This window comes from Diabrotica virgifera, chromosome 1, assembly GCF_917563875.1.
Source record: "Diabrotica virgifera virgifera chromosome 1, PGI_DIABVI_V3a".
Classification (NCBI taxonomy): Eukaryota; Metazoa; Arthropoda; class Insecta; order Coleoptera; family Chrysomelidae; genus Diabrotica; species Diabrotica virgifera.
Genome location: NC_065443.1, coordinates 254,213,661 through 254,357,839, shown reverse-complemented (window position 1 = coordinate 254,357,839; position 144,179 = coordinate 254,213,661). Strand labels below are relative to the sequence as shown.

The 144,179-nt window shown below is 33.4% G+C and overlaps 2 protein-coding genes across 2 annotated transcripts; both read left to right on the top strand.

Moving 5' to 3' along the window:
• Window positions 1-23,952: 23,952 nt before the first annotated feature.
• LOC114334221 (activating transcription factor of chaperone) lies at window positions 23,953-130,987 on the top strand. The gene is made up of 3 exons (XM_028284256.2): window positions 23,953-24,238; window positions 46,773-47,114; window positions 129,721-130,987. Exons 2-3 carry the CDS (start codon window positions 46,886-46,888, stop codon window positions 130,518-130,520), a joined length of 1,029 nt encoding a protein of 342 aa, XP_028140057.1. The 5' UTR covers window positions 23,953-24,238; window positions 46,773-46,885; the 3' UTR covers window positions 130,521-130,987.
• Window positions 130,988-142,786: 11,799 nt separating this feature from the next.
• On the top strand, window positions 142,787-143,906 carry LOC114334223 (uncharacterized). Its single transcript, XM_028284259.2, has one exon. It carries the CDS (start codon window positions 143,114-143,116, stop codon window positions 143,870-143,872), a length of 759 nt encoding a protein of 252 aa, XP_028140060.1. The 5' UTR covers window positions 142,787-143,113; the 3' UTR covers window positions 143,873-143,906.
• The last annotated feature ends 273 nt before the right edge of the window (window positions 143,907-144,179 follow it).

The window sequence follows — 144,179 nt, the reverse complement described above, 5'->3', positions numbered from 1 at the left end:
TCAATAATCAATGAGTTGATCGCCACTCTTTAACTGGTGAAACTGGCTGTAGAAGCTCTTTGCAGAAGAGAGTCCACTTTGGTAACGGCCGACACAACCATGAAATTTGTCTTAGACAAACTAAATAGCCAAAACTCTAGCTTTAGTGCCAATCCATCGGAAGCATTACCCAACAGAATCGAGGAACGGCGCCTCTCTGAAATTACAGGTACATTAGTGTACTTACAAAATCCAAAAAAGTATGACGAAGGACTAAACAATCCTGATTTTTTCCCATGCCTAAAAAGAATGCAATGCGACAAGAGATGAAAAATTTGTTGAGTCGTATAAATAAACAAGTGATTGTGGAAGCAGTGCCAGAGGACATAATGGAAGAAGATGGGTCAACTAATCCGGAGCTTGAACTTGAGATTGAATTGAATCGAGAATGAGAAAACTTTTATAACCCAAGAAAAACTGGCTTTCTAAAAGATTGCGAAAAGATTTTGGAAAAGGAAATGGCCGTTTATGAGACAGATGAAGTGAAAGGCGATCATTTGTCCTTGGTCTATGACTATTTGATGACCTTAAAACCGACCAGCATAGAGGCCGAAAGGGCTTTCTCCGCAACCGGTTACATGTACAGTTCTGTGCGAATTAGGTTAGACGATAGATAAAATGTTTTTTCAAAACTTGGTCTTCCAAAAACTAAATAATTTATGTTTCTGTTTAGAAATTTAGAATCAGACAAAAAAAAACATTAAAATCGTGTTTTTATCTTGATTCCATATTTTGCTGGATCCGCGCTGGACCCAGCTAGATTTAGGCCAATCTTGCAAAAATCCAGCTGGATTGAAAATGCTGCTGGATTGCAATCCCTAGTTACAACTTACAACTCTAAAACTGGAAGTAAGAGTTTAAATTTGTTACCTTTAATACCATCCTTGGATAATTATAAGCTTTCATTCGACACCTCATTTGTCAATCTATCTGGTATACTGATGAAGGAGTTGTGTTTACGGACGAACAGATGACGTGGATAATTCAACGTTTTTACATTTTTTTCAAAATGAGTGAAAACAATAGCACAACAATTTGAATGTAGTGAATGAAATTAAATAAAGCTATCTTTTGCATAGTTACACAACTTTAGTTTTACAAATGATGCATTTAATGAGACTCTCATAGATACTTTTATCTTTTTTTTTTTGAGTGAATTTGATGGCCTTGGCCGAGCCAATTAGCCAGACATTTTGTTATTTTAAAAACAAACAAATTTTATTTTTCAATCAGAGGAATTTTTTCTGTATTTCTAACTCTAAATACATAACAAACTAACATTATTATCTACAATTATTATCTAAATAATACTCTGTTTTGGTTGTTCATTTTTTTTTGTAAATTTTTATTTTTTTTTTGTATTTTTTTTTGCATTTTTTTTATTTTGTTAATTTGTTTTTTTTTTATTAATTTTTTTTATTGTTATTTTTTATAAATTGTTTTTTTTACTACGCTAAGACGTAAACCCGATTCAGCCTCGCGGAGGTTTACATCTTCTTAGTTTTTTTTTGCATTTTTTATTTTTTTGTTTTTTTTGCATTTTTTTTTTTTTGTTTTTTTTTGTTTTTTTTTTTCTTTTCTTTTTCTCTTTTTTTTTTTGTTCTTTTCTTTTTTCAATTATAATATACAATAATTACTTAAATCTACAGGATTTAAAACAAAATAACAACAAAACAAGCATGTTTGTTTTGTTTTAACAAACATGCCTGCTTTGTTTTAACAAAATTTCTTAAATACAGGGTAAATTTTATTGCTACAATCTATATTTACAATTTTTGATATGTTCGTAAATTGTTTTTAATATATTAATCTCTTCAGAAAAAATCAAATTGTTCAGGTAGACGGGAAGTGGAATTTTTAATATATTAAGATTATCATAAAATTTGTTTATATTTACTGATTGATGTGAACATTCGAGGAGAATATGTAGTAGATTACCTTCTTTTCCACACTCACAGTTAGGTGACTCTGTGAGACCCAGACTGTACATATGAAGGGGGGTAAGAGCATGATTACATCTCAATCTATTTATAACTCTTATAAAATGGCGATTTGATACAGAATGAAACCATCTTTTAATGGGAATTTCAGGTCGTATTTGTTTGTAATTACTACCAGTTCTCGTGTTTCGATAATACCTTTGCCAATTTTCTTTTTGGTGTCGTCTACTAATAATATCAATATCCGAAATGGGTAGTAAGTTCATGGGAAGTTCTTCGCCTATTTCTAGGGCGGATTTGGCTAGCCTGTCTACTATTTCGTTACCCCTAATGCCTGCGTGTCCCTTTATCCATGATATAATGATGTTTTTTCCTAAATTTGCAATTTTATTATAAAGAGTCATAATTTCCAGTTCTATATGATTGAGTTGTTGGTACTTATATACGTTAGTTAGTCTATCAACGACACTCTTACTGTCTGTAAATATTATGCAGCTATAGGGTTCGTTACTAAATATGTGTCTTAAAGCAAAAAGTATCGCTATCATTTCAGCGGTGTATATCGATGATTCACAAGGCAATTTGAATAATTTTTTAAATCCACTTTGAATATTGATTATTGCACATCCTACTTTGTTTTGTACTTTGGATCCATCTGTATAGTAAAACTGATAATGTGGCCATTTATGAAGTATAAATGATTGAAAAACGGCTGGATTTAAATTAATATCCATAAAAAAAGTATTAACTTGTTTTGAGAAAATTTCTTCTAATACATGGGAATACATAGGTGAAACTTGATTTTCATAAGTATAGAAAGTACTTCGGTATTGAGATATTTTCAAGTAACTATCTACAAGAAGGGGACATTTTTTCTTTGTCCAATATTTATGAGTTAGATCTAAAATTGATAACTTATGTATATCCTGCAGATAGTTTGTATTTTTTCCTATAGTTCTAGTAATAAATTTATCACTTAAAAACTGTCGTCGAAATTCCAGGGGTGGTTCTATCGCCTCAACTTCCATTATATTAACGGGTGTAGACTTCAAATATCCAAGACAAAGTCGAAGACATTTATTTTTTTGTATTTCTAATTTATTCAAATGTGTGTTTGCAGCAGTTCCATACAGATGACAACTGTAATCGAAAATAGGACGAATCATAGTACGGTAAAATAAAAGTGCTATATTTGGATCGGCACCCCAATTAGTTCTACAAAAGGCTCGTAGAATATTCATTGCATTTTCAGACTTTTTTATGATATGATGCATGTGATCCTTCCATAGAAGTTTTCTATCCAAATAAGTACCGAGATATTTTATACAATTTTTAATAGGATATTGAATTTGACCTACTGCCAAATGACCTTGTGGAATTTGACGATTTCTGGAGAAAATGCAAATTTCTGTTTTAGATTCTGATATTGCTAAACCAATATTTTAATACTTAATACTTTTATCTTAACAAGCAATCAATGTTTTGTCGATTAAAAGGTTTTTCTACACATTTTGTGATAAAAATTTGTGTTAAAACTTGTTCTCTTTCTTTTATTTTTAATTTCCAATCTAATATCATTAGTTCTAGAGATCCTAATTCCCCACAAGAGACTTGTATTCATAATATACCTAGCTTACTGAAGTTCCGAGAAAATCTTGACACTAGGTCCTTTTAATATTTTTGTAAAAATAATATTGTTCTGAAGCTATTTCCTTGTGGCATTTTTTATAATCAACTATTTTCAATGGGACATAATCCACAATTTTACCAAGAAAATGATTTTATTTAATAAAATCATTTTTTTGGTAAAATTGTGGCTTATTTCTCATTTGTAAAATTAGTAATAAAAAAGTGATCATAATTGAAATAACTGAAAATAATGTTGATTACTTATCCATAACTTTCAAGAAAAAGTTTTGCAATAAGAAGGATGTAATTGCATATTAGAATATAGTTCTTAACTCCAAACAACTTTATTAATACCCGGTTGCACCAACTGATCTTAAGCTTAAGTCGAGAATATCATAAGAATTAATATAATATAATTATAATATATTACAATAAGAATACCATAATATAATAACAGATATAATTGATAATAAGGTAAGAATCTAAAATTATAATGGTGCAACGTAAGTGATACTCAAGGAGGCCCCATCTAAAAGTAGAGCTTAGCTAAGCTGGAGCTTAAGATCTGTTGGTGCAACCAGGCATTAATAATAACAATTTTCAATATTGTGAAAAATAAAGCTACTAAAGCTACTCTTGAGCGATTCATATTTTTTGACATACCTCGTATAATATTCATAAAATTTGATATATGCTGGTTGAATCTTAGGTTTTAGACCATGCAGAGCTTTTTATGAAGAACAACTTTTTTTCATAAAATTAATAATAAAAAAGTTTTCCATATGGTCAAAACTTACAGGGACTCACTGTATAGTCATTTATATAGATACAGTTCAAAATATATAAAATATAATTATATCTTCTGCAAAGGAAAAATAACATCATAATTATTACGATCAGGAACAATCCACAACACGGTATCTACCATAGCAATCACGCTACACGGAATCAATCTATCTACACACTCATACTCGTAGCCCTTAATCCAACATCGACACATCAATACTTTGCGGTTGGTGCGGTTTCGGTTCCGATGGAACGCCTCCTCATTACAGAGCGTGTCCACCTCGGCAAAGTTCCAACTCAACCCGTTGCATCTCTGCCATTGAGCTGTTCTTGGTTCAATACGCCAAGAAGAACTGATTTTATGATTCTCCTCGCTCGTCTTAAATACTGTCTCGTTGCCATCTTTCCTTTGGTTTCGCCTAGTGGTGGGGGCTGCGTCACTATGGAGACTAGTTCGATCTTCTGCGGTTGACCAGTTGACCTTGACCTGTTGAACGCCGGCTGCTGGCATCATATCTCATATCATTACAACTTAGAGCTCTCTGTTTCGCTTATTGCGGTGGATCACTCCGCATTCCACTTGTGTGTTGTCAAAGTTTGTTGTATGACTTATGACTTGGCTTTCGTTACAATTTTCTTCCACTCATTTCGATATGTGCACAGTTCCCTCCAGTTTCTCACTTTCAGAATTTTGATATCTCTCATGACCTGGTCCTTCCATCTCTCTCTGGGTCTTCCCCTTGGTCAGTTATTATAATAATGAAAAATTATAGAAAATTAATGAATTGTGGGATTAATGAATTTTTATCAATATTTGGTTAAGCCGCTAATATTTTATAAAATATAAGACATAATCTGAAGGATATAATATCTTAAAATGTTTTTATTTTATTTGTATTATACTTGTTATAATAAGTATATAACATAAATAAAATAAAAACATTTTAAGATATATCCTTCAGATTATGTCTTGTATTTTATAAAATATTAGCGGCTTAACCATATCATTGATAAAAAAAATCATTAATCCCACAATTCATTCATTTTCTTTAAAAGTTTATATCAATTAATTATATATGTATATAACTACCCCCATGCATCCCTTCAAGTTCTCCCTCCAAACAACCCGCATTCCACAACCTACTCTCTACTTCTGTGCTCCTGTACTCCAAAGTTCCATTCTGGAAAGCGTCGACATTCATCCCTATCATTGCTTTCCTGGAAATCCAGACTTTTCCAGGAAGAAAACCCTGGCCCTGAACAATGTATTCCTTATCACCGTCCTTTTCAAGGCCTTGCATTTTTGGGACTTTCTGGGTAAGAAGTTTCAGCGATAGTGGGGATTTGTATCAGGAGAATATAGCGCAGAGGGTGTAATATAAAACGGAGGGGGTGGTAATGTATACGACGGATCGATAATGTAAATGAATCGAAAAGGGGTTGAGGGATTGTTTGTTTACGTGCTATGTATGTATGTATATGAAAATGTTTTATTGGGAAAGGTGCAGATTCAGATCTTATTACCCCAGGCTGTGGGTGAAAAAACGTGATATAATTCAGGAATTTTTGAAACCTATCAGGTGTTGTAAAGGACGATGCCAGGAATAACTTCTACTAAAATTTAACCAAAAATATTGTGCAATTTTTTTATTGCGATTTTCATTTGTTAAATTTGCAATTTTTAATGATTTTTAATTTTGCAGCTTAGAATATTGATTTTAGAGAAAAACTCTTTAATAGAAAGTTGTAGTAAATTAAAAAACCTACAATTTGAGGTATAGTAAGTTAAATTTCGTTAAAAGGTTATTGCAAAAAAGCCTGCGAAAGTTCCAAAACGGCCGTTTTTTACAACTGCATTATTTATTGTACAAATAATTTTTTTTAGAAAGCTTTAAAATGAAGATCTTTCAATTCCAAACATATAAAAAATTGTAAAGCCAGATTAACGAATTTGTTGCTTAGATATTATAAATTGTTTATCCCAAGATGTCAAATGTCGAAGGCTATAACTTTAAAAAAAAATAGTAGAGAGTTGGTGAAACATCCAATCTTCTAAAGAGTTATATTTTCATATTCTGATGTAAATAAATGCGTAAAACATTTTCAAACCTCTAATTTTTGGGTTTGAAAAGAAGGGGGCAAATCTGGTTATAAACATTTAGAGCTGAAGCGGCCCTGTACATCATATGAGTTTCTAACTTACAGATTATTGTTGCTAAAGATAAAACAAAAATTTATAAAAAAATAAAAAATTTCTACAACCAACTGAAGCCGAGATAATTGTTTTTTTTTCTTAAATCGTAGTGCCTTTATTTATAACAATTAAGAAATTATGACTAAAGAAAGACTTATATTATCTTAAAATAAAAATTACTATAAAATATAATTACATTTAATTATTAAAAATTATTTTTAAAATCGGTGCTTTTGCAAGCGGCCGAATTTTGCAAATCGCCCGGCTCGCTTCAAATCCGCGCGCTCGGAAAATTTTTACGTAACTTGTATTAAATTTTGACCGAAAACAATTTAATAATATTACCATTATAATACATATTAATAATATTACCATATATAATAAATACAGTCTATTTACCACTGTATTTGTTTTTCTTGATAAACTTTTATATGTAAAATTTCATTTCTGAAGAAATAATATTACAAAAATGATATATATGAAATATATAACTATATTTTAAATTTTCTCATTGTTATATAAATATAATAATAATAATAATGTTACTTCTTACTATAATATACAATATAAAACTTTTTCTTCTTGTAGTGACTATTCGTTTTTGATTTCACATATAAAAGTTTATCAAGAAAAACAAATACAGTGGTAAATAGACTGTATATTATAATGGTAATATTATTAAATTGTTTTCTGTCAAAATTTATTACAAGTTAAGTAAAAATTTTCCGAGCGCGCGGATTTGAAGCGAGCCGGGCGATTTGCAAAATTCGGCCTCTTGCAAAAGCATCGATTTTAAAAATAATTTTTAATAATTAAATATAATTATATTTTATAATAATTTTTATTTTAAGATAATATAAGTCTTTCTTTAGTCAATGACTTTAAAATAATTTCTTAATTGTTATAAATAAAGGCACTACGATTTAAGAAAAAAAAAACAATTATCTCGGCTTCAGTTGGTTGTAGAAAATTTTTATTTTTTTATAAATCTTCGTTTCGTCTTCAGCAACAATAAGCTGTAAGTTAGAAACTCATAGGATGTACAGGGCCGCTTCATCTCTAAATGTTTTTAACGAAATTTGCCCCCTTATTTTCAAACCCTAAAATTATCTCGGCTTCAGTTGGTCGTAGAAATTTTTTATTTTTTTTTTATAAATCTTAGTTTTATCTTTAGCAACAATAATCTGTAAGTTAGAAACTCATAGGATGTACAGGGCCGCTTCAGCTCTAAATGTTTATAACGAAATTTGCCCCCTTATTTTCAAACCCAAAAATTACAGGTTTAAAAATGTTTTAAGCATTTATTTACATCAGAATATAAAAATATAACTCTTTTAGGAGATTGGATGTTTTACCAATTCTCTACGATTTTTTTTTTCAAAAAGTTATAGCCTTCGACATTTGACCTCTTGGGATAAACAATAATATCTAAGCAACAAATTCATTAATCTGGCTTTACAATTTTTTTATGTTTGTAATTTAAAGATCTTTATTTTAAAGCTTTCAAAAATAAAAAAAATTATTTGTACAATAAATAATGCAATTGTAAAAAACGGCCATTTTGGACCTTTCGCAGGCTGTTTTGCAATAACCAATTAACGAAATTAAACTTACCGTACCTCAAATTGTAGGTTTTTTAATTTACTACAACTTTCTATTAAAGTTTTTCTCTAAAATCAATATCTTCAGCTGCAAAATTAAAAATCATTAAAAATTGCAAATTTAACAAATGAAAATCGCAATAAAAAAAATCGCACAATATTTTTGGTTACATTTTAGTAGAAGTTATTCCTGGCATCGTCCTTTACAACACCTGATAGGTTTCAAAAATTCCTGAATTATATCCTGAAATCGACCTATTTTTCACCCACAGCCTGGGGTATATGTACAACAATTTCAAGTAAATAGTGTACCAGTCGCGATAAAATACAGATTATTTTTATGCAAAGACAATGCAATGTTGTTAATAAAGATTTTCTACTTAAATTCTAATAAAGATCCTTTGATTTCGGCCACATTTGAAGATAATAGGAGTGTTACTATTAGGGATGGCGGTTGTTGACAAAACATCAGTTTTCGGTTATACCGGTTATTTTACTCATGGTTTAACCTGGCGGTTATAACCGGTTATTTCAAAAACCCGTGTTCGTTTTTTTTTAATCAATAGCCAATACCCAACAGGCAACAGGTAACAATGTTAAGGTACGTATCCATACGAGGGTGATCCGCGCTCGGTGTAGCAGCTCCACATAATGGATGCGTTGGTGTAAGATCGCCGCTCGACCTCTTCGATTCAACCGGTTTGCGGTTTATATGTAGGGGAGCGCATGCCCTATCCATTTGAGCAGGTGCACCGAGCACAGAGCACCCTCGTATGGATACGTACCTTTATATTTACATTGCCTTAAGTTTGCGATATACTTAATCAATTAATTGTATAAACGGCATCGCGTATATTGGGTACTGAGTAGTGGAATGAGGAAGGGGAACTGGAAGTTGGAACGAGCCAATTGGAATCGAAAATAAAAATCAGTCATCAGTGTTGTCAAATCGGTTTCAGCTTAGGTCAGTTTAAAATTTCACATTCGCGGGCGCGAAGGCGAAAAATTTTCCCAATTTTTCTCTGAATTCATTTTTTTTCGCTAATTTATCCGGTTTTTCATCGGTTATTGCTTTAAAAAGAAAAAACTGGTGAACGCCGGGACAAAAAACAACCGAAAAGCAGGTTATTACGGAGTAAAAACGGTCTTCGGTTATAACCGGTAGGTTTTCCCCACCGTTAGTTACTATATCACAAAGAAGAAAAATGGCGATACCGGACCAGCTATATATTCTCGAAGTAGAAGCTGTAGTGAGTCGTCACCGGGCTTTGAAGAGCAGGTTAAACTTTCGGTCCAAGCTATATACGTAAACAGTCCTAAACCCTAAACGTACTAAACTAAAACTTGAAACAGAAGAATACCCAAATAGAAGATGAAGAATTAAGTAGCTGGAGTACGACCAGTTGGGTATAGGGTATAGCAGGGGTCACCAATTGGCGGACCACGGTCCGCATCCGGACCGTAGGCTAAGTTTGTGCGGACCACATAGACCGATTAAATAAAATTACAATACATGTAAATCAAAATGTAATTCCGTACAGGTTGGAATAAATTTTTTATCAAAGTTTAGGTTCAAACAAAAGATATTTTCAAAAAAGTATATGATTCATATGAGGGGATCATTCTTTAGATAATTAAAAATGGGTAATTTTTGCACAAAATTTACTTTTTTAACTGCTGCGGTAATTCTTGTTTTTATTAAGGATTTTGCAATTTTTTTCTGCAAAGATGAAGAAACAGTCTGTCATATCATACTTACTAAATTAAATTTGACCCTTAATTTATTTCAATAATTGTAAATCAAAATTAAAAAACAAATTTCCAAAAAAATGTTATTTGCAATATAAATAGGCACTATAAAATATTTTGTTTTGCAGAAAAAGTTGCGCTATGATATCACTATAAATTGAAAAAAAAATTGGTTGATAAATATTGAGTAGTTTATAAGATAATTTGTTTATAAAAATTATCATTTTTTCAATCGCAAAAACGCGGTTGTTGCCGATAGAGTATACAAGTTTTTAAGGTCTCATTTGTTTTGCTTTTATGCATATTTTCTATAAATGTATTGACAAGTCAAAATTTCAATTAAACACCCCTCCAAAATGGCGTTTGAAAATTGGTGTAATTTGTTTAAAACTTATTTTTTTAATATCATCGCCGGGATTACAAATTTTGAAATTATTTTTCGATATTCGTATTATTGGTAAGTTTTGACATATCCACAAAAGAATAAAAAATTTCTAGGAGCATTTTTGACCGAGATAGCTTTTCCCAGTTTAAAAATTCATAATTTGTTTATTTATCAATATTGACATTTAAAAGTACGTGAGTACATTTACTAACCTTAATACTTAACAATGTCCTTTATACACATAATAAAAATTGTAGAATATTTTTAAAAATGATGATATTCGTTGCACCTTAAGGCTATGGGTACATAATTCGCAAATATTTTACGTGTATCTCTACTTTTTCTGTCTTTACACGGCAAATTACGTGTAGTAAAATTCACATTTATATGGATATGTAAACATTACTAGAATGTCATTCACTTGAAAATGTCATAATTAATTTAAAGAGATGGGTTTTGAATGTTCTTGGATAACTGTTATTTTTATAATTGCAAATTACTAATTCAGTTAATGAATGTGATAATTTTTTCACTAACTATGTATTCAGTGATTGTAATAACTTATTTGTACAACAAAAACTAATACTCAATCGAGAAAAAAGGAAAAGTGTTAAAGTGATTTTTTAATAATATATTGTTATGGAACGCTTACAATTTTGAACATCTTTAACAACAAAATACTTGGATCACAGAATATTATAAGATATCTGTGGCATAAAGTTTTTCTAATGCTATCCCCTCTTTGTGAACACACACACACACACACACACACACACACACACACACACACACACACACACACACACACACACACACACACACACACACACACACACACACACACACACACACACACACACACACACACACACACACACACACACACACACACACACACACACACACACACACACACACACACACACACACACACACACACACACACACACACACACACACACACACACACACACACACACACACACACACACACACACACACACACACACACACACACACACACACACACACACACACACACACACACACACACACACACACACACACACACACACACACACACACACACACACACACACACACACACACACACACACACACACACACACACACACACACACACACACACACACACACACACACACACACACACACACACACACACACACACACACACACACACACACACACACACACACACACACACACACACACACACACACACACACACACACACACACACACACACACACACACACACACACACACACACACACACACACACACACACACACACACACACACACACACACACACACACACACACACACACACACACACACACACACACACACACACACACACACACACACACACACACACACACACACACACACACACACACACACACACACACACACACACACACACACACACACACACACACACACACACACACACACACACACACACACACACACACACACACACACACACACACACACACACACACACACACACACACACACACACACACACACACACACACACACACACACACACACACACACACACACACACACACACACACACACACACACACACACACACACACACACACACACACACACACACACACACACACACACACACACACACACACACACACACACACACACACACACACACACACACACACACACACACACACACACACACACACACACACACACACACACACACACACACACACACACACACACACACACACACACACACACACACACACACACACACACACACACACACACACACACACACACACACACACACACACACACACACACACACACACACACACACACACACACACACACACACACACACACACACACACACACACACACACACACACACACACACACACACACACACACACACACACACACACACACACACACACACACACACACACACACACACACACACACACACACACACACACACACACACACACACACACACACACACACACACACACACACACACACACACACACACACACACACACACACACACACACACACACACACACACACACACACACACACACACACACACACACACACACACACACACACACACACACACACACACACACACACACACACACACACACACACACACACACACACACACACACACACACACACACACACACACACACACACACACACACACACACACACACACACACACACACACACACACACACACACACACACACACACACACACACACACACACACACACACACACACACACACACACACACACACACACACACACACACACACACACACACACACACACACACACACACACACACACACACACACACACACACACACACACACACACACACACACACACACACACACACACACACACACACACACACACACACACACACACACACACACACACACACACACACACACACACACACACACACACACACACACACACACACACACACACACACACACACACACACACACACACACACACACACACACACACACACACACACACACACACACACACACACACACACACACACACACACACACACACACACACACACACACACACACACACACACACACACACACACACACACACACACACACACACACACACACACACACACACACACACACACACACACACACACACACACACACACACACACACACACACACACACACACACACACACACACACACACACACACACACACACACACACACACACACACACACACACACACACACACACACACACACACACACACACACACACACACACACACACACACACACACACACACACACACACACACACACACACACACACACACACACACACACACACACACACACACACACACACACACACACACACACACACACACACACACACACACACACACACACACACACACACACACACCCACACACACACAGAATATTATTCTGATGATGTATTCTCTGCTTGGATCATCCACAAATAATACACAATAAATAACTTTTTCAATTGGATATGGTAATTGAGTCAATACTCGCAATCTTTAGTTTGTATTTTTTATTAGTTGTTATGTAATCATGGGGCAACCGGTTTCGAGTCTTACAATATATGACTCATCATCAGGCCCAGTACAAAAAGTCTTCTCTATACAAACTACAAGCTAAAAAACACAAATCGAGAGACATGTACACATATATATAAAACATGAAAAACAACTTTGTCTTGGTTTCAATCACATAGAATAAAGCCAAGCAACTGTTTAGTATTGAACTCAACAGTCCATATCATGTAAAATGAGACATTATATCATTGGGAGCGACCAATCTGATGAAAAGTGCTTGGTATATAATTTGATATATATACTACCATCAATCCTTAACTAGTCAAGGGTCGATAGAGTCCTGGTAAGATAGTATGCGATCAAAAGACATAATACACAATTTCTTTAGTAAACGGTATCTACTTACATAACAGCCATAGAAACTGTTCCACAGCTAAAGATGTACCTGGAAGTCACCAGCCCCATAAGAAGAGTTGACCAATCAAACATGTAATTGTCAATACATTTATCGAAAATATAGATACAGGCAAACAAAATAAGACCTTTAAAACTTGTATACTCTATCGGCAATAACCACGTTTTTGCAATTGAAAAAATGGTATTTTTTATAAACAAATTAAATATCTCATAAACTGCTCAATATTTATCAACCAATTTTTTTGTCGATTTATAGTGATATCAAAGCGCAACTTTTTCTGCAATACAAAATATTTTATAGTGCTTATTTATATTGCAAATAATATTTTTTTGGAAATATGTTTTTCAATTTTAATTTACAAATATTTAAGTAAATTAAGGGTCAAATTTAATTTAGTAAGTCTCATATAAAAGACTGTTTCTTCTTCTTTGCAGAAAAAAATTGTAAAATCCTTAATAAAAACAAGAATTGCCGCAATAGTGAAAAAAGTAAATTTTGTGCAAAATTACCAATTTTTAATTATTTAAACAATGATCCCCTCATATGAATCATATACTTTCTTGAAAATATCTTTTGTTTTGACCTAAACTTTAATAAAAAATTTATTCCAACCTGTACGGAATTACATTTTGATTTTATTTTATTTTATTGGGCTAACAATCAAATTTAGAATATAGATTGGCATTAAAATTGTGTACTATGTTTGGCTATGTTTGGCTATGTGTGCGAAGCCGCTTTTTAAAGAATGAACTTTAATAAAAATCGGTACACATCTCAGCTAACAGATGAATATCTCAACTCCCTAATGAGAATCAGTTGCACTAAACTCATTCCAAACTTCAGACAGGTTGAACATTCTTTTTCATAGGAAACAACTTTTTGGAAAAACAAATTCAAAATTACCACTTACTCCGAAGAATCTATTTTTAAGTACTTTTAAACAAAAACGGCCTCTTGTCATTTTTCTGAAAAGTTGATACTTTTCGAGTTATAAGCGATTTTAAATCTAAAAAATGCAAAAATACGCATTACCTACGCATTTTCGAGGCAAAAACGCATGTGTAAATTATTAGTATTCAGGTTGACAAGTGCCTAAATTGAAGTTTATACCTTGCTTACACATTTAATAGGGAACTTGCACATTCATTTTATTACATAATAATGTTCAGTTTTGTATAAAAATGAGATTTCCAAAATTTCACGCTTCAAAAACTCATAATAACTTAGAAGTACAAATTTAAAGTCTTCTTTATCTTAAAATAGTTCAAACGACCCGTGACGTCACAGAGTTTGACTATGTGGTTCAGTTAATGGTTATATTTACGTATATTCTTCTTCTTCTTCTTCTTCTTTAGTTTATTGGCCTCCACCTACTTGGGTATTTAGCCAGATCGTCGTCGGGGAATAAAGGAAAAATATTTATATTCTAATGACATTTATCGTGTGTCACTATAATAAAATATACCAGTTTGTTGAGATTGCAGTTTGATGCAGTTTTTGAAGGAAAGGAAAGAAGGTTTACTATTGAAGATAAAACCATTTTGTAAAAGTACAAATTTTCTATGAATAGTTCAAACGATCAAAAACATTTGTAACGTCACATAACTGTATTTTCTACTGACGTTTATAATGCCTAATCCAAAATGATATTGTAACAAAATAATTATTGACCTACCCTCGTATACCAGCTCCCGTCTCCGCACAGACAGAACACTATCGATGTTTCGAGATACGCCGATGCAGCGCCGATGACGTGCAAGCGGTCACATGGACATAGCTGGAGATATATAGATATTTCTGGAATATCTGTATCGCATATATAAATAGGACATATTTGTAAATAGAGTTTAGTCTTAAGCTAAAGTTTGTAAAGTAAACTTGTATAAATAAAAAATAAAGTCGTATATAAATTACGAACCGCTAGTTTTATTGTAATTAGAAGTAATTACACTAATCACGCTACAGTTGGTGTCGGTGTTCGGTTAACTTAGTGCGATATAAATAAGTGAATTACAGAGAGACTTTAAAAGACTTTTGAACTTTATTCGTCGGGAATAACCGGAGTGCGTTAATTGTTCGGTATTCGGAAAGACTTTAAAATACTTTTGGACTTTATTCGTCGGGAATAGTTAAAGTGCGTTGATTGTTCGGTATTCGGAAAGACTGTTAAAAGACATTTTGGAAAGTACGTGTGTGCCGACCAAAGATGTTGCTACAAGAACTTACAGTAAAACAGCTCCGTGAACAGCTCGAGGAACGGGATCTGGACAGCAGTGGGCTCAAGATAGTCCTACAAGCACGACTCGAGGATGTCCTCACGAAGAACGGAGAAGACCCAAAGACGTTCCACTTCCAGTCAGCAGAACAAGCAATCTTATCGAAATTAAAAACTATTTCTGAAACGATTGATGATACTTCTAAGATAAGCAACGAGAAATTTGAAAGTGTTTCTCAAAAGATCGATGAAACTTCTAGACAGAACAACGAGAAATTTGAAAGTGTTTCTCAAAAGATCGATGAAACTTCTAGAAAAAGCGACGAGAAACTTGAAGAAGTTAGTAGAAGAAGCGACGAGAAACTTGAAGAAGTTAGTAGAAAAAGCGACGAGAAATTCGAAAATGTTGCTAAAAGATTCGATGAGACTTCTCAAATAATTAAAGAGGTCTGTAGGCAAAACAACGAAAAACTAGAAGAAGTTTGTAAACAGAACAATGAGAAATTTGAAGAAGTTTCTAGAACATTCGATAAGATGCAGAAAAGTGTAGAGACCGTAGAAGAAAAGATCAAACAGCTAGAGAGCAGGATAACCGATACAAAAGTACAACCATCAGTTAATGCAGCAACGTTAGATCCTTTAGTGAAAGATGAACTACCGAGAGACGAAACGTCGCATAATATGAGATTCAAATTACCACCATTTGATGGAAAGTCCTCTTGGTCCATATATCTTAGACAGTTTGAAGCTATTGCGACCGCCAATCATTGGACCGAACAAGAAAAGGCTGTTTCCTTGACTGCTGCTTTACGAGGTGATGCTGCAGATATATTAAGGTCAATTCCCAAGGGTCAAGAAAATTGTTACCAGACCTTGTTCACTCGTCTAGAAAAACGCTATGGAGATGCCCATCTACAACAAGTATACAAAGCACAACTGCGAAGTAGAAGTCAACGAGCAAGTGAGAATCTGCAAGAATTTGAAGCAGATGTGGCTCGTGTGGTGCGGTTGGCTTATCCAGAGGTGCCAGACAGCGTTTTAGAAGAAATTGCAGTAGATACCTTCGTCAATGGGCTGAAAGATAATGAACTACAGAAAGCTTTACGACTAGCAAGACCGAAAGTTTTAGATGAAGCACTTGCTATTGCATTGGAACACGAAACGGCTAGTCAAACTTCACGAGGCCATAGAGTAAGAACCATTGAAGAAAGTGACGAACACAACGATGAACGTCTGGAGGAAATGATACGGAGAGTATTAAGTAATCAGATGCCAAAGAGACGCGAGCCTAGATGTTGGAATTGTGGAGACGTAGGCCACATTCGTCGTAATTGTAAGAAGATCGTACAGCCGTCGGAAAACTAGAGCGGGTCGACACCAAGGGGCAACTGCCGACCTCGAGAACTAGAGCCCCCATAGTAACTGTCAACCTTACGTCCTCCGGTGGAATCCACAACTTATACATCGAAGGTCGTATCAGTAATAGATGTAGATCATTTTTGGTGGATACAGGTGCAACGAGAACTATCGCACGTCCAGATGTAGTACGAGACCATAATAAATTATCACCTGCAACAGTAAAGCTTAGAACAGCGACTGGTGAGCTAATTAATACATATGGCGAGGCTAATATGTCAGTATCCATTGGCCAGACCACAGTTGAACATCAAGTATTAATTGCCGAGATCTCCGACGAATTCATATTGGGGATGGACGTACTAAGGAAAGTGGGGGCAATATTGGATGTTCAAAATGGAGTTCTCAAGATCAATGGTGAAGAGTTGCCCTTTCACGACGACAAAGAAGATGTCATCCGCTTACTTACTACATGCGACGTAACCATACCCGGTAATAGTGAGAAAATTCTGATGACCATGCTTGATGGACACTGCCGAGAGGGAAGTTTAAGGATGGTCGAAGATGTGGATAATGTCGAGTTCCTAACGGCGAAAACTTTGGTAAAAGTTCGAGATGTGATCCCTGTAAGAGTTATGAATTTAAGGGAAACTGCTATCAAGTTAAGTAGAGGAGCTTTGATCGGGCAGTGTGTTCCCGTGGCTTCAATTTGCTCTGTGAATACCAATGAGAAATCATCGAAGGCGAAGTATCCAAAGGAGCTTGTTGAGATGATCATTGAAAGATGCCAAGATCTTGATCATGAACGAACGGAAAAAGTGACATCTATGCTGATAGAGTATCAAGATGTTTTTGCTATTGACACGAAGGATAAGGGAAAAACAAGCATAGTAACGCATAAAATAAATACCGGAGACGCTCAGCCAATCAGACAACGGCCTAGACGACTTCCATTTGCGAAAAGAGATGAAGCCGAAGAGATTATCAAGGATATGGACAAACAAGGGGTAATTGAACCATCGAACAGTCCATGGACATCACCAGTAGTTCTGGTAAAGAAGAAAGATGGTTCAACGCGTTTTTGTATCGACTACCGCCAGCTCAATGCGGTAACAAAAAAAGATAGTTAAAAAGATAGTTATCCTTTGCCCAGAATAGACGATACATTGGATACTCTCTCCGGTTCTCGTTGGTTTTCCACACTCGATTTAAAAAGTGGATATTGGCAAGTAGACATGGAGCCAGCCGATCGGGAGAAAACCGCATTTTCGATAGGATCAGGGCTTTGGCAGTTTACGGCTATGCCGTTTGGTTTATGTAATGCCCCTGCCACATTTGAAAGATTAATGGAGGCAGTTTTAAGAGGTCTAACATGGAAAACATGCCTGGTTTACTTGGATGATGTAATTGTGGTTGGAAGGTCCTTTGATGAACATGCCAAGAATCTAATAGACGTCTTTCAACGATTGAGGGCAGCGAACTTGAAGTTAAGTCCGAAGAAATGTCACATGTTTCGACGAGAAGTTAAGTACTTAGGACATATTGTATCGAGTAATGGTGTAACAGCTGATCCTGAAAAGATTGATGCAATTAAAGATTGGCCAGTACCAAAAGATAAACATGAAATTAGAAGTTTCCTTGGCCTATGTACATATTACCGACGATTTGTCAAAGGATTTGCCAATATCTCCAAGCCCCTAACAAAGTTGACGGAGGAGGGCAAAGAATATACATGGAGTGAGGAGTGTCAAAAAGCTTTCGAACAACTACAAAGGGCTCTGATCAGTGCACCGATATTAAGCTACCCGGGACAGGCAGGAAAATTTGTTTTGGATACCGATGCTAGCAACAGTGCCATAGGAGCTGTTCTCTCACAAATCCAGGATGGACAGGAAAAAATCATCGCTTATTTCAGCAAAGTCCTGTCGAAACCAGAAAGAAACTATTGCGTTACCAGAAGAGAACTGCTGGGTGTAGTGAAGGCTTGCGAACATTTCCATAAATACTTGTACGGCAGAAAGTTCCTTCTTCGAACAGATCACGCTGCTCTAAAATGGCTCATACAATTCCGTAATCCAGAGGGCCAGATGGCAAGATGGTTGGAACGACTTCAAGAATATGATTATGAGATAGAACACAGGGCCGGAAGAGTTCATTCAAATGCTGATGCCCTTTCGAGACGACCATGCAGTGCAAATTGTAATCACTGTGCCAAATTAGAGGAACGATTTTGCCCCGTGAGACGAACCACCGTCGTTAATGAGCAATGGCAGCCACAACAGTTACAAGAAGCCCAAGAAGACGATCCATGTATAAAAAGAGTATTGGATTGGATGCGTCGAGGTGAGAGACCTAGTTGGCAAAACATTAGTGCATGTAGTCCGGAAGTCAAGGCCTACTGGAGCCAATGGAATTGCCTGATACTAAAAGATGATCTTCTGTACAGAACCTTTGAGAACGATGATGGTACAGAATCTAAGCTTCAGTTGATTGTACCTAAAAGTAAAGTGTCAGAAGTATTGCGTCAGTTGCATGACGGTACATCAGGTGGACACTTTGGTATTACGAAGACTCTGCAAAAGGTTCGAGAACGGTTCTATTGGGTGAACTGTAAAGATGATGTAAGAAGATGGTGCCGGAAATGTGAACTGTGTGCATCCGGTAATGGTCCAGTTGGTAAAAAGAGAGCACCCATGAGACAGTACAATGTTGGAAGTCCTATGGAAAGAGTAGCAATCGACATTGCAGGTCCATTTCCAGAAACCGATGCTGGAAATAAATACATTCTGGTAGCCATGGACTATTTTACGAAATGGACCGAGGCCTATGCATTACCGAATCAAGAAGCTGCTACCGTTGCAGAGGTACTTGTTAAAGAATTCTTCAGCCGATTTGGTGTTCCCTTGGAGATCCACTCCGACCAAGGGCGAAACTTTGAGTCAGCTCTTTTCCAAAACGTTTGTAAATTGATTGGTGCCAATAAGACCAGAACAACACCCCTGCATCCTCAATCAGATGGAATGGTCGAGAGGATGAACCGAACGATGGGTAAACACTTGTCCAAAGTTGTATCTGAACATCAGCGAGATTGGGACCAACACATTCATTTATTCCTGATGGCCTACCGCTCGGCCGTGAATGAAACTACAGGTCAAACACCAACCTGCCTGATGTTGGGTCGTGAAGTTCGTTTGCCCTGCGACCTAGAGTTTGGCTGCAGACCTTCCGAGGAATATGTTGCAGGCGAAGAATACGTAGACCGCCTGAAGTTACGAATGAACAACATTCATGAACTTGCCCGACAACACATCCAGATAGCCAGTGACAGAATGAAAGATCAATATGATTCTCGCTGCAAGAATGAAAGCTTCGAAGTAGGTGATCTTGTCTGGCTTTATAATCCACAACGTCGTCGAGGCCTGTATCCTAAACTGCAAAGACAATGGGAAGGTCCGTATGAAGTTAAGAAGAAAATAAATGACGTAATATACAGAATTAAGAAGTTACCAAACGGTAAATCAAAAGTTATTCACATAAATCGTCTTGCACCATATGCTGGCTCAAATGAAACAGAGGAAGCCCGAGTCCTCCAACAGGAGATGAAAGATGCACCACAGCCAAGTTTTAAGGAATTTATGTCAAATTACGCAGAAAGAAAGAGTGCTAGATTCGGCGTGACCACAGAAGTTCAGCAAGATCTGTTTGGTGTTCCAGAAAACGTCTCTCTAGCCCACTGTGTTGCACAAGACCTCGAGATGACTAAAGGAATCTCGTCCGTATTCAATAGAAAGTTCGGCCGCCTGGACGAGTTAAGGAATCAACAACCTAAAATTGGAAGAGTATTGCGATTGGAAGATGGTCCTCGATCTTTGCTGTATATAGTGACCAGGAAGTCTTATACGGACACGCCAAGCTACGAGAACATATGGCGTGCTCTAACTAATTTGAAGAAAATGGTCTGTAATTATGACATCAAAGATTTGGCTTTACCAAAAATTGGCCATGCAGTAGAAAATCTGGATTGGAAGATTGTGAGAAGCATGCTGGAAGTGATCTTCAGAGAAACTGGCGTACGGATTACTGTGTGTTGCATGAACCCGAAGATGTCATACCCTTCAAAGACAGTAGACTGTTACTTCTTTTCTAGGGGTGTATGCAGAGCTGGAGAATCCTGTAGATTCCGCCATCCTGGGCCATCTAGAGTTGCTGATCGGGACGCTCAGATCTTAAGAGGGGAGCAGTGTAACAAAATAATTATTGACCTACCCTCGTATACCAGCTCCCGTCTCCGCACAGACAGAACACTATCGATGTTTCGAGATACGCCGATGCAGCGCCGATGACGTGCAAGCGGTCACATGGACATAGCTGGAGATATATAGATATTTCTGGAATATCTGTATCGCATATATAAATAGGACATATTTGTAAATAGAGTTTAGTCTTAAGCTAAAGTTTGTAAAGTAAACTTGTATAAATAAAAAATAAAGTCGTATATAAATTACGAACCGCTAGTTTTATTGTAATTAGAAGTAATTACACTAATCACGCTACAATATATAGGTACAATTGGTTTAGAATGTAAACATACAACCCAGTGACGTCACGACGCGTTTTGGGGTGGCCGGTATAAGTTGAATTTTTAGTCGTCTTTAGGGGCCAAACGAAAGACAAACAAAACTTTTTTTATTTTTGATACAGGTTCTAAATTATGTTCTGTTGTGATTTATACCATTTTTTCGAATTTAAAATTTTATGCAAGTTCCCTATTTCAAGATTTCAACGAGTAATCGGGGCTTAGTTCAATATAGACCGTTGTTTTTAATTGTTAATCGTCGAGCGTCGCACTTTATGGTGCGTCTCTGTCACACGTATTCATATTATTATACGTACTTATTCCCAAAAAATACTTGACATTTATTAAAATTTGTAGTGCGATACGCACCATAAAGTGAGAGGCACCGCCGCCGTGGCGGCTTAAGGGTCGAGTGGACGCGCATAATTGACAATTAAAAGCAACTTGAATGTTTAAACTTCAATTTAGGCACTTGACAACCTCAAAAATAATAATTTACACACGAGTTTTCAAGCTTCGAAAATCCTTATTTTCGCATTTTTCAGATTTTAAAATGCTTAAAACACGAAATCTATCAACTTTTGAGAAAAGTGACAGATCGTTATTTTCGGGGGCAAAAAAGGTGATGTTTTGAATTTGTAAAAAAAATTGTTATAAGAATTTCTGGCCAAAAATTTCGCCCAGCACCCTTCTGATTTGTTTATAGAGGTATTTATTAACAAGAATTTGCAAAGAAACCGAATCAGACCAGACACAGGCAGAATTCAATCCGGACCCCGGAAGTGTCATAGGTAGGGTTACCATAATTTATTAAGGCCAAATCCGGACAGGGGTAGTCCAAGGGGTTGTAGAAAATGTAACGTCTGAATTTGACTGTGTTGCTACCTCTCAATTGACTGTGTTGCAATACAGTTCATTCAATGGGTCTTTAAAAAATGCAAGTAATAATGCAGGGTAGTTTTCAATTGACAGGAAATACAACTTCAAGGCGTCAAACGAAGCTACTATCCTTTCAACTGCAGGCAATAAGCTCAAAAATCTTGTATTTCCATGTGAAAGAACTCTTTTATACTCTACCGAATGAAATTTCCCACCGTTGGGCCAAGTGTTTTCTATTTTCAAAAAAAAATCCGGACATTTCTCATATCCGGACATGTCTTTCAAATCCGGACTGTCCGGACGAAATCCGGACGTATGGTAACCCTAGTCATAGGTTTTCGAAACGGACCCTCGCGGAACACCCCTGGGTATAGTATAGGTATATCAATAAACGACTTCCGAAAAAAGGGCACTATATGCCAGAAGACTTGCTTCACAGAGGCTGTAGCGAACAACCCTGGGGATATCATACTGGAAACGAACAGCTCAGAAACAGAACCAAAATCACATACCTATAACCTATGTAATAGCAGAGGTGACAAAAAAGGGTGACTTTGGGCAGAGCACGTGGCAAGATAATCTTACAAAATATGGGCTTGTAGACTGACCGGAGCAAACCAGAAGAGATATGAGACACTTTCTAGAAAAGATAGGTGCTGATATCCGAACTACAGCAAGAAATTTCAAATTAGGTATCATGCTCTTGAGTAAAATTTGATCGTAATTTGTTTAATATCATTTAGAGGAATGCTGGTTCCTTCATATTTTATCTTTTACTTATTTCTGTATTGGTTGTGCAGCTATCGTCTTAAAATGTAGTATAAGTTAGTAGGTAGTTATAGCAAATCTGTGATCTGTGTTTTGTTAGCTAAATAAAAAAAATGAAAGATTCACTATTTGTGCCACCCTGTAACAAACAATTTTGTAAGAATGTCAATCCCCGCCACTCGAATTAGTTTTCAGAACTAGTACAGCCTAGAATTTCCTACTCATTCCAATCATCCAAATAAGTTTTTTATTCCGTTCTGCTGCGAACATGTGATCGTAATATTTGGTCTGCTATGTCAGTTAGTTCGTCATTAGCGATTTCCGCGATTTCTTAGAACCTGAACCTGCGCATTTCGACCTGTTGACCGAGAATATACACCTCGTCCGTTTAATTTCGGCCATTTTAAGTTCTCTATGGGTAGGTAAAAGTGTATGTTGTGATTTTTCTCTTGCTCACCCTAGCCGCCATGGGATTCTAGTTGCGAAAAACCTTGCACACGCAAGTGTGCCTTACAACCTAGTAAATATGACGTAAGTTTTATTTAATTTATTACAATTTTCTTAAAATTATCACTTTATTTGTTTACTGTTTAGCCAGCGTCTGCTGTATTGCTCATCAGACTGCTGCGTTGTCAGATTGTTTTGTTAACAATTGGAGTATTTTGACCTAAAAATTGCAATATGGCAAACAATATTGATTAAAAATTCACGTTTTGAAGTGGTGATTTCCTGTTATAATAATTTATAATTGTCAACAAATTAATTGAAGATATAGATACGTATTTTGTTGTATAAAACAAACGGGGATTTTAGAAAAACCAGCAATAATTTTCTCATTACAAATTTGTTGTTGGTTCCAGGTATCTAATAGTCTAGTCTAGTCCAAAGATTTTGTGTGCTATCAACTGTAAATAAAATAGATTAATAGATCACTGAGCTATGTACCTACTTTGTTAGTGTCGATAAAACTTTTTATTATAATTATTGTTCTGATTGTATGACTTGCAAAAATAATAAAAAATATAGTTTCTCGAATCTTATCTTAATATTGAGTAATCATATCCTATGTTTAATTAATTCATATCGTCTTTTAAAGAAATAATCTGACTTTCAAGGGTGAATTTCAGAGTGTTTCATGTATAATAGTCCTTTCTATCCTACCATTCTCCATGTGGTAAGGTCCCATCCAGTTCATCCCTTCATTATCTTCGGGGTCTGCCTGTTTTTCTCTTTACTATTGGGCTCCAATCCGACATCTTTGATATCCACCTTGTAAGATCTTCTCTTCCCATGTGTCCATACCAAATCAAACATTTTCCTTCAATGTAGCTTAGTATGACTTTACTTCTGTTCTTATTTTATCTCTTCATTTCTAATATGATCCAATCTTGTTACTCTACAGTACAGCATATTCTCATGATAAATAACTATTTCAGTTGCTGTAATTTTGGATATACATAGTGCACTATTCATTTGTTGGATACATTATTATTGTCTGTACTAAGTAATCTGTTTGGTTGTTGTACATTTCCAAGTTTCTGATTGGTTGTTGTTCTGTTGTTAAGTATTCACTCTTTTGTAGGTCTATTTTCAGTCCTGTTCTAGTTTTTGGAGAATATAGGATAAATCTTCATCTGGAGCCGTTACCACTTGTCATTTGCAAAACTTCGTGTGTATAAGAAGTCATTTTGGATTGGTATTCCTATGCCTTCACATTGCCTTTTCCATGGCTTTTGATCTAGGAATATCTTAAACACCATCGGAGATGTAGAGCATCCCTGCAGTAAGCTTTCTATGATTAAATTCGTTCGAGTATTTATTGCAGGTTTTAACTCTTACATTTAACTCTAAGTAGCAAAATTTCAATGCAAGTAACCAATCACCAACTTGGCTGCGTTAAGAGGCAAATAGACCTCATATTGCATTAACGGTTGGCTGCGTCAACTGTGTCATTACGCACAGTGTCTCAACATAACGCACTCAACATAAGTTTATAAATATCCCTAAACGCAGTCAAGGTGTTAATGAGAGTTCTTAGACCATTTTCAGAAGCTCCATTAGGGCTTACAATACTGAGCCAAAATCTCAATACCAGTATTTGGTATTTAAAATTTCAAATACATACCGGGATTCCGGTATTAAAACCGGTATTATGAATAAAAAAAAAGAATGTGTGTGTACTTTGTACGCACATAAAAAGTTATACTTCTATTATATGATTTCTTAAAAATAAATATACTTTAAACAGTTTGTTTTGATTTTTTTTAAACACCAAACTAATTTTGTGCTTACCGCTTTCAAAAAAATAAAAAAAAGTATAGGATTGCTCCGGATATGAACTCAAGACCTCTCGATCTCTGGCCGAATGCTATACCAAATACGCTACGAGGACTGTGTCTGTATCGGTTCAGACATACCTAATGACAATTCACGGTAACAAACAGACAAGGTGAAGTAGTATAATAAATATACAATAAAATGTTTTAATAATACTCATCTTACTCCTGAGGAAGACAAATCCAAAGACACAAAAATTATAATAAATATATTTACTAAAAACACTAATATATTCTTTTCACACCTTTTCTTGCACTGATATATTTATACATAACTTGAAACATTTAGCAACTAAACGCCATACTGTCTGTGTGCTCATGCACGCAGTATTATGAAATTTTACTCTCAATCACGCCTAAAGAAGTATAACTCAAAAATATACACGTTATATTTATACTATTCTCAGTTGTTTATTTTATTTATTTATTTATTTATTTATTTAACAGAAAATCTCCTTTTTACAATATAAAGATATATAGACATTTTTAACACTAACCTACTAACAAGTAAATATATCACAATCACAATAACATATTACCTACATAAAATACTTAAAATATATAAAATACAAAAATTACATAAATACTCCCTCAGTTGGTTCCCAACAAATAAATATATCACAATAACATATTACATTAAATACTCCCTCAGTTGGTTCTTAAACCTGGTTTGACTAACTCCCAGCAGATCTGTAGTTTTATTAATTTCATTACCCAGTCTATGAAATCTAGGTATAGGACTATTATATCCGTAGTTGGTATAATGAAAACTAATTGAGAATAATGGTTTATCTCTAATATTTATAGTGTTCAATTTAAAGTTGATTAGCTCCAACAAATCCGGGCAAGTTATATTACCCTCCAAGATTTTATGAAGAAATAAAAGATCATTAATAATTAAAGTTTTTTCAATAGACAACAACTTTAAATGATTATTTATTCTCTGATAAGAAGAAAATTGAGGCATATGTAATCTCCACAATCTCCACTGTAAAAAGTTGTTATATCGACTTGTTATTAAATAATATATGAAACCTATTAAATTTTGTTTTGAAATGAGTAGATGTTTATAACATTACACAGAGAGTATGAATAAATAGATACAAAAAATGTGCAAATAGAAAAACTATATATCTGAATCTAGGATAAATTTTGCATATAATAGGATAGTACTTTTACTTATGAAATTTGCTATTTGTAAATTGATTTAACTTTAAAATATATTAATATAAAGATTAACTTACTTTGACAAATATTTTATATGGATTACTCTCTGTATTTAGACCTCTATATATTTTCAATTATTATTAATAATTTAGAAAATAAGTGAGCCTAATTTATACACCACAAAAAAAAAATGAAAAATAGATCTGAAAATGTAAAAACAATTTATTTATAAAATAAAGTAGTTTAATTTTAAATATTTAAGAATTTTTATATAACTCATTTTATGTATTTGTATAAATGAGATTTAATAATTTGGTTGTAGAAGCTGATATAACCATTCGCCTTAAATTAACGACATTTACGCTTTTAGAAAGCGCTATACTTGACTAGTATGTGTAATAAACGTGTTTAATAAATATTTTTTACAATAATATTGGTTGTTTACCTTTAAAAGTAATTTCTTGTAATAGCAAAAAATATCTTAGAAGAAAGTTTATTGTGCATCAATTCACTTTAGCTAATACCAAAATACTGGTATCGAATACCAGACAAAAATCGTCCGGGATCCCGATATTCGGGATCCCAGAATATGCAAATTAGGGCCTTCCCAAATGACGGGACCTCTACATAGTTGTTTTTTTAAGTAACAGAAACAACTGAATTTTATGGTGTTCTGTTGATATTTTAAAACAAATCGTTTTCCAAATGTGTAAACATGTTTTCTGTTTACATGTTCATTACTTACTTACTTTCCGTGTCCGGAACACCAACAACTTTAAATTCTGTATTTCCAATGGTTGGCCACGTAGATGGCCCTGTCATTTGCTATAATTAAGTCTTGTTCTGTGCAGGTCTCTCTCATCTCTGTGCATGATAGTAGATGCCGGCTGGTCTGAACCGCGCCACAGTCGCAGGTATCGTCCTCCTGGTATCCCCATTTTTTCAGGTTACTAGCACAACGTGAAACGCCGGTTCTTAGTCTGTTTAGCGCTTTCCAAGTCGGATACGGTAAATTGTGTCCAGCAGCCATTTCCTACGAGGGAGGAAAATGTGTCGCGGTAGTTGACGCTTGCCATAGGTGTATTCGGCGCGTCTCTGGCGCTTCGGGGATGGATCTTGATGTTTTCAGGAAGCTTTTCCGAGATCTTAGTCTGCTTGGCTGAGTTTGGTGGTCATATAAGGGGTGTCTTCGGTCCGTCTCCTGCTTTTTCCGTTCTACCTCTGACGTGACCTTCCTCCTGATTGGTGGTGGAGCAATTCCAGCAATGAGGTATACCTCTTCGATAGGTGTCGGTTTCAGGCAACCCGATATTATACGGACCGTTTCATTTACATGTTCATTTAAATGGCTGTATGTACTTCCTGGATTTAGATACTTAAACTTTCTTGATTGATTCTGTTGTTATTATATTTTATGCAAAAAGAATTTACCAAAGGGGTTTGACAAGGCTTGCAGAGAAGATGAGATGAGAAATATGTCTGTTCATGTATTGGTGATCATCACCAAAGAATTTTCTTTTATATGACTAGGAACTAGAGAGGCACTATTTTGTATGTGCGTTCTCACAAAAAAGTTTTGAGTTCCGAAAGAATGTTTATGTTTGTTTCACCAACTTCGAGAAGTCATTTGACAGAGTATGACATGATACACTTTTCGATTGCTTGCAAGCAGCAGGACTTGACCACTTAAATATTTAAGAAGGCGGAAATACTTATATTACAATCAAGTAGTCTCTATCCAAATTGGAGACAGTGGTACTGAAAAGCAGGGTTGGCAAAAACCAAGGTTTTTTCCTAAAAACCAAAAAGAAACAGGTTTTTTGCTTTAAACCTGGTTTATTTGATACAAAGTATTATAAGTCTAAATTCTTTAAAAATGAATAAATTATTTTACAAAATAATAGTACTAAACAAGGAAAAAAATGATTAAAACAACTTTTATTTTTATTCACACACAAAAAAATTAATACTGTAACAAAAAAACATCTTCAAACGTAATAATATTTAAAATAACTAAGTTCAAAAGTAAAAAATTAGAACTTAGTATCTTAATTTTTTACATTTGTAGCAGCTGTATTAAAAACTTTAAATAAAAACACCAGTTTGGAGGCTCGATAAAAAAACCAGTTGTTTTAAACCAAGGTTTTAAGCATGTTGGTTTAAACCTGCCAACCCTGCTGAAAAACTATCCATAAAACGTGGAGTGAGACAGGGTTGTGTTTTATCACCCACCCTTTTTAATCTGTACTCTGAAGAAATCTTTAGCTAGGCTTTGGATGACAGACAAGAGGGAGTAAGACTAGGCGGAGAAGTAATCAACAATATTAGATTCGCTGACAATACAGCCATTATTGCAGAAAATTTACAAGATCTTCAGACACTACTAAATCTAGTCAGTGAAGCAAGTTATCGGAGAGGCCTTAAAATCAACGTTTCAAAGTCAAAGTGGAGGGCAGTTGGAAAGATTAATATATATCAAGGTCTGCTTTCTCTTAACCCTCGTAAGGCCGTGCGGGGTGCAGCTGCACCCCAGACCTCATTTTTCTCACCTATCTTTTTTAATAAATTTTTTTGATTTTGGTCCATTTTTCTATTCATATTAAATTTAATTCTAAACACATTACACCCATTGCAACATCTAAAACGCTTCACGTTTACGTGATTTTTTGGACAAATGACTATTGTGCAAATGATGAAAATTTCATATCCTGAATTGGACGTTTCTGGTGTTCCACTTGGAGCTAACAGAGCTACGGGACAATGTCGGTGTTACTTATGTCAGAGAAAAAAGACCGAAAGTCCCGACATAACTGTATTATGTGTAAAAACTTTGTCTTGCTCACTCTGAAAAATTTCATGTGTTTATCTTGCCAACGATAATAATTTTTTTTTAAGAAGAAATGGGTACTTTCTTTGTAAAATTATGTTTCATACTATAATAAACAAGTCCTAATTATCTTTCAAATCGATTTCCCCGACGTTCACATATAAAAAATGGATATACAGATGGGGTGCAAATGCACCCTGCACCATTGTTTATGTAAGAATCTAAGCACCACTTTACGAGGGTTAATGGAGAGGAGATAGAACGGGTAAATCATTTCAAATACCTTGGCATCTGTTTAAATGTAAAGGCTGTATGACACTATACATTTTCTTGTATCATTTCTAATATCGTTTCTGATATGTCAAAAAAATGCATAGTGTCATACACAGATACAAGAAACGATATCAGAAACGATACAAGAATTTGTGTCAGGCACAGATTATTGTACAAGAACTGCGCCAATTTCTGCGCAAAGAGCAAAAACGTAAAACCTGCTGGTAAAACATCTAAAATGTCAAAATTACTTACTCATAATGGCGGCTGAAATGAAAATGGGATAATGTATTGATGAACTTATTTGTGTTTTTGTAGGTATTATTTATAAATCTTTTATTGATACTTAATATACCGTTTGGTATGGACTACTGTTCTACTAATAACCATATATTTAGCTCCTAGTAAAGTTCAAACTATAAATTTAGGTTTCATGGTGCATAATTTTTTAATAGACGAAAATACAATAGTTCCTAATTTGGATCAAACTGAAGATAATTCTAATGCAAATATTTTAGCACAAATATCAAAACAAAATAAAAACACAAATAATCAACCTCAGTCAACGTACAATTATTCTGGTTAACATTAAAATGTTAATTATATAAAAGTTTATAAATTTTATAAAATATTTAAAATCAGCTGTGTCTATAGATGCAGTACTCAGTACTAACATAACGTGACACAGGGTGACAAACAAAATTTTGACCAATCACGTGCCGAATTTCATACAATTTTCGATACAAGAACTTGCATAGTGTCATACAGGGCACAAATGTACGTACAAGAAATGATACAAGAAAATGTATACAAGAAACGATATCAGAAACGATATTAGAAATGATACAAGAAAATGCATAGTGTCATACAGCCTTAAATTGTGACTCTAATGAAGAGATAATAACCAGGATAGAAATATCACATAAGGTTTTTATGACTTGAAAACCAGTTTTATGTAACAGAAACCTGTCGATGAATATTAGCAAGAAGGTCCTTAAATGTTTGTGTGGTCTATCCTATTGTATGGTTGTGAGACATGGACGTTAAAAACCACAATGTTAAACAAATTAGAAGCATTCGAATTGTGGTGCTATCAACGAATCCTAAAGATATGGTGGGTCTCGCACACTTCCAATGAAGATGTTCTTCAAATGATGAATTCAGAACGTCTGCTCATAAGCATCATAAAGAGGTGAAAAACAATACTGCGGCTATATAGTTCGAGGACCTAAATACCATCTGCTTCGCCTTATAATACAAGGAAAAGTGGAGGGAAAGAGATACATTTGTCGAAAGAAACTTTCATGGCTGCATAACATTAGACAATGGTGTTAGCTCCACAGTAATTATTTCGCGCAGCAGCCGATAGTGAAAGGTTTCAGGAAATTGTAAACATGATGATAGCCAACGTCTGAATACAGACGCACCTAAAGAAGAGGACTGAATGTTAGAATGGGTATTTCTTCAGACTACAATACTAGCATCATTGCTGAAACTAGGTCAGAATATAACAATGATCGTGATGATTTCTTGGTTTTCTTCAAATGACTGGCACTCCAAATTTTAGACACTTTCTGCTGTCCATGACCATTGTCGCAAATGTTCTTTTGACGCGCATATTTTACGTACCAGATGTGGAGCCCAAGATTTATACTGATCTCCAAAGTGGCGCCAAAATAAGCCAGAGAAACATTTTCAGAAGGTCGGAAGTAGATTCCCAAAATCAGGGTATAAAATCTTCCCAGAATTTTTCAGAACAAATTTCTTTATTCCTTTTTGAGAACGATTTCCGGAGCGGAAATCGAAACATCAAAACATTAGTTAATTAAAAATGTAATTTTCATTACACTAATAATAATAATTGTAGCTAAATCCCATATAAACATAATTTAAAAACATTATATTTCTTGAAATTTTATTTCTGCTCATTATCGGGAATGCAATTTCCTTATCAAAAGGTTACATATTACATGCAATTTCAGGGTAATGACTATGACGTAAGTTAATTTTTCCTACTCACATTCCCGCGCTTTGTTATACTTATAAAGTCTCACGCTTCAGGAATTCTTGTAAACATCGGCAACGCAGCATCTCGTGCTCGAGATTGCATCATGTTTTACAACCATGTGCAGAGCAGATCGATCAAACACTTTGAGAAGGAGAAGTAGTAATTTATCATTTTGTACATGATTTTCTGCAATGGTAGGGGTGAACTGTGGGGTGAACTAGGTACATAAATACCTACTTTCACGACCTGAAACTGAAACCCATTTGTTTCAAGTTCTGTAAAAATACTTTCGAATTGCTTTGGTAAAAGAATGCAGACTAATTATATAGGGTGAAATACATTATTTACATGAAAAATGCGAACCCTATATTTTCACTTGCAAATGTTTTTATGTGGACGATATTCTTAAATTTTCTTTACAATAAAATTATTACATCTTTCTACTATTTTCCTCAATTCTTTCCCATCTTTTAGTTTTTTGCATTACATTGTATACAGGGTAGCGAGAAAGTATGGAAACACGGTGATTTCTCGGAAACCGCTCAAACGATTTTTATAAATTTTGGTGGGTAGGGGTGTCCTAATGCGGCCGATATTATACTGTTAATTACATTGTTGTCAAATCTTTCGTTTTTCTGGAAATCTAATTAACTTTCTTATTTTAAATGGAACACCCTATATATTTTTTGCGTTTTGAGGTCCTTAAGAAATACTGATTATTTTTTATGTTATGTTCCCTATACCTAAATGCCATAATTTGGGAGTTATTGCTACATTTATTAAAAAAAATTAACAATTTATAAAAATCAGTTTTTTCGGCCTAGGTAGACATTATTTTAGGTTATTTGGATCATTGGAAACAAAAAAGGTATTTTGTAATTTTCCTCAAAAGTTAATCGTTTCTGAGTTATAAACAATTTAAAACTGAAAAAAAAATCGAAAAATGACGATTTTCAATGTTCAAAAACACAAGTAAAAAAATCATCTTTAAAATTACAAAGTACCTAAATTCAAGCTTAAACCTTTTTCTATCAGATTCCTAAGAATGTTTGGCATATTTTATTTTAAAACATTGTTTTTTTTAATTGTTAATAAAGCTCGTATGAGAGGACGGGCTGCATTAACAACTAAAAAATAATGTTTTAGAATGAAAAAAGATCAAATCACTTATCGGCATCTGATAAAATAAGGTTTAAGCTTGAATTTAGGCACTTCAGGGTTTCAAAAGTAATATTTTTTACTTATGTTTTTGAACTCAGAAAATCGTCATTTTTCGATTATTTTCAGTTTTAAATTGTTTATAACTCGGAAACAATTAACTTTTGAGGAAAAGTACAAAAGACCTTTTTTGTTCCCAATGACCCAAACAACTTAAAATAATATCTACCCGGTCCAAAAAAATAAATTTGTATAATTTGTTAAAACTTTTTTTTTAATAAATGTAGCAATAACTCCGAAATTATGGCATTTAGGTATAGGAAACATAACATGAAAAATAATCAGTATTTCTTAAGGACTTCAAAACGCAAAAAATATACAGGATGTTCCATTTAAAATAAGAAAGTTCATTAGATTTCCAGAAAAACGGAAGATTTGACAACAATGTAATTACCACTATAATATCGGCCGTATTAGAATACCCTTACCCACCAAAAATTTATAACAATCGTTCAAGCGGTTTCCGAGAAATTCCATACTTTCTCGCTACCCTGTATTGTATAGGTAGTTTAATTTTAGTTAGATATAGCTTTTACATGGTTTTCTTCTCAACACGTGGCCTTTGTGATATTAACCTCAGAAGTATTAATTTGACTATGTTAACGTGTTCTATTCCTTATTTTATCTACGGTTCAGGGGCCCGATAACTCGAACGATAAAAATGTTTTAACTATATCGGGGAGCTCCGGGTTCAATGCTTTACACCGGCGAAAGCACTAGGAATGTTTTTAAAATATCGAAAGGCTTAAGTCTGCTCAGCCTGAATTAAATGAGTACATACCTTAAAGGTAGAAACACATTAGATGGTCTAAGAGTTAGCAACGTTTTCGAGAAAGTATTTTAAGACAGCTGATTCTTTAATATATTGTTTCCTATACTTCCTCGAACACCGTACCGGCCGTCTGGCTGCTGATACAGGTTGCGTTCGTTACTGCGCAGCACACCTATACAGGTAAATACAAAATCAGGGTGATTGATTAGTGTGATAAAGCTTAGTAGATACGCTATAGTAATAGATAGCAATAAAAGTTAATAACAAAAATTGGTGCCATATTTTTTTGTTGATTGTCATAATTTATAAAAATGGTTGATATTGCTAATTTTCTTAATGTCGAATACAGGGTAAGTCAAAACGCAAGTACATTATTTTCTCAGTAATTTTAGATAGAACACCCTAATTAATAACTTGCTCTGAAAAATGAAAATATCTCGAAAACTAACAAATTTAGACATAGTGAATATTATACAAAAATTAAAGTACGGTAATGGTACTTTTCGATAGTAATATAAAATACAGGGTGGTCCATTTCAAGTTTCTGAGAAAAGAATGTATTTACGTTTTGATTCACCCTGTATTCGATATAGAGAAAATTAGCAATATCAACAATTCTTAAAAATTTTCACAATCAACAAAAAAATATGGCACCAATAAACCATTGCTGTTGTGCTCATTTTTATTTATACAGGGAGCTGAACTTCTAACGATTTTCGTAGAAAATTGGTCATAACTTTGTAAAAGCCCTATATAACATAACAAACCTTTATATTTTTTGATGGGGAAGTTAAGAGGATTTCGAATGTAAAATAAAATATGGGGTGTTCCATTAAAAAAAAACATAAGTTTGGTCTGCCACTATGTTATCGAACACCCTGTAACATTCTAACTAATTTTGTAGTGTGAAGTTCAAAGTTGGCTACAATTTTTGTTATTAACTTTTATTGCTATCTATCACTATAGCGGATCTACTAAGCTTTATCACACTAATCAATCATCCTGATTTCGTATTTTAAATTATTTTAAGACAAAAACTTTTTTTGTCATTACTTTTTAAACCACAGAAATGTCTGGCAATTATAATTCATATTTCTAATAATGTTTAAAAAGTAATGACAAACAAATTTTTCGTCTTAAAATAGTTTTAAATTCGATATATTTACCTGTACATGTGTGCTGCGCAGTAATGAACGCAAACTGTATCAGTAGCCAGATGGCCGGTACGGTGTTAGAGGAAGCATGGGGAATAATATATTAAAGAAACAGTTGTCTTAAAATACTTTTTTTTTCGACGTTGCTAGCTCTTGGTCCAAGAGTTATTATTTCTTATGTTTTTAATTAAAAGCCTTAATTTGTTTTTTATAATCGTTGTTCTACTAAGTTATTTGTGGGTTCTTGGATTAGCTCCTCTTATTAGCTCATATATAATCTATATAATAAACTATTCTAAAAGGAAATAAGCCACAATTGAACTAAAAAAATGATTTTATTAACGTTTCGACATCCGATTTGGGCGTCGAAACGTTAATAAAATTATTTTTTTTAGTTAAACTGTGGCTTATTTCCCATTTAGACTAGTTTATTTTAAAAATTCCACAAGGAAACAGCTTCAGAACATTACAATCTATGTTTTTCATGTACAGAATTTAAAAGCCCCTCTGTCATCCATTCATTTTTAAATGTTGTTCCCCTCGTTTTAAATGTTGTTTTTAGATAATTTCACACAAGACGTGACCGCAGCCCTACTCCAGTTTTCACCGAGTTGTTTACCCTATAAAACTAAATATAATTTCGTAGAATAAAAGGTATATTTTATATGGGGCGAAATCAAATTATAGTGTTTACTTTATCGTCGAAGAAAGAGAAATAAGAGGAATCGGTTTTTCTTTATCACCTAATTCGTCAAATTAATTAATTCAAATTAATTCGTGCACTGTTAAGTGCACGGCATACACCATTCCAAGCATTTCTCGTCAAGTTTCTATCTTTATATATTTCTATTGTTTTGTCCCAATGAACAGGTCTCGCTTCAAATAATATTATTAATATTTCACTATCAATCTGAGACATCATAATATAAAATATATGCACCTACTTTAACCTTCCGATGACCAACCTTTTCTTGTTACACGGACGACCAAGGGGGGGGGAATGACCCCAGGTCAAAAATGACAATTAAAAAAATGAAGTTTTTTTTTATGGCATGGACTTTATGTCATTCAGCCAGTCACAACATGAGTATTAGTGTCATGTGTAGTGTGTATGTTGAGTAAGTGTCTTGTTACTTTGCAAAGTCGACGTCATTAGCGTAAAAATACTTGGAATTACACATAATAGACAGTATTTTACTAAACATCAACTTCAGAATATATTTTTTATTCGTAAAATATAGGGAATTTTTTTTATTTCAAAATATGAGGATATCTAGAATGATATTAAAGTCAAATAAAAAATAATGAGTTAAAAATTGAAAATACTTTTGAATTTATTAAAGAAAAACATACGCTGGAGTCACAATTTCCCCCGCTTGGTCATCCGAAGGTTAAACAGCCACAAAGTGTAAATGAAAATAATGTACCAAACAAACAAAGAAACTACCTTCGTGCGACTGAACGACAGTATCATATGAAAGGATGCATTAAGTCCCCTATGCTACTGGGTGCGTAAAGACGACACGGCTGCCGTCTGTTGTTGTAAGCGAGGGACGGCATAAACACGGCGACTTTACCGAACGTTCCAACCACCGTCTAGTGAGAAAGGCTCCATATGATTACATGCGCCACCATTGGAATGTAGTCGTACGTTCTAACCCTCGCGCGTTTAAATTCTTATAATGTGAAACAGCACAGACAGTAGAGGACTTGCAATTCTCATAAAAGATTGAATCAAGTCCTCGTCGCGTTCGCGACTACCAAATGAGTTCATGAAGATTAAAAACAACGTAAAGAATCTGAGTTAGACTAGTCCGCGACGAGTTGAGTCTCGTCCCCGACTCTCTAATGCGTTTCTGCCTTAATTCGTTTCAGCCTTCACCCTTTCATTGCTGACGAAATATACCGAACGCGACCTGGGTGTTAACTCGATTTTTCGCTGCATTTATATTGTAGTATTTTGGTCTAGATTGCTCTGGAATTGCTTCATACGTACCTACTTAATCAATCTAAACTGACATTATAAAAACACTTTTATCTGCGTACTCGATAGAAAGACAACTCGTTTCAGTCAAAGTCAAACAAAAAACAAATACTAACCTCAAAACTAAACGAATGTTGTGTCTATATCTGCATAAGACGCCTGAAGCCGTCATGCACTTCTGACGGCAGTAACGGTATGACGTCTTTAGGCGTCATCGGCATTCGAAGGGTTAAGCAAAGCCGTGATTTGAAGCTTAGCACAGACCCTACTTATTTTGTCTGTGTAGGTACTGTCAGCCAAAGAAATAGCTGATTAACCTATTATATTCGGATGCTGCTCTTTAGTCAATATGTTATGGAGTAAATACGATGTTTCTTATATCACGAGGATACTGCTTGAACGCCCAAGAATAGTGCCAGGATGGCCTACTCGTGCGCAGTAAAGAATTTTGTATTCTTATTTCTTAGCCCCTTAATGCAGTTTTTTTGAAAAATACCGCCCAAAAATAAAACAATTTTTTTAATGTAAAAAGTGACCCTAGTGCTCAAATCAGCCCAAGGAGTAGGTACTTGAATTTATCCGATTACTGAAATGATCGTCACAAAACTGTCACCGTACTTCTTTAAGCGCCATCTCCGTGACGAAGGTTGCATTCATCATGGCTTTTCTGACCTTCGAGGCAGCTGCTCTGAACAGTTGCTTTGAGCTGCAACCAAACCATTCTCTTAGGGTACGAACAAGCCGAAGATACTTGGATGTGCGCGGTGTAGGTCGCGATCGCGGTCGCTACATCGATGTCAAAACAAACAAACCTTCATTTTCTTATGAGATCGCACATACCAAGGATGTGTCGCCCGTTTACCCTCGCGACCTATCATCGCGGTTTACAGCGATGTGGATGCCAAAACAAAATAGTTTGTTTTACATCGCGACCGAGCTGCTGATCGCGTGCTAAATTAAAGTTTATTGGCGGTTTTTAAACTACGTGACATTCGCCGGAGATATGGCTGGTGTTTTTATTCATTTCTTGTTGTAATCAGGTTGCGACCAGTTTTGGTTTTAGGGAAACCGCAAAGAACATTGAAAGGAACGTATTCTAGGTATGTTCTGCCCGTCATAGATGTAAACCTCACCGCGATCGCGACCTACACCACGCTCATCCTTGTATCTTCGGCATGTTCGTACCCTCAGGTTCTTTAACTAGGAAACGCGTCTCCTTCCTACGCTTCTCCTACCCTCTATTTTTCCTTGAATTATGAGTCTCAAGATGTTATATATTTCTTATATATTTCTCAAGATGTGCCTCTCGTCACATGTCCGAGATATTGCAATTTCCTTTCTGTTATTGTGTTTTCAATTTCAATCTCTCTGCCTATTCTCCTTAACACTTCTATATTCATGACACTATCTATACCCATGACATTCTTAACACTCTTCTAAATGTCCACATTTCAATTGTCACTGTACGATCACAATTTCAATTGTCACTGTACGATCACAATTTTTGTGGAACGACGATGCGATGAATGATCATTGTTTTGTTGGAACGTATTTATGATTTAACGTACGATTATCGTTACATGATCTGGGATCAAACTAAGATGCCTACGATGTTATATCTGCTCAATACTATACTCTGGAGTTGAATCCTAAACATTCACTGAAGCGATGGAGAAGATACTTGAGGTCTTCGAGATGTGGCTATACAGGTGAATCCTAAGTATATGAGATGAACAAGATGACCAACAAGAGCGAAGAATTAGGAAAATAGAGAAGTGATGTGCACAATTAAATGGGGAAAGTTAGAATATCTCGGATACTGATAAATATATATATATATATATATATATATGTATTACTAATAATCCTTCAAGGCATATATTCGGAATGCGAGGAATTAGGGAAGAAGAATATTATGGTTAATAAAACCGAGGAAATTGTTCTAAAGAACAACAACTTATCTATTTAAAGCATCAGTCAATAAAATAATTTTAGCCAGAATTATCGCTAATATTCGAAATCATTTGGCGCCAAGTGATACATAGTTTCACATAGTTTTTGAGGGTTAAAAATGGTCGATTTCGCAATTTTTCAATTTTTAATCGCTTATATGTCAAAAACTATCAACTTTAGAGAAAAGTCACTAAAGACCGTTTCTGTTTGGAATGATGATCCAAAAAACCTAAAAAAAACTTTGTTCCATGCAAAAAAAATAATTTTAGGGAAAAAACAAAAAAAAAACGTTTAAAAAATTTTTGACCCACTTTTGGTCCTGGCAAGATGCAAATTTGTTAAAAGGGGTCCTTTTTGAGTAAGATTGTGCAAAAAATCCAAATCGGAATATTTTTCCTAGCGGATGCGCAGTGGCTTTCTGGACTACGTACTTCAGCGCCAGTGGATAAAATTTTTCACAGATGAAAAAAATCTGGTCTGACGATCATGGGAGGATGGAAGAATGTGTGGTGTGTGAAGCCTTGCTTACATACAAATTCAATTTGAACATGTCATGCAGTGAATTTTATGACAAAATTACGCACGACTAAAATAATCTGAAGAAAGGGCACTCTAGTGAAAAATATTAAACAAGCGTGAGCGAATAATAAAACTGGGCAAATTTTTAGTGTTGTTTGTATTAATTGTACTTTATCTCTTTTATTTTAATAAACATATATTCACATTTATTAAGTTATGTGTTCAATTCTTAATAATTTTGATTGCATTTCAAATATGAAAAACATAAATTAAGCGAATACCAAAACGGAAATGAGCCTCTTTCTCTTCTGCGTCCCGGTTTGGCTGTGTGTAATAATTATGGTAAGCCTAAGGTAGTAGGCATACTTTTTTGACTTGAAATCATCATCTTAAGGCGCGTATCCATTACGAGCGCCGAGCGGGAGCACCAAATATCCACTATGTGGAGCAGCTACACGGAGCACCAACGTAATGGCTACGTACCTTTATATGAAGGCTATTTGATTATGTCATAGGGGGTCATCCATTAACTACGTCGTTGAGAAGAGGGAGGGGGGGCTTGCTTATTTCGACGAAATACGACAGGGGAGGGGGGTATGAGTGCCCATTCGACGTCGTTTAATATATTGGTATATTTAAATTTGTCGTTATTGTGTCTATAAAAATAATTTTTTACTAGCTTCTACCAGCATTAAAGTATCAGATATTCATATAAAAACGTATAGTTTTTGATATGAAATTGAAAATAAAACAAAGCGTTTACGAATAAATATACTTTTGTTAAAAATAAAAAGAATAATTCTATTATAGATACTTTTATCGCATACTTTTCATTTCGTTTTTATCAGTCACGGCGTTAAAATAATATTAGGTAGCACTTTTGTACAGGACAACAAACAATAAGACATTGTTCTTTGGGTTTAAATAATCGCTTCTATATACATAACAACGTCTGGAAGCAAAAAAATATTAAATTGTTAGTTCATTTATGTGCTGCATACTGTGTGAAACGACAGTTCTGAAAGAACGAATAGAAATAAAATATTGTTTTCTATTGAGTTACTAAGTCGTATTTATACTTTAGAAGAAATGGCATCGAAATCAAAACAAAATAAATATAAAGATTTATATGATGCAGTTTCGAATATTATATTGCAGTAGTTTCGAATACTAAGAAAACTAATAAAGATTTTTGGAAAATTTAAACGCAGATTGAAAGACTGCATTATTGCCGAGGGCCAAAAGTTCCTGAAAACATCTATAATGTTTATTTTAATAAGTTACAGGGGTGAAAAAAAAAAGAGAAAATTTTGTCTGATTTTTCATTTCAAATATTTCATTTAAAAGAAACCTTTTGTTTATTCTAAGGGACTTTCAACCCTCGGTAATAATGTAATCTTTTATTCTGCGTTTAAATTTTTCAAATATATATAAAGAAAAACTATTGTTTTTCTTTAATAGCTTTTCTTTTAATATTTATTTATATTCTCATTTTGTTACGCCACTGTCAAAACATTAAGTTCTTCTTTTTATTTTTATGTTGACTTATGACGTGTGAGGTGTTTTGACAGTGACAATTAATTAATTTCGATGATTGAAATATTTGTTACCTGCTCAGCATTATAAACTAAAATCTAGAATATAAGCTTTAAATGTTGTTTCTTTTTCTTACAGGTAACGTTTTTGTAAATCGTTAATATTGTACATAAAATAATAAAGTTACTTTTTCTTACAGAGAGAAACACAATTGAGTTTTTTATTCACCAAAAGTTTGATGGTTAAAAACATTATTACAAAACAACATTTTTGCTGATAGAAATATAATAATTTTCCATTATAAAATGGCAAAACTGAGTTTTGAATTTACCGTTAAATCATTGCAGACTGATACAAAAACAAATATCATCACGATCACCTCAATTGAGACTGAGGAAAATGAAATTTTTTCAATACCTAATGATATGCAAAATATTTCCTATCATAAAAAAATCCAGACGACAGCAGCTTTTGAGAAAGTAAAACGGGTTCTAACAAAACGGGGCACTACAAGAAAAGTTTGGATCGCAGATGAAGATATTTTGAAAGTTTATATGGACTAATATGGGAATATACAATTCAATGATTTTCTCTTAGAACAACAAAGCATTCAAGGGAGAGAATCTTTAACATCCACACCTGGTATCTCACTAGATACGTTAGAACAGATCTTAGAGAGGGTATCAAAGTCAAATGAAACACAATGTATTGAATCCTTTAATAAAAAAAAAGTATCAGAACAATTTGTGATAGAAAAATTTACAGGAAAAAATGTGAATGTTTTACAATGGATGGAAACATTTGAAAATGAGTGCACAAGATTGCAAATAGATAAAAATACTGAAAAAATTGAAATTCTAAGACTATTTTTAGAAGGATCATGTGTGGATTGGTACAGGTCAATGCTTATAAAATATTCAATAAATTCTGATTGGGATGAATGGAAAAACAAATTTTGTGATACCTATGCAGACAAAGGGTGGACTCCAGTGAGGTATGCGTTTGAGTTCAAATACATGAATGGTTCTTTATTAGAATATGCTCTTAAAAAGGAAAGACTCTTACTACAAATAAACAAGTCATTGAATAAAAAAATTATGATTGATTTGATAGCTATTGGACTCCCAAATTATATTGCTGATAGAATTGATAGAGACACTTTGAAAGAAACGGAAGATCTCTTCAATGAAATTAGAGGTCTAGAACACTTAATAAAAATGAAGACTTCAGAAAAAAAAGAAATACCATACTTTAAGAAAAAACAAGCCTGCAAAATTTGTGAAAAAGAAGGAAAAGGTTTACGTTATCATCTGGAATCAAGTTGCTGGTACAAAAGCAAAAGTGAAGTCCCGAAAAATCAAGAGGTAAGAACTGTCAACAACCATAAACTAGAATTAGAATTAAACGGAACAAATCCAAAAAACTGTTAATTCCACCACTAATTAGAATCAAGTTACTATTAAATGACACTTTAGAGATCTATGGAGTATATGACTCAGGATCAAATATATCATTGATTAATGCAAACTTATTACAGATAAAGGCACATAATAGAGGTGACCTTCAAATAGTAAACTTGAGGACAATTAATGGTGTGAAAAAAACAAATGGTATAGTAACACTTAAGATAAAAATCTATGACATTGAAAAAAAAATGGATATATTTATTGTAGATGATGAAAATTTCAATTATGATTTTTTAATTGGGTTAGATTGTATTAAAAGTTTTAGATTAATTCAAAATGAGGATCTAAGGATCACACAATGCAACAGCTCTAAAGAAATTGAAAATGTGTCAACTATTGATAAAGTAAGCATTCCTGACTTTCCAGGTAACATATATTTAAATGCATCTAAAGAAAAGATTAATGATATATTCAAATATGAAATAAATTTTAATGAGAGTATAAATACTGACAATTTTGAAATAGCAATTAATCATTTAGATTTAAATCAGCAATCAGAAATTGAACAATTGATTAATAAATATAAATCAGCATTTGCTAAAGACAAATATGATGTAGGTACTATAAGAGAGTATGAAGCTCATATTGACTTAGTTGTAGATAAATACTGCTCCAAACGTCCATATAGATGTACCATTGAAGATAGAAAAGAGATAGAAAGTCAGATAGCAGAACTTTTGAAGAATAATTTAATTGAAGAGTCATATAGTCCATTTGCGGCTCCAGTGACACTAGCATTCAAAAAAGGAGAGGACAGAAAGACCAGACTCTGCATAGATTTTAGGGAACTAAATAAAATCGTTGTTCCCCAATCGCAACCTTTTCCATTGATCGAAGACTTAATGGTAAAAACTAGCAATTGTAAGTACTTTTCTACTTTAGACATAAATTCAGCATTCTGGTCAATTCCAATGAGAGTACAAGATAAAGAAAAAACAGCATTTGTGACACAAGAAGGCCATTTCCAGTGGACTTGCCTCCCATTTGGTTTGAAAACGGCTCCAGCAATTTTTCAACGTATTTTAAGCAGCATTATAAGAAAATATAAACTTTCAGATTTCACAGTCAATTATATAGATGATATCCTAATTTTTTCAAAAACCTTTGACGAACATATATTACACTTGTCCAAGTTATTTGATGCAATATTAAATGAAGGTTTTAGACTAAAATTTTCGAAATGTACCTTTGCAGAAAAATCAGTAAAATACTTAGGACACATAATAGAAAATAATTCCATAAGACCTGTAAAAGACTACTTGATTGCTGTGAAAAATTTCCCTGTTCCACAAACTAGAAAGAATGTACGTCAATTTTTGGGAAAAATCAATTATTATCATAAGTTTGTCCAAGATATTGCAATCATTTTAGACCCGCTGCACAACTTATTGAGAAAAGATGTTGACTTTATTTGGTCTAAGGAATGTCAAGAATCTTTCGATAGAATAAAGTCATTACTTTGTTCGGAACCAATATTAAGTATTTTCAACCCTGATTTGCCAATTAATATATATACAGATGCCAGCATAAAAGGAGTAGGAGCTGTATTAAAACAAATTGATAAAAACGGATGTAGCAAGCCTGTGGCATATTTTTCCAAAAAATTAATGGAAAGTCAAAAGAAAAAGAAGGCAATATATTTAGAATGTCTGGCGATAAAGGAAGCTATAAAATATTGGCAACATCTGCTCATTGGAAAAGAGTTTATAGTATATTCAGATCACAAACCTTTAGAAAATTTAAACATAAAAGCTAGAACAGATGAAGAATTAGGAGACTTGACATTTTACTTATCTCAATATAATTTTAAAGTAAAGTATAATCCAGGAAAATATAACCAAGAAGCAGACAGTTTAAGCAGAAATCCAGTTTTAGAATCTCAAGAAAATACAGATGAAGTATTAAAAGTAGTAAACTTGATTAATCTGGAAGATATAAAAATTGACCAACTCTCAAATATTGATCTACAAAATAATAAGACTAAATACAGTTTCAAGAATAATATTTATTATAAAAAGTCAAACAGAAAAGACAAAATTATTTTATCTGAAGATTTAAGTAAAACATTGATAAAAAGTGTACACAATACTTACTGTCATTTAGGAACAAACCAGATGTTAAATAAAATATCACCATTTTATACAGCCAACAATATGACTACTAACATTAAGAAAATATGTGAGAACTGTGATATCTGCATTAAAAATAAATCAAGAAGGAAACCTGACTATGGTTTAATGTCACAATTAGGACCAGCGACATATCCATTTGAAATTGTCTCGATTGACACGATTGGTGGTTTTGGAGGATCTCGTTCAACAAAAAAATATCTTCATCTCCTAGTAGACCATTTCTCAAGATATGCCTATTGTTTGACATCAAAAACACAAAACTCTGATGACTTCATAAAGTTAATTAAAAAGGTAACAGAAGATCACAAAATTAAAACTGTGATGACTGATCAATATCCTGGCATCAACTCAAAAGAATTCAAAAATTTCCTAAAGGTCAATAACATAAAAATGATATTTACTGCCGTTGATGCACCATTTTCAAATGGTATCAATGAAAGGTTAAACCAAACATTGGTTAATAAAATAAGATGCAAAATAAATGAAGGTGACAGAAAAACAGCATGGACAACAATTGCTCAAAAATGTATAGAAAAATATAATGAAACTGAACATACCATCACAAAATTTTCACCAAAATATTTAGTAGAAGGAGAAAGTGTAAGCATCCTACCAAACGAACTAAAACCTAAAGTCACAGATGCAGATCTCGAAATAGATAGAACAGTTGCCTTGAAAAATACAAAAAAATCACATGATTATAATAAAAAGCAGTTCGATCGACATAGGAAGGAAATTGATTTGAACATTGGGGATTTAGTATATGTGGAGAACGGTAACCGTCTAAATAGAAAAAAGTTGGACGAATTAAGGATTGGACCATACAAAATACTAAAGAAGATTTCCAATTCAATTTACGAAGTTGATACTGGGCATAGGAAAACAGAATCAAACCTCTTCCATATAACTAAACTTACTCCAGTATTGAAAGAAAATATTTAGTGAAAGTTAAATTTTTGTTTTGAAACTCTCCAAGGGGGGGAGATATAAAGAAAAACTATTGTTTTTCTTTAATAGCTTTTCTTTTAATATTTATTTATATTCTCATTTTGTTACGCCACTGTCAAAACATTAAGTTCTTCTTTTTATTTTTATGTTGACTTATGACGTGTGAGGTGTTTTGACAGTGACAATTAATTAATTTCGATGATTGAAATATTTGTTACCTGCTGAGCATTATAAACTAAAATCTAGAATATAAGCTTTAAATGTTGTTTCTTTTTCTTACAGGTAACGTTTTTGTAAATCGTTAATATTGTACATAAAATAATAAAGTTACTTTTTCTTACAGAGAGAAACACAATTGAGTTTTTTATTCACCAAAAGTTTGATGGTTAAAAACATTATTACATATATTTATTAGTTTTCTCAGGATTCGAAAAAAATTAATACATTTAAATAGCATTGGACCAAGATTTTACGCCTACCCCCTCACATTTGATTAAAAAAAACAGAAATAATATTGATTTTATTTTAATCAATGAAAGGGGGGTCGTGAGTTGCAACGACGACGTCGACATGTGGGGGGGGGTCGTCTCTAAAGTTCAAATTTTTTACGACGTAGTTTATGGATGCTCCCTAGTCATAACTGCTTCGTGGCATTGGTAATCATTATTTATTTCTGTTTCTTTTTCTTTTTACGACGTAGTTTATGGATGCTCCCTAGTCATAACTGCTCCGTGGCGTTGGTAATCATTATTTATTTCTGTTTCTTTTTCAGAGCCAATATGGCGCCTTTTTCGTTTATCGCCGTTCCGGCACAATCGCTATCTTTACTTTTATTGGAAAGTCTTTCCGAAGCAAGTACCATAAGCAGCACCGTCCTCTTCCACAATGAGTTCTGTGCTGGTATGGAAACAGGAGCCGGCCTCGCCGTCGTCAGACTATGACGAGGCCGCTCTTCTCGACGCCACTATCTACAATGCGACCCCATTTGAATTAGACATCAAACTCAACAATGAACTCGACAATCTGGCAGAATTCGAGTCGAAGGCGGAAGTCGCTTCCCACATACTCGAGAATCTGGAGAATCTTATGGATCTAGATGAACTGATCAAAGATGGTGAGTAATGATGCTTTTGTTTTTTAATTTAATATCCGTATCTACAATAATAGTAATGACAAGTGTTCTTCTTGTATTTGTTAAACATTGGGTTTATACTGTGTTTTCCTTCGGATGCTTGAAACTTAACTCGCGGTACATTTACATAAATATAAGACATTAAAGACTACCAAATGTAGAAATTCATTATTTTGCGTGGCTCTATATTAATACATAACAATAAATAATTCCAGAAGAGAAAACCAATATCATCGTAAACGCGAGATATTTTTCTATATGGCAAATAATGACACCTTCACTACTGCGACTGGTTCAAATGCTGTAAAGGACCATATCTCTCTTGTCCTTTCCCCATTACTGAGGATCGTGATTTCTTCCAATATTCCTAACAATGTTTCTCCATTGGTCTCTATCTTCAGCTGCTCTAAGAGCTTCGCAGAATGACTTTCCAGCTGAATTCTTTATTTGGTCGGACCATCTAGTTGGTGATCGTCCTCTTAATCTTCTCCCGGGAACGTTTCCAGAAACAATTAATCTCTCAAAGACCTTCAAAACTCGAAAGACCAAAAGGACCTTATATTACATATTAAAATTCTTTCAGGCCGAGATCTTTGCGATCCTGGTATATGCTCAGGAGATCAATAGATAGAGCTAGCTCAGGCAGCACCATCTCTACAGGCTCTAACATTCAAGCCGCGCTGAGGTCTTTGGAAGCGTCCAAAGCGAGCTCTCAGCTGGTTCTTGGGTGTAAGAGAACACTGGCTAATATTGCGCTGACCAATAGGTTTAACTTGGCATGGGTACCGGGACACACAGGTGTGGAAGGGAACGACCGGGCTGAGCCTTGGCAAGACAGGGCTCATGCACTCTGACTGTGGGACCCAAACCTCTGATTGAGATACTCAGTACTGGGTAATTTAGTACTGGTAAGGCTAGTCTCAAGGAGCTTTCTTTGCAAAGGTGCCAATTGTGGAGGTATAAGACATGCTAAACTTCACTTAGTGGGGCCATCTAAAAGTCTTACAGCGTAACTTCTTCTTTTAGACCGTAGAAGATGCTCTCTGGTGGTCAGCATGCTTACCGATCACTTTTGATTGGCGGATGGCTCACGGGGCGGTCTATGTGATGAGGAGGAAACCTCCTCGTATGTCAGTGCCGCACTGGCATATCAAAGGTGGCAGATCCTGGGTTCGGCCTTTATGCAGCCGAGCCAAATGAGGGAGTTACCCCTAAGGCCTTTTTCATACTTTACGACGTTGGTCGTCACCATCAGACTTTCACACTTTACGACAGTATTCTTCTTATTATTGTAGAGAGCACAGGGCGTAGAATGAATCGGGCAAAAATTTATTATTTATACATATATTATTTATACGTAGAAAAAGTTCTTTAAACATCTGCAGATGTGATTGGTGCGTATTTAAATTTAGGCAAATGTGCCGGTACTATTTTACAATATAATAAATTTGGGCTTTCTGCAGACAAATATTAGTTTATTACATGGCAGGTATAACGATGGGTTTTCCCGCTTATCTCCTAAGCCTAAGAGATTAAAATTCTTATGATTTATTGAATTATTAGAGTTTTATTATAGCTCTGTATGCTTCATAGAATTTTGCTTAAGACAGGAAGTAACATGAAATTTCACTATAGTTTATCATAAGAAGTAAAATAAACAAAGATAAGCAACATATCTTTAAAATAAGCATTTTTACTAAAAATCCTAATTATAATCTTTTGTAATTAAATAACATAAAAAATAATAATTGTTCTGAAGCTATTTTCTTGTGGTCTCTTATGCAATTTACTATTTTAGTTGGGAATAAGCCACAATTTTATTTTATGATTAAGTTTATTTGACGTTTCGATTTCCACTTCGGAAATCGTTATCAAAATACTTCTTCTTCTTGTCTTTATCTTTATGAGTAATACATTACATACCATAATTATTTCAAAATATTTTATTAGATTTGTACTTTATGTTCTGTTTTAAACAAAATGTAGCAATAAAAATGTTATTCAAGTAGTGATACATTAAAAATAATACAATTAAAAATGCTGCGTTTACATAACGTTAGAAATTAATGGGCTAAAAAATTCAGGTTTGTAATCTACGAGTATACTTTAAATGTAAAATAAAGTAAGTACAACTTACCAAACTTAGTTTTCTCCTGGTCCTCTAAGTTTTCAAAATCAGGGTTAACCTCCACTAAAACTTCACGCCATGCATTCCTTGTCGCATTTCTGTCTTGATACACATCCAAAGTTTTGTCTCACAACACTGGTCTACTTTGTACCAGTGAAATTAAAAATTCCCCATCTATATTGTCTGCCATTATGTACGTGCCACTGGATTTACCGGTACTACACGACTAACTGTCGTTAAGTATGGAAGCACTAATTTATGCCCGTGGTTCACTGATAGCACGGCACGACACGACCGCCGTCCATTGCAGTGACATTGGACGACAGGCGAGGAGCAACGGCACGACAGTTAGTCGTGGTCGTCCTGTGTGAAAGGCTCCGTACATTGCTGTATTGGACTATGGAATGTACGACTAAGGCCGTCCGCACATGGAGCGACGCTCGAAGTAATCGACTCGATTCCAATCGCGTAGATCTCTCCCCGTCACTTAAGTTCCTTCGTTGTGGCATTGAGTTCCGTACACGGAGCGTTTAGGATTGCAAATCTCCTCGTCTTGTACGACTCTCGTTCCGTGCGATCTGAAGCGAACGAGAAAGTTCGAGTGAGACGAACGTTTAGTCATTATTTTATTTGTTTGCTTCGTTTTTGTTGGTTTTTGCCCTAAATTAAATTTTAGTCTTTTTAAAGATCGGTGAATGTTATGTTCGTTGATTGTAGTACTATTAGCTTTGTGGAAATATATTGTTTGTAATGTAAAATTCTGAAAACATTGAACTTCTGTTTCTAGGTGTTTATTATAAAATTCGTTGAGGAAGTAGAAAAATACCCTCAACTGTATAATGCAACTGTATAAAAATGTAATAATACCTTACTCTTCACAGATCGAAATAGTCGTTTTGGTTACTATATAAAAAATGCGTTAATTTATAAAAACAGAATCGACTAGTGTGCGGAGGGCAATCGCTTGTGACTAGTGTTGGAAAATTCTCGAGAATGAAAAATCGGAGAATATTCCCGAGAATATTCTCGATATGGAGAATTTTCTGAGAATGAACCTTATGACGCGCTTATGTACGCGCTTATAACTCAATGTAAAATTCTAAACTGTTGAATTCCTGCTTCCCTAATTATTTTACAGCAAAAGTCATAATAAACTATTTGTGGAGAATTAAAATCTATATTGAAAACAACTGTTAATATTGTTCTACGAACAATAATTATTCAAATTTTTGTAAAAATATAATACAATTTTCAGAGAAATACGCCAAAGTTACGCCACACACAGTGCAATAATGTGTATAAAATTGCATTCGGTGACAATGAATTTATTATATTAACAATGTGAACTGTCAATTTCTTTATTTATTTTATCATTTATTGTTTAAAACACAAGAAAGTTGATCAGATACGCTCAGTTAAGGAGAAAGTATTAATAAGAAACATATTTCCTTCAGTCAATAGTGTGCTCACTGTCAGTTAAGTAGTAACGTGTGGCCTAACATGCCCACACATACCTACTGCGGTAAATACATTATATTTTTCAAAATTTTGGAATGTGTTTAAATCGTAGAACAATTGTAACTTCTGTTTTTAATACAGATTTCAATCCTCTACAAATAACTTCTCATGACTTTTGATGTAACATAGGGAAGCAGGAATTCAACAGTTTAAAATTTTACATTGAGTTTTCTATGGCCCGTTTTCCGATTCACCACCCTGTACCTATAAGAAAATACAAAAACAACAGAAAACAAAATTTATTTGACAAAAAAAAAAATTAAATGTTCTTAACAGCAAATACTGGATGTGGTGAGCTAATCTGAAAAAGATGAGGCCTCAGATTCAGAATCTATTTCTATCATTAGCTACATTCTATCTACATTCTGCATTTCAATGTACTGATGAGAAGCTCTGGGATTTTGTTTTTCACTAGTCGCCAGCTCATTCATAGATTGGTATACGTCTAACAATTTTAAATTGTGAGCAATAAAAGTATTAGCCCGTTCACCAGTAAGCCGGTTTCTTTTAGAGGAGTGGATAAAACCATAAGTACTGAAACTTCTTTCAGTCGATGCACTGAATGAAGGCATGCTTACCGTCATTGGACGAATCTAACAACTGTGTTGGCTGAAAAGCAGTTGATAAATGTTTCTGTTGATCCTTTTCAAATAATTGTCTCGCTCCCACTGGACATTTAACATATTTTACTAAATGTTTTGTCGTTCTTGTTGCATTTTTCAAGTATTGACTATCACAAAATTTGCAAAAGTACTTGATTTACCTTGTACACTTTTAATTTTACAGTAATTCCATATATTCCTTTTAAAGCGAGCCCCACACTCTCGCGAAGTTAATTCGGGAAAGTTCACCGAAGTCTGAAGTACGTCACTACACACTCGTTCTATTTCGTGAGGAACACATTCACGCCGGGCGATATCGACTTCGGTTCCTTTGACTTGGTCTCAAAAACTGTCACAGAATGCAAGTAGGCCGAGGCGCAGCAAAGTCGCATGAACCACCTGTCTACATTCTCGTACTCGCTGAACTTCGATTGACTTCGCGAGTAGTTGAGCGTTTTAGGGTTTTTAGTAAATTATGCTATACTTCGATCCATTCTAAATATTTGCACGTTAATATAGCACCAAAACAATAAATACTGACACTGTAAATACCCTAGCTCCTAGCTAGTGGTTCATGGGATTCCCCAGTCCCGGCTACTTAGATTTTCGGGGATTTGATCAAAAATCGCGTGAAAGCGAAAAAGCATTTCATGAGCGGAGCGGCAAGTAGGTGTTTGAGCTTCAAGAATAATAATGTTTGGGATGCAAAAAATATACGAGGTGAATTGGCAAAAACAATATAGTAATAATTCTCGAAAATAATTTTTTGCCCGAGAATATTCTCGCTGAGAATTTTCTGGCCGAGAATATTCTCTTGAGAATATTCTCTTCTTACATCACTACTTGTGACGCAGGGTTCGTACAAGACAAGCAAGACGCGCGAACTTCGAGACGTGTCTTCGATCGACCCATGTGCGGACGGTCTTACTGTCGTTACGACCATTTTAACAAAACGAGAAGTGTGCTCTGCGCAAGAGATTTGAAGTTAGAGCTAAGAGTTAGATTGGCCAGGTGCTACGTTTTCTTGAATTTGTTTTACGGAATGTAAACTTGGACCTTGAATGCGGCATCAATGAAAAAACTGTAATTTTTCGATTGTGTGTTTATAAAAGCATTCTGAAAATATCATGGACGGAACACGTCAAAACAATGAGGTTCTGAGAAAGATTAATGAAGAAATGCAAATCTTAAATACAATAAAAGACAAGAAAATTGGAATATCTCAGACATATTACATGTGGAGACAGATGCAACTTGCTGCAACATCAAAAAACAAAGAAAATTTGAATATCTCGGACATATTACACGTGGAGAGAGGAGATGCAACTTGTCCCAACTGATTATGCAGAAATAGATTCATGACAAAAGAAGCATGTGTGGACGTAGAATACCATGGTTACTCAACCTGAGTGAATGGTATGGATGTACATAAAATGAACTTTTCAGAGCAGCCGTCTCTAAAGTCCGAATAGCTATGATGATTGTCGACCTCCGTCGCGGAGATGGCATTTGAAGAAGGACTATATTAACTCAACTCAACCCTTCATCAGTATTATGACAAAAAAACTTCAAATAATGAGATCTTTATCCAGATTAAGATTCCTTGCTTTGTCATTTGCCAACAATTTTTTTTATTTAGGAACTTAGGACAATATAAATACATATAACTTTTTTATCGAAATTTCAAAATTTTAACGAATTGAACGATATTCCATCAATAACTAAATGGTACCTTGAACTGTTGTTAAATGTCTAAAATATAGGTTGCATATTGGCTTCTTTATAGTTTTCGTACATTCACTCGTTTTATTATATCAATATCTTATCATTGGTACTCAAGGCGCTGGACAATAAATTCATTCTAAATCGAGATAATAAAAATCTTTCATTTAATGGTCTATTGTTGAGGCCTAGGAATACAATATCCCTTGTTAATTTGGGTTCATTGAAGCCGACAATTTAATTGTCATCATTCTAATTGCTGGCTTATTAACCGCTTAATGTCTATAATAATGAAGCTTAGTTTCGGAATTTGTCTAGTAGAGCGGAGTGTATCGTCGCCCCCGTTAGCGAAATATTCTGATTCGATTTTTTTGTACAAACTTACTCAAAAATAAGTCCTTATAACATATCCACAGGTTGACGGGCGGTGCCGATTGTCGAAAAATTGTTTAAACAATTTTTTTTAAACAAATTCATAAAAATATTTTTTTCATTTCTAACAATTTTTTTTAGATAACTTGAAAATATGTATTTCAATTATATTTTTTTGCACAAAGTTACTCAAAAAGTGGTCTTTATAATAAATCCACAGGGTGCCAGGCGGTGTCGTGTGGTCGAAAAATTGTTTAAACAACTTTTTTTTTAAATAAATTCACAAAAATAATTTTTTCACTTCGTACAATTTTTTTTATATAATTTGGGTCATTCTGGGCAAAAAAGGTATCTTGTGATTTTCCTCTAAAATTGATTGTTGTCGAGTTATTATACGCGATTTAAAATTTGAAAAGTGCGAAAATAGCTATTATCAAGGCTTAATAAATAAGCCTATCGCGTGACAACAATCAATTTTAGAGAAAAATCACAAGAGACCTTTTTTGCCCAGAATGACCCAAATTATATAAAAAAAATTGTACGAAGTGAAAAAATTATTTTTGTGAATTTATTTAAAAAAAAAGTTGTTTAAACAATTTTTCGACCACACGACACCGCCTGGCACCCTGTGGATTTGTTATAAGGACCTATTTTTGAGAAACTATGCAAAAAAATCTAATCGAAATAATTTCGCTAATTGGGGCGACGACACAACCTGGACTATAGCGCTAATTGTTAATAAATAAAAATAACAGCTTTGTAATAAAATATTGACAAAAATTTCTTCAGGATCTTGAAGGAGGGGTTTTAAACTTTGCTTTGATCACTTTCTGACTTTCATAATATAATTTTTAATCGAGTTATTAAGCCTTAAAAATGGCCATTTTTGCATCTTTCAAATTTTAAATCGCGTATAATAACTCAACAACAATCAATTTTAGAGAAAAATCACAAGAGACATTTGCTCAGAATGACCCAAGTCATCTAAAAAAATTTTGTTAGAAATGAAAATATTGATTTTTGAATTTATTTAAAAAAATTGTTTAAACAATTTTCATACCTCGGCACCTCCGGCACCCTGTGGATTTGTTATAAGGACCTCTTTTTGAGTAAGTTTGTGCAAAAAAATCGAATCGGAATAATTTCGCTAAAGGAGCGTTCAAGTACCTATTACGTAACGCGATTTTTGAAGATTTTTGACCCCGCCCTCCCCCCCTACGTAACGGACTGTAATGGGCGTTTAACTATTGCGTAACGCAATTTTTGAAGATTTTTGACTCCCCCCCCCCCCAACCTGCGTTACGTAATACTTGAACGCTCCCTAACGGGGGCGACGATAGAACCCGGTCTATAGTAATACATAAATGAATTGGATGAACAAGCGGGTGCATCCAATTTGTAGCTCAACAACAATAATTTGACATACAAATGCAAGAAAATGTACCTAATATTTAAATTAATTTCTGTAAACTTTATATTGTTTACTTTAAATATCGCATAAAAGTTGCACCAAGTGGAGATGGGCGGGACGTGTCGCGAGTATGAAAGACCGAAGACCTCAAAAGAATTGTGACCAATTGGATAGCAGCAGATGCGCAGAATAGAAGAATTAAATATCTGGAGGAGGCCTATGTTCAACAATGGTCAAATCAGGGCTAATTGATGATGATGAATCAAAGTACGCTGATATATAGATATGAAACTTGGAGTCTCAAAGACAAGAAAAAAATGGAAATACACTCAACGGCACGAAAAACGGGCACCCCAAAAAATGAGTCATTTTTGATGTCAAGTATCTCCTAAACCTGTTGTCCAATTTAAGTAATTTTTTTAATATGTTATAGCCTTATTCTTTAACAATATCGCTGTAAGAATATTGTTGCTAGACAGGTAAATTTTCATTATATACCGGGTGTACCAATGAAACTGTTTTTTTTTTCTCAATTTTCACAACACCCTGTGGAATATTCTAGTCTTTATAAAATATTGAAATTGAAACCCAACTATAGCCCCAGATTTTCTGAACATTCTGAACATGTTGGATAATAAAAAAGTTAGGGACTTTAACAACTACCCGTGTTCTTTATCAATACAGGGTGTTTCTAAATAAGTGCGACACACTTCTGTGTGCTATACGGCATGAAAAAATAATGACCGTTTGCTTGATAAAACTATGTCCGCAAATGCTTCGTTTCCGAGATACGGGATGTTGAATTTTGTCTTACAAACTGACGATTTATTTATTGCTCTAAAACCGGTTAAGATATGCAAATGAAATTTGGTAGGTTTTAAGAGGTAGTTAATGCGCATTTTTTGACATACAATTAAGAATTTATATTCACCATTGGCGTGCATACGGGTCATATTACCCGCATGCACGCCAATGGTGAATATAAAATTTTTAATTGTATGTCAAAAAATGAGCAATAACTACCTCTTAAAACTTATTAAATTTCATTTGGATATCTCAACCGGTTTTAGAGCAATAAATAAATCGTTAGTTTGTAAGAAAAAATTCAACATCCCGTATCTCGGAAACGAAGCATTTGCGGACATAGGTTTATCAAGCAAACAATCATTCTTTTTTCATGCAGAATTACCCCTTAAAGTTTGTCGTACTTATTTAGAAACACCCTGTATTGATAAAAAACATGGCTAATTGTTAAAGTCCCTAACTTTTTTATTATCCAACATAAGCGAATGAATAAAAAAACGGAATGTTAAGAAAACCTGGGGCTATAGTTGGGTTTTAATTTCAATATTTTATAAAGGCTAGAATATTCCACAGGGTGTTGTGAAAATTGAGAAAAAAAACCCAGTTTGATTGGTACACCCGGTATACAATGAAAATTTACCTGTCTAGCAACAACATAGCAATATTGTTAAAGAATGGCTATAACATATTAAAAAAATTACTTAAATCGGACAGCAGGTTTAGTCATGTCCCTTGTCATGTCAACATGTCCCTTACGGGACATCAAAAATGACCCATTTTTTGGGGGTACCCGTTTTTCGTGCCGGTGAGTGTAGATACAGGTTGTTCAAAGCCGAAAATTTTTAAATATCGATTCTTTCGTGGCTCAGTTTTGTATCGGAATTTATGAAAATTATATGACCATCCCCAGAAAATTCTAATACAATACATACAACATAAAATGCAAGTGATTTGTATCATAATAATTGTATTATCAACAATTTTTAAACTGAGTATAACCAAAAATTTCATTAGGGGATTGTATATTTTTGTTTTCTGAATTATTTTTGTATTACACTTTTGGCTTTTGTAACCAAAATACTCATTATACAGGGTGTCCCGAAAAGATTGGTCATAAATTACATATACCACACATTCTGGGGTCAAAAATAGTTCGATTGAACGTAACTTACCTTAGTACAAATGTGCTCATAAAAAAAGTTACAGCCCTTTGAAGTTACAAAATGAAAATCGATTTTTTTCAATATATCGAAAACTATTATGAGATTTTTTATTGAAAATGGACATGGGGCATACTTATGGCAGGATCATCTTAAAACAAAATTATAGTAAAATTTGTTCACCCCATAAAAATTTTATGGGGGTTTTGTTCCCTTTTGTTCCCCCCCCCCCTCAAATTTTTGTGTACGTTCCAATTAATTCATTATTGTGGTACCATTAGTTAAACACAACGTTTCTAAAACTTTTTTGCCTCTTGGTATTTTTTAGATAAGCCAGTTGTTATCGGGGTGCGGCTTCTTTTTTAATATGCTTACATAAAAATTTTATGGGGGTTTTGTTCCTTTAAACCCCCAAATGTTTGTGTACGTTCCAATTAAACTATTATTGTGATATCATTAGGTAAACACAGCGTTTTTAAAACTTTTTTGCCTCTTAGTCTTTTTTTGATAAGTCACCTTTTATCGAGATGTGGCTTCTTTTTCAAAATATACCTAATAATGTAAATTATAAATAAATTTTCAGATTAACAGCTCTCTATAATCGTACTTAACCATATACAAATATGTGGTGGATTCGACAAATATTCAAAATATCTCGATAAACACTGGCTTATCAAAAAAGTACTAAGAGGCAAAACAGTTTTAAAAATATAGTGTTTACCTAATAGTGCAACAATAATAATTTAATTGGAACGTACACAAAAGTTTGGGGGGTTTAAGGGAACAAACCCCCCATAACATTTTTATGGGGTGCACAAATTTCATTTTAATTTTTTTTAAGATGTTGCTACTGTAAGAATGCCGCATGTCCATTTTCAATAAAAGAGTTTTCGATATATGAAAAAAAATCTATTTTCAGTTTGTAACTTCAAAGGGCTGTAACTTTTTTTGTGTGCACTATTGTATATAGGTAAGTGAGGTTTAATCAACCTATTCTTGACCCCAGAATCTGTGGTATAATTTATGACCAATCTTTTCGGGGCACCCTGTATAAATTCTTTCAAACTCTTGAAATCTCAATTCGGCAAAATCTTATTGGACTTTCCAAGCATTTGACGCAATTTTATAGTGGTCTGGTGTCACTATATTTACGGAAATTCCTCTTCCGATAATTTATTGTCCAAGTATTGAGTTTGCCAGTTCTTACAAATGCATATGTGCCTTTGGGCAAACCCCGAAATAAATTCCATTTTCGGCCTTTGACTAAAATGTTTTTAGTCAAACCTAGAAATCATAGTTTATTACCTGATTGTAGTTTGACTGGTTAAACCCCGATTTCATCAAATTAAGTTTCGACTTTTTCCTGGCCAAATTAGTCTCCTAGATTTCAGTCAAACCTATGAGTACCAGAACTTCGAGGTTTGGCTATAACATACAAGTACAGAGTGAGTTTTATGTGTGGAACGCCCCAATTACCTCGGAAACGGCTTGCACGATTTTTTTTTTTTAGATTTTAGTGGGTAAGTGTCTTCTGATGCGGTCGATATTATAGTGGTATTTATGTATATTGTCAGATCTTCCGTTTTTCTGTAAATCTAATAAACTTTCTTACTTCAAATTGAACACCCTGTATATTACTTGCGTTTTGAAGTACTCAAGAAATACTGATTATTTTTCATGTAATATTCCTATACCTAAATGCAGTAATTTTGGAGCTATTGCTACTTATCTATAAAAATGTTTTAAACAAATTATAAAAATAAATTTTTTGGCCCTGGTATAAATAAATAAAAATAAAATAGTATCTAATTTTAGGTTATTTGGATCACATGGAACACAAAGGGTCTTTTGTAATTTTTCTCTGAAGTTGATCGATTGCGAGTTATAAACAATTTAAAACTAAAAAAATCCAAAAATGGCGATTTTCAAGGCTTAAAAACACAAGTTGAAAATGTTTTATTTGAAATTACGAAGTGTCTAAATTCAAGTTCAAACCTTATTCTATCAGTTCTCGATAAGTAATCTGGGTTTCTTTCATTTTAAAACATTGTTTTTTAGTTGTTAATGCAGCCCCCGATCGCCCATCCTCTCATAAGCACTTTATTATTAACAAAACGATGTTTTAAAATAAAACATACCAAAAATCCTTTTGTCCCTTCGTAATTTCAAAAATAATATTTTTTATTTGTGTTTTTGAGCCTTGAAAATCCCTATTTTGTCAGTTTTAAATTGTTTATAACTTCAAAACGATCAACTTTAGAGAAAAATTACAAAAGGCCATTTTTGTTCCCAATGATCCAAAGAACTTAAAATATTGTCTGCTCGGGCCGAAAATATTGATTATTATAACAATTTATTGTTTTAATATTTGTTTAAATAAATGGAACAATAACTCTGAAATTACGGCGTTTAGGTATAATAATAGGTAAAATTATTAATTAGGTATAAAAATAATCAGTATTTCTTAAGGACTTCAAAACGCAAAAAATATCCAGAAAATATACAGGGTGTCCCAACAATGGAAATACCACCATAATATCGGCCTCATCACAATATATACCCTTCTCACTAAAACCTATAAATATCGTGCAAGCCGTTTCCGAGATAATTGAGGCGATCCATACATAAAAATCACTCTGTATATTATATTATTGTCAAACCTGAGGTGTTGTCTTTTTTCTTTTCAACTTCCGTAGACACACGTCCTCCATTTCCTCTTGGGCTTTGACATCTTCTTGGATTGCTCTTTGGTTAATTTCTCTCTTGTCCAGGATGGCGGTAATTTCATCGTCCCCCGTCTTGATTGGCCTACCCTTTGGTCTTTTGAAATGTTGTCTCACTTCCTAGACTTGTTTCACTAGTGTATCTCAGAACCACGTGACCAAACCATCTCAGCTGGTCCTGTTTAATTTTCTTTTTGATTGGTTGTATAGTATGCTCGGAAATCGGCTAGAAAATTTAAACCGAATATAGCAAAATTCAGTTTGGCAACATTTTGTGAGTACTAAGTCTTTTCGGATATCAACAGAACCGTAATTTAGTGCAGATAAATTAATATATTTTTTTACCAACACAACTGAGATGTTTTAGCCAAATGATGTTTCAAATATGATGCGCAAAATAAATTTTAATTCAGTTCCGCTAACGGACTTACTTTTTTGTCCTTAAAAGTAGAAAAAAGTTTAATTTCTCTTGCTTAATATTTATCGTCTTATTATTTTAACTGTACTAATATACAAGTGTTTGCTGCAAGTTTTAAAATGACTAATTTACGATGATTAATGGGATGTTAAAATACCGGCATGTGCTTATTTTTAAAGCGGCTACTCGAATTTCTTAAACATTAATACCAACCATTCTTAAACACATTAAAACGCCATATTAAAACCAGAGAAACCAAATGATAACAACCCTAAGAATTACAGACCAATAGCCCTACTATCGGTTACGTTTAAGCTTCTAGAGCGCCTTATCTACAATAGAATTAGCACAAAGCTGCTTGAAACAATACCGGTTGATCAGGCAGGTTTCCGACACAAAAGAAGCTGCGCAGATCAGGTTCTTTCACTTACCACATTTATCGAGGCAGGGTTCCAGCGAAAACTTAAAACTGCAGCCGCATTCATAGACCTAACAGCGGTCTACGATACAGTCTGGAGAGAAGGCATGATATACAAGCTCCTCCGTACAATCCCCTGTAAATCCACCGCTCGAATAATCAACAGCATGCTAGCCGACAGAACGATTCAAGTGGTCATGGGATCTGACATCAGCACCCCAAGGAAACTGAAGAATGGACTGCCTCAGGGATCTGTCTTGGCTCCTCTTCTCTTTAGCCTATACATCTCTGATATACCAGAAACCAGATCAAGAAAGTTTGGTTACGCCGATGACTGGGTCCTTGCAACAAGGTGTAAGTCATTTGAAGAAAGAGAACAAATCCTCATGGCGGACTTACACATAGTGGGAAAATATTTCCGTAAATGGAGGCTCCAACCAAACGCTACGAAAACAGAGGTTTCCAGTTTCCACCTAAATAACAAGCTTGCAGGAAGAATACTTAATGTTCAGTTCGAAAACACCACACTCGCCTACAATAAAACAATAAAGTACCTTGGGGTGACTCTTGACAGAACCCTATCATTCAAGGAACATCTGACAAAAACAGCGGAAAAACTTAAATCCAGAAACATCATCCAGAAGCTGTGCGGCACAACATGGGGAGCATCCGCTTCCACCTTGCGATCATCTGCCTTGGGCCTAGTCTTCTCAACTGCGGAATACCGCTCTTCAGCATGGCTTAGCATTCCACATATACACAAAGTAGATGTCCAATTGAATAATACAATGAGAATGATTGCTGGAGTTATCAAATCCACCCCTACGCAATGGCTCCCAGTACTGAGCCACATTCCACCACCCAAACTACGACGCATACACGCACTCACTAGTGAGTACAGAAAGATAGTAGGTAACGAGAACCTGCCAATCCATCAAGATATAGATGCCGCCAACGGTAACCGTCTACGCTCCAGACGACCACCAATAAAAACAGCAAAGGTTGCTGTGGAGGGTGAGTTCAATTTAACGACAACATGGACTCGAGAATGGATGGAACAACAAAGTAGCAACTTACCCTGCATCACACAAAAACCACAGGCTTTGACTTACCACGCAACACATGGTCTGTGCCGAACCGAATCAGAACCCAACACGGCAGATGTGGTTACATGATGCACAAATGGAGTAAACGACCATCCCCACTCTGTGACTGTGGACAACCATAAACCATCTATCACATCACAGAGCAGTGTCCCACAAGATTATATCATGGCAGGTCAGAGGATTTCCTGATGGCGACTCCAGAGTCGATAGACTATGTAAATAAGTTAGATGTGCGTTTGTGAACCTATGTATTGTCTTATACAAAATATATGTAAATGTAAATGTGTCAGGTGCCATACGCTAAATAAATAATTCTTAAACAGTTATACCATTATACCACTTTGTTGCGCAATCATGACACTCCTATATGTACATTTAAAGTTTATGACTTGTTCTAATGTGTAGTTATTAATTGTTATTTTTGGTAAGTTTTTAAATTTTCTCCCATATCATGACTTTAATTTTATTTCCAGTAATCGTCAAATTTCGGTTGTGGTGTTTATCGCTCCATATTTGTATGTGTTCCTCTTGAGTTGAGTACCTCCCCTTACCAAACAAATTTGTCAAATTGTATATCCACTTCCTAATTTCTCAGTTGGTCTGTGCACAGCACAACCCCACATACCAATGTAACAGGGATATTCAAGGTCAACGCACGTTTGATAGTTCGCTCCCTGGCACGGGATGGCACTACTAGTCTCATTTCTGCAGGTTTCTGCACGTTGTTCGTAAGCTCGTTCTGTCACTTTCGTTGTCAGTTTTCATTTCCTTGATAAAAATACGACGCCATATTTATTTGTTTTATTTTTTCATAAATAGCGTTTAAATAGTGCAAAATAGTGCATCCAACAACAAAAAATGTAAAGTGAATTACAACAGTTGTGTTTTATTCCAAATGTATACAATTTTGGTGTGGTTTAAACTGATGAATAAATAATATTGTGTAAATATAATTATGTGTGATAAGGTAGTTGTGTTTTAAGTTTTTACATTGATAATTGATAACAAACATATTTTATGAACATACATATAAACATTTTTATAAATAAAGATTGTATTCTATGTTTTATTCTTTAATTTTTTAACCACTTTGGCATTTTAATGTAATGGAAAATAAATATAACCTCAAAATAACACAAGAAAATCCAAATAGTATACGAATTGTAAACGTTGATTGATAAATACATACAGGTATATTTTTATCAATCAAAGATATAAATATTATCGTATAGGATAAGGATTTTGTTTTCTTTTGTTATTTTAAGGTTATATTGATTATCCTTTACATTAAAATGAGTTCTCAATCCCAGTTAATTTTACAGGTCTTTTGAATTTACCGCCATATGGCATATAGTTACGCTCCCGACCACTGGCTGATGCGACAATCGTCGTTTCACTCGTTAACACGGAACTTGCATTGCTAGGTGGGGGTGTGCTGTGGGTCTGTGCCCATTGAATTGGCAAGTACCTAGCATCTTCGAGCAGGGAACCATGGCACCCTTTTAGCATGTGTTCCACTATATACAGAGAGAGTCTGTAAAGTGGAATAAATTCAATATCTCAAATACTAATTGTTTTTTTGGAAAATGCTCAGACCCGTCGATTAGTATTTCAAATTGTCCTTTTTGACATTCAATAAAAATGTATACAGGGTGTCCCAATTTAGAGATATGACGTCATCGTCGATTTTCTTAAATGGCAACACTGTCATTTTGATAGCTAATTTGATAGGGTTTGTAAAGTTATACATAACTGCAAAATATCAAATTTTTATTCTCTACCATTTACAAGATAATAGAAAATAACAAAGTTATATCTGTAATTTGGAATATATTCAATAATTAAAATACTAACTGTTTTTTTGAAAAATGCTCAGACCCGACGATTAGTATATCAAATTGTCATTTTTGACATATAATAATAATGTATACAGGGTGTCCCAATTTAGAGATATGACGTCATCGTTGATTTTCTTAAATGGCAACACTATCATTTTGATAGCTATTTTGATAGCGTGTGTAAAGTTATACACGTCTGAAAAATTTCAAAATTTTGTTCCCTACCATTTACAAGATAATAAAAAATAACAAAGTTATGAAGAACAAGAAGTAATCAAATAATAATTGAATTTATTTATTTCAATTAAGCAAATGCTCATAACGTTGCCCATTGACAATTTGACAATAATTGAGGGCAACATTATGAGTTTTTGCTTAATTTATTGAAATAATTAAATTCAATTATTAGTTGATTACTTCTTTTTCATAACTTTGTTATTTTTTATTATCATCTAAATGGTAGAGAATACAAATTTGAAATTTTGCAGTTGTGTATAAATTTACACACCCTATCAAAATAGCTATAAAAATGACAGTGTTGCCATTTAAGAAAATCAACGATGACGTCATATCTCTAAATTGGGACACCCTGCATGCATTATTATTATATGTCAAAAAGGACAATTTGATATACTAATCGACGGGTCTGAGCATTTTTCAAAAAAACAGTTAGTATTTTAATTATTGAATATATTCCAAATTACAGATATAACTTTGTTATTTTCTATTATCTTGTAAATGGTAGAGAATAAAAATTTGATATTTTGCAGTTATGTATAACTTTACAAACCCTATCAAATTAGCTATCAAAATGACAGTGTTGCCATTTAAGAAAATCGACGATGACGTCATATCTCTAAATTGGGACACCCTGTATACATTATTATTGAATGTCAAAAAGGACAATTTGAAATACTAATCGACGGGTCTGAGCATTTCCCAAAAAAACAATTAGTATTTGAGATATTGAATTTATTCCACTTTACAGACTCTCTCTGTATATTAACATCGACTTGTAGTCATAAAATTTTAATATATTATATTATGTAAACCATATATGATGGGGTTAACACTATATACAGTGTGCTAGTTTCAAACTACTCGGCAGGATGTAAGTATTCCCACATTTTTTTCATTATAACAGTCACAATTTTAACCTTTTGCTTTAAACTAACGTGGAAATACTTCATTCTAGGCACTGAAGATGTTCTGTATAGAACGAAAACGTTTTTCAATCCATGACATTTTAAATAGTTTTTAAATAAACGATTTTACACCAGAATACATCTCCGAAGTTTTTACTTCTGTATGAGTTTTTTGTCTAATTTGCATTTTGAGAACGATTTCCGAAGTGGAAATCGAAATATCAGAATTCTTCTTGTTTCTCATAATCCTTAGTGCTCTGCAGGGCGTCGGATAGCATCAAAATAAAAATATTTTAAGGTACATTCCATGTCAAATCACTCAGGCAAAAACTTTTGGATCTCCGATTTTTCTGAAACTTAGTGTATAGCTTCTGCGGGACGTAAAAATAAGATATTTAAGGTCTTCTTCTTTTTTTTTTCTCAAAATGTTATTTTATGCGATTTTACAGTGATTTGGTGTTTATTTAAACAAATTTGCATTTTCTATCGTAAAGTATCAATGGAAAAAATAATATTTTAATAGAAGGGACTCAAAAATGTCATTATATGGCATTATAACAAGTTATTTTGATTCAAAACAACTTTTTGATCAAATTTTATAGTATAGAAAACGTTAAAATACCGTTTTTTACATTTTCCTCCATTCCCAAAATACATCATCGATTTGGCTGAAAATTTGCCTACAAATAGCCAAAATATAGGATTTTAAGTGGTTAGAAGTATTTGAATTATATTATAATACCAAAAAAGTTACATGCAATAATATCAGACTCAAAAGTATCTATATTATATTCAGACTCTAATATCAGACTCAAAAGTATCTATATTAGTCCAGTCGGGATAGCATTTGACCTTGCATGCTAAGTTGCTGCCCAAAATTTTATTTTTCAAATCTTTAGGGGGGTTAATAGTAGCCTAAATTTAAAATCGCGAATGAATTCCTCCGTTACGTTAGCGTCTTCCATCTTGATTTTAAAGGAGAACCGTTTTTGCTCAATATCTCCGCCATTTTTAACTTTTCGACAAAAATGGTAGGAACTGAAATTGTTCTAAATAAGTCGTATTTACAATTATTACAATTTCTTTTTAACAATTTTTGTCGTGAGGTCGATATTTTCCGAGTTAATTGTACTTACAGTAGACGCCTATATTTTTGACTATGATATTGCATGTAACTTTTTTCGTATTGTATTATAATTGCTTCTAACCACTGCTTCAAATCCTTCTAACCACCTAAAGTCCTATATTTTGGCTATCTGTGGGCAAATTTTCAGCCAAATCGATTATGATGTATTTTGGGAATGGATGAAAATGTAAAAAACGGTATTTTAACGTTTTTTACACCATAAAATTTGATCAAAAACTTGTTTTGAATCAAAATAATTTGTTATAATTCCATATAGACATTTTCGAGTCCCTTCTATTAAAATATTATGTTTTTCATTGATACTTTACGATAGAAAATGCAAATTTGTTTAAATAAATACCAAATCACTGTAAAATCGCTTATAGTAACATTTTGAGAAAAAAAAAAGAAGAAGACAATTCGACCTTAAATGTTTTATTTCTACATCCCTCAGATGCTATATACCAATTTTCAGACAAATCGGAGATCCACAAGTTTTTTTGATCCAAAATTGAGTGATTTGAAATTGAATCACCCTTAAACTAAAATTGTGGTTAATTCCCAATAAATTTTTTTTATGTAATTATGTTTATTTACAATCTACATCATTAAAAGAGTATTAAGTAAATTTGTTCCATATTTTTGGGCATGAAGAAGAGACTTCCAATGATGTCTCATCTTAAGTTTTAAAATTGGTCCTGAGGCCAGGTTCTATCTAGTCTCCTTGTGGCAGGGCCATTATGGAATAAATCCCTTACTAACTCATTGTCATGGTGAATGGTACGCTCATTTTGTGACTCCGTGGCTCGATGGATTTCTTCTCTGATGAAAGGTATATTTACGTCTTCGTGAAGTGTTTGATTAGTTACGTATTACCATGGTGCGTCCACTATTGATCTTAGAACTTTAGACTGAAATCTTTGGATGCTATTCGGTGATGTTGACTTTGCACAGTCCCAGAGGTCCGTAGTCCGTAGTACCAAATATATTTGAGTATTGCTTTGTACAGAAGAATTTTGTTTTGGATGTTGAGTTTTGATCTGCGTCCAAGGAGCCAATACATTTGCCGGAATTTCAAGTCTAGTTGTCTTCTTTTGGTCTGGATATGTTTCTTCCAAGTAAGACGTTGGTCAAGATGGAGGCCAAGGTATTTAGCGTATGTTACTGTTGGTATTTGTTCATTTTCCATTCTTACAGGTGGGCATGTGTTGTGGCGGTTGGTAAACGTTATTTGAGATTATTTTGTTTTGTTTACTTTTGTTCGCCATTTTGTGTACCATTCACTGAGTATGTCCAGATGGTGTTGCAGGTCTTGTGAGGCTTGTATGTGATCTTCATTTACAGCTAGTATTGCTACGTCATCAGCAAAGGAAGCGATCGTAGTATTATGAGACTCTGGTATATCGGCTGTGTAGAGTGAGAACAGCAGCGGCCCGAGAACACTACCTTGCGGAACTCCGGAGTTAATAGGACAGAGGCTGGATTGTTGGTCTTTGAATTTTACTGAGAAATATCTATTTGATAAGTAGGATTTGATTAGGAGGAAATAGTTACTAGATAGTGCTAATTTTACTTTGTAAAGCAGACCTCTGTGCCAAACTTTGTCAAACGCTTGTGAGATATCTAGGAATACAGCGTTGCAGTATTTCTTTTCTTCGAGAGTTTTTGATATTTCATTTACTATTCGATGGACTTGTTGTGTAGTAGAGTGATTTTCCCGAAAAGTAGTAATGTTAGGAATTCATGATCTACGTATATTCTTTGTAGCAGTAATCTTTCAAAAACTTTGCTAACGATTGGGACTATAAAAATAGTAAATAATTTATTTGTACATATATACCAAGCATACATAATACATACTATATTATATTGTACATAATACTTAATATTTCCCATAGTTTAGGTACGTCTAATAGGTACGGTATTATAGATTCATAATACGCCTTTTCTCGATAGATAAAAACCATGTGAACATCTGCAACATACATATATTTTTTTTCTCGCTAATTATTCCGTTTACATGTTTATTTAACTATTAAAATATGTGAAACTCTACAAACTTAGATACTAAACATCACCGCTGATCGAAATACATACACAGAACAAACCATCAAACAACAAATTTAGTGCATTTTTTAAATTATTATACCAAAGACATATGTTGATAATTTATTCAATTCCCGCCAGATGTCGTTGTTTTTAACTGTATCAGATCAATACAAATTGGATGCAATTGATCTTGATTGTTTGTGAAGACTGTTGCGAGTCAGAAAATGGATGCATTATGTCGATTTTGGTTTGAGGGTTTTTACTTTTTCAAGAAAGGTTTATTAATAAATAAAATAAGTAGTATCCTTTAATGTGTTTCCAATTTTTTTTATTCGACAGCAACAGCATTTCTTTTATATCTTTAGGCCAGTTTGCGCACCGATTTTTCCGAATTTTTAATTAAATATAATTTTTGACTATTGCAATAATCGATAAAAATGGATTGTTGCTATAGTGTCTTTTTCTGTTCATTGGTCTTTTCTAATTTAAAATCTGTTTCATTCAGCCTTTTGGAGCTTTCAGGGTCAGTTTTCCTTCTTTTTAGCCTTTTTTCATGTGTTTTTTGTTCTTTTTATTACAGTATGTTTTTAATTATTTCGGTCTACGAAGCGCACACTAAAAGTTTTGCACGAGTAGTAGAAGAATAGATCAACGTTTTCGAGAAAGTATTTTAAGACAGCTGAGTCTTTAATATATTGTTCCCTATGCTTCCTCTAACATCGTACCGGCCATCTAGCTGCTGATACAGGATGCGTTCATTACTGCGCAGCACACCTGTACAGGTAAATACAAAATCAGGGTGATAAAGCTTAGTAGACGGTCATCACTCATCACTGAATTCATCCAAGCTTGTTTTCTTCAAATTGATGGATCTGATGTTTTATCACGAAAACCAAAACGAAGTAGATGAATAGACAAGGCCTATGTAGATGAATAGACAGGTAGTGGAATGCAATCTTAGCTTCCCCCTAGTCGTCTTCTAATTCATCGTTCGTTTGTTTTGCAAGTTTAAAAAGCACGAATTCGGGTTGTTTACCAAAAATTGGTTCCAGTCGAAGCCTTTAGTTCTTCGGATCTAAAACTTCGAACTGTTTTATTAGTTATAGTTTATAAATATATACATATTATAAAACAAATAAAATTCTTCGAAAGAAACAATTCGAAAAGTAACGCAAAAGATATTCAACTAAGAAGGAAGGAGACCATAGATGAGCATACATTCTAAATTCTACACAATATTTAGAAAGTATGGAACTATAATAGGAATTTAAATGGTTTAACTTTCCTTAAATTGCTTTTTATGTACATAATGAATAAGGTTCCTAATATTCTTTTCTGGGTATGTTGTTACGATAAACAACATTGTTTGTTAGGTTCGTCCTCAATATATTTATTTTATTTGATAACTCTTGATGACACTACAAGACTTTTTTGATAAGAGGTTCATGACAGTTCCAATGGTTTTAAGACGTAGAAAGAAAGATATGAGGTTAGTTTGGAAATGATTGTGCAAGCAGTGGCGGGGTAATCTCTAAATAGTTCTTAAGATATTATTTTTGAATTTATTATTATATTTTTGCCTATACAGGGTGTCCAGAAACTCTACCGACAAACGAAGACAGGAGGTTCTTTAGATAATTTTAAGATAATTTAACCCAATTCACTTAGTCCGAAAATGCTTCCTAAGGGAGCTAGAGCTCTTTGAAGATGGCGTCTTGTAATTAGTTTTTCTTAAATACCTCCAGAACGCTTCTATTTAGAAAAACAAAAATTGGTACGCTTATTTATTTTCAAGATATAAATCTAATCCATCCATTGCAAATTTCTAGTACCGATCATAGGCGTCCGTTTTGGGTAGGGCAACGGTTATTTTATCGCATAACTTTTTTGTCTTTAACTTTTATGCATTTCTTATACTGGATTATTAAATTGTGAAGTATTCTAGTGCTAAAAGGTACTCTTGTTTTAAATCGGTAGGACACACCGTTTTCTAGAAAAATCGTTTTGAAAATTTTTCGCTTCTTGAATTAAAAAAAAAGTTTCAAAAAAAAAACTGTTTAGAAAGACGAAAACTGGTACATTTATTTATATTCAAGAGATAAATCGATTTCATTAATTGCGAATTTCTAGTACTGGTCATAGGCGTCCGTTTTGGGTAGGTCAACAGTTATTTTATAGCATAACTTTTTTAATGTTGTTCTGAAGCTATTTTCTTGTGGCATTTTTACAATTTTAACTATTTAATGGGAAATAAGCCACAATATTATTAAAAAATGATTTTTTATTAGCGTCGAAACGTTAATAAAAATCATTTTTTAATAATATTGTGGCTTATTTCCCATTAAATAGTTAAAATCATAACTTTTTTGTCTTGAAATTTTGAGCATTTTTGACACTAGATTATTAAATTATGAGGTATTCGAGTACTAAAAGTTACTCTTACTTTATGTGGGTAAAATACTTCGTTTTTTGTTGAAAAGTTCTTTCAAGTTTTTTTCAAATTCCAAAAACGAAAAACTTTCAAATCGATTTTTCTAGAAAACGGGGTGTCCTACCGACTTAAAGCAAGAGTACCTTTTAATACTAGAATACCTCACAATTTAATAATATGGTGTCAAAAATGCATAAAAGTTAAGGACAAAAAAGTTATGCGATAAAACACCCGTTGCTCTACCCAAAACGGACGCCTATGACCGGTACTTTAAATTTGCAATGGGTGGAATCGATTCATCTCTGAAAAGTAAATAAGCATACCAATTTTCGTTTTTCTTAATAGAACCGTTCTGGAGGTATTTAAGAAAAACTAATTTCATGACGCCATCTTCAAAGAGCTCTAGCTCCCTTAAGAAGCATTTTCGGACTAGGTGAATTGGGTTAAATTCTCTTAAAATTATCTGAGGAATCTCCTGTCTTCGTTTGTCGGTAGAGTTTCTGGACACCCTGTATAAAAAACTCGTGCATTTTTTCTCGTTGCGCATTTATATTTTTGTCCTTTTATGTCCATTTTCGATGTTTTCAGAATACCATAGATTGTAGACTGTATATTTCAAAGGAGTGGTTTGGTCTCGAATCCTTTTTTATACTGCGGCCTGAAAGAACTTTTGATTGTACTGTACCGATGTTTAGTCCAAAGTATCTAGATTTCTAAGGCAAGCCGCACACCAAAGAAACATGAAACGTAAAACACCTTTCATGAAAATTAAACACAGGTAAACAAATCTTGAAGTCCGCCTACCAGTGAAACGAGTGTGATTCATGCTCATAAAACATTTTTATTTTCGGAGAGTTTCATAAATGGCCGGACGTCTATAAGTTTAGCAGTGTTTTATTTCCATGAAACGTGATTTACGTTTCATGTTTCTTTGATGTGCCGCCTGCCTAAGAGTCTGTTGTCCGTTTTGGAGATCTGTTTATTCTATACATAACATAAGAAGTAGCGACATGTGAACCGTTGGACTTACTACACTTTTAAAGAAATTGGTGCCGTACATACAGCCAACGAAATCTAGGAGAAGCTCCCGCGTCCTGAATGTTTAATTTTAATGCTGGCACTTACAACTTTTCTTATGACGACAAGCGGGATTTTAAAACATTTCTACGTTAATAATTTAATTAAAAAAAGGGCACTTTTACTCTTTATAATTTCTACTCTTCAATTGTTGTCTGTCAAATATATAACGTATAATATAACAATGTTTGATAAAAATCATTGCCGATATTTTTTGATTATTTATGCACATTGCGAAAGTTTTGTGCCGAATAAGAAACAGTAATATCTGATTATATGCCCTATACATAACAAAGGTGGTAGAATGCTATGCGAAAACTATAGAGGCATCGCACTACTAGAAATAGTTTACAAAATCTTGGCAAAAAATATAAGAAAAAGGCTAAATCAATATTCGGTAAAAATATTGGTAGAATACCAGGCAGATTTTAGAAACAACAGATCAACGACGCACGGACCAAATATTTGCTTTAAAATAAATACAGACTATCTGTTACGAACATAAAACAGTACTGTATGCTTTGTTCATCGACTTTAAGCAGGCCTACGACACAGTAAACAGACAGCAGATGTACGAACTGATGAAAGAATTGGGGATACAAAGTAAACTTGTCAGGATGGTAAAGATGACGATGGAAAACACAACAAACGAAATAGCATGGAAGGGGTATACATATACATCAAAAAAGTTTGAAACCAAGGAAGGAATACAACAAGGTGACCCACTATCGAGAACTGCATTCAATCTAACATTGGAAGGACTAATCAGGAAAAGCAGAATAAACATACAAGAAACGATATTTAAAAAGGCCACCAATGCATTTGCATTTGCAGATGGTCTGACACTATTAGCAACTAGCAAGAAAGAACTACAAAAGTTAATGAAAAACATAATAACAGAAGCCAAAAAATTGGGACTTAAAATAAATGAAGAAAAGACGATGTATATGATAATGAGAGAAATCCAAAAAGAAAATAATTTCATAGTACAAATAGATAAAGAAAAATCACTTGTTCAAAAGAGCCCAAGAAATTATTTACCTGTGCGCTTATTCTTGAATCGAGAGAAAATTTTACTCCCCACTACGCTAACTCACTTTTCTACTCCTTCACAATTTCTCTCGATTTTAAAAAGCTGTATTCTTGAATCGAGGGAGTAGAAAGGAATGAGAGAAACTGCGAACAGTGTTGCCGGATTGTTGTTGAAAATTTGAACCAATCACAAAAGTTAAATATTGGCAAATGACATAATACCGTCAACTGTCACTGTCAACCTAATCATTTGTTTTTGTTTACATTACATAATTTTTCCATTTTTCGACTTCGACAAACAAAAAAGAAACAGTTTTTCTGTAGAGTATCTGAGTATTTTCGTAAATAGATTCTTGGCTAGTTGTTTTGATTGTGGCTTTCAATTTCTTTGCATATACATGCTGTGATAGTAGTATTATTGTTTACCAGTTTTATTTCTTTGTTGAGGTTTCTTAAACTCAACATTAAACTGTGTTTAAGCCAGCCTTTATTTTCTCTTTCTGTATGTACACAACGTTGACAAAGATTTCTCGTGTTCTCACTAAAGTTACATGTTTTGTTTGTTATTCAGTGTCTCTATTGGTTGTTTTTTTACTACCTAACTTTGTAGAATAAATAAGTAACCAACAAATTAAATTCATATTTTTTTAATCTATTTTATTTAAAATCATTTTGTTATACAGCAGGATAAAATAATACAAAAGATGACTTTAATAGCACAAAAAATATGATTATAACTTGGCTACATGAAATACTATGCACTATGTTAAAACGAAAAAATGAGAGATCGTACACTTTTGTATGTATAAAAAAGAATATTATGAGGGGTGGAGTATCTGTACACCCACTTACATATTGTCGCCTCAAAGCAACAGTCGGATGTCATATCCTACTGTTGCATGATTGCACCGTATATGCGTATATACACACACATCACATCGGTCCAATATCACTTAATTGGTTGATCGGTGCACTCATGCAACAGTAGGATATGACATATTCTACTGTTACTTTGAGGCGATGATATTTATTTATCGATAATAAAATTATACGTTGATTATAACTGATCAGCATGTATGAGAAGTCTGATATCAATATGTGCTCGCTATCCTCTTGTTCTCCAGTCAACATTTATACTTTGGAATTTCTTCTCAAAAAATGATTTTTTTGTATAAAATTGTGTAGGGGGCTAATTTTTCTACTTTAACAATATGCACATCATTCCATTTCATTGTTTCCCCGCTGTTATTTTTGGTGTAGTTAGCTGTGTTTTTAACTAAAGCTTTAATATCCATGAAATCTCGAAATTCAATAGTAATATAGGGTTTTCCAGTTTTATTTGCCAAATTTAATGTAGGTGTTAGTTGTGAAGGCACATACAGTGGTCCTACTTTCAGAGCATTTTATTTTTCACATTCTATAAGAGCATGCATTGTATCGCCCTAGTTTCGGATGTGTCCTACCACAAAGAACTTACGAGTAATGCTTTAATATGTGTATTTAAGACAATGTATGATTAAAGAGCCCATATAAATTTATTTTTATTTTGCCCAGTGCAATTATCTGAGTAAAATATGACGTTTTTGAGCCCAATGCCGAAAGGTACAAATGAGCTTAACTGAATAAATAAAATAAAATCAAATATGACATTTTACTATAACATGATCGCTCAAATATTTTAACAAACAACCACCTATTTTGTTAACACCCCTACAAACTACCCGTCGTGCCATAAAAAACAATATCCTTGTTTATTATGTATATCGTAAATTGTGTAATTGTAACAGGCAAGTCCTCTTTTATAAAAAAAGTCACTTCTATCTTCGTTTGGAACAACCTGAACTGCTAACAAGTCAAAACAACATACATACTACAGCTTTGAGTATTGAAGTTGAAAAATATTTCCATATAAATGCTCTTTAACAGACTGACAATTATTTTCTGTGCACTGCTTTAGATACAACCGATACATTTCAGATAAGTTCAACCCCCCTGTAAATATATTATCTGTGTGCGAGCTCAGCAGTAATGAGATTCCATTACAGGAAAAGAATATAAATATATGCCTTCTTGCGAAAATATTTCTTTCATCATCTGTCCTTGGAGATTCAGTCTTTGAATTTTTTTAACATTCAAAGCTAACTCTAAAGAGTAAAATTTAGAAATCTAACTGTTTGCAACTGAGAAAATAAAACGCTTAGGAAAAAAATCAGTTACAAAATGAAATAACTCGAATTGTTACACTAATGGAACTAAAACAATTACCATTTTATGACAAACTATATGTGTGACATCTTCACTGAACGTTATAGAGTTGTTACCATTTGTAATTCGTAAATATTGGTTATTGAAGCACTTCTCAATATGTATTTACTTCGAAGTCACTATAATTAAGACTTGGAATAGCTTTGTATGGATATCTAATAGACATTATTTTATAGATATGGAGATAGATAGAAATTTATCCATAAATCTGTATATTTATAGAAGTTACATTATAACATCTACATGTGGATTGAAGTGTAAACTTCAATCAGTGGACTTTCAGGTCAAACAACAAAATCTGACATTGGGAAATCTCAATAAAAAAACCTCTCTAAATTGTAATTAAAAACCAGAGTTTGATACAATTGGATCAGCTAAAATATTTCACAGAAAAGATTATATTATGTGATAGAGAGATGCATAGAAACTATCACAAAAACTGCTATGAATATGATGAAACGTAACAATTTGGAAAAATTTAACCATAACTATGCAAACAAAGTAAAAGCTGGTAAGAGCTCTAATTTTTCCCATAGCCACATAATATTAGGTATTCGAAACATGGATATTGAAGAAAGCAGATATAGAAATAAAATAAACGGTTTTGAGACTTTTTTAAGACTCTCCGCTTTTTTAAGGTTATGTATTGTTATTTTCACTCCCATTTTCAATTTCTGTTACATACTACCAGTAGAAATTATTACTCCCTTGGGGAGTGACATTTCTCTCAAAGATTAAGAGAATTTTTTTCAAGAATACAGCATTTTCAGTTTTAGGGAGCCACGCCTACTTTTACGTCACTTTCTCTTACCATTTCTACTCCCTGAAATTCAAGAATACGGTCCCTGGGAGTCAAAATAGATGAAAATGGTCATGAGGAAGGGGAGATAAAGGCAAGAATAGTTAAAGAAAATAAAAAGTATGGAGCATTACGCACATTAATCAAATCCAAATACGTATCAAGAAATACAAAAATCAGCGATAGAATCAGAAATAGCGAAACATGGGTGTTGAAAAAGTCAGAAACAGACCTTCTAGAAAGATGGGAGAGAAAAATGCAAAGAGGTGAAATATATGAAGGTGTGAAAATAACCAATAAAAAAGAGAAGAACCAATACAAAATTGGAAGAACTATATAAAGAACCAACGATCCCGACGACGATCAAAGCACAAAGAATACGATATTTGGGGCACATCGAGAGAATGGGAAGTAAAAGAATGCCAAAAATGGTACTCTCACGAAGACCAATACGAAAGAGAAGGAAAGGCAGGCCAAGGAAAATATGGAAGGACAATGTGTACGAAGACCTGAAGAAAAGTAACATTGAGAGATGGAAAAACTATCATTGGACAGAAGGAGATGGAGGGAGGTGGTGAAGGAGTGCATAAAAAGACTAAGCGTAATTAAATAAAATGTGTAAGAGTAAAATAAAATATAATTAGAAATGTAAACCTTTTAGCCCTAGGCCTACATGGCCTGTTGAGCTTAATAAATAAATAATATCTGATGAAAATAACAACACTATATGTATTCCGGCCAGATTTCTCGATGGGTTTTACCAGACTATAAACTATTTATCTATCAGCTCGTTTGTTATGCGATCGCGAGTAGAGGGGACACGGTCCTTGGATTGCCCAGTCACTTTTCCTCGCGACCCTCGCGTATCGCGTATCATACTTGCAACGAAATAACCACACACAGTGTGAATAGTTTGTACGCAAATCAACTTATCCGCGCTCGACAAAACGAAACAGTTCGCGTTATCAATATCAACGTGGTTCCACCATATTGTTAGAAAAACCTATCTCGCGCAAAAGAAAATTAATTTCGGGATCCAGTTCTGATGCTGTGCCGTTCCCATGACCATTGTCAGTTATGTTAGCATGAAGTTCAGCTATCACTATACTTGGAACAGGGAGATTGTGTTCAATTCACAAAAACTTGTTAAAAGACGCTGAAAACCATTGGGGAATACCTCCAAAGCCACCCTTCAAGACGACTGCTCGATTTTTTACACCTAGAACTAATAACTTTTTTGTGTTTGTTTGTTGGTGAACCCTAGCCCTACGCTGAATGATGTCTATCTGTTACGGTAGGTTTTCGTACAAAAATCAAATCTTTTCTGCATTAAATCTGTCAATTTGAGAGCCCCAATGTGGGGTTGAATAAAAGAATTAGAGCATCTTTGAATCCAAGTCTTTTAACATTCACAGTACTTAAATTGTTTATATACTAATGCGACATTTGTTTATAAATAATATCAAGCATTTTAATATCAGTTTATCAATCAATCAACATTTTTAATAAGTGAGTTAATATATGAATCTCTGTGACAACTATTGGTAAATGTTTAGATACCAGATGCATTGTAATCTGTATAATTCTAATTGTAATAATTTCTAGTTGTGAAGATACCAATAATAGTCTTCTTCAGCATTTTAGAAATATACTTCTTGCCATAGGAAATAGTAAACACTTTTTATCACTGGCGGAATAGAATGCATCATCAAATAATCTAGCAAAATAAAAATTAAATTAAAGGAAATAAAGAGACACTTTTTTATAAGTGACCTAATAGAATGTATCGCCTAATAATATAACAAAATAAAATATCATAACATCGAAGTAAAACAACTTCTAAGTAGTAGGTATAATTTAATAAAATGCTAAAAAATCTCAATGGATTGCATAAAAATGTTCAGAACGAACGTTTTCGGACCTATCAGTCCATCATCAGTGAACTTAGTGGCTAGTGTCAACTAGCCCCAGAACCAAACAATGGTTATAATTATAATTCAATCTACATTCTAAAGTAGTACAATTGAAATGACTTAACGCCGATGTTAGTGGATAACCTCCGAGAACATGATGAAACCCTATACAAAAACTTTAATCAACCATCTTGGGCCAAGAATGTCTGCCACTTAAGTGTCACTTGGCAGACATTTGTGGCCCAAGATGGTTGTTTAAAGTTTTCGTATAGGGTTTCATTATGTTCCCAGAGGTTTCCCACTAACATCGGCGTTAAGCCATTTCAATTTTACTATGTACTTTAAAATGTAGATTGAATTATAATTATAACCATTGTTTGGTTCTGGGGCCAGTTAGCAAGTATACGAGTTCACTGATGATGGACTGATAGGTCCGAAAACGTTTCGGTCTTCGGCTTCTTTTATAGTTTCTTATAATCTTATAGATTCTAAGTTACGAATCTTATAAATTCGTCATTCGTCGTCTGCGGTCTTATAAATTGTAAAAGTCGCAGATTAAGGATGTACCAGAAAGAACTTTCAACACGAAAAGTTTCAAATTTAAATAACTATTTACCATTTTAATTTTAATATAGTGGTGAATTCTGCATCTGAGACTTTTCAATGTATTGTCTCCTTGTCTTACTCCTTGACCTTCTAAACTGTTTTCATGTAGTTGTATATTTGATGTCCTTCTCTTCATGTCTGTCTTCATTGGTTGCGATCCTGTGCCAGATGGACGGCTTCATGTAGGGATTTTTCCACCAGTCTTCATTTGGCCTGCCTATCGTGTTAGAGATCATCCTCTGGGTTTTCGGCCTTGAACCTTCCCTTCTATTACCAATAGTTTCATAGTCCCCATTCTTCTGGCTATGTGGCCGAAATAATTTAGGTATGGGTTTACTTTTATATGAAGCTCTTCCAGAATTGACAGGTTGATTCTGTGTTCCGTTCATAACATGCGTAGAATTCTTCTGTAGACACACATTTCGAAGGCTTCGATCTTAAAAAAAAACTAAGTTTGCAATCTAACAGCACACAAAACAACATCCACAAATGTTACTCTACATCCTAACAGATTGAAAACAATGGGAACCTTCTCTGGTAACATCTCCGAGGCTTCTACAATTTGCAAGCCATAACGGATGCTGAGACTAAGGAAGATGAGGGAATTTTACAATATATAATTCACGTCCCATCTGCTCAGCGCGGTAAAGTTCCAACAAAAATGGTTCCCTTCGTACTCCAATCAGAGTAAACATATAAATCAAAAATGAATTACCATTTTCAATTTCGTTGCAAAACGAAAATACAGCCGCAACATATTCCAGTCCAATCAGAGAGCGCAGCCAGCACCTCCACCGGTTTCGAAACTTACTAGTCTCTCATCAGGAGGCGCATATGCTGCTCTCTCTGATCCAACCAGAACAAACCCCGGCGTGCAGTCCCGGATTGCAACGAATGAAATGGCATAGATGCCCTAGCGGCAACTGCTAGCAAAAGACTAAGTTTTACTCTAATGGCACACAAAACAACATCCAAAAATTTACCGAGCTGAGCAGATGTGACGTGAATTATAAATTGTAAAATTCCCTCATCTTCCTTAGTCTCGGCATCCGTTATGGCTTGCAAATTGTAGAAGCCTCGTAGGTGTTACCAGAGAAGGTTCCCATTGTTTTCAATCTGGTAGGATGTGGAGCAACATTTTTGGATGTTGTTTTGTGTGCTATTAGATTTAAAACTTAGTTTTTTGCTAGCAGTTGCCGCTAGGGCATCCCTGTCATTTCGTTCGTTGCAATCCGTGGCTGCACGCCGGGGTTTGTCCTAGTTGGGTCAGAGAGAGCAGCATATGTGCCTCCTGATGAGAGACTAATAAGTTTCGAAACCGGTAGAGGTGCTTGTTGAACTCTCTGATTGAACTGGAATAATGATGCGGCTGCAGTTTCGTGTTGCAACGAAATTGAAAATGGTTATTCATTTTTGACTTCGATCTTACTTCTATCGATTTTTTTGAGACTTCATGTTTCAGCTGCGTATGTAGCAATGGGAAAAATAAGGGCATTGCCCAACCTGATCCTTAGTATTCCTTGTTATTATCTGTATATTGGATGTAGCGGTCTTACAAAAATGTTTCTGATTAGTGACATATACCTGTAATCTATTCGGATATGCTTTAGTATTGATTCCATTACTGCGTCAAAACTCTAAAGAATCAAAAGCCTTCTCGTAATCGACAAATGCTATGACCAGTAGTAGTGTGTTGTACTGGATGCAATTTTAATTAATCTTAATAAAGTAAGGTAGAATTTATTAATGTAAGATACATTTATCATACTCTGAAACCAGTTTATTGTTTTTTGCACTTGCAGTGAGCTAGTGGGACAGTTTTTATTTGATCTGCTAAATTTTTCCTGGGGTCATTCCTAGGTTATAGTCCAAGGAAAAGCCTTCTTCGCATGCCAATCTTTTAAATTCATCATAATTTCCAGGGCTTACCTGTGGAAAGACTTTTCTATATATTGTTTTTATACCATTCGAACGACGTGCTTCATTCATTCCTTCAAACTAGATGAAAGTTGTGAAAGTTAAAACAATTCTTATCTCGGGAATGAGCTCATTGATTACTTAATCTTACAATCCTGGTGGATATCCACTGCTTTTTGTATTGAATTTGTTTCCTATATTTCATAATTCCATCCCTCTTATATATTATATCTTACCCATCAGTCGTGTCCTCGTTTTTCGTCTTTATCATTTACTTGTTTTTATGATTATTAAGGGATCTGTTTATTAAAATGTAGCCTTCATCTATGTCAATTGTTTTAGTGTTGTTCCATACCATAAAATTTTAAATTAAATCGATTCCAAGAAAAAATGTATGAGACAAAATCTCGAATAACACCTTTTCAATCACCTTTTAACAACCTTGTCAACTTGTTAATCATTGCAACGGTAATATCAGATTTTGTTCCTGATAATTACGGAAGAGATATCAGTTTTATTAAGGTTATTCACAGTAAATAATATTTGGAAAGCGTATATCCGCTAAATAAAAATGAAGGATATCGTTGATCTCTTCATTACTTTGTGTTTTCTAGGAGTTCTAAGTTAATAATAGTGGAAAAGTTGTTGCAATTTTAAAATGTTTTAACATAGTTTTTATTTTATACAATTATCTGGTTTTGTATAGATCTACAAAACATCCAAAAGACAACGAGACACTCCATATTAATAATATCCAGATAGAAAGTGTAGATAAATACAAATATCTATTTCGCTTATTGCTATTTACTAATTGAAGTCAACCATTTACTGCTAAACAAACTCTAATCGATAGATCCAAGGCCACCAAAGATACAAATAACTTTCGATAGAGAGGACTGGAGTCTTAAATGTTGGTATAGAGTTCCTTTATAACATAAATAAATAACGTGCTAAATTAAGAGCCAAAATGTACAAAATTGGTTAGAATACACGTCCGATATCATAAGATTGTTAAGATTCTACTAAATTAGTAATATTCTGTATGATAAAATAGGTTGGGTCGAGCTTAATAATTCACTATCGCATTTTTCGATGCCGTTGTGTGCCGTTGTCGTTGTATCGTTTTATTGATGTTATAATTACATCTTTATCATCGATATTTCATGCTCTTACGATCCGCTGATTTATTTCGAACCTTCAAAACGTCATCCATTTTTGCTAACCATTAGTAATTTCTATCAAAAATCGTTTTTGGTAACCTTTTTCAATCAATTTTCCAAATCCTAATTTTATATTATTCAAGAGTTCTTCTGTTATACCTTGTATCATATATTTATATTTCTTTTCGTAGTATTATATTTTTGTTAATAATTTCCCTTACTTATGTTTGTTTACCGTTGTTTATTATTTTGTTCAATCTTATCTGCAAAATTTCCAAAAATACATTAACTTTGATAACTTAAGTACCTCTGCAGTGGTAATTTTTGATATCTTTGTTGGCATGTTTGTTAAAAAGCCTGATAAATCTCAGGAATTGGAAATTTATTTTTAATATTGTTTTGAGGCTATTTTCTTGTGGCATCTTAATGCAATTTATCATTTTTGTTGGAATAATATACGTCAAATAAACTTAATTTTAAATTAAAATTGTGGTTTATTCCCAACAAATATAGTAAATTTTATTTTTAGTTTTAGGACGAACAAAAGGCATGTGTTATATTTTGCCATTATGAGCTAAAATATATCTTCTACCTTTTGGTCTCTGAAAAAACACTGACTTTACCACTTCGTCGTCTTCTGATCTTATCACATGACCTGCCCATCTTATACGGTTAGCTTTTATAAATATGTGTGACGTTTTCAGTACCATTCAGAGTCACCAATTCAGCATTGCGTCTTCTCCACTCTCCTGTCAGTTCATCTCTTTGAGGGCCAAATATTATTCTGAGAACCTTCGTTTCAAATACCAGCAGCTTATTTATTTTCCGCTGATGTATAGTTTATGTTTCACTTTCGTATGTAACAATTGGGCGAATAATTGACATTTACAGTCTTAATTTAGATTGTCTTTTTAGCAGCTTAGATCTTAATAATGATGATAGGAAGTATAATGCTCTATTCCCCGCAGCTATCCTAGCACGTATTTTGTCTTCTCTTCATTTATTCGAAGACCCAGACTACCTGTTTTCTCCTCGATTTGTGATAAGACCTCTCTCACGTCTCTTGTAGAATGAGTGACTGCATCTAGCTAGATCATCAGTAAAGGCGAACAATAGTTTTGATCCTTGATTCTCAAATTTCCCTGTCACCTTAGACGATATTTTATTTATTGCATATTCTAAGGCCAAATTGAATAAAAACGGTGATAAGGGGTCTCCTTGTGTAAGTTCTGTTGTTATACTAAATGGCATGAATGTTCTGTTTCCTATCTTTACCTGTGCATATCTGTCCCGCACGAGTTAGCTCCACTAATTTTCTTGGTATTCTCATTTCTAGCATTTTCATAGTCTGCTTCTTCTTATCGAACCATATGCTTGCTGGAAATCTACGAAAATTTGGTATGCATCTCGGTTGAATTCCCAGTTTATTTTTCAAGTATGTCGGATCTTAAATTTTTGATCTATTGTTGATGTTCCAGCACGAGACATTGGTAGTCGCCTATAATATTATCTAATTCACATTCATTATAGTCTTTTCACTTATTTTTTATTTTTTTTTATGTGCAACGGGTAATATCTCATTACATATCAGCAACTGACATCATGTTTCTATCGTCTATGTCTTCACTGATAATTCCTTTTGTTTGCACGTACCATGTGTTCTCAATACTTTTTGTTTGTGATCCCATCTTGGGATTTTCTTGTTACAATAATATTTTGCATAAATTTAAAAATTTAATTTAAGGTCATAAATTATACCACACATTCTGGGGTCAAAAATAGTTCGATTGAACCTAACTTACCTTAGTACAAATATGTGCTCATAAAAAAAGTTACAGCCCTTTGAAGTTACAAAATGAAAATCGAGTTTTCCCAATATGTCGAAAACTATGTTAGATTTTTTTATTGAAAATGGACATGTATGATTCTTATGGCAGGAGCATCTTAAAACAAAATTATAGTGAAATTTGTCCACCCCATAAAAGTTTTATGGAAGTTTTATGTGGGTTTTGTTCCCCAAACTTTTGTGTACGTTCCAATTAATTCATTATTGTGGTACCATTAGTTAAACACAACGTTTTTAAACCTTTTTGCCTCTTAGTATTTTTTCGATAAGCCAATTTTTATCGAGATTCGGCTTCTTTTTTAATATGTTTACATAAAAATTTTATGGAGGTTTTGTTCCTTTAAACCACCCAAATGTTCGCGTACGTTCACGTAAACCCAGTGTTTTTAAAACTTTTTTGCCTCTTAGTCTTTTTTTGATAAGTCACCTTTTATCGAGATGTGGCTTCTTTTTCAAAATATGTATACCTAAAAATGTAAATTATAAAAAATAAATTTTCAGATTATTATCAGGTCTCTATAATCGTACGTAACCATGTACAAATATGTATGTGGTGGATTCGACAAATATTCAAAATATCTCGATAAACACTGGCTTATCGAAAAAGTACTTAGAGGCAAAAAAGTTTTAAAAACATCGTGTTATTGTGTGCCACAATAATAATTTAATTGGAACGTACACAAAAGTTTGGGGGGGGGGTTAAGGAAACAAAACCCCCATAAAATTTTTATGGGGTGCACAAATTTCACTTTAATTTTTTTTAAGATGTTGCTGCCATAAGAATGCCACATGTCCATTTTCAATAAAAAATCTCGAGTTTTCGATATATGAAAAAATCGATTTTCATTTTGTAACTTCAAAGAGCTGTAACTTTTTTTGTGTGCAGTATTGTATTTAGGTACGTGAGGTTCAATCAACCTATTTTTGACCCCAGAATCTGTGGTATAATTTATTACCAATCTTTTCGGGACTCCCTGTATATTGTGATGCTACTGAAATAACCCAGTAATAAAAAAACGACCACGTGCTTTGTTAACCTTTGGATGTATTAAATCGAAATTGTATTCAGCCACTTCATTCGTATTCATTGATTAACATTGACAAATGTTTGTTTATAATTTATAATGTTAAAGACATTGTTACAACAACTATCAATGAACAAAAATAGTATGTTTTTTGTATATACTTATAGAAACCTATTAAAAGTATCACCTAATATAAAATTGTACATATTTACCTGGAATAAAAATCATTTAGTAAATAAACTGATATTCAATATTGTTCAAAAAAGGACATAATATTATAGCCTAGGGAAGTAAAATAAAAATTTTCTCATGACACTGACCCAGGCCAGGCAAACGTTATTTGTTTTGGATATCCTCTACAACAAGAACATAATATATGTTTTATGCAGTCGAATATTTGGAATTTATTAGTTATTAATAAATTAAAGTCAAAAAACGGTAAATTTTTACTTTTTTCGTGTATCAGCAAAAATTGAAGCATTTGAAATACCTACAAACTGTTTAGAAAATTGCAATATACCTACGTAAAAAATTTCGGTTTTTTATCAACAAATATTTTTTTCAAAAATTAATAATCATTTTCAATTTCGTTGCAACACGAAACTACAGCCGCATCATATTCTAGTTCAATCAGAGAGTTCAGCAAGCACCTCTACCAGTTTCGAAACTTATTAGTCTCTCATCAGGAGGTACATAATGCTGCTCTCTCTGGACAAACCCCAGCGTGCATTTACGCGTTGCAACGAACAAAAGACTAAGTTTTTAATCTAATAGCACATAAAATATTACTCTACATCCCACCAGAAATATTTTTTACTTAGAACTTTCATCTTGTAGTGCTTAAAATATGCTTACAATTTCAATGCTATCAGTCAAATACTTTAAAAGTTATTTTATTTATCCCAAATTAAATGGATTCTTATAAACATTTGGAATAGCTTTTTAACCATTGCTTGCAGGAAAATATCATATACAGTGATGAGCGCACTAATAACCGGCAAAATAACGCAAAAGATGGAAAACATAATACATTGCGAAACAAAAAGAGATGATCAATAGTATTTTGACAACGAAACCTGATTTGGGCTTCGAAACGTTAATAAATTCATTTTTTAGTAAAATTGTGGCTTATTTCCCATAGAAAATACTTAATTATAAAAATGCCACAAGGAAATAGCTTCAGAACAACAAAAAGAGATGAAACTAGTGGAGGTGGAAATGATCGTTATAAAGGTCTAAATTAACATTATATTACATAGTTTCCCACCTTTAAACGTATCAGAGAAGTATGACAACTGTCACTGTGACAGTAGAATTTTATAAAATACTTCTGTCACGGACGTCTAAAGATGGGAAACTATATAATGTAATGTTAATTTAGACGTTTATAACGATCGTTTCCACCTCCACTAGTTTCTTCTCGTTTTGTTTCGCAGTGTATTATGTTTTCCATCTTTTGCGTTATTTTGCCGGTTATTAGCGCGCTCATCACTGTATAATAGCATGTTAAGAAAAAATAAAACCTAGTTTATATGATATTTCTTTATTTTCAAAGCAATACATAAACTTAAATGGGATAATTTATTTTTTCCATAAAATCTTATGTTTATTTATGAATTTTATTGAAGAAGTATATATTTATTCATAAATATTTATGTTTTACAATAAAAATACCTCAGATATTACTAAAATAAAAATAAAAAATTGAAAAAAATGTTTAAACAAATTAGATGGTTTATTTAACAATTTATTTATTTAAATGATGCATATTCGAAATGTACAGAAAAAGTACACATTAAAATAAACGTCGAAGTCCATAAACTGGAACCAGAGCTACAGTTACCAGCTCTAATTTGAAGGTGATATTTCAAAGGCCTGGCTTTGAGTGTCAAAACAGACAGATCTTGAGGGCTACATTTTTTTGAGCTTTGTTGACGATTCCGTTGAAAGGCAATCTTTTTCGAATTTTGCGCATTAAAAGGGACTAAGTTTGTCCAAAATTGACCTAGCACAACTTTTTTTAATTTGTGAAAAAATCCAACTTTTACAAATATAAAAAAAATAATTTTCCTGTAGGCAATAGTTACAATTTATCCAAATGTTTATAAGCAAAAATTGACATGTTTTTGCAAAATGATTGTGCAATATTTAAAATTGTTTTTTTTTTAATATTTTTAATCGTCTATGTGTTTAACCCGTTCCAGTCGCGAATGTTTTTCAGCAAGGATATTTGTCGTCTATTAGGACGCCTTTTCCTTCGATTTTACCCTTCATAATCAGCTGTAACAACTCGTACTTATCACTTCTAAGTATGTGCCCCATATACATGTGCTGTGTTTCTCCTTTTACTGGTGGTCAAAAGTTCTCTGTCTCTTCCCATTCTTTGCAACACCATTTCGTTCGTAATATGATCGGTTCATGGTATTTTCAAAATTCACCTAAAAAGCCACATCTCAAAAGCTTCCAGCTTTTTCATTAGTCAACATTAACAGTCCAAGCTTTGGCATCATAGAGAAGAATAGAGTGGATATAACACTTTACCATCCGATCTCGGATTTGCAGATTGAGTCTTTACTCAGAAATTTCCTTATCTTCAAAAAACCTGCTCTTGATTGCTCTATTCTTGATCGAATTTGTGTGATCAACCCTGTCCATTATGATAGTCCAAGAAGGAACGCTGAAAAATCTCTTTGAATTTACTAAAGCTAGATTTTTCACAGTTAAATTACTGTGATTTTGTAGAGAAACATACTGCGGTCGGTCAAGCGAAACGTAGAACAGGGGTTACTGAGAGGGTATCAAAGTTGCTTTCCTACGAAGCTAATTAAATCCATTTACTAAGGCTGAAAATCAGTACACACATTCTAAATTAAATATAAATAAGTTATTATACTCGGTCAGCTGTATGACGGGACAGAGCCGGTCGGTCGGCCCCAGTGAATGTACAGGGTTATTGACTATATGTTGACCCCCTTGTAAACTGCTTTATTTACAGAATTAGAAAAAAATGTAAAATACAAAAGTTATTCGATTTTTAAATTATGATTTTTTGACATATATATCGTACTAGTGACGTCATCCATTTGGGCGTGATGACGTAATCGACTATTTTTTTTAAATAGGAATAGGGGTCGAGGGCTAGCTCATTTGAAAGGTTATTCAGTTCCCTATTCAGTAATACAAACATTAACATGATTAATTATACAGGGTGTCCAAAAAAAATTTTAATTAAATAATTTTTTTTTTATTTAAAACACAAAACCACATCAACCACGCAGGGTTATTAGTGGATATAACAATACAAAGTATTACATTAAATAGAGTTAGTTATACAATTTGATGTCTTTTAAATATGTTAACACTGATGAAACTTTTTTGGTGAGGATTGTCTTGAGGTCATCGTCTGTGATTCTATGGGATCTTCTTTCTTTTTGAAATTGAGGACACTCTTAATGTGATTGGCTTAGCTTCTAGGTCTGTTCTTACAAAGATGGCTACTCCGCCACTTGCCTGTTGTGCTATTCTGTTGTGCTATTCTGTTTTTTGGAAAACATTGGTAGTTTTGAAGATTAATATTGGATTGCTTAAAATGAGTTTCTTGAAGACATAAGATCTTAGGGCATGTTTCATTTATTAGAAGTTTTAATTGTTCTAAATGGGTGTAGAACCCATTGATATTCCACTGTAATATACAGGTAATCGAGTTCTGACTGAGAATGTGTTTCATCGGTCTCTTCTGTGGAAGAGAAATTATTATTGGGGCTTAGTTTCTTTCTTAATCGAGTTATATTATTTTTTAATTTTGAATTGTGGGTATAAGCGTGAACAAAATTAAGGATCTGAATTAATTCGGCTGTTTCGTTCGAATAGTTTTTTGAGGTTATTTCGGGATGTTTTGCGTGTAATGTGTTTTCGAGAAAGTCACATATTTCGTCGAAGTTAAGGACAAATGGTGGTGATCTGTTTGCGATTTTGTCTTTAATTGTCTCTAGGGAAAGTAAAAGTTCATCTCGAGAATTTCTTTTAGACGTTTTTGTTTTTTTCTTTGATTTCCTTGTTACTGGAGAAGTGAAGATATGAGAATCGGTCTGTGTGGTATTTTCGTTGATTTCTGGAGACGATGAGATGAGCCTTTTTAGATGTTTTGTGACGTTTGGAATAATTTTAGGTCGTGTTATTTCTAATGGAGTAAGATTGCTGATCTTGTTGGAAGTTGATGATGTTGGGATTTTTAAAGTGTTTGTTTCATTTGTATTATTTGTAGGTCTTGACATGTCGTCAGTTTCTATGGTAGATTCTAATTGGTTATTAGAGACCTGTACGTCTGGGATCTGATCTAATATGTTTTGGGAAGATGCTGGGTGATCTTTAGAGGTGGATATTAAGGCTTTGTCAGAAGGTTTTTGTTCTGTTTGGTTATAAGGTAGATTTGTTATATATTGTGTGTTTTGGGAGGTTTCTGGAAGAGCTTTAGAAGTGGTTGGATTAGAATTGGTTGGGTCAGGATTTGTTGTATTAGAAGTGGGTGGATTAGAATTGGTTGAGTCAAGATTGGTTGTATTAGAAGTGATTGCATTAGCATTGTCAGGACATTCTGTTTCCTGGTGACCAATAGTCTTGCATTTTGAACAGTTGAATCCTTCTATAGAAAGGTATAGTCTGTAAGTGGTATTATCATGAGAGATCATGAAAGAATCGGGAATGGACATATTTTCTAAAGGTGTGATAAATGTTTGCCTTCTAAAACTCAAGACATGGCTGTATTCGCTTTCAGGCATTCCTACCCTAAGAAAAGTCATTTTAGAGACGGCGTTCATACCCATTTTACGTAGTTCTTGTTCAATTAACGTGGTTGGAACAGAAGGACCAGCGTTTGATATTATCAGTCTTTGAGCTGGAGTGATAAGTCTTCTTATTTCTACTTGAGTTTCTTTTATATTGACGTATTTGTGGGAATGCAGCAATGAATCAACCATATTTTTAGAAGAGAGATATATACATATTCTATTATTGGCTATTCTGGAAGCGAAAGATACGTTACGTGGACCAACTATTGAACCGACGGCTATGATGTACTCTTGAACTTTGATTCCTTCAATACTAGAAAGAACTAGGGCTTCGTCTTTTGTTGGTTGTTTAAACGTGTTAACAACACTGGAATATGAGATGTGAGATGTAGTTTGGGTAGTGTTCATGGTGTTATTCGAAGTCATGTTTGATTAATTTTGGAGACGTTGCAAGGCCGGCCCTGTCGCCGGTTCAAAAACCGGTGTGGATCTTGGCCCAAAACTGGTCCTATTTATATTTCTTGGATATTTTATAGGTTATATTATTATTAATATAAATATAATATGATGTGGTTTTTGGTACTCACGTCAGGTTTGCGAGGTTTACATGGTGTTTCCACTATAACAATGTGGAGGAACTAACAAAATAATTTTAAACTGTGTTTTTATCATTTAAAAACTGATAAATTTCGCAGCGGTTTACAACGTGATGTATATTATCATTGTCCAATTAAATAATTGTTTAATTAATAATTAAAAAAAAAATTGGACACCCTGTATAAATAATGATCCTAATGTTTATAGTACTGTATAGAGAATTGAATGACCTTTCAAATGAGCTAGCACACGACCCCTATTCTCATTTAAAAAAAAATTGTCGATTACGTCATCACGCCCAGATGGATGACATCACTAGTACATATTTATGTCAAAAAATCGAATAACTTTTGTATTTTACATTTTTTTCTAATTCTGTAAATAAAGCAGTTTACAGGGGTTCAAAATGTAGTGAATAACCCTGTACATTCATTGGGGGCGACCCACCGGCTCTGTCCCTTCATACAGCTGACCGACTATAATAACTTATTTAAATTCAATTTAGAATTTGTGTAGGTACTGATTTTCAGCCTTAGTAAATGGATTTAATTACCTTCGTAGAAAAGCAACTTTGATACCCTCTCAGTAAACCCTGTTCTACGTTTCGGTCGACCGACCGCAGTATGTTTCTCTACACAATCACAGTAATCAACTGTGAAAAATTTAACTTTAGTAAATTCAACGAGATTTTTCAGCACTGCCTCTCCGTCTATGACAAGACACGTTAAAAACTAATAAACATATTATTTAAAGTGTGTGAACATAAAAATGTAACTATTTATTTACAACGTTATACAGATAATTAACATTTTAGATACGAATTTATGTGATACATGCATAATGTTCATAGAATTGTTTTTAAAAAATCACGAAAATTGATAAAATATCAGTAAACCGATTTGAACCAGCAAACTGTGGTTCCAAAAGCCGAAAACGTGGTCAGAATCCTTTAAAAGCTGTAAAACCTTTGTTCATACACTTCGGAATTACTTTCGTACTTTTACAAGGGTTTTTGGTATTGCCGATTACGAATCTAACATTTTTTTTGAAAAACAAATGGCGGAAAGAAATTGAACATATCAATCAAAGCGCAATATTTTTTCCAAATTTGATAATTTAAAGTCGCTGATTAGAAATCTGACTCAGAACTCAGAATATACAATACTCAGAACCTATTACTTCAGTACAACCGCCAATACATACTCAACAACCGCCATAATGATCTAATATGCGTCATTCCATACTTTTACGAAGTGCTTACGTAGAATCTCTTTTTCTATTTTTGAAAGTCCTTTTGTGTTCTGCTATACGTTTGTCAAAGGTTCTGCCAGTATGACCGATGTAAGTTTTTGAACAGTCGCCACATTTCAGTTAGTATACATAGTGTGACCAACTAGCCCGAAAAATCCGGGACATGGCCCGAATTACGAAGTTGTGTCCCGGCGTCCCGGACAAGGCTTCCGGGCCATCCGTATTTTCAACTTTTTGGTAAAAGTCTATATTTTCGTTTTTATTCTAAGAATTTACAATTAAATCGTTGAGACGAAAAAAAAATTTTTATCGTGTTATAAATTTTAATAGTTCTATGAAAGAAAACGAAAACTGTGTATTTTTTTTTATTTGTGTGTTTTAATTATCGTCTTCCGAAAAGACCATTCAAAAACAATAATAATTCATGTCACAATGAATCATGCCTAGCATCGAACGATGTAATGTAATGATTGCTGATGCATCTTTTTTTTCGGTTTTGTCAACCACTTTAAGTAGATAAACCTCTTGAGTTCGTTCGCGAAATATGATTAATTTCCAAACCCTTGCATGCTTTGAGCCAAATTCAAATCTGCTGCGTTGCAATATGATTTTTTTTATCTAAACATTTATTTTATTGTCAGTACAGTAATCACTTTGAATCCGAAAATCGATTAGTGACCATCTCGGAATTATTGTTTTTGACCTGACTTTTTCATTCCAATATATTATTATTGTTAATATGAATAATATGGAACCAACACAAGAAAGTAAACGATATTGCACTTTCAATAAAATATTGGAAGAAGAATTTCCTTTATTGAAAAAAAAAAAAAATTAAGATAAGATGAAAATCCAGCATCAGTTTATTTTCTGTTTTCTCCTTTTTTGAGAATGGTTTCTGGATTGGAAGTCGAAACGTCAAAAACTAACAAAAATATAATTATCATTATAACCAATTGTGGCTTAACCCCATCAAAAATATCATTGTCAACATAAAAATGTTAAATAACCAATAAAATGATGATATTAGAGTCCTATATTTAAAAAAATAACAAATGGCCCGATTTTCATTCAAAAGTCCCGGATTTTAGGTATTTTTTTCAGCATTGTCCCGGATTCGACTGAATTGGAGTTGGTCACACTAAGTATACACCAATCTGTAATTGCTTTTTCAGTTGGCTCTTATTGTTTTTAATGTATTTGCTTTTGTTGTTTGTTGTGAAAGCTGGTGGTATTCCTTTCTTTTTTATGTGTTGTAAACAGCTGAAGTCGTAAACAGCTTTTGTGATATAGAATCTCCTTGTCATTGATATACTTAATGATTTTTGTATAACCCGGCACCTGCCACGTGGGGTGCTACCAGCACCCCATAACAAATTTTCATCAAATATTTGGTATTTCAAGTTTGTTAACCGTGCTCTGCGTCATGGTAGCTTTCTATAATATTATATAGCATAGATATGTTTGCGTTTGAAGTGGTTATTTAGTGTCATTCTGACACCTCATACATCTGTGTCTCTGACACATTTAGTGTCTTTAGCTCTAAAGTCAAATTATTGGTGTGTCATGATCTCTCAGTTTAGGTTTTAATTTTTTTTTGTGTTTTTGATAAACAGGTCAATTTTACAGTTTCTATTGTAATAACTGATTTAAATTATTAATATAGTCTCTTTACTCAATAAATTAAACTTTTTTACATATTTCACTTCACATCATTTATTATGGGTTGGTACTTGCTAATTTGCTTATAATACCTTTTTAATTTTATTTTTTAACTTTTATAATATACAGGGTGTTAGTAAATAAGTATGAAAAATTTTAGGGGCTAATTCTACATGAAAAATTAATGCCAGTTTGCGCTATAAACATATGTCCGCAAATGCTTAGTTTCGGAGATACGGGGTGTTGAAATTTTTATTTCAAACTGCCAATTTATTTATTGCTCTAAGACCAGTTGAGCTATGAAAATGAAATTTGGTGAGTTTTAGGAGGTAGTTATTACGAATTTTATGACATACAATTAAGAATTTTGTATTCATCATTGGCGCGCCTACGGGCAATGATCTGAATTATTTTAAAGAAAAAAATAGTACGCCACTGAGATATTTCGAATTAGAAATTATTTTTAAATTCCACGTCTAATTTACGAATAAAAACCTTTCTTGCATTTTTTTCATATGATGCACCGTTTTTATCCAGAAAAATAAAACATCTTGGCGCGTATTTTTCATTTCTTAATACATTATCAAGAACTATCCAATATAATAATACTAAACTAGAACAATAACAGAAAATATTACTAATACCATTTCAACTAGGTGCAAAGCTGCAAGAAGTATTTAAAATGATCTCCTTTACAGGTAACAGAAGAATTTTATATTCATCATTGGCGCGCGTACGGGTAATGGTCTGAATTTTTTGAAGAAAAAAATAGTACGCCACTGAGATATGTTAAACTAAAAATCATTTTTGATTTCCTCGTTCAATTGACGACAAAAAATCTTTCTTGCAGTTTTTTCATATGCGGCGCCGTTTTTATGCAAAAAAATTAAACATCTTAACGTTTACAAAGTATTTGAACTAAGTTTCTATTCATATGGAAACTACCTCAAATACTTGGTAATTGGTAAGCGTTAAGATGTTTTTTTTTGTATAAAAACGGCGCCTCGTATGAAAAAAAGGAAAGAAAGATTTTTTGTCGTAAATTGAACGGGGAATTCAAAAATGATTTTTAGTTTGACATATCTCAGTGGAGTACTATTTTTTTCTTCAAAAAATTCAGACCATTACCCGTACGCGCGCCAATGATGAATATAAAATTCTTCTGTTATCTGTAAAGGAGATCATTTTAAACATTTCTTGCAGCTTTGCACCTAGTTGAAATCTTATTAGTAATATTTTCTGTTATTGTTCTAGTTTAGTATTATTATATTGGATAGTTCTTGATGATGTATTAAGAAATGAAAAATACGCGCCAAGATGTTTTATTTTTCTGCATAAAAACGGTGCATCATATGAAAAAAAGGCAAGAAAGGTTTTTTATCATAAATTAGACGTGGAATTTAAAAATAATTTTTAATTCGAAATATCTCAGTGGCGTACTATTTTTTTCTTTCAAAAAATTCAGACCATTGCCCGTAGGCGCGCCAAAGATGAATACAAAATTCTAAATTGTATGTCAAAAAATTCGTAATAACTACCTCCTAAAACTCACCAAATTTTATTTTCATAGCTCAACTGGTCTTAGAGCAATAAATAAATTGGCAGTTTGAAATAAAAATTTCAACACCCCGTATCTCCGAAACTAAGCATTTGCGGAAATATGTTTATAGAGCAAACTGGTATTAATTTTTCATGTAGAATTAGCCCTTAAAATTTTTCATACTTATTTACTAACACCCTGTATAAATATACCTAGCTAATAAGTTAATAAAACATGGTTTTTTATATTCTTGTTTAACTCAACACATTACTTTGTTTATAAACAAGTAGATCACAAAAATTTTTTAAGGGGTGCTGTGAGCACCCCACGTGGCAGTTAACGCCTTGCAAAGCCACGTGGCAGGTTGCCGGGATAACGGCCATCAACTCTATTGTTGCTTAAGGCATTAAGGATTGCCCAAATTTCTATGGGGTCAAATGCTTTCTCGTAATCTACCATATTGCAGAGTATTACACTGTATTTGTTTAATTTTTCGATTAGTGTTCTTATTATATATGATTTATGGTGCTGTAACCTTTTCTAAATCCTGCCTGTTCCCGAAGTTGATAACTATCCAGCTAATTTATTAGTCGCAAAGTAATTATCTTCACAAACAGCTTATACAAGACTGATAACAGGGGCTAATGGGTCTATAGTTAGTTTTCTAATTTATATTTATGGATTTATTCTAATTTATTTAAAATATGGAATATTTTGAAATTATCATGCGAGGTGAAATTTTTTATCCCGTCCAGTGTCATTGGAATAGGATTTCTTCTCCGAACGCAATGTTTTAAAGTCAGTCGGAAAAATGAAAGAATACCCATGAACGATCACATCAATCACTTATTTTGTATTTGCTGTCTTTTTCTATAATAAAAGTTTGTTATTTATAGAAAAAGACAGCAAATACAAAATAAGTGATTGATGTGATCTCTGATGTGAATCTGATATGGTGGCCAATATAATTTTTAAATTGAATCTCATCACGGTAAGTATTCACTATTCTAACGACATGAGGACGTGCGTTATCCGTACATTTGCACGAATCTGTCATATATGTATTGTTAAATATGGTTGGCAAATGACAAAGCATGATCTTCTAAGGCCGCACATACATTGGATTCGTATTTCTCCGATCCGATCCGACGTCGGATTAAAAAATAAACCCATGGTATTAAATGAGGGTGCCTACATGGGATCCGTTTTTCTCCGATCCGATATCGACCGACGCGACGTAGAACTGCTTCCCTGCTGTAGCTTCTCCTATCAATCGCCCGATATCGGGCGATTTACAGATCCAATGTAGGTGCAGCCTAAAACGTTTTCAATTTACATGTCAGTTCGCCCAATCACCTCCACAAGTTCGATATGTCCTTTCCAAGCAATAGCGTTCCATAGCTCTATACCGCCGCTACCAAAACTTATGCTCTGTATGAGGTTACAACTAGCATACAGTTCGCCAACTCTTCTGTAGTTGAAGATTCGTCAATATGTCTTGTCAGTTTTAACTCATACAGAGCGTTATTTTTGGTGGTGGTGGCATAGTGCTATGGATGGAGCTTTATTGTTTGGAAATGACATTGGTGATTGGGCGAATGACAGCTGACATGTATGTTGAAAACATTATTGAAGATCATGTTATGCTATTTGCGAGCTGTAATGGATATGACAGATTCGTGCTGAATAACGCATGTCGCTAGAATGGAGAATACTTACCTTGATCAGATTCAATTTAAAAATTATATTGCTCAAAAGATAGTCCATAATATCAGGATAATTTCAAAATATTTCATATCATTGTCAATGAAAGTTAATAAAAAAATAAACATTATGTCGTGTATTACTCCGCAGCATTCCAATTTTATTTCTTTTTCAATGACTTCAAAACCAGTATCTTCATTCAGCGACAAGCGGTATTTTTAGTATTCTTCAAATCTTAACTTGTCCTTGTCTGAACCGTGTTGATTGTTGAATCAATGGAATATTCCAAATCGACAGACAATTTAGCAGATTTACATCGTGATGTATAAGCCTGGATCCCGCGTATCAAAAAAAAGTTTATTAATAGCAAGCTGAAAATTTGTTAATAGCTTAACGGTGTCTAGTCGGACAAACTTTGATGTACGGGAACAGGGGAAGTTTTAATTGTGGAACAGGTTACGGGTTTCGAACGTCAGACTACGAAAACGTCCCATGTATTTGGTCGGACAGAATTTCCAATTGATTTGTTACCCTTTCGTTAAAATCTCATGCAAAAATCAGACTGCTATTTACCACCAATATAATTCCTATCATTTGACATGTTCTACGTGTCGGACTTATTAAAATGACCAACATATTTGTTGGACAAACATTTTTTCATATTTTACATAAAGTTTGCTATTTAATAAACTTAAAAACAACCTGCTAGTTTTCACAATCATAAACTTGTCAGGATGACACGTTCCACAATTAAAATCACGTTCTACAGTTAAAACTTCCCCTGTTCCAGTGTTCCCATACATCAAAGTTTGTCCGACTAGACACCCTTAAACTATGAACAAATTTTCATCTTGCTATTAATCACCTTTTTTTGGTACGCGGGATCCAGGCCTAGTACGAAAATACAAATACCGCAACATGTGCGAATAAATTTTATCTTATTTTAGCAAATAAGTATTCACATGTTGGTATTCCATATGCTAATTGCCACCTTATTATCAAAAAAGAAGTCAGTTATCGGTTTCTAAGTTCAAAAATGTTATATTTTAGTAAGATACACATTTGTTCAAGGTTTTAACATATTTATTCTGTAAAAAATGTTTAATCATCAAATTATGCGATTATAAGAAGAAATTACTTATTCATCCTAGTTGCTAATTTTTATATCTGCTCAATGAAGAATAAAAGTAAATGCTATTTGTAATTTTTAAGCGTAACCCTTAACTGCTGACGTAGATGTTTCAGAATGTAGACACTGACATGTGACATGTGGTATGTTATACCGTTGCCTATTCTAGTTTGTTTTCAATATAGTCTGAGCAGATTATCGGAGAATGTGCCATTTTTGGGAAAAGTTATTTACCACCAATTTTATTGCTGGAATTGAATCTTATGATTGTATATATTAATAATATAGGTATGCAGAGTCCGCAGATAGTGTGCTATTTTTTTATAAACAAAGTGGCGCCCGAAAATCGTGTTTTTTTTTTTCAAATTTGCTCTACAACTCCAAAGATTTTAACTTACACCAAAAACACTCAAATAAAAATTCACCGTAATTAAATTCTGCATAGAGACGTGTTTTTCCCGATTTAATTCGACAAAAATTTCCCAAAATTTCGGCAAAAATGCGGATTTTTCCAACAAAATCTTTAATTTTCAACTAAAATTTTAGATAAGTAATTATTTATCAATAATTAAATAACTTGGTAATATAAAAGCTCTTTTTGTATAGGTATAGATTATAATTCCAGAAGCCGATGGAAATTCAATGAACAGTTTAGCAACAATTGAATTGGTAATTAAAAATTTACGGTCACTATAATAACCACAATAATTATGATACTTAAGAATAACTATGATTTTTGTATAAAAAGACACTGTACCTATCTAATGTACACAGAATTGAAATTGAACTATTTCAGCGGCCACAGGAGTATTTTAAAATTATAAACAATTTTTTTGCTTTTGACAAATAGAATATCTCGGAAAATATTAAATCATGAAAACGGTATTGAAAAAAAAGTGTCAGGACGCCTCTTTTAAAAGAAAAAACGTTTAATTGTGATGAGTGGTTCCTGAGATACAAACTGTCGAAGTTGACCGGCATTTACGGCAAAGATATAAACAATATTATCATAATTTTTGAACGATCACCTTTTTATTTCGGTTCTCTTTCTCCACACCAATTTTCATATCTTTAAAATACTCATAACATATATTATTAAAATAAAAACTATCGATATTACGAGTAGTCTAGGCGCCAGAGGGATCACCGTGTCCTTTTCAATTCTGATGGACAGACTCAACGGTTTCTTATGGATTTTTGGCTGCTGATTACGAATTTCGAGGGTGGATTTCGATCCGAGTGGTCAAAAAATTGTTATAAACAATTTAATTGTTATAAGGCTCTGGCTCATAAACTAAAAGGCTCATAAACTAAAAGAGACAAAAAAAAGTTTCAAATAAAATTTGTTCCTTAATAAAAAATGAAGAAAAAAACGTTTACTAAACTTAAATCCAACAGTTATAACTCAAGATATTGTAAAATTAGTGCACAATGCAAATTGAAAATTGCAAAATATGTATTTTTCGAAGATTTATCGATCGTAATTCGACTTTTACGCATGCAAATGAGCCTTAGAGGGTCTCATTTTAAAGGTCGATTAATAGGCTTTCAAACAAAGTTTATTAAATTACTCTATCTTCATTTGTTTTAAAGTTATACCCGTTTGAAGTTATAATTTTCTTAAAAAAATTGTACATTAATTTGTTTATAAGGGTTTCAAGCAAATTTGAGGTATAAATCTATACTTTAATTAACAATAATAATAGAAGAACTCAAAAGGAACATTTAGAGCTTATGAAAATGTTCGTAGCTTTATTTTTGGCCAAGATATCGATACTTTAATAGCGCAAGCTCTGAGGCACAAGATCGATTCACAGCGTAAAGTTGTTCTGAAGCTATTTCATTGTGGCATTAATTATTCTAAATTTAAAATAAGCCACAATTTAACTAAAAAATTATTTTATTAACGTTTTGACGTCCAAATCGGACTTCGTTGTTAAAATAAAAAATATTGATAAATTAAACAAAGATGTTGTTGCTTATTAAAAAATTATTCTAATTAAATTTTATCTGACTGAATTCAGACATATTATACCTTTTAAAGTAGTTTAAAATGATATTGCCAACATTTATAAGTGGCGTTCCTGGGACGACTTTACTGAAAGATAGTTCATTCGATTACATGAAACCAACCCTAAATCAAATTTTTAATTAAAGGTTTAATGAACTATCTTTCAGTAAAGTCGTCCCAGGAACGCAACTCATAAATATTGGCAATATCATTTTAAAGTCTTTTGAGTCAGATTAAATTAAATTATCAGAAGAATGTTTTTCTAAGCAACAACATTTTTGTTTTAATTATTAATATTTTGTATTTTGACAACGACGTCTGATTTGGACGTGGAAACGTTAATAAAATCATTTTTAGTTAAATTGTGGCTTATTTCCCATTTAGAATAATTAATGCCACAAGGAAATAGCTTTAGAACAACTTTACGCTGTGAGCCGATCTTGCGCCTCAGAGCTTTTGCTATTAAAATATCGATATCTTGGCCAAAAATAAAGTTACGAACATTTTCATAAGCTCAAAATGTTCCTTTTGAGTTCTTCTATCATTGTTGTTAATTAAAGTATAAATGTTTATAGCACAAATTTGCTTGAAACCCTTATAAACAAATTAATGTACAATTTTTTAAAGAAAATTATAACTTCGAACGGCTATAACTTTAAAACAAATGAAGATAAAGTAATTTAACAAACTTTGTTTTGAAGCCTATTAATTAAGCTTTAAAATGAGACCTTCTAAGGCTATTTTCGTGCGTAGAATCCGAGAAATGATCAATAGAGCTTCGAGAAATACTTATTTTTCAATTTGCATTGTGCACTAATTTTACAATACCTATCTTGAGTTATAATTGTTGGATTTAAGATTAATAAACGTTTTTTTTCTTCGTTTTTTATTAAGGAACAAATTTTATTTAAAACATTTTTTTTTTATTTTTTTTTTAGTTTATGAGCCAGAGCCTTATAAACAATTAAATTGTTTATAACAATTTTTTGACCACTCGGATTGAAATCCACCCTTGAACTTCGTAATCAGCAGCCAAAAATCCATAAGAAACCGTTGAGTTTCTCCATTAGAATTGAAAAGGACACGGTGATCCCTCTGGCGCCTAGACTAGAGTGAAAGTTGCCAAAAATAGCAAAATTCCAATCAAAAATTAGGTTGTAATCTCTAAAGTTCAAAATCGGTATACGTTAAAAAAATGCATTTTCTCGGCTTCCCATGGAGCAATTTTCTTCATTCTTTTTTTGTTCTTAAGTAACTCGAGTAGACTAACTAACGCATTATTAAATGTCAAAGTTGCTTTTATTTTGTTATAATAAATTAATTTATTGATTATAACAAAAATTTTTAATTTGTTTAAATAAAGATTGTTTAAATAATTATACAGCTTGCAAAAGAATATTTGTGTTTTTAACGTTAAAAGGTTCACTTGTAGTAAGTTTCTCTAAAAAAAGTCTACAACTAAAAAAAATATGTAGGTTTCTTTTTTATAAATAAATTAATCTATTATAACAAAACCAAAGCAAGTTTGACATTTAATAATGAGTTAGTTAGATGGCTCTACTCGAGATACTTGGGAACAAAAAAAGAATGAAGAAAATTGCTCCATGGGAAGCCGAGAAAATGCATTTTTTAACGTATCCCGATTTTGAACTTTGAAATACCATTTTCTCCACCCTAATTTTTTATTGGAATTTTGCCATTTTTGGCAATTTTCATTCGTAATATCGATAGTTTTTATTTTAATAATATATGTTATGAGTATTTTATAGATATGAAAATTTGTGTGGAGAAAGAGGACAAAAATAAAAAGGTGATGGTTCGAAAATTATGATCCTATTGTTTATATCTTTGCCGTAAATGCCGGTCAACTTTGACCGGTTGTATCTTAGGAACCACTCATCACAATTAAACGTTTTTTCTTTTAAAAGAAGCGTCCTGCCGCTTTTTTTCCAATACTGTTTTTATGATTTAATTTAATATTTCCCGAGATATTCTATTTGTTTATTAGCCAACCAATTGTTTATATGTAATTTTAAAATATTCCTGAGGCCGCTTAAATAGTCTAATTTCAATTCTCTAAAGTACATTAGATAGGTACAGTGTCTTTTTATATAAAAATCATAGTTATTCTTATGTATCATAATTATTGTGGTTATTATAGCGACCGTAAATTTTTAATTAACAATTCAATTGTTGCTAAACTGTTCATTCAATTTCCATCGGCTTCTGGAATTATAATCTATACGAAGAGGTTTTCGAAATAAAAGTTATTTAATTTGATAAACAATTACTTATCTAAAATTTTAGTTGAAAATTAAAGATTTTTAATTAAAGGTAAATCGGGAAAAACAGGTCTCTATGCAGAATTTAATTTAGGTGAGTTTTTATTTGGGTGTTTTTGGTGTAAAGTTAAAATCTTTGGAGTTATAGAGCAAAAACTGAAAAAAAAACACGATTTTCGGGCGCCATTTTGTTTATAAAAAAAGTAGCACACTATCTGCGCACTTTTGCACACCTATATTATTAATATATAGGATCTTATAATTCGATTCCAGCAATAAAATTGCTGGCAAATAACTTTTCCTTGTATTTTGCTAATTAGCCCAGAGTAATATGTTGTTTTTTACATCAACTACGGAATGATTCTTCACACTGCTTCATTTTCTTCAGAAGAAAATACTGCTCCAAATAAATAAATTATGAACGCATGCATGATATTAAAAAAATGGTGGAGGTTCTTACAAAATCCTCTAGAACTGAATTACAAAAAAAGCTACATTGGTAGTTGAATGTTGGAATGTGCAATGTTGAAAGCACTGGAAAGTAGAACAACTTGATAAACCTGCTGCCATACTAATAGCGAAAGAATACTGAATGGACTGCTTTTAACTATAGAAATGTAAACACTGACATGCGGTACGTGATACTGCAAGAAAAATTTTACGTCAACGTAGCTCAAAAACTAAACCATACTAAAACTGCAGAAGTGGGAGCAGGTACAAGTACATACCACTTAAAGGTACAGAGATGGTTTTCTAGAAATCTTTTATAAAACAAGAACAAAATATATTTTTGGCGGGGTATGGCATACCCCATATCAGTGGTTAAGGGCTAAGTAAAGTTTTGTTTATTTTATTTAATATACCTACATTACACGGCACCGCAAAAATAAGTTTCAACGGAAACACTCAAAGTAAAAACAAAGACATGGTGATTCTATATTTCCGACACTGTTTAACCTAATATTGGAAGAAATAATAAGGAGGAAAAACTTCGCCAACAGAAACATTACAAACCAACTCCAAGTAGTATCATATGCAGATGATCTAGTCATCATAGCAAAGGCGACGAGGAGACACTTATAAAAGCAGTTGAAAAATTAGATAAAAACGAAGGAGAATAGGGCTAGAGATAAACCAGCACAAAACAAAATACATGACGATAGATAAGGACGACACAACTCAGAAATAGCTAATATCACAGAACCATAAATTTGAAACTTTATCCACCTTTAGCTACTTGTAGGAAAACCGGAAAAGTGAGAACAGAGAAAAGCGTTCTGAAAGGCAAAAACACTTCAATGAATAGAAATCTGCTGAGAAGCAAGACTAAGTAAGAGAACAAAGGTGAACCTATATAAAGGCTGTATGACACTATGCATTTTCTTGTATCATTTCTAATATCGTTTCTGATATGTCAAAAAAATGTATAGTGTCATACACAGATACAAGAAACGATACAAGAATTTGTGTCAGGCACAGATTCTTGTACAAGAACTGCGCCAATTTCTGCGCAAAGAGCAAGAACGTAAAACCTGCTGGTAAAACTTCTAAATGTCATAAAGGCGGCTGAAAATGAGATCATATGATTTATGTCTTGATGAATTTATTTGTGTTTTGTAGGTATTATTTATAAATCTTTTATTGATACTTAATATACCGTTTGGTATGGACTACTGTTCTACTAATAACCATATATTTAGCTCCTAATAAAGTTCAAACTATGTATAACCGCGTATAATAACTTTGGGTTTCATATTGCATAATTTTTTAATAGAGGAAAATACAATTGGATCAAACTGAAGATAATTATAATGCACATATTTTAGCACAAATATCAAAACAAAATAAAAAACACAAATAATCAACAGTCAACGTAAAAATTCTAGTTATTATAACTTTAAAATATTTGTTTTTAAAAGTTTATAAATTTTATAAAATCCTTAAAATCAGCTGTAGACGCAGTACTACCATACCAATGTAACGTGACAGGGTGACAAACAAAGTTTCGACCAATCACGTGCCGAATTTCATACAGTTTTTGATACAAGAACTTGCATAGTGTCATACGGGGCACAAATGTTCGTAAAAGAAATGATACAAGAAAATGTATACAAGAAACAATATCAGAAACGATATTAGAAATGATCAAGAAAATGCATAGTGTCATACAGCTAGACCTGTTGTTATAATATATGGGATAGAAACAACGAAGATTAACAAGAAAGAGGAAGATGGCCTGAAATTTGAAAGAAAAATAATGAGAGCGACAATGTACAATGCTTTTCTGAGGGAAAAAGAAGAACGAAGACAAATGTCGAAATTGAAGATGAATGAACGGGAGAACATATCTTCGCTTAGAATGCATAGGGCATAAATACAGAGACGCCCACGCTCAAATAATGTTCAGAAGGATAACTAACTGGACACCACTATGGCCCAGATGTAGAATAAGGCCTAGAAAAAGATGGCTGGATGATGTAAAAGAAGATAAAAGAGCAATGAATGTTAAAGACTAGAAAGTTCAGTGCAAGGACAGGAAGAAATGGAAAAGAGTCATGACAGTAGGAAAGACACTCAGTAAGCTATAAATGACATAGATAGAGGAGTAATCCACCTCATTCAAGAATAGGATTTTGAACGCCATTGCGTCAGCTATAATCCCTGGGAATTGTAATGCTTAATGAATGAATTAGTGAATGAATATTAAACGGAAATCTTTTCTGGAAATTTTTTTTCGAAGTATAATGTCCTTTGAAAAGTTTTAACAGTTTATTGAGCATCCTGATTTGTCTTTCTACATACATATTTTCAGTGTATTCTATTCAATTATGAACAGTTTAATGACTCTAAATTGTTCCATTATGTAGTGTAAAATCTTATTTTCTGCTCTCTTATGTTAGGAATTCACTTTAATTATGCGTGTAACCATTTCATCGGTTTTTCTACATTTTTAGAAATCTCGGTAGAAAATTACCAATTCCGAGCAGCCAACATACGCGATACCCACATAAAATATGTTAATCACAATTTCTGATGCATTTGTACTACCGTAAATTGGTTAGTAATAGTGTAATGCAAAACCAAACACACGTTTTTCTGTACGAAAGTTATTTACATAGTGTGGCTAGGTAAACAATAGTTAATGACACTGACAAACACCGTCTTAAATATAGAATTAAAAATTGTCTCGTCGGTTCTAAAATAGAATTTTTAGTGTCAGAGTTGACCCCTTGAGCTCACAATCTGCGGCTTGCTGATAACCGGTCCTCGTTCTATTCCTTATCACTGGTTTATACTAGATAACAACTAAAAATTTCTATTTCTTTGTTGAACAAAGTCCTTTTGGATGGGAAAAGTTTAATTTACAACCGAGAAGAAATATATGGTATTTTTTTACATTTATCAAGATTAAGTCTTCTGTATGTTTTATGTAGTACAGTGCCGGCAAAAAAATCTTTACATTGCCAAATAAATCACCAAATTTGAAGACAATTTGCATGCGTTCTGTCTGCGCTTGGTGGGGAGGGTAGGGGAAGGGAGATAGCGTACTTGCGACGGCAATTATCTGTAGTTTACGAACCGCTTGGCTTATTTAGGGTATTCTGCGCATTTGCACCCTAAACAGTTGGCTTTGTGCGGGTAGTCAGTGTTAAACTTATTCTCATTTACCGCGTAAAGTTTGAGATCGTCAAATTCTAAATTGAACTGACAAATATGGGTCGAAAGAAACACAAAAGAGGAGAAGGTTCGTGCTTTAACATTACTGGAGAAACGAGACTCTGTAATTACCGTAGCATGTGATATTGGTGCTTCAAGAGGGGTTATTTATCAACTTAAACGTTGCAGCCGAAGCACACTGACTACCCGCACAAAGCCAACTGTTTAGGGTGCAAACGCGCAGAATACCCTAAATAAGCCAAGCGGTCCGTAAACTACAGATAATTGCCGTCGCAAGTTCGCTATCCCCCCTCCTCTACTCTCCCCTCCAAGCGCAGACAGAACGCATGCATGCAAATTGTCATTAAATTTGGTGATTTATTTGGCAATGTAAAGATTTTTTTTGCCGGCACTCTACTTAAATGTTAAGTATTCTAGAATATCTTTACGTGTTTTGTCTTCATATTTCCTTTTCTGCGTACTCCCTGTTCTCACCTATGGTTCCCAAACGTGGACGTTTACAAAAGCAAACATGGATAAAATCATAAAAACGCAAAGAGCAATGGAAAGACAAATGTTGCACATAAGACTAATGGATAAAAGGAGAAACGAGTGGATAAGAGAGAAAACAAGAGCGAGGGATGTTAGACAAGAAGTTGCAAAATTGAAATGGAGATTTGCCGGACACAATATAAGACAAAACCGGTGGAACAAAATTCTTAGGGTAAGAACAGAGCAAGTGGGTCGAGGTGGAGGTGTAAGTCGCGGTGTATGCTACTTGTTTAGTTGCGGTCGATGTCGACAGCACATAGCAAGGAGGTCACCTGCGCTGTCAGTCGAGCTAGAACCACTATCAAGTGAAGTAGTTTAATGAAATTTGAATGACAAAAAGACTGTGCTTTTGCGATGTTGTGTCAGTCAAGTGATGATAGTGATGAAATGTCAGTTGTAAATAATCAGATCCTTCTTCATATTTAAAAAATTTACTGAATTTAGTTACTTTAGAAATTCAAAAATAAACTGAATACAAAAAAGGGATTATATAAAAAGTATCAACTCATATAGCGCAGGTACTGACAACTTGGCTTCGAACGGACCGATCACAGAGAAGCATCCTTGTAGGCCGCGCTGTAGATATCCATGTAATCAAACTCATTTTATTTTAGTCCAGTCGGGTTAGACGAATAACAGGCCTAACCTTGCATTAGGAGCTGCCCCAAATTTTATTTTTGTAATCTTTAGGGAGGGTCAATATTAGTATAAATTTAAATCTCGACTGAATTCCACCGTTGCGTTAGCCGCCATCTTGATTTTAAACGAGAACTGTTTTTGCTCAATATCTCCGCCATTTTCAATTTTTTGACAAAAAGTGTCAAACTGAAATTGTTGAAAATATGATTTTCTATAATTTCATTTATTATAATTTTTTTCGTGCGGTCAATATTTTCCGAGTTATGAGGGGAAAATAGTGACAGTGGGAGCATAATTATTGAATTATCTCGTTTATTATTAGTTTTACAACAAATATATACCTGTACAAAAATGAAGAGAATTAAATTACACAATTTTAATCTCTTTCATTTTTTTGCTAAAATTAATATTTAAGGTAGTACGTATGCGGTAATGGCGCGAGCGTAAGACCGGATTGATTTTATAGCAATTGTTTTTGTTCAATATCTACGCCATTTTCAACTAAAATTGTTCAAAATATAATTTCCTACAATTTCTTTTTAACAATTTTTTTCATGCGGTTGATATTTTCTGAGTTACATGGGAAAATAGTAAAAAGTGGTGGGGGGAGCATAATTATTGAATTGAATTTTGTATCCGAGCTGCCCCAAATTTTATAATTATATCCTTTAGGAGAGATCAATATTAGTGTAAATTTAAAATCTCGACTGAATTCCGCGGTTGCATTAGCCGCCATATTGATTTTAAATGAGAACTGATGTTGCTTAATATCTCCGCCATTTTCAACTTTTCAACATAAATGGTGGGAAAGAAAGTTGTTGTAAATGCAATTTCCTACAATTTCTTTGGCACAATTTTTTATACGATCAATATTCTCCGAGTTAAGGGGGAAAATAATGGAAGCGGAGGGGAAGCATAATTATTGAATTGTCTCATTTATTATTAACTTTACGACATAATGTACATAAACAAAAATAAAGAGAATTATATTTTATACAATTGTTGAAACTTCCAATGAAACATCAACCAAACTAAGTATATAAAAGACATAAAGACATTATATACATTAAGTTCACTTAATTTTATTAACTAGCGGGTTTTATTGGTTGAATTTGTCTGTCGATATTTTAAGTTTTATGTCAGCTAATATTATCGTGATGTTCCAACAATTTTTTTTTAAATTTTGGACCCTGTTGGGGGGAATTTTCCCATTTCCCCCCTTGTAGGCCCGCCACTGGTTCTCTCGAAAAATTGTAGTAAATCGTAATTGCAACAATTTCAGTTCTTACACTTTTTGTCGAAAAGTTGAAAATGGCGGAGATATTGAACAAAAACAATTGCTACAAAATCAATCAGGTCTTACGCTCGCACTTTTACCACATACGTACTACCTTAAATATTGATTTTATCAAAAAAATGAACGGCGTCAAAATTGTACAAAATTTAATTCTCTTCATTTTTGTATAGGTAAATATTTGTTGTAAAACTAATAATAAACGAGATAATTCAATAATTATGCTACAACTGTCACTATGTTCCCCTCATAACTCGGAAAATATCGACCGCACGAAAAAAATTACAATAAATGAAATTATAGAAAATCGCATTTTCAACAATTTCAGTTTCTACACTTTTTGTCAAAAAATTAAAAATGGCGGAGATATTGAGCAAAAACGGTTCTCGTTTAAAATCAAGATGGCGGCTAACGCAACGGTGGAATTCAGTCGAGATTTTAAATTTATACTAATATTGACCCTCTCTAAAGATTAGAAAAATAAAATTTGGGGCAGCTCCTAATGCAAGGTCAAATGCTATCCCGACTGGGCTATTTTCAAAAGCATCGATGTAAACCTCCTGGATGGCATCGCGCTAAACCTCCACCGCGACTTACCTGCTCTGTTCTCTTCCATTCAACACAATGTGTTTGTTTTACATGGATATCGACCGCGACCCACTTGTTCTGTTCTTACCCTTATACATTGGAGACCGTGGGAATATAAACGAAGCAGAGGAAGGCCCCAAATGAGATTGAGCTCTAGGTGAATGACTAGCGACAGACAGAGAAGAATGGAAAAGGATTGGGAAGGCCTATGTCCAAAGATCGACCGAAGAAGACTAATTAGATAGATTCTCTTTTTTAATACGGCTATCACATTGAATATTTTATATTATCAAAATTAATTAAAAATGTTTATAATTCAAATTCATCATCTTCGGCTAGACAGTCCTTTGTGAATCCTGGCCTGCTCCAAGACTCATCGCCATTCTGTTCGGTTTCTGTCAACCTGTTGCAATCTTCTGATTTTTATTACCCCTATGTCGGTATGGAGCATTAGTACCTCTAATACTCCATCCAACCACCTAATTCGCAGTGGGCCTCTGCTTCTTCTTCCTACAGGTGTTCCTGTGGCACTATTTGTAAGGTTTATCGGTAACTATGGTGGAAAGATATGACTTCCAAAGACTGCTTCCCGTTATTCATTTTCTATAGGAACCAGCGTATATTTAGTTTTGCTTTTTCGTTGTATACTAGATCGAACTGTTTCGCCGTCGTTCCCAAGGGTAAGAAATATTGCTCAACATCTTGCCTGCTACGCCCTATAATGTCATTATCAGCGTATGTTAATGTTTTTATAGATCTATTGTAAATAGGGCCGCCGTCTCTAATTAGCGTATCTCAGGCTGTCTTCCAAGGCAATTTTAAGTAGAAGGCAGGCCAGCGCATCGCCTTGTGAAGTCCATCCTTTATCTCAAAACTCTTAGGCTCGATGCTCACTTGCGTGTTTTCAAGCTGCGAGCAAGCTGCGTGCGATCGCTGGCGCTTCAGCAATACATGAGTTGTAATTAGGCGTTGCCCACCCGAGCGGAGCCCCGACTTGCAAGCCGCGTGGACCGAGAGCACGCCAGTTTCTACTACGCCGCCACGTGCACACGGCTTGCAAACAAGTCGGCGGCTTGGCAGTCTGTGCTAGGCAATCAGTGAGTACAGGCTGACCGCGCGATGGATTTCAACGTAGATAGAAGATTTCTACAAAGCTGTTGATTTCTGGCGTGTATTGACTCCGAGAAATCGCTCAAATGTGTATTGACGGGAAACTTGGCTTGAACACAAGCAGGTTACTATTCAAATTACGGTCTGCCTTCCCTTCTTCACGTTGTTCTTCATCATCACGTAGCGCTACAACCCTGGGTGGGTCCTGGCTGACTGTACAACTTTCTTCCAATTTGTTAGGTCTTCCATCAACCTAGGGTCAAATGGGATGTTCATTTTTCGGAGATCTGCTTGGATGTTATCTCCCCATCGCATTCTGGGACGTCCGAGTGCTCTTTTGCCTGTAGGAATCTCCTCCCATACCAGTCTTACAAGTCTCTCGTTATGAAGTCTTTGCACGTGGCCTGCCCATCTTAGTCGCTGTGATTTAATTTCTTGGACAATATCGGTGTCATTGTAGAGTTCTTTTAATTCGAAGTTGGTTCTGATCCTATACTGGTTTGTGTTAATGTCGTAGTGAGGTCCGAAAATTTTTTTCTAAGTATTTTTCGTTCAAAGCGTCTCGTCTGAGCTTTTCTTCGTTTGATTTGGGCATGGTCCACGTTTCGCAACCATATGTTAGTACAGGTCTGACGATGGATTTATAGATTTTGATCTTAGAACTTCTTGTAAGATTTTTTGATTTTATAAGCTTATCCAGTGCGAATAGACAGCGATTTGCTGATTGGATTTTGTCTTTTATTTCTTCAGTAACATTGTTGTCAGCTGTGATTACGGCCCCCAGATACTTAAAACGTTGTACTCTTTCGAAATTGAAGGTGTTGACCGTCACATTTTGTCCTATCCTGTCTCTTCGTGTCGTTCTATTTATACACATATATTTCGTCTTCTCTTCATTAATCCTCAGCCCTACTTCGCTTGTTGCTCCTTCCACCTTGTTGAAAATGGCTTTTGTGGATAGGATGGAGTCTCCAACGAGATCAATGTTATCTGCGTATGCTAGTAATAACTTGGGACCTTGAACCGATAGCAGTTCTGTTTTTATTTCGGCCGACCTCATGGCTTTCTCTAATACAAAGTTAAAAAGTAGTGGAGATAACGCATCACCCTGTTTGAGTCCACTGTTGATTTCGAAGCTGTCAGACAGTTTATTATTTACACGTACAGTAAAACCTCGATAGAACGGACCTCTATTTAACGGACTTCTGATATAACGGACAAAAAATCCGATCAAACGTCAAAATAAATTTAATGCAAAAAATATGAAAAGTCGAATTCTGGAAAAAAAATCAGTAAGGACAGGATCTTGACACTGTTTTATGTTAACGCCAATGGATTGCATGGATTAACTGCTATAATTGTTGGCAAATCTCTTAAACCTAGAGTTGTCAAAAAATATGATGCATCATCTGCCCGTTTCATATTATAGCTCAAATAAGGATACCACAGATATTTTTAAAAAATATTAAAATAGTTCTCCACAGACATTTTTAAAAATTGGTTTTTTTTAAAACTTTGTACCTGCAGTGAAAAAATTTCAAGAGAAGAAACTGGAAATGCCGCCGAAAGAGGTGAAATGTTTATTGATTTTAGACAACCCTCCTGCTTGTCCCCCTGAAAATATTCAACATTCAGAAGATGGCAACTTTAATTGTATGTTTTTCCAAAAAAATACATCGCTCATTCAACCCATAGATCGGTGAATAATTTTGACAGCCAAACGAGTATATTGCAGAAAGTTTTTAGATGAAGTAGAAAAGTAAAAAAAGAACCAAACAAAACTTGATTTCTTTTTTAACTTACAGATTTGTACACTGTATCTTAATACAAAAATATTTTCAAAAAAAATTTACTGATTTTAAACCGATTTTTATTTAACGGACTTTCGGCTTTAACGGACATCCCGTTCCCCCAATTAATCCGTTATATCGAGGTTTTACTGTACTTTTGATATTCCACCCTCCATACAGACTTTAGTCATCCGAATGAGTTTCTTTGGTGTTGAGAACTCCGCCATGGCATTCCTGACTTGGCTTCTTTCTACGCTGTCATAGGCCTGTCGAAAATCTATGAAGAGATTGTGTATGGGTCTGTTATACTCCCATCCCTTTTCTAGAAGCTGTAGTATATGAATGTAGTATAAGTATATGAATATCTTTGTTATATCTTTGTTATATCATTTTAGTCCGAAAATTGTATGTTTAGCCTTTATATATGTTTCCTCGTAGTTACTCGATTTTTTTCAATGCTATTTTGTTGTAAATCTTAATATTTAGAGTCCAGTGTATGCTAAAACAACTGGAATACATTGATTGAAGGCTTTTGTTTTAAGACATCTTCCTATTGTTTGGTTGAATAATTTTAATGGTATATATTATCCTTGTATGTCTTAGGAAAGTATTAGAAAGAGTCTATATCATCACTCATCCTTCCGCTAAATCTCTAGTATCAAAACTCGTCTATGGGGTTTTGACATAATGTGAACTGTAAGGAATAGCTATATGATAATATGAGGATAGGTGTCCGTCGTACTTAAATGTCTGTTTGAATGTTTTACCGTTGATTGATAAATATATAGGAGTATTATATATTTATATATACAGTATATTTATCAATCAACGGTTTTACGATGTAACGAGCAATATCTCAGCTCTTCCCTAACGCATTTACTTATCGCGTGATGACTTATGGATGGGATGGGCAATGTTGCAGCCCAACGTTAACGCACTTAGTTATCGCACTGTTCTTATGGGCAATTTTGTTTTGCTGTCCTACGTTAACGCACTCTTTCGCTAAGGAATTGAAGCTACTCTTTTAGGGTTTTGAATATACTGAATTTGTAACCTTAAAAACGCTATGTGTCGAGTCATAAAAAATGTATTGAAGTTAATTAAAACAAATGAGGACGTAAACATCGTCTCAACCTCTTTTACTATTCTTCTATCAGCAATAAGATGCGTGTTACACATGGGTGTTGTTTATTTACAAAAAAGAACGGAAACTAGAGTATAGTGAAAGTGATCTGGCAATGTTTGCGTATATGTATATGTGTTAATGTCCTCGAAGACCAGTTCTTTAGAATATTTAAATTAATAGGAAACTTATAACTTCTATCAATTAATTGCCGATTGACAAAAATACGCCGAGGTAACGGTGACACCAATCAAAGAGGCGGGTTTTAGAAATTTATGGTGATGCAACGGAAATTTGTGGACCGGTAATATCATAAATACTGTCGTTTAGAGAACAAAATTCTTCAAATAGTTACCAGGAAACGTATAAGAAACTAATGCGTACTATCAAAAAAAAGCTGCATTAGAGTTTAGATTGAAGATTTCGCTACACCTATGGTCAGTACAAAAGGTCTACCGAAACGTTCCCAACTTGAAATTGAGCCCCAGTTCGTGTCAGCGCCGAATCGACTGCTACAAAAATAGCAACTAATTTCGAAACCGGTAGCAGTAACAATTGCTAAGAACCACATAGCAGTTAAAATGCAGTCTGCTATTTATTAGCAACCCATCACTACACCGGTTGTCAAATCCATAATTGGTTATTTCGCACTGGTTTGGTGGAACAAAGCAATGCAACAATAGACAATATTAGAATAATTGCAAAAAACATTCGCCGTTTGCGGTAGACCTAATAAGCAAAGACGGGGATAGGTCAAAGCCATACAAGGTCTGCTAACAGGACACTGTGATGAAGAAAGAGAGGTGATGTGTACCATTAATAGGAGAAACTTAGAATGTCTCGGACACATAATGAGAAACGGTACTAAATACAGATTACTGATGGTAGTCCTTCAAGTCAAAGTATTCGGAAAGCGAGGAATTGGAAGACTAAGAATACCATGGTTAAAGGACCTGAGGAAATGGTTCTCCACAACAACAACTAATCTATTTAAAGCATCAGTTAATAAAATAATATAGCCAGAATGATCGCCAATATTCGAAACGAATAGGCACCAAAAAAAAGAAAAAGAACAGGACACTGTAAGCTGAATAGGTAGTTGAAACTGATGGAATTGACAGATGATGATCTATGTAGATTCTGTCAACTAGGAGAGCACATTTTATGTCAGTGTGACAGACCAAGAAAAGCCACTGGCAAAGATCTACATGGAAGGTTCTTTCTCGAAGTTATTAGACCTTTTAAAAATGGTCAGACTAGAGAATGTAATCTAGGGCTGGAGGACCACAATAAATTTGAAAAGGTCGCAGTGACATAGACCAAAGGTAATCTTATTGAATATATCTATCTATAATACACAGTTCTTGCTTAACACAAAACAAAATGTAAAATAGACAAAGTGGATAGAAGGATAGAACAATATAGATTCTGCATGAAGCACCGAATGAGACGTTTTAATGAACGAAATTTGCATTAACATTTGGTGGATGTCGATGGCAAGAATTGGTGAATATGCTAATTACTTACGTAGCTGAAAATCATTTTTCCACCTACCTCTACCGAAAGTATACTTTTCCGAACCTGATTGTAGGGAGCAAAGTTGTACTTTTCCTCCCTAGGGAGGAAAAGTAAAAGTGACGTCATGGTATTTTATTCATGAAATATAACTTATTGACGCCTTGTACAATATCTATTTTCTATTACGTAAGTATTTATACATTTTAACGTTTATTTATAAAACACCCTGTATTTTGCAGAATGGTAAAAAACAGTAAATTGTTATTTTGATTTAACAATGTTTACATTAATAATTTGATTTATATTTGACAGTTGACAGATATATTGTACCTACTTGTTAGTTTTAGTTTTAATAAATTTTGTTGGTTAGTTACATAAATAAATTAAGTAAAAATGAAAAATGACTTGTTATTAATTTGAGGAAGGTGGAAAAACCATATGTATAACATGGGAGTAAAGTGCCTTTTCCTCCCTTGAATGATTACTGCCCTCCGCAACGCGTCGGGCAGTAAACTTCATTCTCGGGAGGAAAAGTAGCACTTTCCTCCCTTGTTATACAAATAGCTATTTCGTGGTAAACGTAACAGAGACAAAAACCAACAAAAGGCGCGTTCGTACCACTATTCAAGAAGACAACATGAATTATTCTTTAAAGGTAATAAGAGATTACATATTGTGTTTACGACTTTGTTCAGAAAAAAGATTTTTTACTACTATAGAGGTCCCTGTACTGTACAACCATTTGGAAATATCCCCTTCATCATTGAAAAATATCTGGGTTTGAGTGATCCTTACAAGTATACAGGTCACTGTCTCCGTCGAATATCGGCAAATCTTCTGGCAGACGCTGGAGCCAGTATGACAACATTGAAGCGCCATGGTGGATGGAAAAGTACGTCAGTTGCGCAAGGATATAAATTAATATAGAGGGTAGTATATCCTCAAAAAACGATATTTAGGGATGCTGACACTCATACCTTCTGGATCTGGCTTTTCCTTACATAAACTTGATACGCAGACAATGAAATACGAATCAACATTAAATTTGTTGCTGGCATTCTATCTCACCGGATCTTTCCAGAACTGTCAGTTTTATGTGAATTCCACTAAATAATGTTAAACTGACTACACACTATGCATGTGTTCGCGATGCGTGATTCACGGGTAGTTCACGAATAGTGTGTAGGTAGAGCCTTGTTCGTTAAAATTCGATTCGTGTGTGCACAGAAATTCGATCAGACAGGCTAGGCATAATCCCAGAAGCACAATTTGGATTCAGAGCTCAACATTCCAGCGAACTTAAATATTAAGACTTACCGAATATATAGTAGCTGGATTCAATGACCAACAATATACGGGAGCAGCCTTTCTGGATGTAAGCAAAGCCTTTGATAGAGTGTGGCATGAAGGACTGACATACAAAATGAGAGATTATGGATACAGCGGGGCCATGACGAAACTCATCTCCTCGTACCTAAGCGACCGGAAGTTCAGGGTCCGGATAGGACCAGTTCTATCAGAACACGGAATGCCGGAAGCTGGAGTACCACAGGGGCCAGTTTTATCACCCCTTCTGTATAGCATATATACAGCAGATGTTCCAAGAACACCCGGAACATTGATAAGCCTTTATGCAGACGACACTGCAATTGCTGCAAAACACATGAACCTAGATCTAGCTGTAAGAAATCTACAGATGGCATTGGATACAATAGAAGAATGGAGTATCCAATGGAAAATAGCAATAAATCCAGATAAGACCCAAGCGGTTATCTTCAAAAAGAGAAGAGATAACCCAGAAAAACAGCTAACATTGCAAGACAGACCCATCGAATGGCGAAACGAAGCTAAATATTTAGGAGTCACAATGGACCAAGGTCTAACATTCACATCACATGTCAACGCAACAGTCCAGAAAACAGCAGCGGCCAGAGCGACAATAAGAGGACTCACAGGAAGAAGAAGCAAATTAGCTATGAAAACAAAATTAAGACCGATAAATAGCATTATACTGCCAATAATTACATACGCATCTCTTGCATGGGGTCACACAAGTGAAAGTAACAAAAAGAAGGTACAAGCGGCACACAACAACTGCCTCAGAGAAGCTGCAAACGTGCCCAGATACGTCGCCTAACGGTTCTTATTTAGAGACCTAAAACAAATAAGAGCACTGGATATTATGGAGGAAATAACCAGAACAAAATTTGCTGAGCTAGAAGACCACCCAAACTGAATCCTGCAAGAGATATTAAGGTATGATGTGTACCATAGATGGAAACACAGGAGACCCAAACAGCAAATATTAGTAAATATATAATAAAGGCTGGATAATCGTAGCTCTATCAAAAGAAGACAACTTGCTCACCTTTGGCATCTCATTATATTTATTAATGTTGATTTTTATACGATTCAGACATCCCTCAAAAAAAATATACAAAAAACTTAAAAACGGCTTCAGCCACTAAACAAATCAATAAAATATTAACAATAGGCGAAAGCCACAAAAAAAATATTAGTAACAAAACCCAAAAAACGGGCATGAGGGGCCCACATCCTCGAGCGCCGAGTCACCGAACTGGACATAGCCCAGAGCGGGGACTCGGCGCCCGAGCAAGCAAAACAAATCGAAGATAAGTCACTAGAGATAGCGGGAATAGAGCGCCTCACGCTGGCCTGCATTGATCGGGGTAGGATTTCATATGGGAGTCCGTGTACCCAAGACTCCCATATGATAAGCACTTTGCTGATTGAGAGCCCCTATAGCGCATCAGAGTGCTATCGGGGGTTAAGTGGATGGTCTGGAGCATTGAAGCGGGGTGGAGTGATTCCTGCTTACGGGAGTTAATCCTCCTCGCCCCAATGAATTGTATCACCCGAATGTCATTCTCTAGGGGTGAGCAAGTCTCTCAGGCTGGGTTAAATCAATATGCTTGCTTGCTTGCAGAAATTCGATCTTGGCAACGCATATCAAATCAAAGGCTGCGCATCAACACGAACCGATGAACGGGACGAATCGCGCATCACGAATCGGGAGGGAATACGTGCATAGTCTGTAGCCACCTTTATGTAGTTATAATAATTTAATTCCATATTTTTTATCATTTATTAATAAATGTTATTAATTAATAAGTTATTAATTTTTTTGTCTTTATGCCTTTGCAAACCATAAAGTGCACTTATGCCAACACAGGCATAAAGTATGTACCTATACTATTATGTAGATGGTAACTAAGCAGTAAAAACACACATAAAATATATTATACTTCTATTATATTATTTTTATAGATTAACATATCCTTTGGGGCGTGGATTTCATACCAGAAACCGATAATAAATTAATATTAATAATTCAAATATCTCTTAATAGTCATAAAGAAACAGGTATCTTATCAGGTTAGCGAGTATAATCAATATGGTAAAAAAACAACTATGAGCAATGAATTCATTCTTGTAATACCTACCGATCAATTATCATGTGACTGAAGCGTGAAGGATGATTTTTTTCTAGTCGGACTATTTATTTCATTTATAATTAAACGTCTCAAAAACTTATTGAAATATTGGTTAGGTGTAGGTGGCATTGATGGAAAGATTACTTAGAAATCATGTACTAATAGTAATTTTCCTCCAATTTTAAGTGTGATAATCTGTATCGTGAGCTTTTATATGGGCCATATGCCATATGTCTCAAATTTGGAAGCTTCTTCTTCTTCTAATGGCGCTACAACCCTTTGTGAATCTTGGCCTGCTTAACAATGTTCTTCCATTCTGCCAATGTTCTTCCAACAGGTCTTTTCCATTCTTGCATTTAGCAATTTTCTGGGGATTCTATTCCCATGCATGCGGACCACGTGCCCTGCCCACCGTAATCTCTACAGAGATACTTTATTTAGATACTATTCTATGCATCCATGGAGACAAGTTTGATTCGCCCTGATTCTTTATTCATTATGAGTATTCAAGATTCATTATTAATCAATAACCTCGTGTCACAACAACAAAGCAACGATTATTTGACCGGTAAAAATCCGGTGAGTCTGAAAAGGTGAAAAGTCCGGTGAAAATATCGGGCGATTTTATACTGGCCGTCCAAAGTCGGCGTCTGTGTAATTAGCGTAAGGTTACGTTCACTGCGGAGACCATCGCATGGTATCCTAGCCTAGGCCTAGAGCATAGTATCCTACTCTTCATATTCGTGACTTCTCGCATATAAAATAATTCATTTATTTTACCTGGCGATCGAAACTATATTATCGATCGCTATGTAAAATAAATAGGGGAGTGCCTATAGATTTTCACTTCGGAAAAAATCAAACAAGATAGAACTTTTTGTAATTTCATTAAGAAACTAGCTGACCCGGTGAACTTCGTTGCACCTTAGTGTGTCATAATTAGATAATCTGTCATAATAATTGTGATTCTAGATCAGTTCTTGAACGCAATGGCTAGAAATCAACTACTCAAAATCAACTGCTCGAAAATGAATTGCTAGACATGAAAATTGATCGAAATTCAATTTGCTCTAATAAAAAAGAAAATTATATGTCCAAATATTTTTTCACAATAATGCAAAATTTGTAGGTATGGTCGAATGAAATTCGATAGTTTTAAGGCATTCCAGAAGCCGCTACAGATAAAACGTTTTAACAACTCATTAATCATTCAGAATTATTCGACGTTATTTAAAGTTAAAATAATTAAGACGATAACTGGACGATAACGATTTAATGAGTGAAATTTAATTTTTTTTCTACTTTAATGACAAAAAGCAAGCTCATTAGCAGAACCCAATTAAAAATTATTTTGCACATCATATTTGAAACAGTATTTGGATGAAAAATCTCATTTTTGCTGGCAAAAAACATATTAATTTGTCTGGACTAAATTACAGTTCTGTTTATCTTAAAAGGGATATGTTACTATCAACATTCACACAGTGTTGCCAAACTGGATTTTGTTATTTTGAGTATAAATTTTCCCAGCGATCTCCGAAGGTACAATACATAAAAAAGATACATAATATGACAAATTATATAATATTCCACGTATACAGGACGTAAATCGTTCAGCTGGACATAGGGAACATACAATATTAAGATTTAGATAGATACATAAATACATACATTGTATTATATTGAGATAATTGAGGCAACTGAGCTTTCTCGATGACAATATGGTTGTTAGCATTAAGGGGCATTAACCTCAAAATTGACAAATAACAAATAATTTCGACTGACACAAATAAACGTCAAAATATGAGAATGTAGTAGGTAGCTAAATATTTTTGGCCTAAGAGAATGGAAAAACTGTTTAGTTTTTAAAGAAAAATAAATTTTATTATTTTAATTCATACCTTAACCTTTAACTACACGCGCTGGCGTATTTTTGTACGCCACATATAAGAATTCTATTACAAATGTATTTAAAAATTTAATTTTTGTCCTTGTTTATTTATCTAACCTATCACTGGAATGTGTTTTACACTGGATTTAGTTTCGTTATAATCGGCGTTCTAGGAAGATCGTAATTTACAGTTTATTATTTGTTGTTTCCGGTGGTGGATAACATACGCCACAATTATAGTAATAACGGTAATACAATTAGTAATATAAGTACATATTTCAAATGTTTTTTTAGTCATTATGGCACAAAATATATTTTTCTTTAAAAACAATACTTTTTCTCAGGTAAAAATATTTCAAAAAAATTTTTATTAGCAATTTTATTTATCATGGAATCAGATTCCAGTTATATATCCCAATTTGCTTACTGTGAAAGAACTCCAAGCATTCGCTGACGCCGAGTAAGGTTTATAACAAGCAAATAAGTGTAATTTTTCAAAAAAAAAATAAACAAATCCCCTATTTTTAAGTGTAATTTATTGTGGCGTATAAAGTACGCCACGCGTGTAGTTATGTTATATTTTGATGCGCGAGTAGTTAAAGCTTAAAATTCTAAATATTAATTAATTATGACAATAACAAAAAATATTATCAATCATTTAATACATGCAATAGTGTACATGATATTTTTCGTTAGTTCATCTAATAAACATAAATAACTGGATGGTTTGCCCAGGCGAAAGCAAGATTTTTTGAAAATTGCGTAAAATTAAAAAATTCATATTTTATCCAATTTGAGTCCAAAAGTTAATCTGTTTTCTTTTATGAAATTTTCCGTTCGTTCTTCTTCTGTGCTCAGAATTTTTCTACGGCTTACGGTTCGCTATTTCGGAAACGGACTGCGCTAGAGAAGAAAAAATAGCAGCGTTTTGTTCGGAATAGCAGGGAGTCTAGCTGCCAAATTTCATAAAAATCTGTCAAGTCGTTTCGGAGGAGTATGGCAACAAAAATGTAAAATATTTAAATGGCTATTAAAAAATAACGGTTGAAGATAAAAAAGTGAAAATTTAGGATTGTATGTATCTTCTGCTTCTACATCATACAAAATAAGAAAAAACGGTTTGTCAAAAAATTTAAAAAATATATCAGGGGGGGCAAGCCCCCTTATGACGTACGGGCATGATATCAGAGTTATGCCTATTCCCAGTCCGGTAGAATACACGTGTAAAATTTCATAAAAATCTGTTGAGCCGTTCTCGAGTTATAAATGGTGTAACTAACATAACTCGACTTTCTTTTATAATATATAGATGTAAAATATTTAAATGGCTATTAAAAAATAACGGTTGAAGATAAAAAAGTGAAAATTTAGGATTGTGTGTATCTTTTGCTTCTACATCATACAAAATTAATAAAAAACGGTTTGTCAAAAAATTAAAAAAATATAAAGGGGGGCAAGCCCCCTTATGACGAACGGGCATGAAATCAGAGTTATGCCTATTCCCAGTCCGGTAGAATACACGTCTAAAATTTCATAAAAATCTGTTGAGCCGTTCTCGAGTTATAAATGGTGTAACTAACAACTCGACTTTCTTTTATATACATAGATGTAAAATATTTAAATGGCTATTAAAAAATAACGGTTCAAGATAAAAAAGTGAAAATTTAGGATTGTATGTATCTTCTGCTTCTACATCATACAAAATTAAAAAAAAAACGGTTTGTCAAAAAAGTAAAAAAATATATCAGGGGGGGGGGCAAGCTCCCTTATGACGTACGGGCATGAAATCAGAGTTATGCCTATTCCCAGTCCGGTAGAATACACGTGTAAAATTTCATAAAAATCTGTTGAGCCGTTCGCGAGTTATAAATGGTGTAACTAACATAACTCGACTTTCTTTTATATAATATATAGATGTAAATAACATATCAAAAAGTTCTACTCGAGAAGTGGGTGCTTCATTTTTTATTAAACAAATGAACTGCGAAAATAGATGTTTTTTTAAATAACTCCGAAAATATAAATTTCAGAAAAAAACTGACTTGGCCATTGAAAAATTCAGAAAATTTTACAAAAAAAACCTTATATAAAGAATTTTCTAAAATTAAATCTGTGTCTTCTATAATTTTTTTATTTATAACGCTAAAGTCACCCTTCTCACAAACATTGGCGCACTGTAAAGTAGCGTACGGCAAAGTGCATGGTTGAGTTATTTTAATTTCATTCTTTAACTAATGGATCAAATGAAATTTTACAAATTGAACATGAAAGAAGAATAATTAAGCTATCTTATGGTTATAATAGAAAGAAATAAAATGTATGGTCATAAGTACGGTGTGGGCGGAAAGTGAGCCTTACATGAATTTTGTTTAAAAATGATTTAAAAATGTTTAACTAATACAATTTTTCTTATAAAACTCTAAATTTTGCACAACTTACCTTTCAAGCATCTTACTAAATGATGTTTTGTTCAAAATGTATTTCAAATAATATGACGTCTCAAAAATGTAACTTTTGAAATCTTCGTAGTTTTAGAGAATTACCACCACTTTAAGACGGTATTACTCAAGTTTGAACAGATCTATGACAGTTGTATAAGTACTTTTTTAAAGCTTAGGATGTAATCTTTAAAATGCATTAAATTATTTTACTTTAGAAATGAAATAAACTATTTCTTTTTGAGAAAATTAAGAAAGATAACAAAAATGTAATACAAAAACCGAAAATTACCAGCTAAAAAAATGTTTATACAAATAGTCTGGGCTGATTATCGGAGAATAGGCCATTTTTGGAAAAAGTTATTTACCAGCAATTTTATTGCTGAAATCGAATCTTATGATTGTATATATTAATAATATAGGTATGCAAAGTCCGCAGATAGTGTGCTACTTTTTTTATAAACAAAATGGCGCCCGAAAATCGTGTTTTTTTCAATTTTTCCTCTATAACTCCAAAGATTTTAACTTTATACCAAAAACACTCAAATAAAAATTCACCGCAATTAAATTCTGCATAGAGACGTGTTTTTTCCGATTTACTTCGACGAAAACTTTCCCCGGAAAAAGCGGGTTTTTCCAACAAAATCTTTAATTTTCAACTAAACCTTTAGATAAGTAATTGTTAATTAATAATTAAATAACTTGGTAATGTAAAAGCCCTTTTCGTATAAATTATAATTCCAGAAGCCGATGGAAATTGAATGAACAGTTTAGCAACAATTGAATTGTTAATTAAAAATTTACGGTCGCTATAATAACGACAATAATCATGATGCATAAGAATAACTATGATTTTTTCATAAAAAGACAATATACCTATCTAATGTAGTTTACATAATTGAAATTGGACTATTAAAGCGGCCTCAGGAATATTTTAAAATTATAAAGAATTTTTTGGCTTATAAACAAATAGAATATCTCGGGAAATATTAAACTAAATTAAATTGTAAAAACGGTATTCGAAAAACAGCGGCAGGATACTTCTTTTAAAAGAAAAAACGTTTAATTTAAGATGAGTAGTTCCTGAGATACAACCGGTCAAAGTTGACCGCAATTTACGACAAAGATATAAAAAATAGGATCATAATTTTCAAACCATCACCTTTTTATTTTTATCCTCTTTCTCCACACCAATTTTCATATCCTTAAAATACTCATAACATATATTATTATAATAAAAACTATCGATAATACGTGTGAAAATTGCCAAAAACAGCAAAATTCCAATCAAAAATTAGGTTGGAGAAAATGTAACCCTCAAAGTTGAAAATCGGTATACGTTAAAAATGCATTTTCTCGGCTTCCCATGGAGCAATTTCCTTCATTCTTTTTTTATTCCCAAGTAACTCGAGTAGAGCCATCGAACTAACGCATTATTAAATGTCAAACTTGCTTTTGTTTTGTTATAATAAATTAGTTTATTTATTATAACACAAAATTTTAATTTGTTTAAATAAAAATTGTTTAAATAATTATACAGCTTTCAAATGAGAATATTTATGTTTTTAACTTTAAAAGGTACACTTGTAGTAAGTTTATCTAAAAAAAGCCTACAACTGGAAAAATATGTAGTTTTCTGTTCTTATAAATAAATTAATCTATTATAACAAAACAAAAGCAAGTTTGACATTTAATAATGCATTAGTTCGATGGCTCTATTCGAGTTATTAGAGAACAAAAAAATAATGAACGAAATTGCTCCATGGGAAGCCGAGAAAATGCATTTTTTTAACGTATACCTATTTTGAACTTTGAGGGTTACATTTTTGTTATATTTGGTTTGGTTATATCTGTGGCAATTTTCGCACGTATTATCGATAGTTTTTATTATAATAATATATGTTATGAGTATTTTAAAGATATGAAAATTGGTGTGGAGAAAGAGGACAAAAAGAAAAAGGTGATGCTTTGAAAATTATGATCCTATTGTTTATATCTTTGACGTAAATTCCGGTCAACTTTGACCGGTTGTATCTCAGAAAATACTCATCATAATTAAACGTTTTTTCTTTTAAAAGAAGCGTCCTGCCGCTGTTTTTCGAATACCGTTTTCACAATTTAATTTAGTTTAATATTTCCCGAGATATTCTATTTGTTTATAAGCCAAAAAATTGTTTATAATTTTAAAATATTCCTGAGGCCGCTTAAATAGTCCAATTTCAATTCTGTAAAGTACATTAGATAGGTATAGTATCTTTTTATGAAAAAATTATAGTTATTCTTATGTATCATAATTATTGTCGTTATTATAGCGACCGTAAATTTTTAATTAACAATTCAATTGTTGCTAAACTGTTCATTCAATTTCCATCGGCTTCTGGAATTATATTCTATATGAAAAGGGCTCTTATATTACCAAGTTATTTAATTATTGATTAACAATTACTTATCTAAAATTTTAGTTGAAAATTAAAGATTTTGTTGGAAAGGAAAACCCCGCTTTTTCCGGGGAAAGTTTTCTTCGAACTGAATCGAGAAAAACACGTCGCTATGCAGAATTTAATTGCGGTGAATTTTTATTTGGGTGTTTTTGGTGTAAAGTTAAAATCTTTGGAGTTATAGAGCAAAAATTGAAAAAAACACGATTTTCGGGCGCCATTTTGTTTATAAAAAAAGTAGCACACTATCTGCGGACTTTGCATACCTATATTATTAATACATACAATAATAAGATTCGATTCCAGCAATAAAATTGCTGGTAAATAACTTTTCCTTGTATTTTGCTAATTAGCCCAGAGTAAAAGTGTAAATTTTTTTGTAAAACTTACCTAAAATACATTTAATAATAAGCTTCAACAATAATAAATGTTCAGTAAAAAAATTTTTTTAGCTCTTATACAGTATGTCTGCGTAACTTGGAACCTATTGATAACTTCTTTATTATCAGTTTTACGAAAAAAAAGTTATTCTTTATAAAATACTCTGCATCGTATACAGCGTGTCTACTTGAGTTGGAAACATATGGGAAACTTTTTTATTATTAATTTTACGAAAAAAAGTTATTCTTTATAAAAAGTTCTGCATGCCTTAAAACCTAAGATTCAATTATCAGATATCAAATTTTCTCAATATTATACGAGGTATGTCAAAAAATATGAATTTCGGCTAAGGGTAAAGTACCTTTATTTCTCTCAATATCGAAAATTCTTATTATGAAAAGTTGTTTGGAAATAAAAACCAAGCTCAAATATGTAATTACATGCTTCTAATTGGAAAAAAATGTTTTCCAAATTTTTCTCAAATTTATTGATACTAACTTCGTTTTTATTCATTACACATACGATAACTCTTTTATTATTACTTTTACGAAAAAAAGGTATTCTTTATAAAAATCTCTGTATGTCCTAAGACCGAAGATTCAACCAACAGATATGACATTTTATTAATTTTATACGAGTTATGTCAAAAAATATGAATTTCACTCAAGAGTAAAGTACCTTTATTTTTCACAATATTGAAAACGGTCATTAAAAAAGTTGTTTAGAATTAAAAACTATGTGTCAATGTGCAATTACATCCTTCTAATTGAAATACTGTGAAATATAAAGGTGCTATAATATTGAGCGAATTTCATATTTTTTGACACACCTCGTATAAAATTAATAAAAGTTGATATATCATGGTTGTGTCTTAGATTTTAGACCATGCAAAGTTTTTTATGAAGAATAACTTTTTTTCGTAAAATGAATAATAAACGAGTTATGATATTTGTAATAATTAAAAACGATGTTGGGTATCCATAAATTTGAGAAAAATATTTTTTTTTTCAATAAGAAGCATGTAATTGCATATTTCATCTTAGTTTTTAATTCCAAACAACTTTTTATCATAAGAATTTTCGATATTCAGAGAAATAAAGGTACTTTACCCTTAGCCGAAATTCATATTTTTTGACATACCTCGTATAATATTAAGAAAATTTGATATCTGATAATTGAATCTTAGGTTTTGGGGCATGCAGAACTTTTTATAAAGAATAACTTTTTTTCGTAAAATTAATAATAAAAAAGTTTCCCATATGTTTCCAACTCAAGTAGACACGCTGTATAATCTAAGTTGCAATCATCAAATATCAAATTTAATTAATTTGATACGAGGTACATATGTCAAAAAATATGAATTTCACTCAAGAGTAAAGTACCTTTACATTTCACAATATCGAAAAGTGTTATTAAGAAAAGTTGTTTGGAATTAAAAAATTTGTTTTAGTGTTGAATTACATCCTTCTAATTAAAATATTGTGAATAATAAAAGCACTTAACTCTTAAGGAAAATTCATATTTCTTACATACCTCGTATAAAATTAAAAAAGTTTGATATCTGATGGTTCTATCTTAGATTTTAGACCAGGGAGAGCATTTTATGAAGAATAACTTTTTTTCGTAAAAGTGATAATAAAATAGCTGTCATAATTGTAATAAAATGATGAGTATCCGTAATTTGAGAAAAAATTGAAAATTTTCTTTTCAATTAGAATGATGTAATTGTATATTTAAACATAGTTTTTAATTTCAAACAACTTTTCATATCATTTTTTGATATTCTAGAATATAAAGGTATTTTAATCTTTAACGTAATTCATATTTTTGACATAACTCGTATAAAATTGATAAAATTTGATATCTGATGGTTAAGTTTTAGATTCTTGACTATCCAGAGCATTTTATGAAGAATAACTTTCTTTCGTAAAATTGATAATAAAAAAGTTTTTTATGTGGTTCCTAGCTACGCATACATACTGTATAAGAGCTTCTGTATAAGAATTTTCAAATTGCAATGCCATATTCGGATTCAGCATAATCAAAAACAAAATAGAAACATATTTGATCAAAGTAAAATGATGAATTTAACGATATTTTTAAAATTATTTATACTTATTGTTTATTAATTGTTTAAACAATTGTTATTGTTTAAACAATTAGCGGCCAAATCTGCGAGTAGAACTTTTTACTTTAACAAGTATATAAACTAACAAAAAAAGTTTTAGAAAAATGTAAGCTTTTTTGAATTTTTCCCCTAAAGAAAAATGTATTTTGAGTAAGTTCAGAATATATTACATACGCATATCGATGTTATGGTTGAATAAATAGAGGTAAACCACTTGTCTATTTTTGAATTCTCGTTCTGTTTAGCGAAGGCGGTTACAGATTTTTCTACAATTTCGAATGCATTATATCGTACGTTTACTTTGATTATATAACTGCCTTTATTTCTGCAACCATGCTACTGGAAAATGTGCCACTCCACTTTAATATTTAAATTTTTATTGATGGTTGCATATTTATTTTCCGTTCGTATAGGAGTGGTCTAGAAACGAGAACAAAATACTTCCTAGTACCTGCAATGCATTTGCAGGTGACAAAGAGACAATGTAGATTTTATTTACATTTTATCGACATGTTGAATACACGTTGCGTTAGGCTCGTTCGTGAAGCATATTGTAGATCAATGAACCACAAATTCCACACGCCAATAAAAAAGTGTTTACAAAAACTTTTTAAACCAATAGATCACTTAAATCTGATGAATTTATTAATATTGGGTATTTGGCTCCGAATTTCATCCCACTACATCGATTTACTTAATATTTTCACAGTAAGTAGCGAATAGCTCAAGAAAGAAAGTCTACCCTATATACTATGGCGCTTTTTATCTTGGTGGCGGGTCCTACCCCTTCAATAGGGTGGAAAATTTTTTGGTCAAAATATCCACGGAAGTAGCTAGACAACCTAATTCTAAGCAAAAACTGTTCTATATTTTTTTTTTTTTTGAAAACTCAATACTTTTTGAGTTACTCGTGGTTGGAAATTGGCCAGTTTCATTAGAAAATGACACCTTTTCAGACGGTTTTTTGCGAATAACTTAAAAACTACGCATTTTGACTAAAGGCGCATTCTCACGGTTCGATTTTTGTTGATCAACTTTAGTGGATCAACTAAAATAGGTCAAGATTTTGTTCACACATTTCAAACAAAATTGAAGCAATTAGTTTTAATAAGATGGCGCCAAGTGTAGTTATACATAAAAGTATAAATATTATTAGTAGTTTACTGATTCAGCAACTCACGAAAATTATGTTAAGACGGAATAAAAAAAGAATGTGTGTGTACTTTGTACGCACGTAAGAAGTTATACTTCTATTATATAATTTCAAAGAAATAAATATACTTAACAGGTTATTTGTATTTTATTTAAATATTAAACTTACTTTCTTACCTACCACTTTTAAAAATTTTTTATTAAAACGATACCAAAAATTAAAAAAAAAAAGAATATAATCGTCCGGGATTTGAACCCGGGACCTTTCGATCTCCGATCACAGCTCTACCACTGAGCTATATTCCCTTTGCTTTGACAGGTTACAAGATTTCTGATACATACTGACAAATTTAATAGACCAAGTGAAGTATACAAAAAGACTTTAAATATACTTACTATTATTATAAAATATCTTATTCCCGAGGAAGACAAATCCAAAGACACAAAAATTATAATAATTAATACATTTACTAAAAACACTAATATATCCTTTTAATGACTTATTTGCGCTGACTGCGCTGATACATATCTTGAAAGATTAGCAACGAACTACATACTGTCTGTGTGCGCATGCGCCCGGCATTATAAAATTTCACTCTCGATCGTAAAGAAGTATAACTTCAATAATTATTTTTGAAATAAAAATATTCAAATTTATAGGCCGCATTTTTAAATTCTCGAGAATCTTCCCTTTTCTCCATGTAATTCGAAAATGATAAGAGATACGGAAAAAAGATATCGTACAAAAATGTAGGGTTTTTTAGATAAAAATTTTGTTTTTATTTTTCATTACAGTATCTCTTATAAATTTCCGAGTTACATGGAGAAAACGGAAGATTTTTATGAAAATTTAAAAACGCGCTCTATAATTTGATCTTATTTTTAAAAACCATTCATTTTAAACCCGTCCAACTCTTTGAACATAGAAGTAACACTATAGTAAAAGGTATTGTAGTAGAAAAACGATGCATTTAAATTCTGTTGGATTAGGGGTTAATAATACTTCTCATTTTTTCTTAAAATACATTATTCATCAATTTTTTGCAGCATATCTCGCTTAGTTTGAATGTAATCGACATTTAACATTGCTCGTTTTAAAGGTCTTTTCAAGCACTACAAAAGGTATTCATAGCATTATAGAGCTAAAATCGACCGTTTCTCTGTTATTTCAAGTTGAATACACCGATTTGAGTATGCAGCAAAAAACTCTTTCACCTACCATCTCTTTTTGTATTATAACTAGAAGATTTATGAAGGAACTAATTTCTTTGTGTTTTTATAAGCTACAAAAATGTTTTATATAGTTTTTCAGTTAGATGCATAGTTTTTAAACTATTCGCGAAAAACCGTCTGAAAATGGCCAATTTTCAACCACGAATAACTCAAAAAGTATCGAGTTTTCAAAAAAAATTATAGAACAGTGTTTGCTTAGAATTAGGTTCTCTAGCCATTTCCGTGGTTATTTTGACCAAAAAGTTTTCCACCCCCTTGAAGGGGTGGGATCTGCCCACAAGATAAAAGCGCCGTAGTATATAGGGTAGACTTTGAATTAGGAGATAAGTAGAGGCTATTCCAAAATTTAATTAAAATCCATGCACTTGGATAGAATTCGGAGGTAATATCCTGTTCTTGCTCTCACTGACTGGCGTATAAGTGCTGAATAAAAAAAAAAAAAAAAAAAAAAGTGTGTACTTTGTACCCACGTAAGAAGTTATACATCTATTATATGATTTCAACAAAATTAATATACTTTAAACAGTTTATTTATATTTTATTTAAATATTAAACTAATTTTAATACTTACTACTTCTCAAAAATTTTTATTAAAACAGTGCCAAAAATTAAAATAATAAAAGAATAAAACACACACATTGAAAAATGCCACAAATGATTTCTGAACAATGTAGGAAAAAAAATTTAACTAAATACGTATTTTCTGAAAAAAAAATTATATAATAAATAAACTTACAATCATAAAATTTATAAAAAAAATTAAAAAATAAAAGTTTCCATTGGGGTTCGAACCCTCTTATCAGCGCAGTTCGTATTGAAATTCATTCGCCTTAAACTTTTACCCACGGAGACCATGTGTCATCATGTGCGAAGATCAATTAACTAAACGGATTAAACTTTTGACGGTTCTGAATTTAACCAAATTATTTTGAATTAAAATTATTTAGAATTGAAAGAAATATTAAATACAACAAAACATAGAGTAAGAAAACAATATATTAGGTGAATATTGATAGAAATTTTGATGGGAATCAAATTATGTAAATCAAAGCATTACATACTATTTTGGTAGGTTCTTTTTAAATTTTCCAAATAGGTAGGTACCTATGAAAATTTTTATTAGGATACTGAAACATTTACAATTATTACGTAGGTACCTGTCGCTTTTAAAAACTATCTAAAAAAATCACTACAATATTATAAACTTGCTTTTTCTCTGCCATCACAACAATAAAACAGTGTGCGCATGCGCCCGTTTATACCGTTTATAATATTGTTTATACCATACTGTCGGTGTGCGCATGCGCCCAGTAAAATAAAAATTTACCCTCGGTAATAAAATTTACTTCAAAAATTTAACCAAATTAATAAACAACAAGGCTTCCAAGGCAAAACAACAAGACAACAATAATCAAAGACAAATAAACAACAAGACAAATCAAAGTCACTAAAATACAATCCACATATTAAGTATAATCAAATAGATTTTTGTTTTATTTTTAATACACATATTGACAAAAATATCACAAACAAACGTAATAGTCAAATCGTTCGATGGAAATATTTAATTAATATCCTTTATAATTTGAATATTATAATCTTATATATTGTCTTCTAATTGTTTCAGAACCCTTCCTTCTCGATGAAAAAATACTACCAATCCTGGACGAAGTGGAACCTCCGCGTGCCATTCCAGTACCTGTTCAAAACTTGAAGAATGAGTTTGTCAACTCCAATGACACCCAATATTTCCTCAAGGAATTCCAGAACGTGTACGAAGTCGTGGAATTCTCCCATGGCACGCTCACTCCACCTCAGTCTCCCCCGAGCCAACCAATGCTCACCAATCTCGAGCCACTTCTACAGTATCCAGTGGAAACCAAGCATGTTTACGTCCAACCGGAGAAGCAATTTCTGCCAGAGAACTACGAGATCAACTATTCCTTGCCCGTTAATACTCCTCAGCCCGATATTGCTATGGAGCTGGCCGTCGTGGACGAGCTAGTCAGAACTCGTGTGGAAGACATGCAATGGAGCAGTAGCGGAAGCAGCAGTCCTGGATCCCCGAGCAGTAGTAGCAGTAGCAGCAACTTTGGCGACTGCTCTTCTGATCCGGAATGGATGCCAGAGCCAATTGAACAGTACAACGACGAACTTCCTGTTAAGTCATCCCGCAAAAGGACCAGACCTTACTCTAAAAGCGGTACCGAGGACAAGAAGGTTCGCAAGAAGGAGCAAAACAAGAACGCTGCTACCAGGTATCGCCAAAAGAAGAAGGCCGAGATTGAGGTAATTCTTAGTGAAGAAAAGGGTCTTCTGGACAAGAACGTTGATTTGGGAAGTCAAATAGCTGATCTAAATCGCGAAATTAAGTACCTTAAGGGGCTCATGCGTGATCTCTTCAAGGCCAAGGGTCTCATCAACTAACAAACACAGAAGATAATTAATTTTGGATTTTTTATATCTTTTTTACAGTAAATAGGGATAAACATACAACTTCGAGGATTTTGTTGATTCTCTTATATAGTTTTGGCAATTTATAGCGTGTTTTTGACGGCACAATTGTTTTTATATGTTGCATTTAAATTGGACACCTGGAGGGAGAATCATCAAAATGCTTGCTCATTTGAGAGAGATGCTTGAGATTCCTTGATATCACGCCTTATTGTTGTGTTCTCGTCAACTTGGGTATCAATGATGATCGTATTGTAGGTAGTTGTCTTAGGAAAGATTTTATTAGGCTTAGGAGGTTTGGCGTCTAACATGTGGATTGATTCCACTTGTAAGATGCCATCTCAATATTTTTTTATTAATTATAATTTCATACATAATCATTGTTTCACTTATAACATAGATATAATCGAATCACTAATAAAAGGTTATCTTAGGTGGGATTTTTGTTTTATTTATTATTAGCGATAATTAAATTTTCAATACCGTTTGCTGTGACTATGGATTCAATGAGTGCATTTCTTGGAATAAAACAATTAAAGAGCACACTCCCGAAACTATCGAGTGTTTTTTAACTCAGTTATTGTCCTTTTCATGAGCATTTTTCAGTGCGTAACAAATGATAGGAAAAAGGGTAAGTCCGTGATAATACACATTTATGACATTTATTCTAACATGACATTTTAGTTAAATCTGACAGTTGTCATTTTATTTTCAATTTGGAATAAAAACAAATCAAAAGTGTTTCTTGCATTTATAAAATGGTATTTTCTTTGATTTGTATAGTCTTATAAATTATACGGATTATATTTGTAATATTATTATCTAATTAAAAAAAATATTTGTTTTATTATGGCGCCATCTATCGACAACTAGAATAAATGTTATAAATTAATGTCACCGACGAAATGTAATCACCGACGTGCGTTTTTTCCTGTCACATACAATTTAATGCGTTAGAAAGAAATCGAAAAACTGTGACGCACTGAAAGATGATCATGAGAAAAAGAATAACTAACTTTTTAACAGTTTTTTAATTCTCGTGCTAACAAGACCTAACTGTAAATTCCTAAAGGAGAAAGAAGTTATAACGAATATGAAAAAATGATGGTATAATAAACAGTCTAGGTGGAATTATCCAGCCCTTTAATGTTCAACCCCTTCTAGGGCAGTCAATAAAGGTATTTGCTCCGAATTCCATCCTACTACATCGATTTACTTGATATTTCTCAGTAAGTGGGAATATTTCAAGAAACAAAGTCTACCCTATATACTATGGCGCTTTTTATCTTGGGGGCGGTTCCCACCCCGTCAAGGGGGTGGGAAAATGTGTTTTTCATTACTAATGAGGGGTTAAATATACTTCTCATTTTTTCTTAAAGTACATTAGTCATCAATATTTTTTGCAGCATATCTTGCTTAGTTTGAATATAATCGAAATTTAATGTGGCTCATTTTAAACGTCTTTTCAAGTACTACAAAAGGTATTGGTAGCATTACACACCTAAAATAGACCGTTTCTCTGTTACTTCAAGTTGAATACACCGATTTGAGCATGCACCAAAAAAAGAGACTGTTTTCACCTACACCATATCGTCGGTATACTGCGAAAACCAGATAAATGACAAATTTTAAAATATTGAGTTAAGCACACCAAAATTCTCAGCTTTTTACGCTCTACATACAGGTAAAACTCAATAAATGATTTGACTTGCCATTCAGCAGATTATTTCATTCATAGGAGATTCTGCCCAATAGAAAGCTACAGAAATCTAAATTAAATCGATAATTTTTGATAATTTCCCGTCGTCAAGTATATTACGTCAGATGCCCTTCGTTGCTACGAAAAAATACATTCAGTGACATTAATGACAATTAATGTTTTAAAAATTATAAAAGTGATGACTTTCAACCGTGAAATATTTATAACAACTGTGTGTTTAATTGTACTAATGTGTACACTTACATAAATAAATTACAATAAAATTTTGGTTTTGAACAGTTTTATTCATGAAATAATCGCAACAAATTGCACTCGATCTCTAAAATTAATATAGAATTTTAGAGCTCTTGTGCAATTACTACTGATTATTTCATTCATAGGAGATTCTGACCAATAGAAAGCTACATAAATCTAAATTAAATTGATAATTTTCCGTCGTCAAGTATATTACGTCAGATGCCCTTCGTTGCTACGAAAAAATACATTCAGTGACATTAATGATAATTAATATTTGAAAAATTATAAAAGTGATGACTTTCAACCGTCAAATTAATATTTATAACAACTGTGTGTTTAATTGCAGTAATTTGTACTTACATAAATAAATTACAATAAAATTTTGGTTTTGAACAGTTTTATTCATGAAATAATCGCAACAAATTGCACTCGATCTCTAAAGTTATTATAGAATTTTTGCCCTCGTGACACTTTGAAATACCACTGTCAAAGTGACACTCGGGAAAAATTACTATTCATTTTCAAATAAAACAATATATCGCTACTTACTTTCATAAAATCAAAGTTCAGGTTGTTGTATGTAAAACCAACTAAGCGCACATTTATATTTGCCGGACAACAATATATTTCTACTGCTGTATATCTACCATATTCAGTAAAAAGGTGATAAGTGTCTTTAATACAGTGCTATTTATTTTGATTTACAGGTAAAGCCAGGTAAGTGATTCCACCTGTATCTTAAATTTAGGTTTAATCAGCTAGGTCTCTTAACTTTTTCAAACTAATGATAGAATATTATTTCTGATATATGCATCTTTCACTAGCATATCGAATATCAAACCCAACTGGTCCGCTTAATTCAAAATAAAGCACTAAACTTTAAAAACGTTTTTTCTCGATTTCGGTATTTCGACATTTACCTGGTTTTGGTAGTATACCGACGATATCTCTTTATTGTTTTATAAGCTACAAAAATGTTTTATATAGTTTTTTTTTTAGTTAGATGCATAGTTTTTAGATGCAAAAAAACCGTTCGAAAAGGTGTTGTTTCAATGAAAATGCCCAATTTTCAACCACGAATAACTCAAAAGTATTGAGTTTAAAAAAAATTATAGAACAGTTTTTGCTGAGAATTAGGTTCTCTAGCCAATTCCATAGTCATAGTTATTTTAACCAAAAAATATTCCACCCCCGAGAAGGAGTGGGAACCGCCCCAAGGTAAAAGCACCATGGTATACAGAGTAGGTTTTGAATTAGGAGATAAGTAGAGGCTATTTCCAAAATTTCATTAAAATCCATGCAGTAGGATAGAATAACCGCTGCAAATCAATAAAGAGTTGATATTTTTGTACTACATACTGGAGACATTTAAAATCTACAAATTACAACAGAACCTCTATAACGAAGCTTGTAGTTACTCGTTGTTATAAAGAGAAATAAAATTATCTACTTTTCCAGTGGCGAAATTAAGCCTTGGCCTCCTGTAATTTTCTCCCCAATTTCTCTTGCTCCTGTAGTGATCCTTTTACAAGTTAACATACAACTTTTTTAACTTGCTACACTATACTGATGAGGTCCAATTAGGCCGAAACACCGGTGTATATAGTTGCCCAGAAATGTATGAAATGATGACCCTTCATCATTTTATGGTACATTCCATGTCATATCACTCGGGCAAAAAATTTTGGATCTCCGATTTGTCTGAAAATTGGTGTATAGCTTCTGCGGGACGTAAAAATAAGTTATTTAAGGTCAAAAAATCTTCTTATTTTTTTCTCAAAATGTTATTTTATGCGAGTTTACAGTGATTTGGTGTTTATTTAAACAAATTTGCATGTTCTGTCGTAAAGTATCAATGAAAAACATAATATTTTAATAGAAAGGACTCAAAAATGTCATTATATGGCATTATAACAAGTTATTTTGAATCAAAACAAGTTTTTGATCAAATTTTATAGTGTAAAAAACGTTAAAATACCGTTTTTTACATTTTCCTCCATTCCCAAAACACATCATCATCGATTTGGCTGAAAATTTGCCCACAGATAGCCAAAAGATAGGACTTTAAGTGGTTAGAAGGATTTGAATTATATTACAATACCAAAAAAGTTACATGCAGTAATATCAGACTCAAAAGTATATATAAGTCCAGTCGGGATAGCATTTGACCTTGAATGCCGAGCTGCCCAAAATTTTATTTTTCTGATCTTTAGGGGAGTCAATAGTCGCCTAAAGTTAAAATCACAAATGAATTCCTCCGTTACGTTAGCCGCCATCTTGATTTTAAAGGAGAACCTGTTTTGCTCCATATCTCCGCCATTCTTAACTTTTCGACAAAAATGGTAGGAACTGAAATTGTTCCAAATAAATCGTATTTACAATTATTACAATTTCTTTTTAACAATTTTTGTCGTGAGGTCGATATTTTCGAGTTAATTTTATTTACAGTAGACGCCTATATTTTTGACGATAATATTGCATGTAACTTTTTTGGTATTGTAATATAATTCAAATCCTCACCACTTAAAGTCCTATGTTTTGTCTATCTGTGGGCAAATTTTCAGCCAAATCGATTATGATGTATTTTGGGAATGGAGATAAACGTAAAAAACGGTATTTTAACGTTTTCTACACTATAAAATTTGATTAAAAGCTTGTTTTGAATCAAAGTAACTTGACATGTTTTTTGATGACATTTTTGAGTCCCTTCTATTAAAATATTAAGTTTTCCATTGATACTTTACGATAGAAAATGCAAATTTGTATAAATAAACACCAAATCACTGGAAAATCGTATAACATAACATTTTGAGAAAAAAAGAAGAAGATTTTTTGACCTTAAATATCTTATTTTTACGTCCCGTAGAAGCTATATACCAATTTTCAGACAAATCGGAGGTCCAAATTTTTTTTTGCTCCAAAATCGAGTGATTTGAAATGGAATGACCCTTATATATTTCCAATTAAATTCACATTCACTTTACGAGTATTAGCCAATAATTTTGCTTATTTATGTTTATTTGCGTTCCTACGTCGCCTGCCTCTAACGTTCTGTATATTCTGTTTTCCTGTCATGTATTTACCATCTAGAGCTCTTTTCGGCAGTCTGTCATCATCCATCCTCACTGCATGATCAGTCCATCAAAGTCTATCTATAAGCGAGGTTCCTACAGCCTCTGCCGCTTCTCGTATTTCGACCGCCATCGTTTTCTGTCCATCCATTCGTCTTCTTTGATGGCTCTATCTCTCATTATGTGCCGTACATTTTCTTCCCAGGCAACTGAAGGTCATCCCCTTCTTCTTTATTTTGGTATGTAATTTAAAGCTTTCTTTGACCATCTATCTTCATTCATTCGTTTCACGTGACCATACCACACTAGTTGTCTCGTTTCAATTATATCTAAACTGGAATATACTGTATTTGTCCTACTAATATCTTCATTCCTGATGTGATGTTTTTTGGATATACCACACGCTCTCCTTAGATAATCCATTTCTACTATGTACTTCTATTCTTGTTCCCCATGAGTTCTTCACTTCTCTCTGTTTTGTGCTATTTAGTGCCAGTATCTACCCATTTTTGCTTTGACTTCGTCTAGCCATCGTTTTTGTGGTTTTGCTTTAGTATGACTGAGCTCTGAATATACTGTATTTGTCCTACTAATATCTTCATTCCTGATGTGATGTTTTTTGGATATACCACACGCTCTCCTTAGATAATCCATTTCTACTATGTACTTCTATTCTTGTTCCCCATGAGTTCTTCACTTCTCTCTGTTTTGTGCTATTTAGTGCCAGTATCTACCCATTTTTGCTTTGACTTCGTCTAGCCATCGTTTTTGTGGTTTTGCTTTAGTATGACTGAGCTCTGTGGTCTGTCCACATTTCATTGCTTTGTCATGGCCAGTTCCATTTTAATATTTCCATACCGCGGTTTTCTGGTTCTTCCATGTTAAACGAGTTTTATTCTGTATCAATAGTAATATTCAATAATATTTATTAAATTATTTTTGTCATTTATAGTGATTCCATTTATATCTGTTATCAGGTGTATTTGTTGTCGGTCTTTTCTATTTAGAGTTTTAACACTTTACTCTTGATTTTCCATATAATATTTTCGATTTGTTCGGTATTTTAGTCCCTGATGTCTTGTCTTATCCTTTTTTTTTATTGCCTTATTAAGTTCCTTATATTTTAGTGAATTTCGGTCCATGCAACTGTTGTCCTTAAGCGTCTGTTGTCTTTCTGTCTTTAATTTATTATTTTTCATAGGTTTGTTGATTTTTCCTAAAATTACATTAGTGCATTGACGGGCCGCGCAAAAAGTTTCAAAGGGTCGCATGCGGCCCGTGGGCCGCATGTTGCCGACCCCTGGTGTAGACCATAGTAGAGAGCTTAGAATGTTTACCGCTTTATTCCCTGCTGCGTTCTGTTTTCGATGTCTCTTGGTAGTGCCTTCTTTAAATCCGAGATATTTACATTCTTTACATGTTTTTGTGATTCTAATTACAACTCTGGATCTTCTTGATCATCCCCTATTTTAAAATACTCTGTCTTTGACATATTTATATTGAGGCCCCATTTTTTATAATAGGTAATTCTTTCTTTAGTTTTCTAAACATAAATAGTCCACGTCTTCCTTATCATTCGCTACGACTAGGTACCTGATCATCTGCGAAAAACAAAGTTGTTAGACGTTTACCACCCACCGTCTTCTATGTCTATCCCCATTCCGGATACTTATTTCCTGTACCTCAGTCTCCGGAGTCTAAAAGTCTAAGATAGGTGGTTCTTCAAACAATAATTGGTGCAGTTCATGTTTATTATCTAAATTTTCATATACTATTTTCGCTGATGCGCCCAAAAATCTTCCTTAGAAATTTTAATTTGGTTCTAATTACGATTTTATAAACCTTAATCTTCTATGGTAATGTAGAAGAGTACAAGAAATTGAAAAGAAGAAGAACCGTGCCCTGAAAAATAAATGCAACTACGTACATAGATAACCACATTGGAGGTAGGTACTATAAAAGCTTTGAAGCCTGGAAGACCCTAAAAAGCATTAAGGACAAATGATAAAAACAAAGTGCGAATAAATAGCATATCGAACAAATTGATGGGTAATAAATTCAGAATTAGTACGGTTTGGCTCAGTAAAATTACTAGAAATACTCAAAAGAACTTCGAAAGATGCCTAAACGGAGAGAGTGTTCTAGGAGAATGGAGAGTCTTAGATTTCGCCTATGCATAAGAAAGGTACGTAAGAGCATCTTTTCGGTCGTTAAGAGCATCTGCACAGAGAATGGGACTAAATATAAATGTTGAAAAGACCAAATATATGTGGCACTAGGTCAAGCAACCCGACACCTACAAGAATAATAATTGACGACCTAGAATTGGAAGGTGTCGACACCTTCATATACTTAGGCTCGCTGCAAACTAAAGATAACAATGTCAGTGAAGAAATTAAAAGAAGAATAGTGCTCGCCAATAAGTGTTACTACGGCTTAAGAAGGCAGATTGCCTCAAAAATACCTAGAAAAATTAAATTGACTACAAAACACTAATAAGACCAGTGCTAACATATGGTTCAGAAACTTGGTCACTTACACAGAATGACCAAAAACTGCTCAAACCTTTTGAGCGAAAAATCCTAAGACGAATATATGGAGGCATAAGAGAACAAGGTTTGTGGCGCAGGCGTTGCAACTTTGAGCTGTATAGAAGTTTTGGAGAACCTGACGTTGTAAAATTCATTAAGGTAGCCCGCCTTGGATGGATAGGTCATGTAATCAGGAGAGAGGAAGATGCCGTAGTCAGAAAAGTTTTTGACCGAAGAGGGCCGATAGGACAACTAGCAAGAGAAGACCGAGACTTACGTACCAACCCAAGTAGCACAATAAAAACATTTTAGTTTTATTTTAGGTTTATAAAGGTTTTATTGTGGTAAATAAGAAGATAATGGTTTTAAAGTTACCTTGTAGATATACTGCCAGAACTTTAAAACTGTTAAGCATTTGTCACTAGTTTTAAAGTATCTAATAAGAGTATCAAATAAGACTAATTAATCTTAATAGATAATTTGTCTTATTGTAGTTTTAAAATGGTTTATTCTCAGTTCACTTTAAAACTAATCAGTTTTATAAAGAACTTCCGGACTGTTTGGTTTTATTAGATTCTTGTTTGTTACCTTTTAGTTTTAAAGCAGTTTTAAAGATTCTCCTAATATGACTAATAAAACCTATTATTAAAACTACTTGATCTCAAGACTATTATGTCAGTAAAACATATGCCTTAAAACTATTTTTGTAGTTGTCTTTAAAGTTGCTTTCTTAAAAGCAATTAGTAGCCTATATTAAAACCAAACGCTCTTAACTGAATCAATTTGGTTATCGTATAGACTAAACTATGCTTCTTATTAGAAACACTAAAACTAAACCCATCCCCTCTTCTTTCATGTCCAAAATGGTCGGCCATTTGTTTTAGAGCGAAACAGTGGTGTAGTGTGTTGTAAAAAGTGGAATTACAGTTAGTATGGAAGAAATATGTCGCAAGTACTTAAAATATAAACGAACTGGTCATTTTAAAAGAAAAATACAACACACACAGCACTACGACGCGCGACGCCTCGATTTTAAATTAGATTCACATTAAAACCGAGTGGCATTATTGACAGCAGCATTAAAACTAAACGGTTTTAATTCCTTGGATATATGCTTCCCTGGATATATGCTCTTGGCAAGGTATAAGATAAAACCATTTGATCTTATCAATTCTCTGTCGATAGACCAAATAGTTTTATTTGTATTTCGGCCATATTGCTTTCTGGAGATGCTGAAATCCATGATAGATTACAATATAAGGCTTACATAAAAATTATAAATAAGCGACTAAAGACATAAATTCGATTTATTTTAACATTTAAACATTAAAATTGTAGATAAAATTAATTTTCGTTCAAATTAGTATTTTTCGGATTTAAATTTTTTTATTATTTTTATTCTTTAATCGCCAAAAGTCAGATATTTTAGGGCGAGTGAGTTACTTAGACCTCTTTTTGTTAACATTATCAATAAAGTTGGGTGCGCAAGTGTTTTTCTACCTTGACAGTCCGAAATAACCAAGTACTTTTTATTATTTTATGATTACAAATGCGTATGTACCTATCATAACTCATGTAAAAATTTGTTGGCCTATATGGAGTATATGGGTTTAAAGAATAATTTAATATGGTAAATCGTCTTTAAAAGTCTCCATTTACGAAACCTTTTTAAGTTTGCTATAAAACTGTCTGCACTTAAAGTGTCTTTTAACATGGTTTTAAAAGCACCTTCACAGCAGCTTTAAAACCAGTTGCTTAAGAAAACAAAGTTTTAAGTTATAAGGTTTTTATTTTTGGTTTTATTGACCTCTTTCAGAGTGGGCCCTTTTATGCTGAAAGCGGTTTTATTGCAACCTTAAGGTTTACTTAAAAACCAAATGGTTTTAATTTTAGTTTTATTTTACAGTTTTAAAGCATCCTTAAAAGACTTAATAAACCCGTTCGGTGCTACTTGGGAAGACAACTTAGAAAATGATTTAAAATCTATTAGAACTAGACCATGGAAAAGAGCTGCCAGAGACAGGGGCGAAAGGAGGATTGTTCTGAAGAAGGCTGAAGAAGGCTTTGATAACGAGCTGTAACGCCACTGTGCCACTGATGATGATGATGATGAAAAAGGTACAAAAGCCGATCCAAAGAACTACAGGGCATAACGGTAAACTCAACACTACGAAGAATTTTGACGGAATTTATCGAGAAAGATACTATAAATAAACAACCGGAAGCACAAACAGGATTTCGCGCAGAGAGGTCTATTACAGATATTTTTACACTAAAATTTCGTTGAAAAAATAAGAGGTATAGCGGAATAGAGAAACACATGTAGCATTAATAGATCTTAAAAAGTGTATGACATTGTACCTATTGCGCGAGTTTGGCTAGAAGTCCAATAACTAGAAATTAGTCTCGTTTTGATTAGAGCTACGCAGAAGTGTTATAGAGATAATTGGTCTAGAATTAAAAAAGACAATGGAGTCACCGCACCATTAAATGCAATCAACTTTGACTGATACTTTACAAGTACGAGTCTAAAACTAACTCACAACCTCCCAGATAACTAAAAAAGGGCTAAAACGGAGATATGTATGGAATATGTAAGGAAAATGTTTATAAATCATAAAATATATTGTTTAATCAAGTCATAAACAGATTGTGATGTACACAACCGATGCAAACTTGATGGGCCGAACCGTAAGGAGCATCACAGAACTTAAACGTAATTTAACGTAACGTAACGAAAGAAATAGGTCTAGCAGTCAACGTGGATAAAACTAAAGCCTTAATGCAAATAAAAAGCCTTTGACAATATAAGACGCAAACATTGAAGTTGTCAAACAGTTAATACCTAGGAGTACAGATAACTAAGGACAGGACAACATCGGGGAGAACGAAATACGGAGAAGGATAATGCTTACTAACAGAGTAAACTTCTCTCTGTTGCAGATGTTTGGGTCCAAAGACATACAGAGGAAAGTAGAGTTCAAAATATGTATATAAAATCATACGACCAATAGCCGTGCAGAAATATGGACCGTGTCAGAAAAAAATTATTAAACCTTATTGGTAGTGGACATTCGCCCACGAGAGCGATGGATCGCAGGAAACACAATCCAGACTGCAGGGTTTTGTACCAAAGTGTGTTTTTCTAGACTAAAAACGAATATAAAAAAGACCAAATACATGATAATAACAAAGAAAACAAATATACAAACAAACATACATTTGAAAAATGTACCGATAGAAAGGGTTGATAAAGACAAATACCTAGGAACCTGGATTTCAAACAATAATGATCAAACATCAGAAATAAAGTAGAACTAAGTAGCAAGAAATGCGTTTGTAAAAATTAAAACAATTCTCTGCAATAAAGATCTTAGATTAGAACTAAGAGTAACAGCTTTGAGATGCTACGTGTTTTCGATACTGCAATATGGACATTGAAGCAAGAACACATAAATAAGCTACAATCCTTTGAAATGTGGTGTTACAGGAGGATGCTTTGAATAGCATGGAGACAGAAAAAAACGAACACGAAAGAATTGTGAGAATGGACTAAGAATACGAAATAATAAAGACAATAAAAATAGTAAAGTTACAATATCTGGGAATCGTAATGAAGGGGCAGCGATATGAACTGCTAAAACTGATAATACAGGCAAAGATAAGAGAGAAAAGGAGTCTAGGAAGGAGTGTCCTTGTTGAAGAATATAAGGGACTGGTTTAAATGCAGTTCTATAGAACTCTTCAAAGCAGTGGTAGATAGAGTAAAGAGACACCACTTAAAGAAGAAGACGTTTCTAAAACTTTAGAAATTTAAATATTACTATTCCACTAGAAAAGAGTCTAGCCTTCATTTCCAAAAGGAGTTAGCTTCTATTGAATCCTGGGAACCCACAGACTTTAATAACGCTACCATTTATCCAAAATATGATATAAATATTAGGTATATATTTAAAATAAAAAAATATATGCGAAATTAACATCCATAACTTAACACGAAAACGTTGAAAGAAAAATAAAACAGGAAGAAAAATCAGACCGAAATTGACCAATCTAGTCTTGGAAGGAATATTTTAGGAGCTCCATTAGGCTGACATAGTGATTGGAATAAACAAAGAACGACTAAGTAACGTAAGATTTGCTGATGATATAGTCGATCACGGCGACAATACCTAATGAATACCTAAAGAAATGATCATATAGGTATATGTAATTGGAAGAACAAGCAAGAAATATTGGAAGCGATCGATGCTGGGTATATTTATACGAAAAAAAAAAAAGAAAAAACTACTTACTGGTCAAAAAACAAATCAAAAGTACGAGACATACAGAAACAGTCACAAAAAGAAAGACACTGAAGTGAGAAAATGGAGAAGTAGAAAAGATGCACCCTCGACAGGAAATAAGAATATTTTGAGGCAAGCTAAGGACTAGAAGAAACAGTTTTTTAAAATACATACCAATTATCTTGTTTGTCTCATTATTCGTAGACATCAGTAGTAAAATAACAAAGTTCGTACATTAGTATAATAAATTCGATGTCTAGTAAGCTATTTTTGAAACATTCTTCTCTTATCAGCTTTGAAATCACAGTTTGAACGTCCTTTTAATTAGTATATTATGTTCAGTCAAAAATTAAACCAACTTTTAGAAAAATTGTTTTACAAGTTTAACAAACGGGAAATGGTTGGGTAGCCACTTCCAAATTCCGAATCTTACAACTTTATTCATTCGTCATAAGATGGCGCAAGTATAAATTTTTAAATTGTAAATTCGAAATACTAAATTCTAAAAGTTAATTGATATACCGGTCCAAAAATATAAATAAATATCTATTAAAAATAAAAAGTAAAGATTTGATTTGGTGTCTATTTTGTCTTGTATCTTAAAAAGTTTAATGGTTTTAATATACATAACCTATAAAATTGACATTTTGTAAACATTAAAGCGGGTATAAAACTATAAACTTGCTATATGTTCGAATCAAATTCTTTAAGTATAAATTAAATGATGAATAATAGTCACATTGAATCTGGAATTCAACTGTTTAAGAGACTCAACCGCAAAACATGTCTTGAAGGAATAAATCCTCATTTTTTCGCCGATGGGGGCCCTCTTCCCAACCAAGTTATAGAAATTACAGGAGACCAAAGGGACAAGAATGATCTGCTGATAGACTTTATTGTGAAGTGCATTTTACCTAACAAGTACAACCCAGAATGGAAATCATCGGGAGCTGTTCTCATACTCACTGAACATCAGATAAATATCTTGAAAATTATTAAAGTTATAGAAACACATTTAAAAACAAACAAAATTTTAGATTCATCTAAAAGTATACTGGAAATGTCACTGAAGAATTTGACAATATTCAACTGTTACAGTGCGGAAGATTTAGATATAACAATCATAAACCTAGAACGACTTATTCTAGCAAAAGACAATATAAATTTAGTTGTTTTTGATAATATTTCAAGTTACTACTGGATAGCCAAGCAAGATATTAACACTTTAAGCTACTACCAACATTCCTCCAACATATTTCCAAAAATTTTTAATGTGATAAAGACTTTAAACGTTTTATTAATATTTACTAGAAGTAAAAAGGCGAATTTTGGTAGCAAGAAGAGTTTTCCGAATGTAGATTATCAGATAAATATTGAAGATAGGGAAGATCATTGTAAGCAGGTCGAAGTTACAGATTTTGCAGCAAAAAAGAGTGTTAGTGTTAAATATAAGGCTAATATTATTGTTGAGTTTTTGTGATTTTTAAATAAAGATAGGATTTTGATATTTTTCATATATCTTCAGCTTACTGTGAAAAATGCATGTCCAAAATTCCCGATTTTACAAGAAAGAAGACAAAAAACCAACTGTGCATATCTCCACTTGTATACAACAAAATAGAATGTGAAATTTGCACAACTCCCCAAACAATTTAAATTAACATTTTTAGTATTTAAGCTGTACTCACTTGTATACAATAAAAATACTTTTTGTTCTATAAGCAGCAATACAGTTGAATGGTTTGGCCCATAAACAGGATCAGAATTGTGCAAATTTCATATAGTTG

Bases quoted from the DNA above. Each gene is read 5' to 3' on its own strand.
- LOC114334221 (XM_028284256.2), top strand. From the start codon at position 46,886: ATGAGTTCTGTGCTGGTATGGAAACAGGAGCCGGCCTCGCCGTCGTCA. The intron at 47,115-129,720 runs GTGAGTAATGAT...TAATTGTTTCAG, and splicing joins AGATGAACTGATCAAAGATG to AACCCTTCCTTCTCGATGAA.
- LOC114334223 (XM_028284259.2), top strand. From the start codon at position 143,114: ATGATGAATAATAGTCACATTGAATCTGGAATTCAACTGTTTAAGAGA.